This window comes from Channa argus, chromosome 3 (assembly GCF_033026475.1).
Source record: "Channa argus isolate prfri chromosome 3, Channa argus male v1.0, whole genome shotgun sequence".
NCBI lineage: Eukaryota > Metazoa > Chordata > Actinopteri > Anabantiformes > Channidae > Channa > Channa argus.
Window position 1 is genome coordinate 6,339,271 of NC_090199.1, and position 122,305 is coordinate 6,461,575.

Below are 122,305 nucleotides of genomic sequence, written 5' to 3' on the forward strand. Positions count from 1 at the left end.
TGGAATGAGATAAAGATGGATTGAGCTCATCACTACAGACCTGAAGTAGACACATAGATCCATCTCTTTCCAGGCCATCTGTGTGTCTGTGTGTGTGTGTTTGTGTGTGTGTGTGTGTGTGTGCATGTTCATACTGTGCATTTCCAAATTTACAGATCAGAACAGTCACACATCTGCTTGTTTATCTTTGTTTGTTTCTGTGAACCCAGTAGCAAACATTTCTAACTGGATTTCATCAGCAGAAACATGTGCTACCCCCTCTGTGTCCTGGACCATCTCACCAACATAAAGTGTAAAGTGTGAAATAGAAAAAAAAGGTTACTGCAGCAGTTCATAGCAACAATTAACACTCTGTGACGTCAGCTCATGTTGTAGTTCCTCGTACAGACCAACGAGTGGCAGCACTTCACAGCACTACAGCTGATCTGGTGCTGATGTTCTAATTCATCTCAGGGAGCTTATAAAATTCAGCATGAAAATACATGCTGCATCACACAGTTATCAAAAAGCAATACTCAGTACTGTCCTTTGTTCGATCCTGACTGCTTTTCCATTGTCACTAAAAGTCTCCGCTCACACCTGCCCTGAGGTTTTAAATACTGGTCCGGATTTTATGGGGAGACAACGGAGACAGACTAATGAATAAAAAAAAATACAATTCTCTTGCTAATTCCAGTGAGGCTTCCTAAGGAGTTACTGGCACAAGTGGAAAGTCTGCAAGTGGAACAAGGCTGTCCTAAAAATTAGTTTTATGTGTTAGTTAAAGGACACATCCCCGTCAAAAATAACTCCCAAAGTAAGTGTATGGTTTTCAGGCCCAAATACAATAACTTTGGTTTTAGCTTATCTTTAGAAGTAGGAAGATAAAGGACATCCAGGCCTTGATGTTTTATGTGCATGCTCCAAGTCTGACTACTTGATTTGTTTTGTCTGGTTTCACAGATTTAAAAAAAGGTGCGTGTTGTCTGCGTAGCAACAAACATTTTCTAGAGTTTTCTCTTTTAATGTTGCCTAAAAGAGACACGTATGATGTCCTATGAGTCCTAGAGCAGAACCATGTGGAACTCCGTAACAACTTTTGTGTGTCTGGAAGATTCATCACTAACATGAACAAATCGGTATCTATCTGACAGATGAGATTGAAACCAACCTAGTGCAGTTCCTAGGTTGATCCTCACGACATGTTGCAGTCTCTGTAACACAATATTGTTGTCACTGGTATCAAATGCATCAGTAAGATCTAACAAGATGAGTATAGAGACGACTGTCTGAAGCTGAGAAAAGATCACTGGTGACTTTCATCAGTGCTGTTTCAGCACTGTAATGTACTCTAAAACCTGAATCCCTAACCTGCCTGCTTATGGATTTTGTTTCCCATCCAGGGCTTCTTTTGCCTGTTTTCCACGTCAAGGTGAACTGATTTACTCCACCCTGCTACTTCGAATTGTGTATCTGTTTACTGAGCTGTTACAGCCCAAGGTTTTGAGCATATTTGTAAAGCAGGTTTTACATTTACATTTTGGAATTAAGCTGAGGAAATTATTTTCTCAGACGCTTCCAGACCAAAAGTGCTCTATAATGTTTGCGAGCTATGAGAATCTTGGCAAATAAAGTGTATAAATCAAACCTTATTAAACCCATTATACTTAGTAACAGCTAATAATAGCTAATAATAGTATGAACCTCTGCATGATTCACAGGGGACGATGATCATGTACCATGTAAGAAGTGGATATAATTTTGTGCTAACAGGAATGGTGTCAAATGAAATGATCAGAAATCAAATTTTTTCCCCTGCATACTCCCCCAAATTAGTCCCACAATGGAACAATAATAAGTGGCCCCTAATTAACAATCTCCCCATGAATGGCTCGGCACGAGATCGCTGTTGTCAGTAATTACACGAAGTAACGATTTACAGGTGTCTAAAATCAGAATTTACTGAGTGTAGGGGAGGAATAGTAGCCCCGGTCCTCAAGGCCCATCTGGCCTCTTCAGCACTGATGTAGGGGGCAGAGAATGAATCGATTAGCAAGTGGTTGTGGGCACAGTTAATGATTAAAGTACCAACTACAAGTAACACATAAAAAAATTCCCCTCTTGATTCATTTCACTTTGCATTTCATTTTCATGGGCCATTATTCCCTCCACACTCGATACTGCACTCAAAGTACTGCTAGTATTGCCAGATCCAATCCTGCCCTTTTCCTGTGCCCTGTGAATGCAATGCTGAAAACATGGTTAAAATAAGAAGCGACACAATCAGCTGGGGCACACTTTTGCAAAAGGCACGTTAAATGAATGTATAGCCCACCTTCTACAAAAAAAAAAAAAAAAAAAAGGGGGTATAAGTCAAACTAATGGTAGGATGTAGCTTATCGGGAAACTTTAAATGGATATCCACCTAACTGCAATCCTTTTCCAAAAGAAATTTAGAATAATGTGATTTCGAAGAAAGCAATCTCCCGACACAACCACGGTGAGAAACAACCACAGCAGGACAGTATCTCACGGTAATGGGATTTAACTGGCCTTCGTGCTATTTTAAGAGGGCACCTACTGTAAGCGGGAAAACTGTTATTCCAATAAGTGAAGATATTACTGCCGTTACCAAATAAAAGAAATTACAAGGGCGAGGAAAGAAACGAAGGTGAAAAGAAGGTCAAGGAGAGAAAGAAGATGGAGAAAACATGGGGGGGCGGGGGGGGGGGGGGGGGGAGATGGCACACAGGAAGCCGTGTGGGGAAATTAACACCATCCAAGTGTGGTTGGTGGATGGTGCTAAATTTAGGCCGAATCTCTTACATTTGTCTATTTTACCCGGCTCTGCAGCAAAGTGAACGAGCACAAATCAAAGCGACGGCTCAGTCTTTGTCAGTCTGGACTCCAGTGTCTGACTCCATCGCAAACAGCTACTGCAAGAAGATGTTTCACACGACAGCCTCTCGCTCACATCTGCTGAGTAAAACAAGATGAATTCCCTCCTTTGATTGAATCACTCACTATTATCACGATACACTAAGTGCTTAGTAAGTAAAATGTGTACTGTACATTTACAAAAACATAAAGTATTGTGAGGTAGAATTATATTTTCAACAACCACCTTATACAGATTGAGACCTCTGTTGTCTGTGTCCTCCTGTCTGTGTTTCATTTCCTAACTTCCCGCTTGGGTATTCCTGACTCCTGCTCCTCCATTGTTCAGTGTTAGCTAGTTTTTGCGAGCAGTAGATTTGCACAAATGCTTTCTGAAGCTACGACCGACGAGTCCTCTGTCTCTGCTGAGTGGCCATGTGTGGAGTCAGCCGACAAAGAAAATGCAACAGTAGCCCTGCTTGTGTCTGGGCCGGCAAAGTTGAGTCTTATGGCCAAGGCAGCAAATCGTTTCAGGTCTTATAATTCCCAGGGTTACTTTCCAGTGTTTAATATCGTTATTTTCTTATTACATTCCTCCATCCGAGTTTTCTCCACCCAACGCTGTCAGCCTCGTGCACATGTGTGGACGAGCCATCATTGCACCACTCGGACACCCTGACCAGCTGTAGGTATCCTTCATCTGTCTTTTAGTTAATCATCTTCAGCGGTGTATGGCAACTTGAAGATGTAAGGCCCAAATGTGCCATTAACCGACCAGCTGATATGAAACCATTAATATGCCTTGACTCCTTACAGCCCCTGCTGAGACCCTAAATAAACCAGCTGTTGCTGAGGTTTCCTCACCTGTAGAACTGCTCACATTAGCTGATCCAAGTGTGAGATAGAACCTAATTCAAAATGTAAAATGAAATGTCATCCCTTAATTTCCAACTCTGTTCTACTTGATCACTTGTTTCATCGGTTGCTTCTGGTACATGGCTGGTCCTCAGGTGGAGATGATTTTGGCCTTAATGACATTCATTATGAGCTTAATTAGACGTACAACAGGCTTCGTGGCAGCAAAGACGAATGTTGATAATTAACTTCTGAGCAAAGGTTGAATGGAGAACATGCTACTTAGATAAAGTCTGGCCTTGCTCACCAAGTAGGTTATGAGACATAGAGAGACCAGAGAAATAGTGAAATATGTCGACATATATTAATCAAATTGTCCTGAACACTGTTACCCATTATACATACATAGTCATACAGTTGCATGCTCTCAACGTTGAAAACATTTCAATTCCCCCAAAGTGGCAGAAGACACAGCTAAAGTATGTCCTGCATCCCTCTGAATGTTTGCACTGATGCAAGTAACAATATGACCTTTGATAATATCAACATTAATACCAACTGACCCTACATGCGCATTGTCCATGTACATTTTTATTGCAATTGCATTAGCGCCACTGTCGTGTATAGATTTATATTGTCTATTTTTTATCACAGTTTTTTTTATTTATCTGACTTTTGCACAGCATTTTCCACCAATGGTGAGAACCAGTATTTTGCTTCTTCACTATGTGCTGCAAATATATTGCGAATTGACAATAAAAGCACTGTTTAATACATGTTTTTAGCTTTGTGTTGGGGCCCTAACTAACATTCCAGGATTTATAGAATTTAACTATTAAAACGGATTTCACATTTTGGGAAATAAGCACATTCACTCACCTGAAAATAATGAAATGAACCAACATTCCTCTGTCATAGTTTCACATTTAGTGTGAAAAAGGCAAATTAGCACTAGATATCCACGCTCTGTCCAAATGAAACACAATATACCTACTATTATTCCTGAACCGGTCTTACTTTGTGTTACTGGTAGAAAAACATAAGGGTAAGAGTGACACATTGTTGTTCAGTGGTCGGATTGTGTGAGTATTTCTGGGCCAGGCCCAGTATACTCCAACTGGAATCTCCAACTCACAATGATGATGACGATCTAGAAAGTTTTTACTGCCTTTGGAAGGAGCCAAACTGTTTTCAGGCCTATAATGTTAAGCTGGGCAAACTTGCTGCTGGCAGTTGCTCCGTATTGACCATAGTTACCACGCTACATTATTAAGGTGAGAATTTATTTAAGGTTTGCCATCAAACAAGGCGATTAGACTCACTTTCAGACAAATAGCAACAACACAGTGTAAGCCGTGTCCTTGAACACAACCTGAAGGCTCACAGCAGTGGCTGAAAGTGGTCACAGTGCTTCATATGATCGTGCCCACGAGACATGTCTGCCCAAAAGGTCCAACTAATGTCACTCCGCTTACCAGCCGCTGTAGAAAGATGGAAATAATTAGAAATATGTACATGGTCACACCGATAGACGTGTCCCCTTTATCCATTGAAATCCCTGTGCTTTCTGATTTACCTACAGATTATTCGAGCTTTGCGCATGTGCTCAATCGTATGTGTCTTTATACGGTGTATCATCATTGTGCTTCCTACCTCAGGGTGAGCTGGTTACAGAACTAACATAACATGTCTGTGACCTTTGCTGCACAGGGTCAGATTGTGACAAAGAAAAAGAAAAAAACGCATTAACACCTTTAAAAACACCATTTACACCAGCATGTGTCCGGGGATCTTAGCTGTATTTTAAGAATAACTGTGTTTTAGCTGTTCCAGAATAACAAAGGTCTAAAGGAAATTTAATCTATAAACATCAAATATATGTTTGGGGATTTATCAGTTTCCCACTAATGATTCGCTCCTAAAAAAAAAAAAAGAACAAACATAAGCCACAGTAAATGGGGTGTTTGCACTTACGTATGAACGAGTATCACTTGCCTCGGTTACACTGAGCATCTTTTAAAGATGCATCACTTTCACGGTGCCTGGGAGAAGTTGTTAAAAAGGAATATGGGGGGAATAACTTTGCATTAAAAATGAGGAAAAACCATCCTGCCAGCAAAGGCAATATCTGAATTTCCTGAGGCGGGTGTGAATTAAATGCGGACACATGGGCAAAATGGGAATGTGCGCAGTGTGTGAGAGAGAAGGAGCCCTCCAGGACACACACTCGCACATAGACAAATATGAAACTTTAACACACTTCTTCATTATCACATAAAGATCCAAGCCGAGTTAAAGATTTTCCTTTGCTGCTCAAAATTACCATAAGATGTCATTAGAGGTTTGACAGAACTGACCAATACTCCGATCATTTTACTTTGGGAAATTCGGATTTTGTTTAGTCCTGTGGGCTTAAGAGGGTGCAAACCACGACCTGGCTCTAAGCAGCTTGATAGATTTTATTAAATCCTGTCAGTTCACGAGAGCTCTGTCTATAAGAGGCCTGTGAATATGTTTGCAATACACAATACTTTTCATTATATTGAGAGAAGAGATTCAGCTTTTTTTCGTTCCTTTTTCCTGCTATAACAAATCAAGTAATGTTCATCACAAACCACATCGTGGAATTTGGGCCATTTTTGGAAACTTGAAAAGGAAAAAAGGAGCAAATCCTCAGATATGAGAGTCTGGAAATTGCTTGAAGTATTAAGTTCTGTTGTTTCTTTATCAGGGCACTTTATCAGCTGTGCTTCAGTGAACAAAGACACATACAATGAAGATAGACAGTTTTAATACCGTAAGTGAAGAAGGGTAAATACAAGCATTTGGGGACTTAATTACAATACTTTCTTGTTTATGTACTCGAGATCACCCTCCCTGGTTAACACTACATGAGCAGTACCAGATTGTGTGCTGCTCTCCATCTCTGGTTTAAAAAAAAAAGCAAGCAATGTGTAAAAATGTTTTAAATAGGTAAAATGTATTGGTTCTGTACTGTATTGCCATGAATGGAGCTGAGTTTTTCATTTATTCTTTCAGGCCTCGGTGTTGTAAACAGAGAAGTCGGAGGAAATGGTGGCGTAAAGTTCCCATGGAAACTGATTGACAGGTCTGTTCACCTTGCCCTCCTGTCTTCGGCTCTCCTTGATCATCAGCTGGATGTCTTCGTCGTCGAGAATACGGATGAGGTCGCCCTCGGGGTCGCGGTAGTTCAAGGCGACGTCGTCCATCTTGAAGACATTCCTGAAAGAGACACAGACAGCGAGACTGTAACCTCACTGGGCTTTTTCAAGATTTCTTAGATGTGTCGACTCTTTCCCTTTTTACTTTCGTAAATGTGAGTATGTGATATCAGAGCAGGTTAAAACAATTACGCCGAGCAAACCTGCACAAAGCAGAAATAAAATGAGGTTAAAGTTGTTTCGTGTAACGTTATAACATCAATGAATAAACATTACATGTTGTAGTGAAGTTGAAGTGCGACGTTCTGCATCTGTTTGGTGTTTAGAGGATATTTCACTTCTCTGAGAGCAATAAAATATGCAAATATTCACTAAAGAAGGTTCTATTATTTTTTATTTTACTTTTTTTTCCTTTACTGTATAAAATATTCATTAGGATTTGTATGTTTTTAATATTGCGATTGTATCATTAGTGTGTGGGGGACTTATTCACACTGTTCATTGACAATAAAGTTGCTTTTTTTTAATAAATAAATGTTTTTTTATTCTTTATTGGGTAATTTACTTTAATGCTAAACCTATTAAAGATATGAAACAGAGGAACATTCTGCAACATATTTCCAGTCGGGCAAATGACTGCCCCCACATGGCTTTTGTTCATACACTATAGTTTAATTAAAATTTAGCTGTGAGAATTATCACCAGGAAAACATGTGCTGCACAAAAGAAAACGGGTAATGAGTTAATGTTGCGCAGCCTTCTGTACATTTGGTGTTTCGCACAAACGGACAGTAAAGTTTATGCCCAGCAATTAGTAATAGAGGGATGTAGAACAAACAAAGGACGTGGTCATTGGGTTCCTGAAGGCACAACATGATGAAATATCACATCTGATGGAGGACGAGCTCAGCACTATTCAAAGTCGCTTCTTTCTGCCACAAACGGTGAAAGGACGAGTGGCAGAGGACACACACTTCCACACAGAGCTATGCAAACACTCGCCCAGATACATGAACATATGTCACATTCTGCTTGAATGAGATGATACAAAAACTGATTGATGCGTGAAGAAATGTAAAAGTGTGCGAAAATCTGCCGACTTTGAATGCACACAAGCAATGATCCGTTCGTTTATGACATTACAGACTCATTTATGTCGAAACCATTATATGTTCGTTTACTAGCTAGCGCAACATCTTCAGTTGCTGCACTCTTGTCGCAATTTCTTTGCTTCTTCCTTTTTCTCACTTGCCACCTTGCAATCCTCTCGCCTCTTGCTTCTCTTTTTCCTACTTACTATCTGCTCAAACTCCCCTCCCTTCAGCCCTTTTATCAGTGCTTGGCCATATTAAAACTCAGGACCAGGATCTCATCCATCCTACTCCAGGGCACAATCGGCCTGAACGCCGAAAAAACAATAATGAGCAGATAAGCGGAGGAAATGAACTGATTATGAATGGGGTGAGGTAATCATCATAGTGCTCACCTATCTAAATTACCAGATAATGAGAGATAGAAGGGGAGGGAGAGTGAAAAAGAAAAAAAGACCGAGAGGAACCGATACGATGGTGTCATAAGCATATGCATCTGATGGTGGTTAGTGTTGTGGGGAGTGAGTTGGAGGTCCCACTGGAACTCATTTGACAAGCGGCCACGATTGGCGACGGGCAATTTGCACGTTTGCAGTGCAAAATGGCAAAATGTGCTGCCCCCCAGGGCAGGCCAGTGATTTAATGGAGTTTAAGGCGTTGATGTTTTTGCTAGAACTTCACTGCAACCACACACACACACACACATAATACTGAGCACGTAAAAAGCTGAAAGTGTGGTCACAAAGGTCAGCAATCACCTTAGTTCAGCAGTACGTCTCAGGTAGCAACACTAGGCATGGAAATCTAAGTCAGTGCACGGACTCGAGCGCAAAAACGTCTCATTTGTGATTTAAAACAGCACATTTCAAAGTCTAATTTGATAAAACGGCCTCAACAAAACAGGTCAAACACTTCAGAAATGCTTTGAAACGCTAAGAGCAAAGATTACCACTGAACACTTAGTACTTTTTAATCGATGCAACTCTGTGACACAATGAAACAAGTAAGAAACTGAGTGAGTGCTACATTCAAAATTCAAAAGTGTGACATGCTCCAGTGACTCCAACCTCAGATCAAATTTGCCAGGTTTGTATCCCATTAGCACATTTTTTGGGAAGGTGTAATTCCCTCCTAGATCTGAGGTTGCAAACAGTCACTTCTCCTGCATAACAAACTGCCACCAACAGCCCCTGCCTCCTTTCCAAAGCAAAAAAAAAACGACCCCTCTCATTGACACTACTGCAAATGCTTAATAAAGCAGAACATAGAACCCACAATTTCAAAAGTCTAGCGAGTCTAGGAAGTAGTGACAGCACCGCCTGTCTCTTACCTCATGCGAGACAGTAGGTCCTTGTATGTTGGCTGGATGGTGAGGTCCTCTTGCACACACACATCCCTGTAAAAAGAAAGATCAAAAATGCAAAAACATTTCTTGAAAGCCCATTTATTCAAGTGTAATTGTGCTGGTAGTTGAGACGCCTGGCTCTCGTTTCATCCCTAAAGCTCAATACATACTGTATGCAACAATCCATTTATCAAGTAACTAAATAAAAAACTTCATAATTTAACATCTTCACATAAATAAAATACAAAACTAACTCAACACTGTAGAATTGCTGCCTGCACTGCATTTACCAAAACCTTTGGCCTTTGTCTAAAGGATTCAGATTGTCCACAATCACCGTACAGTTGCTAAAGCCGACAATGGATCTTCTCTGTTCGTGTTGGGATGGTTGTCGGCCTGCACTTTTCACTATTACAATGAAGGTGGAATGATGGAGACTCTGAAGAGGGTGGAGAATATTTGCAAGGGTCTTGGTTTTGGAAGCGGTGAGTCTGGCTCATGTGTTTTTAAAGGGTTCTTAGAAATCAACAATGGTCTGGCAGCATCATGATATCTGTGAGGTACAATTTAAGCTTTTTTTTAAAATTCAGATTATGTAAGTCTGTCGGTAGCCTGAGTTACACGTAACTTAGTTTCCCACAAAATCTGTCCTGTTCCATGTGACCTCTAAATAGATACAAGTTCAACTGAGGTCAAAGAAGTGTGTCAGCCTAAAGCCTAAGAGCCAAATCCTGCATCGTAATTCCTAACGCGTCAAATAAGTTGATCATGTCGAAGACGACATCCTGCTGACAGTCACACAAACACGCCATCAGCATCCTGAACAGACCTGGTTTCGACTCCAGAGGGGGTGAGCAGAAAGCAGCGCAGACAGCTGTAAGTGTGGCCGCCACCTTCACCTTCAGAGTCACTTTCAGGGAGGGGCTTTATAATCTTCACAAAAGATTCCGGGAAAATTCCCGTCTGATTGTTCACGGTGCCCTGAAGAGAAAGCAAAGGGGAGAGAAAATGGAATGTGATGAGAGAAGACGATGAATGTTTACAATCACAGAGGACGGCATGGCGAGGTACTGAGGATGAGATGAGATGATTTAAAGGAGAGAAAAACAAGAAAGCAGCACGGAGGGGCATCAAGAGACAGATTCTCCCCACTAATTAGCCTGTTCATAATAAGCTGCTGATGTTGGAAACAACCATACACCATGTTTACTACACCCAAGGTGACTGAGTGTGTAAGTCTGGATATACACATTCATCCATTATCTGTAACTGCGCATTCTGGTCAGGGTCACAGGGGGCTGGAGCCTATCCGAGCTGCCATTGGGCGAGAGGCGGGGTCCACCCTGGACATGTCTCCAGTCAATCTCAGGGCCAACACAGAGAGACACACACGGACAGACAACCATTCACACTCACGTGCAATTTGGAGTCACCAATTAACATGCACGTCTTTGGACGATCCACCAAAACACTCACAGTGAACTGCAGTTATTGTCAGCTCATTATATTTATGTTTTTAAGTAAAAAAATGTTATGCAGTAGGAAAGTGAGCAGAACAGTTTTCATTAGAAATAATTAGTCGAAATATTTTCCCGTTCTAGTTATTAGAATTAACCAATACATAGCACCACTTTTAGAAAGCTCTCAGGAAATTATCTGGAAGACATGGGACCAACACAAAGTCTGACCCCTGACCCCCAGTTTGTAACGCGTGGGCTCTCTGCTTTTAATCAGCATCCTACAGTCAGCGACACTCTGTTGTTCTCATTTTCTCAGGACTTGACAAAGTTGGTCCAGCGCCGCAAAAAGACATTAGCTTGGTGTTTTCACAGTTCACCTGCCACGAGGGGGCCTGTTGTGAATAAACCCACTTTGAAATGTAAAAATAGTAAATCACTTTTTCAGCACTTTTCCCCGGAAACCTGCTCATTGCAATGCAGCGACTTGAAGTGAAGAGTGTGTCTCATTGGCAGCTCTGCAGAAGAAAGGGCTTCTGAATTTCTCTGCAAACACTCAAACTGCTGAGGTTTTTTTTTTTCTCCACTTTGGTGTGTTTGAAAGATTCACCTTGATGCGCCAGTTCGCCAGATGGGTTTGTCACGTTTTCCACCCACAGCCGCTCTGTCCAATGACTAAATCAAAGGAACTCAGTCAACTTTTCACAAGTTCCAAGTGTGGCATTAACCTCACCCACCCCTAAAAAAAAAAACAAACCAAACACTTACTACTAATGTGGATGCAAAAGATGCCAAAAAAGAACAAGAGAGTGCTTTGCAGCGTTGCATAAGGATAAATAGATTGTCAGTCTTTTGCATTACGATTTTTGGACCTCTCTAGAAAGCCAGGGGCAGGATAAGTGCATCCTCCTCCTCCTCCATCTATGCTGATTCCCTCTATCTCTCCCGTTTCTCTCTCTCTCTCTCCTATCATGTCAGATTCCACCTATTTTCTCTCTCTCCCACTCACCCACTCCCCGGCTTTTCTCTCACATTCTATCTCAGCACCTCACACATTTTTATTAAACACATTTCCTGACCTTTCTTTAAGTACTCTGTGACAAAGCAGGATTTCTATGACAACTATTCATTGGCACCGATGTTTAGCAGCGGCTAATTAAAATGTCCCATGTCCCGTTTTTTTGTTTTTTTGGACGGCGATTTGCACGTGACACTTGCAGGGTGTAATAAGGACATTTTTCTCCTTAAGTAATTGTTCCTGAAAAGGTAACTGGAGCAGGGCACCTCAAATCACACCAGCCAAGGTACATTATGGTCCCTGTAATGGGCTGCAGCCACGTGGGGATGCTGTGTGCATTTTCTTTTTTTTTTTAAGTTTTATTATAATCTGTAATTAACTTGTTGATTGCTGCAACTCTCTGTTCCGTTTCTTTGCCAGTTTTAATCGCTTGGCAAGAAAAGATATCTTCCAAACCAAACAAACGTTAATTATTAATCAAAGCAAAATAGAAAAATAAACTTCAAAGCCAAAAATATGTGAACGCTAAAAACAAAGTATGTGGACATCTTCACATCACACTTATCGGGTATTTTTGAATACAAACCATGGGCCCCGGCTCTTCATACAACGCCTAACGGGTGCAGGATCTAATGAGTGATGCTGGATCTTTTAACCCTGGATCAGGTTGTCCGATCACGTTTTTAAGCCCACTCCAGCAGGTTAGATTATCAGAGGTAAATGTGAGATCTTATGGTTGTTGACTACACGTATGCAGTATTATTGACACTCAAAAACCGGGTTCGAGAGGTTGTGAGCTGACTGCACCCTAATGACAAATGAGAATAAGAAAGAGAAAGCGAGCGAGACGGAGAGAGTAAAGGGGGAGAGCGGACTTTTTTCGATTCCTTTATGTGTGTTAGCCCATTGCTCAACACACATTGATGACTGATTTACAGTTTTGTTTGTAGACTGCTGGCTGTGACAGAGGAACATGTTACTAAGTTATTTAGTCCTCTGCAATATAAACACCTGTATTAATACACACATTTTAATGGCTTCCTTGCTTAAGAGCATCCATCGTCAGATGGACTTTCTGGTCCAACGTTGTTCCAATCTGAGAGGTTCTCTCTGACTAAACCTGTTCCTGAGCAGGTTTGAGGTTAGACACACGTTGCCATAACAAGCTTAACCTGACCTTTGAGGAAACAGCAGATCCAGGATCATTTTAAATCCCGAACAATAGTATCCAGCCGACCTGTCAGCCAGCGCACCAGGCCCTGCTTCACTCATCTAAGAAGTCTTTTGAAGCTGGTTGTGGAGTCGTAGCCATAAACGTTACGATAATAAGGTTGGACCCTGATTGATTGAAATATTAGGCTTGGGTCAGTGGCAGGACGGTGGCGAATGGGGCTGAGGTCAGGACTCTGTGCAGACTAGTCACACCATGTGTGTATAACTTTATTATCCTGCAATGCTAAAAATATTCACAGGTGAGTCCAAAAACGTAGCCTCTTATCCTAACTTCATGTGGTTTTTGTTAATTATGCATAAATGCCCTCATATACTTTCCATGCACGCAATCTCCCGTGGACATGTCAATTTACAGTATTACAATGACCATCGAGACTGCAACAAAAAAACAAGAAAAGCCTCTTTCCCCCCCTCTGTCCTCATCTCTCTCCCGCTCTCTCTTTTGGAAAGTTTCCTTTCTTCTCTCTCTTTCCTCTCTGACACTCTACATCCATTCTGTCACTCTCTCTCCTCAACCCATCATCTCTTGCCGTGTCCCTTCTTTTCCTCCATCACTCCTTTCATTCCTCCCATCCACCGTCCCATTCCCTCTCTCTTTAAATATTTCCATTCTTCTTCGGAGCTGATCTCCCTCCTCCTCTTCTGCATCGTTCCCATTCATTCCTCTCACTCTCCATCCTGCTTTGATTACCTTCCACTCACCCACTTTTTCCTTTGCTATCTCTACACCTCTCTGTCCTTCGCTCTCTTCTCCCCTTCCCTAGTCTCTCTCTCTCTTTCCCTCACCTCCCTCTCCCACTGTCAGTTTTTAAAAATCTCTGTTCTTACCTCCAGCCAGTCGGTGTTGACTCGTCGCAGCAGGAAGATCACCTCTCCCCTCTTCAACTTCAGCTCCTCCTTGCCGTTGCCGCGAAAGTCAAACATCGCCTAGGACACACGCACCGACACACATACAAAGAAGAAGCCACGCACACGCGCGCACACAAAAGTCAGTGAGAGGAGAGAGGGAAGAGAGAGGAGAGAGACGGACACACTCAACACAAAGAGAGAAGAGACGGAGAGAGCAGACAGGTAAGACATTAAACATTTTTTACCCATTGAGAGTGTGTGTTTGAGAGAGAGTACTAATATATATATATATATGTATATATACGTATATATGTATATATACATATATACGTATATATACACAGTATATATACATATATATATATACACAGTATATATACAATATACACACACATATATATATATATATATAGAAGAAGTAAAGAAGTGATAAGTGATGTGAAAAAGAGTGGAGTTTGAACATATTTGATTTACAGTAACACAAAGACCTTCACATGAAAATGGACGCAGTGAAAGTTGGCAGTTTAATGCTCATTTACTCACAGGATAAAGCATCTGTCAAAATGGAGAAGTATGTGACACCTTTGTGTGCCTGAACAACATATGGTACAGCATACTGTGCGTTCAAGCAGTATCGTGAGTATTCGTGTGTGTGGGATGGAGTAAAAAGCCTCCATGAGGAGTTTGCAAAAAGTAATAGAGCCTGAGGAGATGCCTCGCTCTAATGTGCATGTGTGAGACTGAGGAGGCTGGATGCTCGACCATACAGTTTAGCATCAGTGCATCTGGACTAAAAACCTGCCAGAGTTAAATTTGCATTTAAAGCAGAACTGAGTAGAGTCATTGTGGATGCTTTGAACCTATTACTGTCCCTTTGTAAAGAGACTCCTTGAACAGACAGACGATAAAGCAGCGCTTAACAAACACACACTTGTGTTAAAAATGAATGTGATGTGCAAATCTAAAGGCAAATATGTACGAGCGCTGCGAGAAAGAAATATAGATTTGTGAGAGAGAGAGAGAGAGAGGGAGAGAGAGCAAACACAAGCGGCGGTGAAACGACAAGAGAGTTGGAGATTCAGAGAGGTACAGTGAGACCAAAAAAAGAATGGAGAGCGGTTAAAGCAGTGGGAGGGAGGTGAAGAAGAGGGGGAGGAAGAGGAGGAGGAGATAAGAAAAGTGAAAGTTAAACCGAGGTGTAGATCTGCGGATCACTACCGTTATATTTTAGTTGTTGTATGGGGGACTTTTTTGTGCCGTGTGCTAGTTATAGTGCGAATAACTTGCTAAACTGGCTGCTTAGCACCAAACTATGAAGGGTTTCGTTAAAACCTACTAGCAGGTAAACTGGCAAGTGAGAGTCTAGCTTTTCCTCTCAGGGAGTCGGTGGAGACCAAAGCAAAGCTAAAGGAGAGCGTCTCAGTTCAGGTGCAGAGGGATCAACTAGCAGAAATGAATTGGTGTGTAATCAACGGAAATAAAGAGTCTTCTTTTTTTTGCTTAGAGCGAACCTTTTATTTCTACATGGGGAGACACACAGTCCGATGGCTGCAATCTGCAACCTCACCACTAGATGCCACTAAATGCTACACGCAGCACCTTTATTTCTGCGACGTAAGGGTTGGTCAATAAACTCCCCCGGCCCACTTTAAAATGCCAAAGTCTGGACACACGTAAGACAGCATAATACATGATGGGCACTAAAGCGAGTCAAGTAGTTGAGTTGTTCGAGAAACTGCGGGAAGCGAACACTGCTACTCATTGTTTATTGCGTCACACTGTTGTAGAAAAGAACAAGAGCAAAAACAAATAAGACTCTGAATACGAATGATCATTTTGTCTTTTTCCAAGACAACTAGCACCTGCATGCATCAGGAAATATGCAGAGGAAAGGCAAACTCAGCCTTTAACATCACGTACTACTACTGTTACTAAAAGGAAATCTCCTGAATAGTGTGGACATCTCGACATCACAAACTGGGTTTTGGTGCGTGTGTTCAAACATGTGTGTGACGGCATGTGCAAGTGTGTGTGTGAGAGTGTGCACAGAAAATGAGACAGATTAATGAAGCTGGGGAGACAGGGAGCTGGCTGGATTAACAATCCTCCGAGGTTACCCTCACCCTGAGGACACGTACACGCTCTTTTTATCCATTTCTCCCGATGCTGTTTTAATATAGCCTTGACCCGCTGCTCGCTGTAATTTACATCATGTGAAAATGTGTAGGTCTGTTTTTAATCCAGTTTGTTCCTCTCTGTCTCTCTCTGTGTCACCACTAATCACGCGGCCGCCTCGATAAGTGAACAACTCATCGTACTAGTTGACTTTAGGCGTGTGTGCCATTGGACAGGCTGCACGCTCACTACAGTAGTGTTTTAGGTGTCTCTCTTTTACGGCTTTCAAGTGTCTGGCTAGTAGCCGTCAGCAAGATGAGTGAAAAGGTGTGAACACAGTGATAAGCAAAATCAAAAACCGGGCGCTGGACATGTGTCAGGGACAGATTTCCCAATTATTTCACAAAGAGGAAAAATATGCAATTTGCTTATTGTATTAACTTGTAAAGAGAGACGAGAGGAAAACAAAATGGCCTCTAAGGTAAATGTTGACCTAACCAGTCAATAACAAGTGGTGCATCAGTCCCATCAATGTCGGTTTCAGCTGACACAGAGGTGATGGCAGTAAAGTGTAGGGAGTAGGGAGGTTATGTGGGAAAATGTCATGGAAGTGAACTTCCGTCCTGTGAAATACGAACATGTATTGTATGGCGTTAGTAGCAGCATCAAAAAGCGTCCAGAAGATAAGTACATGCGTTGACACCCAGTGGCTGCCGTGAACTAATGAAGTTAGTGAAGTGAAGTTTCCCACACGGGACCAGAGTTCGAGTCCAGTGTGAAACTACTGGTATTGTTTCTGACAATTTCATCAGACGCCTGCCTCCCTATGTGGCAGCGCTATTTCATCAAACAGCGTATGCGTGTTTACATTATATCGCACCCCATGGATTATGATCCAATGCAACATCTTTTTTTACACTTGGCTCCAGAGTCCAGTGTGTGGTTAAGTTTAGGCAAAATAATAAAAAAAAATAAATAAAAGATCCTTTCTTACCGTTAGGAAACTGCCATTTAACTTCTTTTTTTAAAAGAGTAATTTCTATCATGCCGACAAAGTTTGGGCAGCATTTTTACTAGTAAGGGAAACAATCACCAGTGAGCACAAAAGAAGACTAATTAGATTTGTGTTTTTTTGTGTGTGTTTTTTTGTGTGTTTTTTTGTGTTATTTTGGCTCATGAAACCTCTACACAACTAGACAAATCAGAGAGATGACGATCTCACAGTCAATTTAAAACAAAACAGACAAGAAAAGGAGTCAGTATGAGTGGAATCACTTGCGTGGATGTAAGATAGGTGTGAGGAGCCTTAAAAATATGAAGACAACAGCAGCTATAGACCAGAATTCATTGCTTTTGCATCCTCACAAATGTCACGTCTGTCACGTATGAAATGCATCAGTCTCCTAAATTACCTTTCTATACATTCTGTCTCCTCTCACCCTCTAGAATGTAGTTTATCCAGAATAGCTGCTCAGTGTTGGTGTACCTTGGATGCCCAGGGCTGCTCTCTAAATGTAGCCGCACAACCCTTTGGGCTCAGCCAGCCACTGGAGCAATCATCCGGTACAATTAGACTCACGCCGACCCTGCCTTAATGAGCTTGTTAAACCCTCAGCTCGTTAGTCTGGCAATAGGGAGGTGGAGATGAGATTTTTTTTTTTTTTCTTCTGCTTGACGTTTAATGAAAGTGTATTTTTTTTAATGTAGATGGCCCACTTCACTCCACAAGGCCTGGAGTGACAGATCAGAGGAGGATAGAATTGTGAAAAAACACAAGCACTGGTTCCGCAGGTTGCATGAAAATACCTGTGCAGGTCGCTGCTGCTTTCGAGCTGACATGCAAATCAACAATACGATGCGTTTGCGAATGAATCCAAAATATGTCATATGACTTTTAATGAACTCTGCCTTAACCTAGTTATAGGTTGGTTTTTCCATCTATTTAACAAAGTCCAAACTGTCATGAAACATCATCGGCTCACAGCTTCTTATGACTAATGCGTTTTACACATGCGGATGGCAACACTAGCATCCACTTAGAATCATGTCTGTGACTACCTGACAAATGCAAGTCCAATATCATCTCTCATTGTGTCTTCTGTTTCGCTCTTCATTATCTCATGAGAGGATCGTATGGCTCTTTGGTTGCTGGATGCTTCGCTGTTTTTGCCAGCCACCTGCTAAATGTGCCTGTCTGCCCTTTGGTGCTTGGCTGGCAGAGTGGGATTAATGGGTTCGGAGCCTTTTGGTTGAAAACAACTGTCTGCTGCTGCTGCTAGAAACAGAGTTGATGGGAGAAACGAGACTGAATTAACTGTACTGTGAGGCCAAAACAATGGGCTGAAAAGCTACGCGGAGGTACAGAATATGTCGATGACGATGTGTGTTCATCAGTGATTACACTTTAACACGATAACCACGCTCATATTTATCGATTACATAAAAACACTGGTTTTAGATACGACTTCGTAAAACCGCTGATTTACCAAACAAACTATTTAACATATATATTTAATGGCAAAAAAAAAAAAAAAACTGGGCCAAACTAACATGAGCACAAGGATCCGCTGTGGCGACTCTGAACTCACGGGAGAAGCCGAAAGGGCCAAAAAAATAAAATAAAATTGAATGTTCAAACCATAGGTGTAGGCAGGGGTGGAGCCAGACGGGTGGTGTGTACACGCAGCAGCACTCTCACCGCATAGAGAACTGACCAAATCTGAAGCGCAAATAAATCACGATCATTATAAACAGACAAACTTTAAGGTGGTTTGTTATACTGTGTCGCAATCAGGCAACTTGTTTATGACTATTTGGACTTAGAAACTGTATTTGACATTGCTGACACCGAACAAACACTTGAAAACATATTATTAGCCTATAAATATACAGTGAGTTATTTGCACGTTGGTTATTTATTTATGTATTTATTTTTATTTGAGATCATTTTCAAAATGGGCCACTTCACTGATGGATCCCATTCTGGCCACCCCCAATAAAAAGATCTAACACAGGGGTGTGGAAGTATATTGACTGGGAGAAAAAGGGGGAGACATGAATTCCATGACCCCGCTGGCCTCACATCTTCTTACCAACAGTATCAGAGCAGCTAAAGCTAAATGAAACCTCACCTGCAGTTTCAGTGAACCTCTGATTGGTCATACTTCTCCCTGCCAAGCAGAAACACACCTGCATATTGATGTTTTTTTTTTATTTTTTCACAGATAGGTCTTTATCTAAAATAGGAACTTATTTTGCTCTAATGGCTGTAGCTGGAGGAGAAGATGGGCTGAGCCTCAACTGATTAGGACTTGCTTGATTTTGTCCCCCCCACCTCTCTTGCATACTCTTTTGTCTCCTTAATCCATATACTAGTAATTCGTTTCATTCTTTTTTCACATCACAAACGCCAACCCCCACCCCCACCGCCCCCTCGAGCTTGTGTGTCTTTAAAAGCTCATAGAGCAACCTGCCTCATTGACCTTGTTTGAGGCTTGTAGTGCCACAAGCCAATAACAGTTACTCATCACAACTGTTTGGGGCTAAGCCTGAGCTAATACTAAGTGGAGTGGAATGAAGTGTTGTAGCGTAAACGCTAACATTTGCACCAGCTCCACTGTGACAAATGCCTGCTCTCTCCTCTTATCCATCAGGCTCAGACCAGCCACTGATCATTGTTTGGACGACGTTTAACAGCCACTTCCTCCCGCTGAAAAGACAAAAACCAAAGTGTGTGCAGGACATGCACAGCCACACACAAACACACAGAGGAGCACTAATTTTTCCCACAGAGAAAGGGAGAGAGAGAGAGAGAGCTAAAATAAATGTTGAGTAGGCTGGCAGCTTCGTGAGTAGAGTACACCAGTGTTTTACTTCTGTGTGGGAGAGAGAGGGGAGGCAGAGAGAGAGAGAGAGAGAGAGAGAGGAAAAAAGAGTTGCTGCCCTTAGTTGGCAATGAAAGACCACTGGAGTGTGCAGAGAGAGGTACAGTATGTTTGTGCAAAGCTTAGTGTGTCTCCTTACGTGCAGGACAAGGTTGGGGAACGTTAAACACTTCACAAGGGGATAAAGCACACGAGCCGAAGAGCTGCAGAAACACACGTTTGACCTGCAGACCTCTACTCACACTACGGCCTGTGTAAAGAGTGGCGATGAACACCACCGAAGCAAAGCTGCAACAAACCCTCCAAAATATCCCCAGCTTATGAAGTCATTTTAGAAAGGCTTATTTTCATAAAACCAATTTTTTAAATCCAATTAAATTAAGTAACTTGAGCTATGAAACACCCACTAAAATATGTCTGAGTAGCGTAGCTTCGTGTTGTCGCACCAAAAAGGACGTAAATAATGAATCAATCCCAAGAAATAAATGTTACCGTCGACTGTTTTTAATGGGTTTTAAAATAAATAAGGAAGAGCTCTGCTTTAGAGTCAAGAATTATTGTTAAAATGATTTTAATGCATGGACGGATGTAAACTATTTTAGGGGTGGATATCAAAAACAATGTAGTGCAGATCTGAATATGCTCATATAACATATAGTGTAAAAAATGTCCGATAACGAAATGACGTTGTGACATCGAATGATTGAATCTAATTCAACACGTGGACGTTCGCTAAACAAAAGTCTGAAACATGTTGAATAGTTGACTAGTGAATAAAAAAGTGACAAAAAGAATAAAACACAGAGTGACTAGTTGCGAACACACAAAAACCACAACACACAAATGAAAAGATAGTAGTGTGATAACTGTCATCGGTCTAGCTGCAACATTATTACTCCCACACAAACTTTCATTACACACAGTTACTACAAGGCAAATATTGATTTGTTTTAAAAATAGACATTATAATGCTGATTGTTGCTCTTTTGCTCCCGTCTTCTTCAAACGTCTGCCTGAAGGTTCAGACTTGATCTGGGATTAATGTTTGGATTTTAGAGTCAGGGTAATGGGCCACTGAAGTGAAGGTTAGAGTTCGGGATTGGAAAATGCATTGTGGGTTCTCACAAGTGAAGGAGTGCAAAAGTGTGTAAGTGTGTGTACTATACAGTACGTGTGTTCCAAGGTCAGTGTAAGAATGTGCTGACTGCACAGAAGCCCTTTTTTTTTTTTTTTACCCCTTGGAGAGTTTAATTGGCAGGTCATTACCACTTTAACCCCCACTTTGTTTTTTTTGTTGTTTTTTTTTTTGGTGGAGAGTGTGAGCGGAATTAAAATATGAGGATGGGAAGGAGAAGAAGAGGAGGACGGGAGGAGAGGGATGAGAGATGGTCACAACCTTGGGATAACGGCAGAGGGAGGGAAAAGAAACGAGGACACACTTCAGAGTTGTTTAGGGGGAAAACGTAGGTAAGGGAGGAGAGAAAGCAGCGAGGGGAGAGATGGATACAGAAACTAAAAAAAAGGAAGCGAAGCAGGAACTATTGATGAGGTCAACAGAGTCACAGACATGAGCGAGGAGGGAAAGAGAGGCCGAGCACTTGATGATTTAAGCTTTATTTGCTGATTTGTCGCATCGGTTGATATGCGTTTTTTTCAGTGTGGGTGACTCTGCAAGGTTGCGTGTGTGTTTGTGGTTGTCATCGGATGCAGTCGTGCCAGTGGTGCTGGCAGGATCACATAGTACTTTGGGGTGACAGGGTGTTTCGCTCAAACGTTGTTACTCTGTGGGTGAACCATGGAGACTGTAACCAGAGCAACAGCGACGACGACAACAACAACAACAAAAAAAATCCATTCAAACAATGCTACACGTACCTCCGCCCTCGGGGAGGAGAACAGGTCCATCTTTGGTTTATCCGTCTTCCTAAAAGCCAAAGGGGACAAAGAGAAAGAATGAGAGAACATTGTCTGCAGAATGCATTTCTCTCTAAAGGGAGAAAAAATGGACCATTTGAGGCCTTTAACAGTCTGAATGTTGACCTCCAATTGTAGCACTCGTCGAACTCGGTGCTTTGACAATGAGAGAATCAAAAATGTGGCAACATTCCAAAAGAGGAAGTGTCCGAGTTGCTTGAAACGTTCCAACACGCAAAGCAATCATGGGGTCAATGTGGATAAAGGAAGGTCAGATGCTAAAGCGACGAAAGTAATAAGAGTCTGCCTTTGCATCACTTCCTGTTGTGAGCGCCCCACGTTACCACGCCTCCTGTAACCTGACCACAGAGAACAAGGGCCAACACAAAAGCCTGGCGAGCCACTGCCAAGGAGGAACTAGAGCCTAAAAAAAGGGTAATAAGTCTATTTGGATTCTTCTCGATGCAAAGTGTCTCATCACCTCAGTCGCTTCTTAGATCCTCATGTGTGGCGTAAGAATGACAGCTGGGAAACAGCAGTCTGGGTCTGACATGAAATATTTAGGACTCCTTTTTGCGCCACTGTATCACCGCTCACTGACTGTTTAAATGTGCTGCTAAACGCTGCATTTTCCCGATGCTCCATCTTGAGGATAGAAAACCAATTCCTGTTGAAATGAGGTTGAAACAACAGTGTATTTCGCACCCTGAGGTGATTTAACTAACCAAGCTATATATTATCAATTAATACAAATGTACTGAGATATCAGAAAACTTCCACTGCCTTTCACAGGCTCATTCCTTTTTACTGGTCCCATTACGTCAGCTGCCGTCTCCAATTAAAACCAGTTTCCAGGCCACTTATGCTTTCATTCATCAACAATTGGGTTTGTAACGCTACATCATCTCTGACTGAACTATGCAATGGACTGTACGAATGTGCTGGTCCTCTCTCACTGTCTATGTGCTACCGGCTCCTCATATTCTCAGGGGTGCATTTAACTCTTTTAGGATCCCCATGAGCTGGGAGATAGAGGAGATAAGAATAGATGAACTGGAAACGAGGAAGACTTCAGTTGTGTAAGAGTCAAGGTGAGCCAGGTTTAGCTCTGTTCAGACTTTGATAGTGGCGGATATTTAGGCATCCAGATGTTTAGTCTTACAACTCCTTTGTCCCTTAGGAGCCCTGTTTCCTGTCAAAGCGCTTTTGAGCAAGATGCTGATCTCCAGCATGTATCAAGTCTGAGTCACTAGGTTTGGCGTAAGGCAGATGCCTTGAGATGCAGTGCGCCGGAGGAAATAAACGCTAGCGCGAGCAAAAGGCGGCGTGTTACGTCAACTGACCCCGGAGTCACACAAACTCACAAGCTCTGCTCCTGCCAGCAAACAGTCAGTGGGTCCAAGCCAAGACTCCAGGTACAGAAAACAGGTGCCAATTTCTTCTATAGAGCATTAGATCAATCTTACAGTAACACACTGTAAAAAATAAAAATGATACCTCCAGGGTTTGAAGTGGGATACTTGCTTTTATTAAATTTCGTCTTTGTAACTGAGTTTTTTTTTTGTTGTCAATTATTTAATACGCAGAGCTAATAGCCCCGTGTAGATAATATGCTCAGTGGGAAAAGTTGCAAAGGTGAACAGTTTGCTCAAAGTTCCTCTTTTTCCTCACACAGTCTTTGAAAAGTCAGAATAATGGTCACATCTGACAGTGAGGAACCTGTGCCAGGGATACTGCATTCGTCAAAGCCAGGCCTAAGCGGAGTATCATTTTCAGATACGCTTTCACATTTTGGACGACGTCCGATTTCTGTTTTAAAAATTTCTTTTTCATAAAAAACAATTGTGACAACAAGTGACAGAGACCTGGTCTCAAGACTAAAGACTAGTATCTTTACACAGCACACACTTAACAATGTCATCTGCTGACTGTCAGCACCGTCCAAGCCGGACTGACACCAACCAGGACCAAACTGGGTCCAACTAATCCTCATGACCAAGTAACATTTCGCTAAGTATTTGCCAGCTTTAACTTGTGAGGGAAAAAGAAGCCAATATATTAAGTCAGTTAACAAGTTTACAGTGTACGGTTTATTTTCTCAACCCGGCTTTTCTGGAAGCGATTTCCTACACTTAATCATTCAGTGATGCATCTGATATTTTACAAACTAGGGTCACATTTTGAAGGCCTTAGTTGCTTTTACTAAGACCCAACAAGATTTCTTATTCAGAAAGAAATTATATGCAAATCAATGTAGGGCACAAACCAGCCCTCACACAAAAATAACTAACCCCCTTCAACATTAATTGCAGGCACTTCAGCTTTAAATGTGATTCACCAAGGCTGCCACCTTTGCACCCTCAAACACTTGGTATAATTGGAGTATTATCTCTTCCGAAAGCTTGGATTTAAAAATCTAACATACACATCAAGCAGCCGGTGGTTCTGACCATATCAGCACATTTGATGTCACTGTCTCCAGCCCAAAAAATTATGAGAAATATGAGTATTTCTTAGTTTGTTTGTTTTTTTTTTTCGTCATCACAATATTGTTCAGTTGCTTCATAAATCATGAAATAGACCCTTACGTTACATTAATTTGCTGTCCTAGATTGTGGGGAAAAAAATAAACATTTTTTAATTGATAATAATTGATAATTAACTCTAAGCCTGTGTGTCTTCATATAGATGGATGATATATGATATTTGTTTCTCGCGACACAGAATTATATTTAAATGCATCGGTTGACACCCATTCATCAGACAATTCTAGTCAGTGTTACAACTAACCCCGTCCATTACGATGAACCCTCATCCCATCTTAGGTTGAAACAGTCAGAAAGGTGACAATTCTACTGTGTTTAGTACTGAGGTCAAAGTGGGTAGTGGAGTCGTACGTGAGTGCATCAGAAGAAGAGGTGCTTTTAATGTTTCGCCCTCCCCTTCACTAATACATAGTTTCAACCTAAACGCAGATGCATTATGACCTTGTTTAAGTAGAATTCATAATGTTATGCCTGATCGCTGTGTGTTGTATGTACTAAAACCTGAGTATCACAGTATCAGTATCCTTCATTTTTTTTGTTGTTTCACAAAAACCCCTGTGCTCACCTACCTATTGCAAACTCACCAGAAGTCCTGAACCAATGCCTTCTTTTTACTGTAGGCCCAGTTGCTAAAATGCTTTGAATTACTACTGCTCTGTCAGTTTTGTGCCCGTTAACATGGTGTGCAGGGGGTCTTACACTTTGCGAGTGGGTGGGCGGAGACGCCTAAGGGCTCGGGGTTGTTGCTGAGTATCCTGGTCCGTCTGGTAGAAAAACATCCTGAGATCTTCGTCGAGCAGAAACCATGTCGGCAGCCCCAGCAGCCTCTGCAATAGAAGAGGGAGGGGGGGCAGTGAGGCAAGACAGATAGGGTTGAATAACAAGAAAGGATGAGGAGGACAGAGTAAAAAAAAAAGGATGAGGTGAAAGATAACGAGGCAATGTTTTGGCGGAGAGGTGGAAAGAGGGAAATCAGGGTGGATGGTTGGAAAGACAGTGGGAATTCGATGGAGGAGGAGAAACCGAAGTTGGGCAGTGGGAGATTTGAGTGAGAAGGGTGGAAGCAGTGGAGGAGAGGAGAGAGGAGTTGAAGTGGGACAGATTACAAGTGCAAGGCGAGCGAAGGCGAGTGTGTGGCAAAGTGAGAACCACGTAGGTTGCGGGAAAAAAAAAAAAAAAAAAAAAAGAGTAGAACAAAAAAAAAAAAACAGAAGTGAGTGAGTGGGAGAAAGAGAACCTGATTGTGTTTTTAGCGATGGAGCAACAGTGAAACATGTCAAAAGTCCCACAACTACAGTCAGTCAGACGTGATGTGGGCACAGGGCAGAGCAAAGAGAAGAGAGCAACAACGCCTACATGTTGAGCTCGATCTGCAAACTACTGCTGAAATATCCGAGTCAGTGCTTATCCACCTACAGCATCGCTCAGCCCACCAAGTTGTAGGCTACTGCACCGCAACGCTGCAGGAGATACCAAGCGTGGCAACAACACTTTGTCCAACAGAAGACATAAGACATACGTCTGCAGAGTGCAGGAAATTAAAAGTAATTACCTTCATGTATGTGTTGAGCTCAGGGATTCTGCTCTCTGCAATCTCTTGTTTGTTGCCAATGAAGACTTTTCCTACAGAGACACATGTGCACAATGAAAAAAAAACAAAAAACAGTGTAGGTAATAAAATCTCTGAGCCAAACATTTTTTTGTTGTTGTTGTCCAGGGGTCAGATGTATAAATCCGAGCCTACATCATCTCCCACACAAAAACTGATACTTATGGAAGAGGAAGAAGTGGAATGTGCACACCTCACGCTCGCTGCACTTTGAAACACGTGAGGAGCGGTGTTGGTAGCACCAGTTTACTAAAGTGTCAAGTGGAAGTGGAATAATTGAGGGATAACCTGAATTAAACATGCAGAGTTTTCCTTTTAAACTTCAAGGATGCACACAATACACGTTGGTGCTTGTAAACGGAAGCTGCGTTTACAACACAAACTATCTATTCAAAAATGATATGAATGACTTGCTTTTTCACTGACAACCTCTTGTTTGCAGACAGAAACAGCTGAAAACATGTACGTCTATCTACGTCCGACTGTGGATTGGGAAAGGTTCATAAAGCAGAAACATGCATTTGCATTGCTAGGAATCGGATAAGTGTGTCTTTGTGTACACACACGTATCTGGTCCTGGTATTGGTTCAGTCGCTGGTACATTTCTAAAGCAATGTGATACAATCAACGCAGTGTGTGTGTGTGTGTGTGTGTGTGTGTGTGTGTGTGTGTGTGTGTGTGTGTGTGTGTGTGTGTGTATGTGTGTGTGTGTGTGTCGTTATAGAGAAGTTACCTAACGCTGTGTTAACTGTGTGGGAGCTCGTGAGGTATGCAGTCAACCTGCCATGATGGCAACAGTGGGTTGATTGATCGACTAAAACCGTCGATTGAATTGTTCAAAATGAAGGGGGGCATAGATGAGGCGGCACTGGCCTACGGCGCCTCTCTAACTCCTCGGCCCGAACGTCAGGAGGATCCTCACAACATGGCGCGTGGAAGCCAAAATTCAACCCGGCGTCATGTCGACTTCACATTCTCCAGTGGCATCATTTTAATTGAAAATGATTTCCCTTTACAAAGCACATCTCCTTCGAGACGTCTTCCCCTTCATCCTCAACATCACACAAAGCCTGTTCAAAAAGGACGAGGCGCAGCACAGACTCCTAATGCTCGGATTCAGGCCCGTCAACTATTCATCCAAGGCCGTCCAACAGTGCTGTTAAATCAAATTTAGCACAGTCTTAATGACCTTCGGCCACAATATTCAGCCCTCTCGCTTCTCTCAATTTCTCTCATCTCATTCACTCTGGAGCCCAATAACTCACTCAATCACTCGCAGACACAAATTCACTCATTTACTCACTTACTGATGAATCATGCGCTCACCCCTCTCAATCTCCCGGGACCTCCATGAATAAAGGATCTTTTGACCTTCCATGTGTCACACGCTAGTTTCTATTTTTATTTCCTGTAGTAATATGCGTTATAGTAATATTATGTATGTATGCAGCCCGGACAATATTCCCAAGACTCCGAAATTGATCAGGTAAAAAATGCGTATTTTAAAATCAAAGGACCCTGATAAAGAAAAAAGCCTAACAACAATCAATCGGTGCTTCTGTCATTTTGCATCAACACAATCAAAACGGCTTCAGTTTGAACGATCAGACCCATATGCTCATTTTTCCTTTCACCCATCCTCCCCCCCCCCCCCCATCGCCCTCCTCTCTCCCCACTCCTCCCCTGTCTTTCTTATTCCCTTTCCATCCTGATGAGATGTGGCACCGCAATTAAACCCATCAGATCTAATATTATCCAGCAGACTCCTCGGTGGCAGATGCTAAATCAGAGTTTGTGGAAAAGTAGAACTTTCCCAATATAGCAAGTGACAATGAGAGATAAAGCCTTCAAGTATAAAAAGCCTCTTTAAAATATAATTGCCACTACAAAAAAAAATAAATAAATTTAATATCAAGCTTATTTATGGCTTCATTGGGATGAACTATGATTGGTGCAAAAACAGAAACGAAAGAAAATCTGCAGTATTAGTGTATTAGATGTATTGCTTGGAAATGTTCAAGTATATTGTTACTCTATGACATAATGGCTGAATTATTCAAAGGTTGGACACAGCTCACATTCACTTACAACCCTGTGGAAAACCCCACTCTGCCAGAAATCTAAGCAGCTTAAAGGAAAATGCCACAAATCCACCCATCAAAATCACATCATGGGCCTGGAACACAAACACCTATAGTAAACACCACAGCTCAGTAGGGAAGAAACACGAGGGCCGAGCACTCAGTAAAAAGATCGGGGAACAACCGAAGCCTTGTTGCGATGGATCGGATCGCATTCCGCTCTGGCAAAGCTCCAGGCATGAGACAACGCCGCAGGTGCACCGTGAAGATGAGTCGGACGGGGATACTTTGAAAATGCAACTCTGGTATTTGTTTTTGTTTTTACAAATAGTAATGTGCGGGTACAGTCTGATGAAAGCATTGTAACTTGCATTTAACAGCTGATTTAAAGTGCAGGTCCACAGTCAAAAACAACAGCAATGAATCTACAGTCTGTGCTAGAAATGCTGCAACTTTGCAAGAATCAACTTAGTGTGACTACTTTGGAAGATTGAAGCCTTTTATTGTCTTGAGATAAGAGGCCTCTTAAAGGTCTGTATGAACACGATGAAAGCAAAACGTGCACAGTGTGTGCACTTTAGTTCAGCAGAGCTTCAAAAACCCTCCAATCTCACTGCTGAGTTTTTGGAGATGAGGTCACGGACCTCTAATCTTAATAGCGATGAAAACATGGTTGCACAGGAGACAAAGGTTTTCCCAACGTGCCTTTGACGAAATTCTACTAGTTTTACTTAGAGGTCACGGGGAGAAAAACAAGCAGTCGACACTTTTGTTTGGCGCCGAACAGTAAAATCTTCGGGTGTTTAGGCAGCACAGTCGAGTCGCCGTCCTCTTGCTCGTCTTCTACTGCATAAGTGTTGCTGAACAATACACAGTTATGAAACACCGCTTAGACTAAAGTGATTAGAGTCCAAACAGAAACAAACCTGGAGTGATTTCATTGTGATTACACTGCCGCTTGATTTTCCCTCTCAGCCTTAGCACGTGCGCGGACCAACGCCAAATCGGCCCTCATCTCTTGCTAATCAGTGGTTCGAAACCGCCCATTCAAAAGCCTTCGGGCTTTTTATTAGTGCAGACGTTACTATTCAATCTGGACGTTAGCGGCAGCTCTCAGACGGAGAAGGTGGGAGCAGGACAGATTAACTAGTTCCACCGATGAGTGTAGCCTGAATCATGGAAATCCTGCACACGCCATATTAGTAGCATAACTTTATTTAAAAGAAAACCTGGGGTGGAGAACAATAAATAAAATAAGGATGTTACAAGCACGTTTAGTGTCTGGTGTCATATTTATTTGCCAATATCTACCTGCTCTGTTCTTTGTCGAGCTTTAAACATAACTCTTCAGTTTGTGCACGTAGTCTTCAGCAGCTCATGGGCCGGTGACTTTTCGTCCCCCGTGGTTGGATTATTAAATATCCAAACCTGCTCTGTTGGTTGGATTTCTTTCTGGTTCTTCTTTGTCCTTACGCCACTCGACTTGTCATCTTAACACCACACAGTCTTTTTTTTAGCAAAAATGTTCCACTCCTTTCTACAAATGGCATTAAATAATAAATGGAAAGTTATCACATGAAAATAGTCGCACACCACAGATAGCCCCATGCTGCTCTGCAGTATGTTGGACAGCTGCTCTGGAGTCGGAGTAAGATAGTTGCCATAGTTTCCCTCTGCATTCTAAAATGCAAAGAGCACTGTACAAATGAAAACCTGCTTTGACAAAAAGTTTCTCAAAATGGTGAAGATGATGGTGGGGGAAGAAAGAGACGTTGAATGATAGACCATTGTTTTCTTCTCCTATTTGTCTGTTGCAAATGTCATTCACTGTGTTACCATCTTCAGACATACGGTTAAACTGACGTGAGCGGCATAAACGTCTGAAGGCTGAATTTTCTTATGAAGGTGCATCACACCTAAAGTACCACTTCCATTTGAGTTCACTGGAGAATGCCTCATTAAATCCGAATGCACAGACGAAAACTGGATGAGATCTGGAATGCCAGCTGTCACCACGAACCCTGTCCGGTTCTCCCCATATGCAGGAAGCAGAGGAGAATGAGAAAGTGAAGGCTGCGGCATGACAAACCAGAATTGATGCAGTAAAGTGCAGCTCTCTGTATCCAGTCAGCAGCCGACCAAAAGCAAAATCAGTCATCGCTGTGAAACTTTCACAGTAGCTCTGCTGACTTGGTTCTATTCTCCCTGAACAAATAGGACATTTTTATAACTATTAACTTGTCACTATAGTGGAGAATCATTTGGAGAATTTGTTCAGCAATGCAACCTAAAATATAACCATAACCTTCACAGTAAATGGGACAAATATAAAAATTTACACAAAGTACCAAAAACTACAGATGACCAACTGCAGTCTGGCCTCTACACACATTGTGTGTATGTTCAAACCTCGATGTCTCTTCGCAAAAGAGGAAACTATTATCAATCATGAGTGAGAAGGTTTAATGTGCAGGTAAAGAAAATAAAAGCATAATCCTCAAAAGTATATTCATACACATAGCTTCTATTTTATGGTGCTCATCAAGCAGTGTTTCTCTGTATTACTGCACTATTTGACCTTTGAACTACTGCCTGACTGGACATTTTTAAGCTCATATCATAGCTAGAACATTACATTCAATAATAGAGTGTGTCCAGTATTCCCAGTGTGTATTTATTAATCATACAACATGTCACAAATCAGCGTAGATTACGAGGATTTGCTGTAGTGGCGCTATAACAAGTACGGTGGCCCGGAGACCTCAAAGCACTGCAATACATGCAAATAGCCAAAACGCAGGCAAACATGCAAAAACTACTTCATGAAATTGCCAAGGCAGGTGCAGCATTACGAAACATGCCAGCAAAAGCCACGACACAACAACTCAAAACAACTTTACACATCGAAATATTCGTCACTTCTTTCTGGTGTGGACAACTGTCAGAGCAGTGTTTCGAGGGGAACTAAAAAGTGACGGGACATTTCGATTTGTAAATGTATTTTTCACTTGCTCCCTCGGTTGTGTTGGATCTAAATAATTATTCTAATTATAATCAAAATAATGAGAGTAAAACGGGAGAAGCGAGTTCACAAAGTAGGTTAACTCACTTTATCAATCCTGTTGCTACATGAACCAAAGGAAATTTAAATGTAAACGTTCAGTTGGATAAATACAGTACATCGCTGAGTTTGAAGGTTTATCCCGAACTAAAACACCCCAGCGGTTGAATGTTTCGCCACTCAATGCTGAAATCTAGCAGGAAGCTGCACTTGCACATAGCTGATCCAACTGCACCCACGCGTTCAAAGGTGATTGTCACATCGAGTTGCTGCTGAATCTGACTTTAAGCAGAAATCATTTTCCAGACCAGTGTGAGTTTTTATCTTCGCTGGAACACCACATAATGTGGAGCAGTTCCTGCATTTTCTCACCATTGGACTGTTGGCTTTGGTGACGTCATACTGTAGTTAAGCATTGTAGACAGGGAAGCAACTTATCAAACGTTCAAATCAGAGATAACACAAACAGTCATGGCCTTTGATTTATGACATAGTGTCTGTCAGGCCTTAAACAGCATCAAATCAGTATCAACAAATGTAATGAACAGTGGCCCCCACGCAGATGTGCTTTCTGTGATGTGTCAAACCTCTGGATACGCACCTGGTAGAGGAGGCAGGATGCAGGTGTTGGGACCGGGTTTGTCTGGGTTTTCTGGGGAGTATTTGGACTCAAGGATCTGATGGAGGTTGAAAAACTCTCTGTACCTCCTGTAGATCAGATACTTACTCCCTCCTCTAGTCTTCACCTCAATCACAAACCTCTGGGAGCAGAACAGAATCGTGAATGACACACACAGCTCATCCTTACTTTCGAAATGGGCTCAGTTATAAGTTATTAATGTCCCACGTACAAAATAGTAGATGAAGCCTTTCTTCTCCTCAGTATCAGCTATTGTGGCACTGACAGGGATGTTGTGAGGCAGCTGGTCAAAGTCACTGAGGAACACAAACAGATGCCGGTTACACAGTTGTCACGTTGATAGATTGAGACGCGTCAAATTGTAGCATGAGCTGATCTATGGTTGCAGCGAAAAAACAAGCGAGATACATCGCGTTTAAACAGGACACAAAGCAGCTGCAAACCAGCTGCGCGTCTGCCTCTGGTTTCGCTACCCTGTAATATTTTAGGCGCACAGATCAAAGAAGGCGAACTGAAACCGGACCAAAAGTACCAAGTTATGTAGCCATTTTACTGCCAGATGAATCTGTGAGTCAAACATTCAAAAAAGAAAGAAAAAGAAAGAAAGAAGTATTTGGTGATTTTACGCACACATCCAAACTCACTCACCTTTCGTCTCGTAACTGCTGAGGCAGCGACATGATGATGTTGCGCACACGACCGACTGCAGACAAACGGAGAAAGTTTGGACTTTTCTCTGAGTAAAGATCGCACAGACTACAGCGGACTGCGCCGACTAACTGCGCCTGGAACAGCCCGCAGGCGCAACAGTGCGGAAACAGACAAGAGGAAGAGGAAGTTCCCCAATAAAGTCCAGGGGGGGGGGGGGGGGGGGGGGGGTCGTTTTATGACAAGGGGCGTAGACGGTGTGTAACATCGGTTGTGATCGAGCAACAGCTGGACGTGTAACATTGATGCAACACGCAGTCACTTGTGGTTAGGGGCGAGCTTTTGAAACTGCTGCAATCATCCAAATCCGCCAGCAAATGCAGTGATGGATGTTTGAATTCAGCCAGGCCAAACTTTGGAATTGGTTTCTTTGCTTCTCTGTGCCAAACTGAAACCCAGCAGAATGTGCTCATGCGTTCACTTTCACTGGGTGTTTCCACAGCTGTTGCTATAATTATGCTTAAAGCAGGGTTGTATGTTCTGCATCAGGGTTGTGTAGGGAAAAAAAAGATCTAAAAAAGAATGACACTAGACGTCCCTCCCACCTTCCCCTTCGTTAGTATATCTCTCCCATTCTAGCTGAAAAATGCCTCCAGATGACATCATTTGAACGGCTAATAATGACAAATCTCCTCCTGGTGATGTCATGGGGAGGAGTTTTTCAGCTAGAAGAAGAGAGAGATGGGATTGGGGAAGCCAGAAGGATGTTTGAAAACATTAATGTGCATTAACAACTTAAACTAAGTCTATAGAAGGCAAGTTGATGATTTGGTGACGTTGCCCTTTAAAACACTGAGAAAACTCTACAGCTGCCTCCAGCCTTTAATACAATATGCTGGAAACCTATTTTAACTACTGTAGTTTTAATCTTGAAAATAGAACCGGCACTGAGACTGAAGTTCTTTTCTTTTTTTCCACAGCCCTGGTTGAATGAGACGTGAATGTGAAAAGTGAAAGAAGAGAGTCACACGCTGCTCGTGCAGGCAGTTTGCTGCGGCTCCACATCGTTTTCCCAGCTGTCGCACTGAATTCAGTGTTGCTTTGAATGCAAACTCTCCTTCATGCTGCTGTTTCTTCACTCCTCATGAAATGTTACATCAGCAGAAAGGTTCCCAAGAAAGCCAAGATCAATAATTGGAGAAACTGATACCCAGTGGGAGCACGGGCTTCTGCCTGGAGACATATTGGCAGAGTTAAAACGTTCACGGGCTTCACCTGTACATCATTCGGCACATAATGTGCCTCCTCCACCTTTAGTCAACGTCAGCTATTCTCTCGCCCTCACTCCTTATCTCACTTAAAGCACAAAGTGCACATTGTCCAAATCACTAACAGGAGACGTGCACGCACGCACCCTCGGACGCAATCACGCCGTGACTCACTGTTGACCTCTCACCCGTCCTTTGGTAGATGAATACAGATGAGCTCGCGCTAATGAATATAGTTTCAAAATCAAGTGTGAGGGGATTAAAGCTTAGAACACTAGATGTCAGCAAAGTTGTGGCTGTGCTAGAGGTGTGCTTCTGTCTGTGTGTGTGTGTGTGTGTGTGTGTGTGTGTGGGTGGGCGGGTGAGAGAGAGACTGAGACAACAACCATGATTTATTGCCTAATATTCATTTTCAACTTCACTTAAAGGATGACGAGTAGGTTACTGAATATGGTTTTAATTCCTAATCCATCATGATCCATCCACTCTGCCTTTGTGATGTAGACTCTACTTCAGACACTGGCAACAAGAGAAAGCGTATTTATTCATACTGTGTCAACGCATCACATGGCAAAGTAACACTTGCAGTACACTGGGATTGCAGGCTGCAGTACTGGCACGAAAAACAGAACCCACTCGGTCGCTCAGTAAGCTTCAGTAGTGCTCCTCCAACACGTGTTTGCACACCTGAAACGCCGCATCAGTGGCTACACACACAGACTGATTAGTGCAGTCACACGTTTCAATAATTTCAACAAACACTGGGTCATGGTCTGCAGCTCAGGCCTGGTTCTGATGTCGTGCTTTCACTGAGACACGAGCATTTGCATAAACGTTTCCGAGTCGCGACCACGTTATTACTGGCTACATAGAACTATCAAGATTTCAAATTGAAAGTGTGTGTGAGGAAGAGCTCGTTGGTGCGTCAGTGACCGTGTATGCAATGGTTACGGTGTACGGATGACGAGTAACACATATTGACTCTATTGCTATTTTCATGCAGCCTGAGATGGATCCTCTGAAACACTGCTCGTATAACAGCTCAACGCCAGCCATGAATTGCAGAAACATTTTTCAGGGGTGTATTTTTTTTCAAGGTCAGACCAGCTGCTAGAGTCTGTTGTGCTTGTTTATGCGTGTGTGCATGAGAGAGAATTCCGGGATTGTGAATGTGCATATGTGCGAAAGAAGATGTGTGCGCACGGGTGTAATGTATCTACGTTTGTATAGAGTGCATGACATGCTGGCCTTGGAATATAACACTGTGAAACAGAAGTACGCTGTAGAAAGTCTGCTGATGAAATATAATAAGCCATTGAGTTGACAGACAAACATGTACCAACACACACACACACACACACACACAGCAGCACATACACACAGAAACTCACAGAGTGACTGAAAGTCTCAACAAACACATTGCTGGTGCTTACAGTGTTGATAGTTGGTCACTATGGAGACACCAGGGGAAGTAGAAAGAGGAAGAGGAGAACATGACAGCAGTTGTGTTTTTTTAAATACCACTGATTTTATGGTGACTCAATGTCTCCATGTTAATACTGGTGATACAACTTAAATGCTTTTGTGCAGTATCTAATACCCACCACTCGAAAATTATTATTCTGGGACTTTAAATGAACTTAAAAAAATCTGGTTATCATTTGTAATTCAAAAGATATAAGCTGATATAAAACGTGGTTATCAGATTTATGATGCATTGTTAGGCCCCAAACATGCTTCAATCAAGTACCAAGTGCCTGTGGAGGTGATCAAGCTCTGTCCACAAGGTGCAGATAGAGGCCACTGAACGCTCGGATCAGTTCCATGATGCGGGAACTTTGACGCAGAGCTCAAAACATCTGCTTTAGTACTTGCGTGAATCAGGTTTTAGGGTCTCACAGATAAAATATCCATCCACCGCTTATCCTATTGAGTCGCGTGGGGGTGCTGGCGTCGAGAGGCGGGGTCCACCCTGGACAAAACGCAAGTCTATCTCAGGGCAAACACAGAGAGACGTACACAGACAGACATTCTTTCGCACTCGCCTTCACACCTACGGTGTCAGCAGTTGACCTCAAATGCACCCGGAGGAAGCCCCATGCAAGCACAGGGAGAACAGGTGAACTTCACACACGAAGCGCCACAGTCAGCCGGGGTGCGAACCTGCGACCCGCAAGCCAGCAGCACTTACCACTTCACCACCGTGCTGCCCGGTAAAACCTTTAGAAGAAGTGAATAACAAGAATAATTAAAAAAATATTGATTTTAAGTACATTAAAGCGTAACATCATTAATCTCTCCTTCATCTAGAGTTGCGTCTTGCAATGACAATAAATATGAATGCTCCAAAACAGAAATACTTAAAATTCACAAATAGATTGAAAGGGTGCGACCGGCTTCAAACGGCTGCCAGTGCTGTTCGGAGTCTGCATCCCAGGAGGCCTCCCTGTACACACGTGCAGTTACACCTTTAAGATGAATATGGAGGGAACATCACACGGAAGAGTTGAGACAAAAAAAAAAATCTCAAGTCAGACTTTCCCACTATTCCACTGATCAGTCTGTACAGTCACTGGGTTCCCCCATTGGTTATTTTTAGGGCCAGTATCTGCTGATCTTTAGGTGAGAAGACGAGGGATACCCCAGCGATATCAGTGCTACACACACACACACACACACACACACACACAAGCACACACAGCTGTGGCTTGTCTCTACCCTGCCATGACTTAATGTGGCCACCTGTTGCTGAATACTGAGTCGGTTGTTAGAAACACATTTGATTCCTCTTCCTCCCTTTCTCTCTATTTTCTGTTTGATCTGTGGAGCTCTGGGAATCTAATATCTCTTATTTCATCTATATCTAAGTCTATGACTATCTCCCTTTGGTTTTTATTGTCATTGCTGAGTTTAGGGCTGTTTGCTCGTTCAACGGTCTCTGTTTATTCTTATTCTTTCCAGTAGTCTTTGCTTTGCTACTCCTTCGATGTCGCTATTAAAAGTCTGTGTTAGTCTCCGGTCTTTTGCCGGACTCGCCTTTGGCCTCGTGTATGGATGCACATCACTTGCCTTAATCCATCCGTACATACTGTATCTTTGCATATCTCCATCCTCCTCTACCGACTCGATCTTCTCTTCCACAAACACGTCCGGTGTGTTGTCGTCTGTGTCTCGCCCCTCCCATTCCCACTCCTCTACAATGCTGGAAAATGCTGATGTGCGGTAATTCAATAGAGAGTAGAAAGCCAAGAGAGTCTCAGCACAGGACACTGGGCGAACAGGGTCAGCACAGGACAGGCAGTTGAACAAATGTTCGGCATCGAACATTTTGAGAGAATTTTCTTTGTTTCTCAGTCTTCTCAGTGTTCTTCCACTGACGATTACACATTGATCAACCAAAAAATTAATACCAACTTGCCAGTCGTAGTGCCAGTGCTGACCCCTGACCCCCAAATCATTAAACCATCAGGTGGTGTTAAAGTTGTGGCTGGTTGCTTTATGTAAAGGTAACTATAGGTTTACATAAGGTCGTATGGTTACGTAACTTTAACTTTGGGGATGAAGTGAGGACGAATGTTTCCATGCTTCAAATGCTTAAAACAACCGACAGCAATGTTACATTTTCCTCCTGAGTGGCCTCTTGTGTTAATGGGAATAAAGACAGTTATCTCTAAGGAACCACAGGTGCACATATCATGACATTATTAATGTGCCAGGGTGGACAGTTGGATAAACACATTGTCTGATTTTGACAGCACAGTCCCCACTGAGATGGTGTCCACTATTATGTTCAAGCTCAAACAAGTAGGCTACATTTTGGGTTCCATCAGCTAACAGCAGCCTAGTAATAGCTAAAGTGTTTCACCATGACTTTTTTTCATTGCTTTTACATACAGCTACTATAAATAAACCCCTCACTGGGTCTTGACTTGCTGGAAGCAAGGTGATTCACTGCATCGCTGAACAAATGATAGGAAGGTGTAATGGAAAAAAAAGGAAAAGAGACTCGGGGAAAGATATACGAGTTATGAAAGGAGGCTGAAGAAGATGTGAAAACAGTAACAGGAAAATGGGACGAGTACGTTGTCAGACGGGGGGCTGACATGAAGGAGAGATAAGTGACGGACAAGGTTTAATCGAAAGAGGTTAAAAGAGAGACAGCAGGATTAAGAAAGTGAAGAGCATGACTTTCCTTGAAGGGAATCAGAGACAAGCACGGGCCTACACTGACCGAGCCTTGTTCCCCTGTGTTATACAGGTTTGGGTTCAGCACATTTGTTAGAAAGAAAACTTAAGAGTGATATGTAACTTTTCAAGCGGAATTCTTTGGGGCAGAACTTCACAACAGGCTCAAATTCCCATGTTTGTATTATGACCTTGTGTAGTGGTTATGCCGAGTGTGTCAGCCCATGGTGCACACACACGCACTACACATACCAGCCACATACAGCAACCAACCAACTATATTTTAAGTATCTGTGCTGTAAGTCAACATTCAGTCATTTTAACTCTGTTTTGTTCTCCACCGACATATGAATATGAATATCTATTCATTGGCTGCTGGGTGCTTTGCCACGTTCACCAGGTTGTTGCTGACTCTGGTGGCTTGACATCCGGTGCTTAGCAGGTATCGTAAAAGCAGATTTATGGTAGAGGGTGGGAACTAACGCAGCAGAATTACAACAAGCGGAAAGATGAAAGGGGGCATCACAAAAAGTGATGCAGCAGTGGGAAGACATTTGCTTCATAACGTGAAGATGGCAGAATAAGGATAAGCCGACAAGTGTAAAAGGGATGGGGGTCACAGGAGGAAAGAGAGATGACCCGGGTGTAGGTCTGGTCCGAGGGCAGTCAGATAAAGTCGTATTATTAATAGGCCTGCGTGTGATTTCTTAGTCCTGCAGAGAAACTGATCACACTCCAGGGCCAAGGGTGTGTGCGTCATGTCTTGACAACCCCCCACCTTTTTAAAAATAGAGAGAAAACTGAGAGGTGGGTAAGTGGGGGTATATAGAGAAAGTGTGTATGCATTTAGCGGAGGCTATAAAAGACTCATTGTGTCCTCCCTACAAACTTGCTCATCTTACCTCCATCACTGACCCTTCTCTCCACTCCATTCTCCCTCTCCATCACTTTGTCTGTCGCCCTCTTTCTCTCCTCTCCTGTGCACTCATCCACCCCTTCATTCAGGTAAGCCAGAAGAAAGACTCTAAATGTTGTAGCAGAGAATAATTATTTGAGCTCCAGTCGACTTTGAAAACTAAAATGAAATGCAATGGTTTTTTTGGGGTTTTTTTTTTTTTTTTGTGGTTATCTGTAACAAGCAGACATTCTGCAAGTGGAGGAAAGTACTTTATTAGTTAAACGAAGAATTATGCCAGGATACAACAACATAATCCATACTCATCTGCAGTGGGAGCTAAATATGTTACTCGTTTCATTTGTAATTGTTTCAATGGCCTTAAAACACTGGGCAGTTTTTCATGTGGTTCATTTAGTTTGATGTCGGTCCTACACTTATGCAGCGGGGTGTTGTTCCTGTATTGTTCTCTGCATTATCCTGATTTTATTCAAATGTAATTTCAGGAGCAGGTGTTGGTCCATTGAACGTTTACTTGGCTCGTGTGTCCCCATGAACAGGTGGAATAGACATAACTCCAACTAATTTGGCTCAGATGATCCGGTTTGATAAAGTTGCTATATATTTTACATTACGATTGCTGTTCTGTGAAGCACTGCTGCTTGTTCCCATTTCTTTAACTCTATCGTGCTGCAGGGTTTTATCTGTTGCCCAACAATTTTGAACTGCTTTTCAAACACTGCTCCGAGAAAGAGGTGACCGAGTGTGTCGAAGTGGAGCTACTTTGTGGAAGACACTCCGGTTTACTTCTGGTGTTATTTATAGTGTGTTCACTCACAAGAATTGGCTTTCAATCTCCGGTGAAGGTCTGTCCTTTGCTAAATAGATGTACTACGGTGCTAAAAGGAAAACTCACTTATCCATCATAGCAGTTGTATTTGTTCACAGTGGGCCAGAAAGCAGAGTCATCATATCTGCCGTGCAATTCCTTTTGACATTTTAGAAAAAATGGTATGTGGTCAAGGACACTTGTAAAGGATGACAGAGGCTTTGGCTTTTTGATTACAGGACAGTTTCTAACCACAGCTGTCATGTGTAAGTCAAAGATGCTGAGAAAGAAGCTGTAGACTTTACACTAGAGTAAAGCAAAGTTGTCAAACATATTACTGTCAGTGATGTCTGAGATGCAGAAGCCATTTCGTCTGGGAGGATACTTGCCAGACGATGTTTGGTCGTCGTGTATCCGATCAAACTGACCGTAACTTGCCGTCCGTTTTCTCATAGATGGGAAATGTTAGCGCCTTAGAAGACATCTCAAAAACCACAAATAGATACTTGCTAATTGGCCTTATGCTGCCAAAAGTCTGAGTTATAACAGGTGGACAGAAAGTTGAGAAGTAGTAGATCGGACAAAAAAAAAAAAAAAAGAAGAGGATGTATGTGAGTCATTTAGCCCTTTACTTGGGGAGGGTAAGTATTCTGTTAAGGTCAGGACAGTGCAACCTGCAGAGGGACTATCAAGAATACTCCTCTGGGGTTATGTAAGTCTTGTTTCCTCACTAAGGCACTATGGGGCACAAGAGTCTGTACACATTCACACAAGCTCTCTTTGCCCTGTACAGCGGATACAAGGAGCCTGAGAGGCTTCAGCTCTGCTCTGACACCTACAGGCCGCTGCAGGGTACTGCAGATGACTGACGTTCACAGTGATCTAACCTTCGGAGACACACTCGAGATCCATTGCACTCCTCAGATACATCCCCCAGAATTAGATGCGCACCGTATACTTAGCCCAGGACTCCGTTCGGAACGCTGAAAATGTTAACACAAAGGTTAGAGGCCTTTGTGATTTCAATAAAACCACAAGAAGCTAACATGCTTGTAAACTCTGGCAAATTTTGACCCCAATTTAATGCGAAAAAAACTAACAAAAACCTCAGTTTCTGTTTTTCTGGGGTCACATAATCGGCATTAGTTAGTGGGCCTGTTCATACAAGAATATTTCAGGGACTCTGACGCTGAACATTTTACAAATTACATTTTAATAAGCAACAAGTGTGGCTGTGTGTGTGTGGATTTGATACCATTCATGTTTGAGTGATGGTATTGTCCTACTAGATCTAATACCTCGGCAGCATCACGTGTTCTCGTTTAAATAAGACACTATATTTGTCAGACTGCATACGGCAAGGAATGGAAAAGAAGATCCAGTGAATGGTTAGATAATGTTTGCAGAGGCCCAGTGTCTGTCAAACTGTATTTACTCTCACACTTTAAATTCTAAGCTTGGGCCTCCGATCATCTTCCACGTTGTGCCAAATTCCACTGAGCGCATCTTTATAATGCCTAAACGTAATCCTACCACCTCCATCAGGGTCAAGATCCTCTTTGTGCATGTCATCCCCCACCCACAGACTGCGTTCATTTCCTAGCATTCTTCACAGTCTTAACGGATTCCTAGGCCGCATTCCTTTTAGCTCACAGGAAACATGTGCAAATGGTTACGTTTTTGTGCCTAATCTGCAACTTGTCTTGTCGTCACTCACGTTTTTCAAACATTCTTCTGTTATTTCTTCCTTTGCACCTTTTTTACCCACCCACCTACCTCCACCACTTCCCGTCCCCCGTCTGTCTCTACAGCTGACAAAATGGCTATGACAGATCTGTTGAAAGCTGAGGAGATCAAGAAAGCTCTTGATGCCTTTGCAGGTATGTTACCCTCACGGAGTTGACATGATCTCAGCAAAACCGACCTACCACACTCATTTTAACTGAAACGTTTTTTTTTAACAACTTGAACATTAAATAGAATTTATATTGCTCAGTTAGACTGATTATGATTACATTTGCTAAAGGTAGATGTTAAAAGTTATTTGATGGTTCATCTTTTTTTAGCAGAAACATTCAACCCTAAAAAGTTCTTTGAAATGGTGGGAATGAAGGCCATGTCAGCTGAAAATGTCAAGAAAGTCTTCCAGGTTCTGGATGTGGACGGTAGCGGATTCATAGAGGAGGAAGAGCTCAAGTGAGGAACTCACACACACACACAGGCATACAAAAGGGACGCAAGGCCGGTCTAATTCAATGTATGCCAATCCAGGTCGGAACACTGTCCTACAGTTTATAAAACTATAAAACACTTCTCTTAGGTTTGTACTGAAGGGCTTTTCCAAGGATGGCAGGGATCTGACTGATGCTGAGACAAAAGCATTCCTCAAAGCCGCAGACAAGGACGGAGACGGCAAGATTGGCATTGATGGTGAGAGAGGAGAACATTACGTTATAAATGCTGAGCTTGTTATAGAAGGATATGAGAGAGAATGTAGAGGAGTACAGAGGTTCCACAGTTAAAGAAAGACAACGATTCATATTCCCTGTTGCTTCTCGCTACAATGAAGATACTTCTTTCTTAGTTTCTGACTCTGTGTGAATAAAGCATCTAAGTTCACAGTGAGAACAATTAGGCTTCAATGCATTTTCAACAGCAGAAGTTACGAAACATTTTACACAGGCGAAAGGCAAAATCTAGCTCATTTGTTCATGGAAATGATCATGTGTGAAAACGAATGAGCTGGTAACTCTTTGTTACAAAGCTCTAGTGAGTGTTGGTGTACGTGGAATTCACTTAAAATAAGCAACAGTGTTTGATTCACAGTTTTTGGACAATACTCCCGCATTAGGCTTATTAGGACAAGTCCAAATGTTTGCAATAGTGGAGCTCTATGGCACCGTGCTGTACGATAATCAGGCGCCGCAGACACTATTTGTTAGGAGGATCAACTGTATTATATTCGCTGAAGGTTTGTCAATTGTGCACATTTTCATTTTTCTGTTTCAGAGTTTGAAGCCCTGGTGCACGAGTAGGGGAAAGCCGGACAGCCCACATCTTCTTCCTCCTCCTCTTCATCCCTGCATCCATATTTTGTAACTGCCACCTTTAAACTCCTCTCATCTCCCATAGGACCCCATGCATGGAGTCAGACCAGGCCTGCTCTCTAAAGACCACTACTAGAAACAGGCTGATGGGGAGCTATCATGAGGAGGCACATAAAGGCATTGCAGGAACCAGCTTCGTTTTTTCATTATTTACATATATTTAATCACTTATGCTGTATGGGTTTCAGAATCATTCTTAATGATTAGATGAGGATAGTTTGTGGTCTCAAAACAGGTGGTGCTAGTGCTGTAAATGGTGTAGATGTTATAAAGACTTCTTAAATCTTAATTTCCTTCCTCTGTGTATTTCAGGTTGTGCATTTTGTCAAATTGGTTTTACTTCTAGATGTTCCCATATCAGTTCACTTTTCTCCCACTCCTCATTCACTTTCCCTCACCTCCCCCCCCCCCCCCCCCTCCTCTTCACTCCCTGCCTCCAATCAGATGATGTAGTAAATAGGATGATAACATGCTATAAGGAGAGCTGTGAAGACAGCAACGATCTGAGTAAAAACTGGTAATAAAAAATACTTGAGTTATAACTGCCTCTTTACTTATCGTTGCTCACAGTGAACACAAAACATTCAGATCACACAATATCACAAATAGCACTGAACAGTGCGAGATTTCAAATTTACAATCACTACGAGGCTGCAACCATTAGGAAAACTATTGCCGCTGTGTGAGAGGTCAGATACAAACAGTATTGCAGTGCATTTAGAATCAAATGTAAGTGGCCTAAATAAGATTTAAAAAGATCAATAAAATGTAATAATAATGATTTTTATGACCTGTTTACTCGGATCATCTTATAAAGGTTTAGATTGAATTTGACAGCTTAAGGAAAACATATATACATATGCTATTATCAAATGAATGCGATAGTTCCACGTTTTATTGTTCCCATGATTAAAATTAGAGGAGAAAATCAATACCACTCTTGTGTGTATGCTGAATATATTTCTGAAGCATATAGCTACACAGCTTAGCTTAGCATAAAGCCTGAAAATGGAGGGAAAGCCAATCTGCTTCTGTACAGAGATTACAAAAAAGGCATTAATCCTGTAAAGTACAGCAGCTCTCTGCTTGTCTAGATGTTTTTTTTTCCATAAGTTAACGATCAAACTATCTATCAACATAAAAACGTAAATACTGTACAAAGAGTTGAAAAAAACAACAACTATTTGAATAGCAATAGTGTTTGATATTTAATTATTTAGATGTTCTACTGTATCAACTCTGCTGATGGAAAATTTAATATTTTATATTATTTCACAATGTACAAAAATGGTACCAGACCCACTTCTGTCGGTGCGGCTTACGGCCTTCACATTTCACAGATCACTACATTTTCCTGAAACAAAATACATATCCCGTCTCCGCAGCATGATCTGGCAGCCCTGGTTACAAACGCTGCCTTCACGTGTGCTGCCGATGAATCAGTGGATGTGAGGAGCAGATCTGTCGTTGGTCGATGTGGGGCGAAGCTTTACAGTGGCAAATGGGTTTGTGCCCCTGAAACGAGAGGATGATGGAAAATGTTACACAACACCCCACACGCTCGACTGCTTTCTGCTAACACACAAAAAACAACATGCACACATACATGCGCACACTCGAGGTAAGAAGACTAACCCCAGCCAGCGGATGATACATTGTGACTGTGACTAGAGAGCATGCTTCAGAGGCCCAATATCTTTCTATAATGTAAACAAATATTTAACTACTGTTTACTGATTTAAAATGTTGTAGTAAGATTCAAATAATCTTAATGAAATGAAAACTCATCACACAATGAAGTTAGATGTCTTTTTTCTAGATATTGACAATTACCTGGGAAACAGGGGATTTTCAGGTGGCCCATGGGGTGATAATGTCTAAGAAAAGAAATATGAAACAGTAAATAATGACTAGTGTAGTATGGTTATTGTATGCAGAACAGTGCCATGATTCAAGAGTAAGTTCTCTTCAGAATTAAACCTGGAAATCAGATGCTGATTCACCCTTCCTGTCAGGGAGGGGAGAGATTGGTCGAAAATCTGCGGAGCCCCTTCTGAGATTCTGACTTGAGGATGGAAGAGGTGGTGGGGGTGGCGGAGGAGGTGGAGGTGGATGTTCGTTGTAGCTCTTGGTCTGTCTAGGTTTTGTCTCCATTTCTGCCTCCGGTTTCTTGTCAGGGAGCGGAGGGATCGGCTGGAAGTCAACTGAAGCTCTACGGTCAGGGGTGGCTGGGGGCGGGACATCGCCATAACTTTTGCTCTCTGATTGGTCAGTGTAGGTGTCAGGGGCGTCCAACAGATTGTTCATACTGTGGCTTCTGAAGGAACCACCACTGAGGGGTCAAAGAGACACGGAATACTGAAAATATTAAAGATTCTTAACAAGACATTGTTGGGCTCATGACTCAAAAACCGCAGCATATTATTGATTTCTCGTGTTCAAAATCAATATTATTACTTTGCATATTATGCCAAAATAAACTTGTTGCATAATTAGTTTTATTACATTTATAAAGGCTTAGGTTCTGAAAGACAGTAGGTGAGTCAATAGTGGAAATGGGCAACATTTCAATAATCACATGTAGCCACAAGCTTTGATAATTCTTTGCTGCATGTCGTTGTCTGTTTTACAATCATGTGGACAATGGACATTTACATGGACATTTCCAATCCATTTTTTAGCTATTTGGCCATTGAAGGGCTACACCCATCCTTTGCAGCCGCAGAGGGCCCACGGTGGTGGGTTGTATCCCCACAAACTTCGCATTGTTGTCCATCGTTTCAGAGGTTTGAGGTCTGGTTTTTCACAGTGGAAAGAATCATGCACCTGCACACAATTTACATCCTAAAATGTTGTTCTTATCACCTTCTATCATGAGAAAATCAAAGTAAAGGGAGATGTTCCCAGTTGCTGAAGGGCAGCTTACTGCTCTACGGGGGTGTGCAAGTGGGACCACTACAAATATGAAATGTCAGATTTCAAATCCATCTTTACCATGTTGACAACAAAAGTAACATAGCAGCCAGTTGTTCTTGGAGGGAGTAACTGCAAATGTTACTGACGTTACTGCTGAAACTACTTGTGACTGCGAAAAGTTATATTATTAGAATAACACTACTAGTAGTGCATTTCCAGCCCAACACTAGCTGTGACAGCTGGAACATCTTTGTAAAAGATCCTAAACATAGACAGCTTTTCTAACAAAATGCAATCTAAATATGCATTTTAGATATTAGTACAGAGATTCAGTGAGGTTATCTTTGTAAATCAAAAAATGTTTTCCCTAAATGTCTGGTATCATGTCAAAATGTCTGACATGCGACAGAACAGTGCTCCTGTAAGTGTTGGGTGTTCAGTTTCTTGCTCAAGGGCACTTTAGCAGGTCACATCTCCTCAAAGGTGCTTTTTTCACACTATCAGCAATTCTTACCTTGTCGCCAAAGTGTTGGACACATCTTCAATAGGAGCCACATAGGCGGCAGGGAACCAGCCCTGACTGAAGGAGAAAAAACAAAACAGCAACAGGTGAGGCAGCAGAAACAAAAGTAACTCTCAAAACAACACCAGTTCCTGCTCTAAATGATTAATAACAGCTTTTCGTTGTGCTCGTGCCACATTTTAGATTTAATGTCGTGGCTTTAAAGTGGTCAAAACTAAATGGCCTCGACAGTAATAGATTTTTTGGGGGTTGTTGATCAGCACTGATGACTCCATCACCACGCTGAGGTGCTTTTTCAGCTTATTCTGTGGTTTTCAAGGCCATGGACCTACAGTCCATGCAAATAAGTACAGGTACAATTTTCAATATAGTGTTGTTTTTTTCTAATAATTAGTCGTTGTTTTTTCTAATAATTAGTCGTTGAACAAATAATCCTTGATAATGTGCAAAAACTCTTATGATAATTCATTTCGGATTCCTGTATCTTCTATTTTGTCTACACACCGCAGACTGCTGTCAGTGCGTCCATAAAGCCAGCCGTTGCGTGGCTCCTGGACCAGTACAGTTACAGTCTCTCCCCTGTTGAAAGGTAGAAGCTTTGGGTTGGATGAGGTCGGGTGAGACACTAGGGCTCTCATGGTTCTCCCTCCGCCCAGACCCAAAGATTCTCCCACTGAGCTGGAGCGGGAGCGGTTGGGGAGGGGAGACGGTGCTGGAAGAGAAAAAAACATTATGAGCAACAGAGAAAGAGAGAGGTTAAGAAAGGACAGAGGGAACACAGGGACAAAGTTTGACAACAAACTGTGAGAATTATTGTGCTTTATAATTAATATAGTGTTTAAAAATTCATTCGCAGGTTCAGGAAAATGAGACAAAGGGATATTTTGGGGATTCATAAATGAAAGGCTGCCCACAGGCATAAAATTAATTTCCTCAGTCATTAAAAAAGAAAAACATTATGCTAATGTATTATTTGACGAGGTACAGAATTGTATCTAGTGGTTGATTAAGTTGTCCAATATTGTAAAGACAAATACTGCTTCTTTCTCTGCTCAGAGGCTGTCAGTTAATTATTATATTATTAAATATAAATTGTGATTAGCACAGTCTATCTCTCACCTCTGGAGGGTACTCTGCCAAGTGCCTGTTGCTCCCTCCTGGCCCAGGACATGTCTTCATCTCTGGCTACAGTCTGCAGCAGGGAGCTCACTGAACCTCGCAGCTGGTCAGAAAAAGTACACACGTGTAAAATTACTTCTGTTCTCACTCAGTTTGAACGTCTGAATTAAGAACGTTCCCTTTGAGGTTTCGGCCCCCTCATTTATTTTAAATAGGGTCATTTATTTTGAATTTAAAATGAAGCATTGTAAAGTATGAAGTATTGTAAAGTACTGTTTTATGTATTGACCCTTATGTCCGTCTCCACAATTTTCAAAACAGTATAAAAGGTATTGAGACATCTTTCATGCTCACATGCCAAAATATTTTTCAGGTCACTAAAACAGTGAGGAGACAAACATTTATGTAATGAGTAGCTGCTGTGTAGAATAGAACATTAATTTACAAACGTATAATTTGATTCCAATGGGTCAAAATAATAGGCTAAACTATGTCAACTGTTACCTGTACCTCTTGGTCCAAATAGGTTGGAGTTCGAGGTCTGGATCCTCTGGTCTCGTTCACTTTCTCTTTCCATCCATCTGCCTTTTGCTGGAGAGATGTACCAGTCTGAAAACGGGTGAAAACGTCTCTGATAAGGCAGCACCGGAAATACCATGAACACCAATGGACAGTGCAGCATACGTTTCATTTAGTTTGCTATCAGATGGAGAAATTAACACAGGGCATGAGGATAAAACTTTCTGCTAATATTTCAAAAGGTAGTTTCACATCATTACATGACATTGAGTATGCATTAACAAATAGATTTGTTTTTAGTGCTCGTCAATTTTATAACGCTCCTCACTTACAATTCAGACGGACTGTTTGCATACTGCACTTTGAGTAAGTAGGGTGGGCTGAACATAACCCACTCTAAGGGAACCAACTTAAAAGCTACCTCTTACATTTTAGGAGGCAGGGCCACAGCAGGATGAATGCAGGCAGCTGGGACTTGCCCATAAGTATATTGCATTATACTGTACATGTTTACCTTGTTTATTAGGAAGAGCAGTGACTGAGTGAGGCCACAGTGCTTCTCTGCCAAAAAGCGATACCTCCTCTCCTCCTCCTTCAGTATCTCCTGCTGGCTCTGCCTCAGGTACAGCATGTACTCACTGTTCTCCTGAGAACACACACAGGCGTGCGAATACAAATAATAAATGGCGTCCACAGATAAGGCTCAACAATAACACCACCTGGTGGGTTTTAATGTAAAAACAGTACGTACTAATAAATGCTGATGTAGCATCATGGGTAAATAGCTATGAGCACATAAAGTGGTTACACATGAAGTGGTACTGGAGAATGTTTTTTAGGCTATTTTGCTGTATATGAGGCTCCGTAGCTGCAGACTGCTCAAAGTGACCCTGCTGACCCTAGTCCTCCATGACCAGTGTTAATGTTGTGGCTAATTGGTGTATATTTTACAGTAGCACTTGTACATGAGTAAGTCTGGTTACAGAACCATTGGGTGCATGTACAGTAACTGGGTGCAGAATCATTTGTATAGAATTGTGTTATACCGGTGTGTTTGAGGAATCTTGCGTAGTGTATAAATGGTGTGCAACTACCAGTGAGTCTCTGTAGGCTCCTCGTCTGAGCTGTTTCTCCAAGGCCTCTGCCTGATTCCTCACCTCCAGTTCATATACCCTGCGACTACCCTAAAGAACACCAAACACTTTGAGTTAAAAAAAACTCAAACCCCCCCCCATGTGTCCTGAACTTGTACACAGTACAAATGCAGAAACTTTGCACTTTAAGTAAATACCATAGAAAAGGGAGTTTTTTCAGTTAACTTACGTCAATGTACTCCTCATCCAATTTGACGTTTTTCTCCATAGCTTGCAGCACTTCTATCTGGAACCATCGAAACTGTACCAGAAAGAAAAGGATGTCCCGGTGATATAGTCATGTAAATTATGGAAAATGTTTTGATTTGTACTTTTTCATTTTTGTGCAATAACAGCATAAAATGAATGAAAGGTGTAATATTTGTGATTGCAAATTGTTTATTAAAACTATTAATTTAAATATCGTACTAAGTGTGAATACAAAGCCCAGCACTGTAATTAGTTTAAGATTGAGAAGCTTTAACCTTTCCAAGACTTTTGCTATTGAGTGTTTTGGCTTTAATAAGTAATGTAAAGAAATGTACTGACCACACCCTCCATTTCTGCAGTAAGCCTCCTCTGTGTTTCTGATATCTGGATCAAAACATCCCCTGTATGAAAGAAAAACACTCATGTCACTCTGAGACCTGACCGACCAGCCATGGGCAACAATCCGAAATATCAAAAAAAGTATAAGATGTTTCTCGAGGTCAAGATTCAGGATTCGAATAACTTTATTAATCCTAGAGAAACACTGCTTTGCTGTATTGATTGCTTTGCTCTTGTTGCAGCTCCTCTACAAGACAGAAAAAAAAACAAGTAATAGTAACTACTACAAATGTCAACATCTTTCAAGATTAAAAAGAAAATCCAAAGATTAATAAGTAGGGTGTACAATAAACAGCAGTGGTATGCAGTGCAATACTTAGTAATTATAAAATGACACTCTGTACTTATTATCAAAATACCTACAGAATTTGGATGGAAGGATAATAAAGTGCTACAGAGGAAATCATATAATAAATTTGACATAATTAATTTGATGGCAGTGTATTATATTTTGGCATTAATACATGAATATATGACATGAATGACAAGAAAGGCGGGATTGTCCTGTTTTTATTCCAGTTTCAGTCTTAGTCCAAATTTTAAAATTAAGTCCATAAATTAATATATATGTACATTCAACACTGCTCCACGTATCTTGGGTTTTTTTTTTTCTTTAATCTTAGTAGCTGAGCTGCTAAGACAGTGGACGGTTAGCCAAGCCTTTTACAGTATCGTTGCCTTTGGCCATGTCTGTTGTCCTGCATTGTGTTTGAGCTAATGAATTGCGTGGAGCTGAAAGACTGCACCTATCTATAATTCAGGGGCCGTCACTCAATAGGGCCCACAGTCATGCTGTGCTTCCCTGACATTCAGCCCACCTAGCAGAATTACATGTCACGCTGATGACACAGCATTGTACACAGCACTGACGTATGGGGATGTGTTAGCATATTGCTAATCACTGCCAACAATGCTATGGCACATCTCTAGAGGCAGCGTGAAAGTGAGGCCTGTGGAAAATATGCACTCATGCATGCACTGAGGACTCTGCACAAACAAACAATGGACACAGATCAATACACAGGAGAGCGCAGGAAAGAACAGCAGACTGATGAAAGCTTAAGGTTACCGAGTGTGGTATTTTATAGTCTAGGCTGCATCAGTATGATTAGGCTTCACATTAACTTGATAGAGCACTTTGCCATCTCCAGAGGTCGATTTTGTCTCTGTAATGAAAGTAATAAATTAACACGCACGCACGCTTACCAAGAGAACGAGATGAAAGTGTGTGAAGAGCCTGGTCCCCCATCTTTGCAACAGCACTGAAGTAGGCCTCACTGCAAACAGCTAAGGCTGCAATTCACACACACATTTACACAAACAAAGACAATAAAACAAATGTGTCAAATAATTTCAACTATTCACCTACACGCTCTGAGGTCACATCGAACACAGTTTTATTATTCCCACAGTAATTGGGTCAATGGATTGTGCTTTAATTCCTTCCATTAATACAAGCTTCACAGGGACGACAGGTGATACGTGATTTCGATCAAGGAATAGTCTTGCGTCAGTAGCTCTAGTTTTACTAAACTGCCTTGGAGCCTTGTGACCGATGGCCTGTTCTTGTATGTTGTGCCACATAAGATGACTATAAAAAACAGGAGGGAGCACAATGAAATACAGTGGAATACACACAAACATTTCTAATCTGAAAAGATTAAGTACAGTACTTCTTTATCAACGTATGAATGTTTGTGTCACACACACACACACACACACACACCTCAACTCACATTCGGTCACTTCTACCCACATTGTCACACATAAACTCACTCACCTTGGAAGGCTTTGACATAGCTGTTTCCCAAAGCAACGAGCTTCTGGAGTCCGGGATTGAAGTGTTCCATCAGGTTCTACAAACACACACACATGCATTGTAAATGCACAGAATACACACAGACCAACAAGCCAAGACAGTTGAATCTAAACCTTCTTTACATTTAAATGCCATTCAACAGACCACGAGTCCACGCTATTCACAGACACCAAAAATAGAGCCCAGCAGCCAAAATGAACTTACCGAATAGACAGTTAAAGTTGATCTGTGAAGTTGGTCACTGCTGGCTGCTGACATAGTTCCCAATGGATTGAAATGGATGAACTGTATGAACTTTAAATATTAGCGTCAAAAAGTTACAGACAGAGCAAAGTTTTGTAAAGCGCCCGTTTTCCCATTCAAGCTTCTGATGAAATTTCCACAAGTGTTTTGTGAAAGTCCCACTGTTCCTGTCCCAAAGACCAATAATACCTGTGTGATAAGATAATAGTGCTGTCCTCCCTCTCCTTTCTTTAAACGGTTAGCCCTTTGGTGTCAGCAGTATTAGTGGAAAGAGCGAGCAGGTGAGTGAGGCGAAGGGGAAAAAAACGTAGGTGCCAGTGATATGACCAGGCCAAATAAATTATTGATTGAGTCCCTGAAACGCAAGGAGAAGGACAACAGCCAGCTGCCCAACTAGCTGCGACGCAGACTCACACCTAAGAGACCGACTTAACTTTGGTGCCATAAAAAGCATTCATACACCACCATTTCATGATTTGCTATAGTAAAATCCTAAAGAAAATGATAAAACGATTAAATAACACTTTGCAGAAGGTGACAAAATGTGGAGCCTATAAGTCCTTATAAATGTCCCACTAAAGTTTGGTGTCCACAAAAGAACATATATTGAAATAGCCAGTGTAGATTTTACTTGCTATAAAAATATACATTTGAAATAAATCAGGTCAAGAGAGTCCATGTCCGTGCTTATTTTATTCACTTTCTACTGACCAGTAACAGAGCAGTTTTGTTATCTTCACATTAAAATTAATAAGCTTTTCCAAATAAATTACAAAACCATTATATGTATTTCTGACATCCAGTACTTAGTAATGGTATGTATATCTATCTGTATAAAAAGTGTTATTATAGTTTATAACATGTATTCATAATTGCAAATCTAATACAGTCTTTTGGAGATTTTAAACTAAGCATTTTCCAAATGTCCCAGCTCAGCTTTTTGTACCATGTGGGGAATATGTCACCATTTAAGTCTTTATGAGTTTAATGTAAATGCTAACACTATTTTGCGTGTTCTAGTGTAATCGAACAGATAGATATTAAGGAGGTGTAAGGCTGACCTAACCAGCAGGATTGACCTCCTCTTTCAGGTAGGCAGTGTCGTCAAAGAAGACATCATCCACACCACCACTCTCACGCCGTTGCCGTTGGCAACGACTTACAGTCTTCAGCACAGTTTTCATACGTCGATCAAGGGCAGCGAGATGGGGCTCTGACAGCAGCGGAGCCACACTGTGAAGGGGATCATAGGAGAGCGAGGCCCGCATGACATCACTTAGACAATACTGATGTAGGGACAGGAGACGCAGGCGTAGCCAGGTGGAGCGGCGAATTCTGAATAAATACCAAGGTGAAAGAAAAGAAGGGTTTTTGGGAAAGAGCAGAATATGGTTAATTTGAATTATAGAAAAATCGGTAACAAGACATTCTTTTTTTTGTGTGTGGTTTCAACAAACAACCAGTCTTTCATACCTTATGACTTATTTTTTTCTTGGAAACATGTAAAAGCAAAAAAAAATAAAAAATAAAAAAAATTCCACAGAGGAGGAAAAAGTTCAACTGTGTGAAGTAAAATACAATCTTTCATTAATTAGGATACTTATGAAAAAGATTTCATCACATACTGTTTCATTCATGTTTTCTTACCTGCAGCACTGTTCTAGTGGAGCTAGGATAGAAGGCTCGTCTTTAGAGTGACGCCCAAATCTGCAGCGAGGACAGAACCAGAGACAGTCACAGTCATGCCAACCATTTCAGGAAGACTCTGCCTTAAAAAGTGCCTTAACACACACATACACACACACACACGCACACTAAAAATACTTACGCCCTCCCATTGTCAAGGTGCAGTAGAAAAGTGTTGTTCCCAAACTTCTCAAAAGTTTCATAATGATGTCTGTCCATGTTACCTAGAGGAAGAGAAATAAGTGTTTACTATTGTCAACAACTATATCTGCTGCAACTATCAGGTCATACGAATTATACAGTACTGTACTGTTATAACTCATTAAGCACTACAATTACCTGTTGCCCAAAATTAAAACATTTGCATGTGTGTTATTGATTGAAGGCCCTGAAACACAAGGAGAACAGCCAGCTGCCCAACTAGCTGTGACATAGACTTCCACCTTAGACACCGACTTAACTCTGGTGCCATAAAAAGCATTCATACACCATCATACTTAGCTATAATCTTAAACTCTAGGTGTCAGTCGCAAAGCAGAGACGCCAGTTAAAAGACCACGAAACAACTTGCATGTAGCTTAATGAATCTGAAGGTACCATTCAAAATTTCGAGGCCGCTGTACCATACGAATGTAATTATTTTCATTATTTGCTGTAGTCAAAAAAAATAGTTAGAATAGAATTATCTTTATCAATTGTCTTCACAATTCTATAGAGACGAATTCCTTTGTCAATCAACAATTAGAAATAAATTTATAAAACGAATGACTCTGTACTAACACTGAATGTTCCGGGCCTGAAGGCGACTGTAAAAGGTTAAATGGATTCTGGGTAATTTATTTTGGTTTGTGTGGTTACCAGAACATACAGGTCTAACTTTCTTTAGAGTAAATAAACAGCAGTTATTTGGCTTCTATAAGACTCAGCTGGAGCACAAGAATTACCAATAATTGTTTTTAATATATTGTGTTTCAATGAAAAAAATTTAACTATTACGAGACATAATGTATAAACAGACATTATACAGTAACTGCAAGTTCATGTTCACAAAACTTAAACTGAATGACATTTCATGTGTACTAGCTCATGACTTTTCAATATAAGGTTTTTTATGCAGAAGACAAAAGCATCATAACTACACCCGTTTATTAAGGCATCGTTCTGATAATACAAATCGCAGAAGGGGATGAAACAGAATACAGGATGGTGGTTCAGTAAACAGTCTTGTGCCAAACACCAGTAAAACAAAAGAGGCTTCAGGAGACAGAGAGGAGGGATTGTGAAAAGTGCGACAATGTGTCTGAGTTTCCCTCTTTTATTCCCATTTATATTTTCTATCCTCTATTTTTACTCAACAGCGTGTGACCTGCTTGTTTTTTTAATGTGATACTTTTCAATTTAAATAAGTGCATGGATGAGAGCTCCTCCGCTAATTTGTGTTCTACGACTGTGTGTGCAATGACTGCCTGGGTAGTCAAAGGATACTTACTAGCCTCACCCTTCTCAAACTACACAACACAGGATTTAGCTCAGCATGAAGGGGAACCTTAGTGATCATATTAACATCGGCCAGCCCCCAGTCTCCCGTCTCCTGCTCTTCGTCAAAATAAAGGGGGCAGTGGTAGACTGGTAGCTCAAAAGCAGCTGAGGGTGAAGCATCTGAGACTTGAATATTATGGATATTTGTTAAAAATGTACTTTGACAAGGGAAGGCGACTTGGGCAGTTTTTTTTATCCTGACTTGCGCCTTGACACAAACGAGGGGCATTAAGCACGAATGTGTCCGTGTCCCGCAGTGTCCTCCTGTGTCCCGCAGTGCTTCTAGCTGTGTATCCCACGATGACCCTCTTAGTTCCAGCCCACACAAATACACAGTGTCCATGGGATGTGAGGCAGGGCATGTGCTATTGCTCTGAACCTGAAGAGACAAGAACACTAAGTAATGCAGAACCTTCACATTGTTAAGATAAAAGCAGAACATTAACTGCTCTCATCCACTGGTTTCCAAAATAAAATGAAAAGCCGTTTGAGTATTATTAGTGTGATTTGTGTGCCTTACCTGAAAATGCAGTTCTATATCACTGATTTGTTTGTAATTTATTTTAGCAGCCTCTCTGATCACTGCTACCAGAAAGCCTCTGGCATTTTTGAAAGCCGACAGCCTGTAGGCACCAGGTGGATCTGGAGTGTTGTGGTGCCAGAGATAAGCACTAAGCAATTCTGCCCTCCTCTCCAAGCGAGACAAGTCTGTGAGCTTGAGGAGGGAAGCAAAGGTCAAGGCGCTGCATTGAAAGGGCTCCTGGAGCTGTGAAAAGAGCGAGGACACCAAATCAATGAGATCCTCCCACTCATCCTGCAGGAAGTCACGTAGGGGACTTTGAGGAACAGCTTCTGCATTTTTAACGGTGCTTGCGAGGTTTGCAGCTGCGATGTAACTTTTCAGAGCCCGCAGTCTGTCTCTGGCATGGCTGTAGGTTGGCAATATGCTGGGCTTCATTAGCTGAGGGTAGACACTCCTCGATGTTCCTAGGGGAGTCTGGGAGGCCTGAAGTAGTAGGTTTAAATTGTGGCTATTGATCTTGATTATTTCATCTGCGACATCTGCACTGAAGCCCAGCATGACAGGGTCGCTGCTGTTTGCGGAATCCTGAAGGCTCTGATCCACAATCCGCAGTAATTCTGACAAATCTGCTGACATAAAACACCACAATAAATACATTGTGCTTATACAGAATACTTAAGAAATGAGAACTCCCACAAGTAACTTCTTTTTCTTTTATTATGTGGAGGAAATTAATAACTGAACAGCATTCAAGGACAAATGGAAAAATTTACTAAGTAAATTCTTATAATATCAGAAACTCATTTCATTACCAAAGTGGCTGTAATTGCTGACAATATTTAAGAGGGTCTTTGGTCCACTGCACCAGAGAGGTGATACTCTGCTGATGAAGGTCTTGGCAACACTCTCTACCACCTCCAAATCTTCAGAGTCGAGTACATGACCACCATGTAACAGACTGACTATGAATGAAAAGTACAAGAAGGTTAAGTTATTCTCTAACAGGACTGCAGAGATTTATGATATAGTTAGTTAAATTATACATTGTCTTTTTCAGCCTTAACTCAATCTTAACCTTTTTGCTTTCAAGGTTTAACAGTCCTGTTAAGAGATTTATGTTCACCTTAAAGCTCATTTACCTGCAATATAGTGCAGTGCTGTAGTCTTGTTATCGCAGAGTCTGGCAATGGAAATGTACGCATCCACCAAAGCTAGGAGGTCTTCCTGACTCCTTTGAAACCAAAATACACAAGACATCTTAACATATGCACCATTTAATAAAATGTTTTACATTGCTAAGACATAACTTCAGGTCAGTTACCTGTCAAATAAATTTCACAGGCAAATATACAAATAATATATTTTACTCAACAGTATGGGCTCATGTCCTCACCAGTGGTAGATTCTCCCTTGGCCCAAGTATTTATAGGTCTGTCTCTGCAGTAAGACAGAGTGGAAGATGGCACAGGAGAGGAGCTCTGTGTTGTCTGCTGTAACATCCAGTTGTGACTGACATTGTATGGTGGATGCCACTTGTCGCAAGGAGCAGCTCAGCTCCTCCTTGAGATCCAATGGGGAGTCACAGACCAGAGGCAAAGCCCATATTCGTAATTCCCCTGTTTAAATATGAAAATAATCTTCATCATAATCGTAATCATTATTACAACCTTAGCAAAATGAAGCAAAACATCTTGCTAATAAATTACATACACAAAATAACTATCATAAACTTCTATTGCTGAGAAGAAAAACTAAGTCCAACAGATTGTTTGATTACTAAGAAAACAATGAATATATATTTTGCTCTGACTCAAAACCAATGTCATGACCGTATTTTATTCATGAATGTGACACTAATTAACACTAACTCTTTTAATTGGAAAATAATTCTAGCTTGGAAGGAAATGGTCACAGTCAGTTACAGAGACTTTCCCAAACTGCAGCTATGCTAAATGACCCTAAAAGAGAATACAGTGGTACTTCAAAAAAATCGTAGACCTACCCGGAATGCAGTGTGATATATTTTCTTGAGTTATAAACCACAATCTGAAGTCTGGGTGAACCAGGTGTTGCTCATCTGTAAAGTAGATATAAAGGCATCAAACAGAATTTCTTTGAGACAATAAATGATGCAAATCTAGTTTTCAGTGGTTGTCAATAGCCCATCTACCTTTGACAGAGGCAATCAACTGACTGAGGTGAGCCACTACTTTATCATCCCATTGATCCAACAGGTGACAGTCATTAAAAACCAACCAATGACCATGATTTACTGCCTTGTCCAGTGCTGAGAGCATGGATTCTCTGTCATACAAAGCCCCAAAGGAAATCACTCTTATCTGCATCTGAAACAGAAAAAAAAACACTACACAACTACTCTAACGCTTACAGCAATTAACTTGAAACAAAAATATATAATAAATATAAAATATTACCTTCTTGCTTTGTTGTACACAGTGGGCCAATTTGGTTATTAAGTAATAAGGCTGAACGCTTGTCCACGAATCACCTCTTTGACTGGGAAATGAAAGAATGATGGGTCCCTTATGTTTGACAAGATAATTGGAAAGGGCCTCTGGGTTTCCGCTGTTGGGGACCTGAGACCCTGCCGTCTGTCCAGGCAGGCAAAGGAGACAAGTAGTTATTGCCTCAGCTAGGCCCTCTAGGCCGTTTGGGATAATGGTCTTCCAGAGAAGAGCTCGCTGTAACAGGGACAGATGGGAGTGTGAACGACAGGGAACAACCTCTGTCGCAGTAGATGAAGGGAAGTGTAGGTACTCCTGCCACTGTATGGGGGAAGTGCAGAGAGAGGCAATCAACCCTTTAAAGGAAGGGATTTTCTCCAAGCAGAGCAGATCTGGATGGATATGAGGAGGTATCCAGTTAGGCAGTGAACTTGTGGACTCTGAGGCAGATTGAGAAGGGGGGTGAGATTCAACATTACTGCCAGGATGGTCTGGGTCTTGAAGGCCCCTGAGGAAAGCCAGCCTTTCACCCTCAGAACACAGCTCGTTGTATTGGAGCAGAGTCAGGGACACTAGCAGTTTCAAAACGGCAAAATGGCTCTTGAAGAGACAAGGCCTGTAATGGACCAGCAGCTGGGCTACCATCCTGTTTGTGATCTCAGGTACTGGGTCTCCTAGTGTATTGCCAAAGGTATGTGGGATTATTGGTTTGCCCTTCACAGTAAAGGCATCTTGCATAACTGATATGAAGCTATGTAGAGAAAAGTAGTAGGTAGGGGAAAGGCGAGACAATTCTTGCAGAGCTTGGTAGAGGGCAGCAGCCAGCCTCGGAAGCTTCCGTGGAGCAGCCACTAGAACCCTGTGATACTCCAGCTCTTTACAGAGCTGATGGATTTCAGTCCGCAGTTTCTCCATTGATTCTTGACGAACGGCCATACAAGGGAGAAAATCTGAGTCCTGCAGTAGTGAGGTGTTCGACTGCAGGATGAAGTCCATCAATGCATCCTAAGACAAGAATGTGTACAATCAACTGTATCACTACATATACTGTAATTACATTGTAATTACATAAATTGCAGATTTTGTATAAAGTGACACTGGTTGCTCTTCTCTAGTGTGTTAAAGATAGAAAATAACTTTTTCATTTATTGGCCACAATCACAGTGGCAGATTGAATAAAACAAAGCTTAACCTTTCCCAGTCCATCATTACAGTGGCCTCTACAACAATTCATATTCATGTTCAAATTAATGAAGATGTTTTCATAATGTTTTTGTTTTTCTTAATTGTCACTGTATGATGTGGATAATGCACACAAGCCAGGCTGCAGCATGTGGATTCAACATATTTTAGAAGATTAAAATCTGGACATTGATTAACCAAGGACGGACATCAATGTATGTTTGTAATATGAAGAATAAAACTACTTGGTAAATTTAGACAAAATAGTATTTGCTTGACGTTGTGGTAAATGATGGTGTCTTCACCTTTTCTTTGAACAGTTTCTCCTGCAGCAACTGCTTTTCATTTTGGAGCTGCAAGTGTTGATTCAGCAGCTTTTTACACTCAGGCTGCGGGAGCTGTGTCAGCATCAGCTCCTGGATTTCTTCTGAGCTCAGAGAGAGGTCAACTACATGTACCTGAGCCAGGATGGATGGATGTATGTCTGAGAAACAAAAGCGTAAACAGACACATTTACATTTCAGATGAGTTTAATATGCATATTTCCAAAATCTCCAGTGTCCAGGTCCTTATTTGTTTATTTGTAGATCCCATGTTAAGAGTCATCTCAGCCAATTACAGAGGGATTTTCGTTTTTATTTATTGTGCTGGAATAATAAATGGAATAAAAATCAATAATTAAATATTTTAAAAAACTGAAAAAAGCTAACTAGAATCATCTTTATTTTATCAAGCATTTAGATTTTCTGGTCAAGACAATTATTAGATTGTGTAAAACAGGTACTTTACAAGAAAGCTAAATGTTTGGAAGTTATCCTGCAAATTTATGGCCAATGTTACAAAGGTGCCACAACTGTAACACGGATTTGTCAAATTAAAATTTAAAAAAATAAAACACAAACAGTAAAAGATAAAAACTATTATAGCCACAAAGGATGTAATTTATACCGGATTTGAGTAACTGATAATATATTTGAAAACTATAAAACCTCAACTTTATATAAAACAGTAGAAGAACTTTCTAAGACTGTAATCTAATGAAATTATGTAATCTAATGAAACTGAGGTTGGGGGGGATGGGGGGGGGGGTGTTCTTACCACTGCTAAGCATCCGGGCAGGCAGACAGGTGCTGAGAAAGAGGCAAAACTTAGGGTGGGCTGACTGAACATGCTGCTTTTGAAGAGGGCGGACTAATCTCTCCAGAAATTGAGTACTGGGGACCAGATGTTCCACATGTGTTACCAGGACTCTTAAACCTTGAAAACAAAAAGGTTAAGATTGAGTTAAGGCTGAAAAAGACAATGTATAATTTAACTAACTATATCATTGTATTTAGTTGAGCATCGTAGTATTTTTCTTCTATAGTATATAAAATCCCTTAATTCACCTTGAACAGCAGCCTGGTCCAGCTTTTCCAGCAACTCTGGATCACTGGCAGAAACCACCATCTCCCACTCCATCTCAAGTTTGGCATTCTCTCCTGCAGAACAGACTGCTTTCAGAACTCTTTAAGCAATTTACAATTCCGATCATATTTTATATGAACGCTGTACACTACAACAGCCAGTGGCCAAAAACTACAGTTGGGGGTAACACAGGATGCAACAGAAGTCATGTGACAAATGTTTTTTGTAATTAAAGGTAACTACCTGTGACGGGCCAGCTCTGAAAGCCTCTCTCAAGGTGTTGCTGAGTGTCTGCCAGTAGAGGCCAGCGCTGAACCCAGATATTTCTGTAGCCCCAAAGCAGGAGCTGCACCAACAGCCTGGCAGATACAGTGTCCTGAAGCTGCCACTCGTTCAAACCTAATGCCTGACCCAAAGGCTGCTGCAGCCTTTCAGACACAGAGATGGGAAAGCCACGAGGGGGATGAGGAGTTGCAGGGTCTGAGTGGCTAAACAAGGAAGTTCTAAGGTCCTGGGGGTTTATGTTGATGCTTCCTCTCTGGCATAGCTCTCTCCACTTGCTCAGTAGTTCTGTGCGTATATCTGGTGGAAAGGGGCCTAAATAGGCAATGACTGCAGCCAAGGTGAGGGCATCTCCTGCTAGGTTTTCATTATGTCGCACTATTTCCTAAAAGGAAAACAGAAAAACTAAATTATCGATTTAATTTAATAAAAAAAAAAAAACGACCAATTATTAATTAAAAAATAACACTGAACACTGAAACTAAGTCAGTGCTCAAATTCTTACCTGAGCAGCAGCCTTCCAGTTTCTGATTTGTATCTCCACCTCCTGAGCAATGGCAGTAGCTTCTTTATTCATGCTCTCATATTTCCTCAGCTCTACCAATTGCACCTCTAGGTCATTTTGCACAACATGTAGCCGAGGCTCAATATCCTGTAGGTCATAATATGCATTCTTTTTCTGCTGCCTGGTCAGGTGCAGCTGACCTTGCACCTTTAGAGCCAGTGTCTCCAACTCCCGCTTGACTGACAGTTGGCTTTGCATGCAGCAGTACTCATACAACGCCTGGACCCATCGACAGAGGGACTCACAGGCCTTGCTCACCTCTCGCACAGACTCTGGCACAAACTGGGGACTGTGAACTATCTCGCCAAGCTGCTGCAGTTGTTCACATGTCAAGCTGCAGCGGTCAAAAAATTCAAGCTCCTGGGAAAAGCAAATATTAGCGAAAGAGCAATACCACAACAACCAATTTTCATTTGTAAAAACTGTATATGTTTTTCCACACACCTGGAAGAAGTTCGATTTCCCAAGAAGCTGTTTAGAACTTTCCCACCCTGGTGGATGATTAAATAGTAAACAAATAGCATCCATGATTTTCACTACTCCATCAGGTGGATCTCTGTAGTGACGCACCTCCTCAAAGTCAGACGGATTTAGACACTTAAGAATATTGAGGCCTGCCTGGAAAATAGTTTTTTCCTGGCAAAAACAAAAAAAGACTTAAAATATCATCTTCAATATCTGTGACACTTTATATTAAATATATTATCTTCAAAGTTCTACATTTATTAATATACTGTATTAAAGTTCCAACTTATTCCGAGGGATTCGGCCACCCAGCAATTTAACCACTCCAGATCATTTTTAGATTGTTGAGATGTGTGCGTTGAATGTGTTAGTCTACAATAAAGTACATGTTATGTTTCCATGTGATTTTGGATGAAGGTAAAAGAGGAAACCTGTTTACCTCCATCGAAGCCTGATTTATCTGCTCTTCCAGCTGATCCAGCTCGTTTTCCATAACTATACATTTCTTCTCAAATTCTTCAATCAGGTTTTTCTGGTCATCTACAGCTCTATGGAGCTCTTGCTTACGCTACGAGGCAAATACGTTGGGAAAATGCATCAATGAACAAGTTGCAAAAAAAAAACTCTGGAGTTTGACAATATAAAATTTTTCAATTTTAGAAGCCATTGACATATAGAACCATATACAATACTCATTCCAAGGGTGTTAAAATCATTTTTGACTGTGCAGCTGTCAATACTGCTGATCTCCCAGTCTCTCTCATACAGAACGCTGATGCTACTTGGACTGCATATGCTGAATTGCTCTAGATTACCTGCTGTGTCTCAGCAACCTTCTCTTGCAGTCTCTGTAGGTTTTTTTTGTAGTTTTCAGCTGCTATGTTAATAGCATCCAAATGAGCCAACACAGAGGAAACTCTGGGAAAAAAAAACAAACAGCATTAGTAAATTTGTCACCATATACCTTTAAACCTGTATTGTCTGGTGCGATCAAATTAAACAACCCTGCATCACATGCTAACTCTGTGAAAGATTCCGTGTTTTGTGACTGTGTCAGACATTGTTCAGAAAGTGGTTTGGAGTGCAGCTGTGTTGGGCTGTATGACTGAAATTTTTTGGTACTCAACAGTTCAGTCTAGGGTCACTTTATGACATCAAGCTAGGTAGCGATTATATTAGTCTATGCATATTAACTACTAGAGACAACAGTAAGGAGGAACACAATCTGCTTAATTTCAAGTTTAAAAAACTACCTGTTGGCTTGGTGCTGCTGATTTTGCAGGTGCTTGCACAGGTAACCAAAGCAGGCAATGAAGTCCATAAACGTCTGTGGGCTGAAAGGCTGGGCTTTTAGAAGAATGGAAGCATACTGACATGCAGATTGATGAATTCCTGCCATAGCAACTGGTAAACTGGATTCTGAGCCTTCTCTCTTCACTAAATAAAAAGAAAAGTGAAACGCATAGGTCCTGTTATAGCCCTGAAATATCACTGCTAGTAAATAATAAGATTTAAGCAGAGGCTTCACTGGATTTGGTGGTCTCACTTTTCTGGTTTATGCTTCTGAGGCATTGAGCAGCAGCTTCCACTAAAGACTGTTTTGACCACGGCTGGTACACCTCAACACAGCAACTGAGGGTCAGGGCCTTGGCCATTTGTCCCTGGTAAAAAGTTAACAAGGCATTAGTCCTTGCTATTTAAATAGCAAATGTAATGGCACAAGCTCCATGTAGCAGGTGAGGCTGTGTACAGTACTCAGTTATATAAATTATCAAAATGTGGACCTCTCTGACTCTACTGTGGTGTGACAGTTTAGTTAAAGAGGGTCCTTTGCTAGTCAAAGGTTGTCCAAAGTTGTCCTATGGCTAATTTCCCCACCTTATTACAACCCCTATTTAGAAAAGTCTTCAACCCATTTTATTCAAAATAGAAAGTAAACATCATATCAGTTTAAACAGACATTTTACCATTTCATGGAAAATATTACCTCATCTTGAATTTGATGTCAGAAACACATCTCAAAAAAGTTGGAAGAGGGGCAACAAAAGGCTGGAAAAGTAATTGCTGCAAATAAAAAACTAATGGAGGAGTATTCGGCAACTAATTAGGTTAAGTGGCAACAGGTCAGTAACATGACTGGGTATAAAATGAGCATTTCAGAGAGGCCGACCTTCTCGAATTTAAAGGTGGGCAGAGGTTCACCGATCTGTGATGAACTGCATCTCAAAATTGTGGAACAGTTTCAGAAAAATGTTCCTCAACTTAAAATGGTGATGACTTTGAAGATCTGACCATCAACAGTATATAATATCATCGAAAGATTCAGAGATTCAGGAGGAATCTCGATGCGAAAGGGACAAGGCCAAAGGTCAAAACTGGATGAGTGTGATTTTCGACCCTTAGGCAGCGCTGCATTAAATACAGGTCTGATTCTCTACTGGACATCACAGCATGGGCTCAGGAACACTTCCAGAAATCTCTGTCTGTGAACACAGTTCACTGTGTAATTCACAAATGTGAGTTAAAGCTGTATCATGTAAAGAAGAAGCTGCATGTGAACGCGATCCAGAAACGCTGCCGTGTTCTCTGGGCCAAAAGCTTATTTAAAATGGACTGAGGTTAAGTGGAAAACTGTTCTGTGGTCAGATGAATCAAAATTTGAAATTCTTTGTTGAAATCATGGATGCTGTGTCCTTCAGACTAAAGAGGAGAGGGACCATCCAGCTTGTTATCTGCGGACAGTTCAAAAGCCTGCATCTCTGATGGTATGTGGGTGCATTAGTGCCTATGGCGTGGGCAGCTTACACATCTGGAAAGACACCATCAATGCTGAAAAGTACATAGAGGTTTTAGAGCAAAATAAGCTCCCTTCCAGAAAGTTGTTAAAAGAAGAGGGGATGCTACACAATCGTAAGAATCGTCCTGCTCCAGCTTTTTTGAGATGTGTTGCTGCCCTCAAATTCAAAATGAGCAAATATTTTCCATGAAATAGCAAAATGTCTGCTGTGTAGTTTGCAGACTAATGTAGTTTCAACATGTAATATGTTGTTAATGTTCTATTGTGAATAAAATATGGGTTGATGAGATTTGCAAATCAATTAATTCTGTTTTTATTATAGTTTTAAATTGGGGCTGTATTTATTTTTTATTGCCTGATCATTGCTGCAAATATTTCTTGAAAGGTAGTCTTTCTTTTGTTTTATGAATGTGGTCTGAAAAGTAAATTCAGTGTTTTCTTCTGTAATACAGGTAAATAAAGTACATACTTTCCAGCTGTGGGTTTCAAGATTTGCAGGTGTCTCACTGATGTCTAACATCGTGGAGGACATCAACAGAAAAACATGGACATTTCTATGGACTTGACTCAGGTACCTTTGTCAAAAAAAATAAAAAAATAAAAATAGACTGGTTATTGTTTACAATGTCTAAACATCAGCTTAAAATCAGAAATTCAAATTCAACATAATGTTTATTTAAAGATTACAAGATTGCCTAACACAGCAAATTTTCTCCTATTATACTTACATATTGTTCCACAGAAATAACTATACAAAACCAAAGTCATCATAGCTACAGTACTAGTGCAGTATCAAGACTTGTAATAGTGGATGAACAATGGGATTCTTTTGGTAATTACAAAAAACTATGATATAAGGAGAAATACATCAGTAAAGTATCTTACTTCTCAAATGTCCAAGTATCCATTAGGTATTTTCTTGAGTTGTTCACATTAGTCACTCTAGATATGTAGTTCTTCAGCTCCTCCTCAGTTTTGAGCGCCGGGTATGTTCTGTGGGCCATTGCCACCAATAGTTCTTCTCTAAAAGACTGATTTACTTCTTCATGTACCAGTATTATAGCATTACAGCCATCAACTTTGGTTTGATTCCCAGCTTCTTTTAGGATTTCATGCAACTTCTCCTCATTACCAGAATGAATCTCCGTTATTTGGTAACCTGTAAGGTAGGCCGCTAAGCGCACAGTGGTTTTACGGCCTGTACCTTTGTCCGAACCAAACAGTACTCCATGGCCCCCAGGTATGAGCAAAGCCCTGAGAATATGTACCAGTTGACTCACTACTTGTTTGTTTATAAGGTATTTGTGTGTAATATTGTAGTTATTAACTGGGTCATTGCCTTCTTCTTTTCTGTCCATGAGAGCCGACAACTTTTTCAGTAATGTATCAAGGTTTTGCACCTTGTAAGAAGAGGCACACTTGAAATTGTGTTGCCGATCTATTAAAATGAAGGCCTCAGAGAGATCAGGACCATATACAAGCTGAGGAATTATGTCCTCCATATGCTGATGGATTTTTTGTCTCGTCTCTTCTGACCAGTCACTTTTACTCAGAAAGGAAAGTTCAGTCAGTGTATTGTCCTTCTTTGAGTCTGACTGTCCAGCTGGTTTTGGCATTTGTGGTGGACTTACTGTATCTTCACTCTGACCAAGTTCCTTAGAGATTCCTGCTGTTTCTATAGATAATGTGGGAACAGCAGGGCTTGTGTCTATGGGTAAGACATCAGCATGGTCTGGTCGGGCCTCGTAAAACACTCTAATTCCATAGTGGGTTGTTGCTGCCTTGGCTATGAGTGACACAAGAGTTCTGGTTTCATCCTCTGAGCATAATCTATCACTGAAAGTACGCATGCACTCATGCAACCAGAGATGTACTATATTTAGTACCGAAACCGTAGATCCTGGTAGTGCATTATTATGCCCCTTTATCCCTGTGGTTGAAGTGTTAGGCTGCCACAGGCACATCCCCCGAAACACCTTGTGCAGGTCACGTTGGGAGAACATAAAATGAGGCCTTTGCCTAGGCCGGAATTGGTTGGAAACTGCATGATAGAGATTTGTTGTCGCAGTGACTATACAACATGCCATATCCTCACCATTCTGATTAAGTAATGTTTCTTTAAGCCAGACTTGTAGCCTAGGTGACTGAATAGACAATATAACATCTATTGATAGGCTAGGGAGTACAAAGATGGAGAACAGGCGGGACAGCCGGGGGGATATCACATTGCTTTGGTGACTGTCCAGTCCAGAAACACAACAAGTAGCCATGTAGTTCATCGTTTTGGAACTTAATAACTTGAAGCAGTAGGTATCAAATGTTAGAATCTCTCCCTTTGACATACTTTCACGTAGGGACTCTAGAGCCATTGGCGTCTTCCCAAAGACATCTATCAACAGAAAAATGTATCTTATAAGGCTTTGCAAAGTGCAAAGTCAGATTCAATTTTAATCATATTAGTCATTTTTCTTACTCACCACAACAGGCTTCATGCAAATCATCCACAAACAAAAGCAGTCTTTGCTGTTTGGTCGCAGCATCTTTACAGTAGTGCGGATAGTTAAAATGTTTTAGTACATTGCGCAGGTCTTTGGAGCTCAGGAGTGGACTGGCTGGTAAGCTAATGTACAGCTTGTCAAAAGTCAGCATAGCCTGGCACAGTGTGGACTTTCCAGAACCAGGTTCCCCTGCAAGCAGCACTGGCTGGTTTGCGTCCAACATGAGGTTCAGGAGATAGGCGTATTGCCTATGCTATGCAAGCACATTTAAGACACAGTTCAAGTATTAAAATGTGCTGGCTATCATATTTCTTGTGTGTATTCCCACTACAAAATATCCAGAACAAACCTTTGGAATGATGGAAGTTGTCAACAGGGTGTTCTTGGGGCACACCTCACCGTTTATGCTAAAAAAGTGTTCAAACACAGTCTCCTTGTCAGGAATCGCAATTGCGTACCTGGAGGTGAACAGGACTTGACGGACTATCAAGTCAAACTGTGGCCAATGGCTGATAAAAGAGACATAGCAATGATTACTGAAATTAAGTGGGGAGACAGTGTGTCATATAAATACACATTGTGTACATAGGTTGAATGTGCATATATTCACAATGGTACTTTACCAAGGATGCAGATGTCCACCAAATCCCCAAATATAAGCCACCAAAAAAAGACTTCTGACAAACAGCTCTTGTTTACCTTGTTCGTCTGTGCCTGAAAAACGTGACAAAGTTTTAATAAAAGTACTAACACTAGACTAATAATAACACGGTTCTAAGTTCATAATTAATGGCTTCACCTCTGTTCTGTATTTGTGGCACTGGCTCAGCTTTTCCTTCTCTCTTTCCAAAATGTTGTAGAAGTGCATGCAGAATTCGAACAAATGACATGATTTCTTGTAGTCCATTTCTATGGCTTTTGCTCGATTTTCCTTTACTATAAAGGGCAGGGGTTAACGTCTTTTGTCTAAGCAAACTTAGAGTGCTGGAGAAAAGATCTTCAGCCAGACGATTCCACATTTTCAAGGTGCCTTGGTCTATTCTGTGTTCACAACAGAGAGTATCCATTTCACTCTTCCACACAGCTTTCCACAGATCAGTTCCTGTGAAATGAACAAGACTACAGCGGGTAACTGTAGACGGGCTTGCCTCACTTAGATCTGTGACCTCCATAAGGAGCTTGAGGTATGTCTGGGATGGTACGAGTGTTTCACCCGATGATAGGAAGAGAAACGGTTCCTCAAGGTCACACAGTGTGATTAAGTAATCCAGCCAGCCGGGCCGCCCCACTGGTTCACCATCCATTACCAGCCATTTCACCATTGGCGTTTTAATGTAATTTTCCCAGAGTCTAGAAAGTGTATGTTCACGGCGTTCTGAATTTTTTAGCACTCTTGTAACAGCTCCATCTCGCCATCCGCTCTTCTCACACAAGTAGCCAAAAACCTCTTCATGGGACATAGCATTTGGAAATATGACCATAGGGTCAACATTGTTCCAGCTTGAAGCAGAGCTATGTGGCTCTGCCTGTGGGGCATCTTCTTTAATCCTACCGTCATATTCAAATACGTATTCCACTGTCTTTGCAGCCAAACTGTTGAGTGCTCCAGCCAAAGCACAATAACAGGTTGTCTTTCCAGAACCCGAGGGGCCTATAAGCAAAACAGTTTGAGAGAATTTCATGGTCTGGTAGAGTGTCAGAGCACTGAAAATCATTTCATTGTCAGGGTGAAGCCGCTTCGTTTTTAATTCTTCTGTAATTGCATGTTTAAGTTGGTTCTTCTCTTGTTCCTCAATATATTGTTGGAAAAGAGGAAACTGGCATGCTATAGGGAATGCGTCTTTGAAAATGTTATAGAACTGTAAGGCTTTTTTACGCTCACAAATACTGGGTAATAAGACAGAAAGAACTGCTTTGACAATGGCTGTCTCCTCCATTAAGCCTTGTACAACTGACAAATGAGATCTGTGCAACCTGAAAGTCTTTTCAGTTTCTTTTCTATCCTTCTCAACAACCCTGGTAGTTGAAAAATCCTGTGACGACTTAAGATCAGTTTGTTCTGTAACCATTCCTTTAAATTGATCTAAAAATTCTTGCTCCCTTACACTTCGGTGTAAGTGTATTTCAGAGGCAGAAATGATCTTTTTCAAGATAACGAGATAGCAGCACTGATCATCGGAGACCAAATCAGTTAGGCAGAGGGACTCCTTGGCCAACCCGATGAGGGACACTAGGCGGCGACTTAAAGACATGGCCTCTGAGAAACCAAAAGAAGTAAGCATTACTTCTGCGATGATCCTGTAATCTGGATGGGTTAGCGCAATGGGTCTGGTGGCGAATCGCAGACTCTCTGGAATCTCTGTTGCATGCATCTTCGATGAGGTGAGGACACATCCATAATTGGGGTTAGCAGAAATCTGTTTCCCTGCAAATACCATTGGGTATTCTGGATCAGTACTGTTTGCAGAACACATGACTCCATCTGTAGCCCTGTCCTTTGGCTCATCATTTAATCTTTGCTTCACAGAGATTAGATCAGAGAAGGACTGGTGGATGTCTGATACATGCTGTGCCAGTGATGACAGGATCCCTTGTGTAAGTAAGTCCACAGAGTCCAACAGAAGCAATGCTCCAGTGTGGAGAGCACCCAGTAGCATCTTCTGAACAATAGAGGGGGTGATGCTTTGACAACACTGTACAATGACCATCTGTCGCCCCAGCGCTTTTCCTACATGGACCACAGTCTTTTTCTTTCCAGACATGCATGGTCCCCTTATAAACCCGCATCTGTAGCTTTTCAGCGCAAGAAGAATTCCCAGTATCGCTCGATCTGTGGAGGGAGTAAGCACCGCCCTGTCGTCTGGACTGAAATACTCATATCCATATTGGAAATGATGGCCCAAAACATCCACATATAATGGTGAAACCTCACTGGCTTTTACACCTTGATCCTCTGACATTAAATGATACTTCATCAAACTTAGAAACTCAAACGATGACTCCAGCACACATTGTACCTCCATAAGGCGAGACAGCTGCTCCGCATGATTCATTGTAAGCTGCACTAACGCACGCAGACACATCATGATGTACTTGGAAACCAGAGTTCCACCTTTAGTCTCCCTGATGCTTTCCCTTATGTCACGGCCAAGATTATTCAGTTTTACAGAGTTGTATAACCTAAGGTTGCTTAACTTCCCAGAGCTTGACTCTTGGGAAGCTTGTAGAAGGACATTGCACCATAACACCTCCTCAGCCACTAGCACACACTGGAGAGGATATTCAGACAGCAGATCCAGCACAGGTTGTGCATTTTTACTATTAGCAGTAAGGTGGCCCATGATTACTTCAGATTTGTTATCACATGTCAAATCTGAGATGGAAAGTTCAAGCTGGTGTCGCGCAGCAGCACATTTTTGCATACGCTGTACCATAGTCAACCCTAACTGATTCTCAAAGACACTTAACCAAACCAGGGCATTAGGATGTGGTTTTAAAGGAGACATAAAGATAATGTGCTCATTGAAGTTGCCAAAAAACCCAAGCACCTTCATCTGCCTGTTGTTTTTAGATGTAGCCCCACATCTTTTAACACCTTTTTTATTAGATTGTATTTCATTATCCACTTCGAGACGGTGTATCCCTATGAAGCATTTACGTACAAAGGGTTCCAGGGTAAGAGGTGTTGGGTGATAGGCCACCATTTGTATTACTTCCCTGTCACTCAAGAACCAGAGTCTTGGAAACTGTTCACGCAGCGCATCCAGGAGATCCACCACCTGATTGTTAATAGCTTCCATTTTAGACAGACCATGAGTGAGTATGTGGCAAAGACTGTTGCCATGAAATTTGTCATTGGTCTTTTTGGAATTAACAAAGTTCACCACATGAGGGTCGGTTGATACGGTGTACATGATTTCTTTGAATGTCTCATCAACGGTTTGGAACTGCTCCAGCTATAAAAACAAAAGAGTAAACATTAGTCTGACATTTTGACCTTTACGAAAGTTCTCAGATGTATCATTTTCAACTCATTTCAAACATCAAATATGTTTGACTATGACACAGGGACATACCAGATCAACTCTTTGTACACTAAAGGATGTTTGACTAAATATCTTCATTAGGAAGGCCCATACTTGTTGGTATTTTCCAAATAAATCAAGCAGCCGCTCTGTTAACATTGACAAGAAAAAAACAATGTCGTGTTAAAAGGATGCAAGCATTTCAGTTCTTTTTTCATTTTCTTCCTCTGACTATCTGATTTACCAATATCTTGCAATGACTGTACCCAATCTTCCATCTGCGGCCTAAACTCAACGCTGTATGGGGACTTTGACATGGTGTACAGAGTCATCAAATCATGCTCTACATCAGCACAGTATATTTCCAGACCTGAGTGAAAAAACACATTCGAAAAACAAGAAATTTCACAGCAGCATATTACTTTTACTTATTTCACGCTAGCAATGGAGACACATTAGTAGTCCCACAAGCATATTTACAACAGTTACTGCATCTGTATTCTTAGTCTACTCTTTTATCAAGCTTGTTTTTTTGGTCTCACCAATGATTATCAATCTTTCCTGCTCCTTGGATGAGTGTTGACTGATGTTTTGCAGATGTGAAACGATGCCCTCTGCTTGTTTCTGTTTGTCTGTTAATCCATATTGCAGCTCAGAATGCTGCCAAGCAGGGAGACTGAATTTGTCCAGCCAGAAGAGTCTGCTTTCCCATCCCTGTCGAAGCTTTTGGAATTTCTGCTCCATGTCACACTCTGCTCGTGCATCATTGCATACCTGACAGTGTAAAAGGTACCATATGTAAAATGAATCAAGCATCACATGCTACTTATATATAAAGATAAATTATTACTTACTGGGTAAGTTTCGAAAAGCAAGTAGTGAAACAAATTATTTCACTCCTTTTGTTTTCTTATTTTAGGAACACTGCTATACTGTATCATATGCATTACGTCACCTTTTTCCAGCTCTTACCTTAGTAATAAGTTTTTGGTGAACAACAAGTTGTTGAGACATCAGCTCAGCAACAGTCACCTTTTTCTCTGGGACATACAGTAGTCCCATGCCTGTGTGGAGTATTTTTAGTCGTTTTAAATATGCTGTTTACAAAACGTGCATGTGTTGCATTATAGGCGCAGTGTCTAACCTTCAAATATAGCTCTCCAGTGTTTATGTCTGAGTGCTGGGCTCTGTAGCATGGCCATGACTGCAAGCTGATGGCTTATGCTTTCCAGCATTCCTGAAGTCTTCTGCAACACTGGGTCATGGGGAAGGATGATACTTGTTAGGGACAGGGCTTGCTGTTTCCACTCGGCAACTTTCTTTTGAGCTTGTGACACCACAACCTGACCGAAATTTTTAAAAGATTTGTTGGTTTTTGGTTTCTCAAAACAAAAACTTAATAAAACATCATTTTTTACACTCAATATTGTAGAATGATATTGCTAGTGGTTATTAATAATTGACTACTTCTTTAAACAAAGTTTAAATAAATATCAGGCAAAATTACAAATTCATATAAACTTTGCCAAACATTACATTATAAGAAGTAGAGAATTTCATTTGAGAGGTTACCTCAATGAAAAGCATGTCTTTCCATTCTTCAATCCATGTTTTGTACATAGCAATCAGCTCCCACAATTCTTTGCGGGCTTTGATCATCTGAATCTCCGTTGTGTATACGGTCAAATCCATTGCATGTTCTAAAATATAAACACGTCACATGCCAACATTTTTACAGACTTTTTTTTATAATGGATGTAGCCAAAGCCAAGTACTTCAAGATCAAACGTAACCTTCTCAAACGTGCAACACATATGATCCACAATTTATACGATCTCACCTTGGAGCGTTTGACTGTTCCTAACAAGTTCTTCCAGTTTTGCAATTAAGTGATGGACTTGCAAACATATAGGTTTCAGTTGGGTGACCATCTCTTCAGCATTCTGATTTGGGTCGATGAAAGGTCCAGATGTACCTTTAGACACTGTGCTTTTAAGGTCACACACCAGAAATGAGAACATTGTGTCCAGTGCGTTAGCCATTGATGGAAGACGCTGGCACACAACGTTGTCTGCATGCTTCAAGAGAGCAATAAAGCAATCCCACAAGCCCTGCATCTAAACAGAGAACAGCAACAGAAGCACACTCACCGCAGTTGAAAAGGCCGTACAATCAAACAGCTGTGATGCATAAAACTGAGTGAATGGTGACATGGTTATTAATCACATAAATTTAAATGTTATGACTGCAGACCTTTCCCTTCAATTTTAGCTCCTGTTCAGTCATCTTCCTATAGTTTGTACAAACAATATTCTGGAGGGAGAGAATGTACTCCAACTGTTTCTGCCCAACAGCCATTAATTTCACAGACTCCCTCACCTACAGAGAAAAAATATATATCAATATGTTTCACGTTTAAATATGCAACAAAAAATTTTTGTTTAACTAGTGTTACAACAACTCCCATTAAAAGAGATATAGATGGCCAGGTCCATGCAACTTCAGTTCAGCTGATTGTAGTTTGTACTCAATAATACGTTTAAATTATATGCACCAAAGGTATAAACTCTTATTCTGACAGTGTTTTACAACTCATGCCAGCATACAGTGCAGTCGAACTCCTCACAAGTGTACATCCAAATAACAGTGCAGCCGGACTTCACTGCACTATGCATAATCTCGTTTTTGGATAACCGGATCTGAATTTTCGCTGAACATGCAGAGATCTTGGAATTAAAAATTCATTTAAAGAAAATATGTGACTAAATAATGAATCTAACAGGATTTGTTAAGAGGAACTACAAGAATAAATAGTATGAGATCTTTGCCCTGTTCTTTTTAAATTTTCCCCTCTTCCTTCTATTATTGATTTTTTTCTATCAATGATATGAAATTTAAAGATTTTTTATACCACGAGAGCATATTTTGAGAGACTTTGTAAGTCTTCAGGTTCCATCTTGAGTTCAGCAGAGGCCCTCTCCAAGTCTGATACGAGGTTCTCTGACTGCAGCGTTATCTGCTCGACTAGCTGATCGAGCACTTCACTCTCAATCACCCTTAGTCGTTGCTCTGAAGAAACAAAGGTGAAGAGCATAAAAAGAAATATTCTGAAGCGCAGAAAGCAAAGCTATCAACGAACCATAGGTGATTAACTTTTTTCAAAACCAGGGAATAACCATTCATTTCTTTTAGACATACTGCTGAACTTTTATGTTTAAGTAGGTGGATACTTGGCTTAAAAAACATTCTTTATCAGGAATACTTTAGATTATTTGGTAAAGGCATAACTTGCATTTATTCAAAGGACACGTACCTAAAGTTTCTTTTATGTTGGTGCAATTGATGACAAACACCTGGTCCGATATAGATAATGATGAAGGAACTGTATCCATTCTTTCAGCCCACACGTGCACCTTTTTAATGTGCTCCTCATACAGGGATGCAGGCTGACCTTTCATGGATTCCAAAGACGCTCGACTCCACTGGCTAACAAACAAATAGAGGTCCACCAACCAGGTGTGGCTCTCACACAGCTGTTGGCTTTGTAGTTCAGCATCCTGTTCATAGAAAAACAAACAAATGAGCACCTTACGTAAATTCTTATACGTGGCGACAGTACGGTACAGTAAGAGGCATTAACGTTAGCTAGTCTTGCATCTGAAAAATGTCTTGCCTGCGTGCTTCTTGCCAGCTCCTTCTTAACATGTTTTGTAATGTCATTGATGCTGATGTGCCACTCAAGCTGGGTCTTGGATAGTGGATAGAAGCAGCCACGGACCATGTTGCCCTGCACAGTTAGCAAGCTCTGCCTTGGCCGTGTTAGCCAATGATAAGACTCGTCCATAAGCAATTGCCAGCAGCAGATTTTCCTTTTACAAGTTATTCCCCCATTGTTTTTAATATCTTCTGAGAAGTGAAAAAAAACATACATCGAGAAATCACTCCTATATAGCAATAAATGAAAAAACATAACCAATAACATTTCAGCACATTGCTGATACTAGGCCTCACTGATACACTGACCTCACATTAGGTTTATTCCTGCATTGGAATTTTTATTAACTTATAGTTTTTGTCAGGTGTGAAACATAACCCTTAAATCCACCACAATCAGAAAAGTGAAATCCATATAACTTCAATGAAAATTGTCATACCTGTAAGCATTCGATTCTCATAAGGATCCGATGTTAAATCATGTGCAAAATCAGAGCTGATCACATTGTTGCTGATATCCTGGAAGAATCCACTAGTGTCACACATCTATCAAAGAAGAAGAGATAATTTCATGATCAAGACTGCAAAAAGTCTTGCCCTGTGTTGTGCCCAAGTGCAACATATTACTGATTGCGTCTGGGTATTTAGTGTCCGTAGGATGGACAAACTTTAGCCTCGGCGTGTTGTTGGATGGTTTAAAATGCTTGACGATATTATGAACCTCGTGACATTCTCTGATACTCCATCAACATAAGCAATTACATTATTGTTCTGTGTGTTGTTATTGTTCCCCCTGTTCTCTACAGAAATGTTCTTACTGGATCTTTTTGTAGAAAAAATGAAGTTTGGATAGCCACAGGTTTAGAGTCACGTGCATGTGTGCCGTCAAGAATCCTTAAGATGTTCCACAGAGGTTAAATATTGTACCTGAGACTTGGGACTTTCAATCAGGCAGTCAGTACTAAAGATCCCCAAGCAAGTCCACTTGCTTGAATGGACATACATACATATAAACACATATAAATCGTACACTGCTTGTTTTGTCTTTATGAAAATGATGTTATTGAGGATGTACAGCAAAGTTTATATCATTCATCATAATTATTCAAAGCATAACATCCTTGCAAATTACATATCTGTGATTTAGTGGTTGTCTTTTTACATGTTTTAGTAGCAACTTGATTAGGGCTTGATTAGCAGCTGTAGCTCAGTTGTCCACGGACCACAGGGATAGTGGTTCGATCCCCGCTATCCCCGGCTATATGTCGAAGTGTCTCTGAGCAAGACACTGAACCCCCAACAGCCCATTCCCCTCCCCAGCTGTGCAGTGATCCGAGCCCAGTTGTGCGGTCAGAGCCCGGTAGAAATTGGGGAGGTTGCGTTAGGAAGGGCATCCGGCGTAAAAAACTGTGCCAAATCAACATGCGGACAATGATCCGCTGTCGTGGCCCTGAAATCGCGGGATAAGCCGAAAGGACAAAAAAAAAAAAAAAAAAGTAGCAACTTGATTAGATTTTAAACAAGAAGATTACTGTTATTTTTTGCGGGTGTCATTACATATAGTCCCAAATATTATTTACAGCCATCTTAAAAAAAAAAACATTCTGTGACCTCAACGAAATAATATTATGTGGTGTTGCTGTAAAAATATAAATCACCTGAATTATGGTGTCACCAACAGTCAGGAGTGTTTCACCGATTGCTTCTTTGAAAAGATGAATTGGTGGATCCACAGTCAGTTCACTTTTGGCACCAAAACACAGCTCAGTGTTGAAAAGACAGCACCCCTGAGATTTTTTCCTCTAAAATAATAAAAAAATAATAATAATAGTAAATCATTGTAAAATTACTGTAGAACTAGTTGTTCATAGTAATTAAGGTATCATAACTATATTTATCTCTTGGATACAACTTGACAGTATGTTGCAGTAATACTCTAAAATGTGTGTCACAGGTATAAATGGCAAGGTTACTTTGCTCTGATCAATTTTTTTAATTGAAGCTTTGCGTTCTTGTAGTTATACACTGCTACGTGAATTAATGCTTTTTTTGTTACCTTCAAAACATTGTTGAGAAAATATGCAACGTCCTCCTTAATGATCGTGATTAGACTCTGCACTATCATGTGATCGACGAGAGAACCAAAGTTGCCCAGCTTCTGCAAGGTGCATTTAGACTGGGCCAACTCTGTCTTCAGCCTCTGCTGGTGAGTCAGATGGAGGTAAATGGGTTCGTAGCATTTATTTGGCTTTTTAGTAAAGTCAATATGCAACTGCAGCTCCTTGTGTGCCCTATAGCTGTTTTCTTTCACCTGGGGATAAAACAGCAGTAGTAGACATTATTCCAGACGGAGCTAATCCTTAGATGAAACTATAAATGTTCGTTGTAATTGTTGCAACCATTTATATAGGCCGGATAATAAAATAATAAATGTTCTATGCTGTATTTGACTAAGAGTAACTTCTTCAATATCATGCTAGATGCCAGAGGACCTAATTGATTGCAATAATTTCTAAAACCAGCTGTGGTCTGTAGTAGAAAATTGTGCCTCTCACACTAGTTTAGTTTAGTTTATGATCCTACAGAGAACATTACATTTAGAGTGTCCTTATGTAACATCCCTGTTTTTCCTTTATTAATGGAATTAAAGTGGTTGAACCACCTTTTTGGAAAGTTTCAGAAAATAGTCAAAATGAAGGACATGGACTAAAGGTTTTTCATGAAGCACGTGTCAGCTATATGCTCAGACTCTAGGTTTTAAATTGGCATTTCAAGAAATAGAGCCACAGTAACGGTAACACTGAAATTTTGCCCTCACTGCAGTGCAGCCATTTACGCATTTTCGTTGATGTGATTCTTTACATTTTTCACCGATTTCAGTTTGTTGGACTGTACTGTTTCATTATGAAAAAAAAAATTACCGTGTTTAGGATGACAGTACGATACTGAGATAACTTCTCCAGCGTTTTAAGAAACTCTTGGCGCTTGGTTGTCATTGTGTTTTTGAATTCCAGCAATGTGTAGCTTTTGGTCACTTCCAGGGGCAGGTAGTGTGTTTGCTTTAGATCTTCAATTACTCTGTAATGCACAGGTCATTATTGCTGAGTATCCTGAGCATCTATTGGTCAACAAATCCAATCCGACCATTACTTAAGTATTGCGACAAAAACAGGCAATCGGGAAATATTACTTCAACAGTACACCTGCATGCTGAGAGCCAGCGCTCAAATATCATTAGTGATCACTGTGATTCAAGGCTTGGGTTTCCTCTACCTGATGAGCAGGCGAAGAGCACGTCTGAATTGAGGTGCAGCTATGAACAGCATGTCCTGCAGATCCTCACACCGGCGCTGAAAAGAGATCTTGCGCACATTTCTATGCCACCTGCCATAACAAAACCAATACAGGCAAAATGTAAAGACAAAAAAATAAATAAATAAATCAAAGCAAAGCATAACAGTAGTAAGGTAGACCTCAAGAACAGCTTATACGTATTTACCAGTTGAATGCTTTCTGCCGTCTGAAGGACCTGAAAAATGGTATTTTCTGCAAAGCTGCCCACAACACTGATTCTCTGTACCACTCTGCCAGACTGATAAGTCCACCATAACCCCTCTCCGTCACATGAAAGACATAATTTGGGGAAAAAACGTAGTGCTCGGATCCAGCATCACTGGAAGGGACCACTTTTAGGTCATAGGGTCTAAAAGAGGATACATCAGTATAAATTCAGAGTTTGACTGCATTCCAGCATGCTTACTACATTAGAATATCTACAGATGTATTAAATTTAGGGGTGATAATATGATAATATTATTACTATTATTATTATTATGTCATACCTGTAAAAGTACTCATCCACTTCTTTCAGGTAATAAAGTTTTAAGTCTGTGGAGTTTTTTTTCTGGACAAAAATCTGAAGGACCTCTGTGAGAGTGCGAGGTAGGTTTTTTGTTTTGGGCACTTTCCCGTCTTTTGCAGTTGTTATTTTTCCCTCCTTGCACAGAGTGACTTTTGTTGACTCGTGTTTTTCTGTAAAACTGAAATAATAAGGAGTGATTGCAAACAGCAGAGAAACTCATCAAGGCCTCATATAGCTTATGACATAAATATTGATTTAGCTCAAAGCTATGTCTGGACAATATTCCCTGCAGACACTGCATAAAACTCGGCAATTATTACATATTTCATCATGGTGGCGACAGTATTGCAACGATGTAAGAACTGACTTATTACATGTACCTTTGTGCCGTTGACTGAGCAGCAGTTCTCATAGGGATGCACGTTTCTAAGGCTGCGGCCATTAGTCGAGGTCCTTCTCTCCATCTTGTGGTACCTTTGCCTATGTCAGACTGTACTTGGGATATAAGACGGGGAAGTTCCACCACTGATAACGATCTGTCAGTGCGAACACTCTGGATGGTGCTATGACTGAGCAGAGGCCTGGCCGCAATGGACGATGACGAAGAGCGTGGCTCCTTAGACAGAGGTGGCAAAGTCACCTCAGGAGACGGGGTCTTTTTCCTAACTTGGGATCCTGGCCTCGTAGTAATGTTTTTGCCTTGAATCTCGACAGGTACATCACGAGATTTGTCCACCGATGTGGCACCAAACATGCTTCTGGTCACTCTATGAACACCATCAGGGGGGACAACTCAGAAAAAAACTACATTAGGTTTGCTGTGGAATTTCTGAAAGAAAATAAAGACATTGATTAACCTGTATTGATCACATATAGAAACGTTTGACCTCACTTCTACTTTGTAAGTTTGTCAAACAAATCTGGCCTAGTCTTTATTACATTCAAATGCCTGTTCTTAGTGGAGCACTTTCATTAGATTTAAATCCATTAGTGAGCATCCACGGGCAGGTCACGTTTTGGAGTCTCGTGTTATCTTCTAATGCATTTAATGCAGTTAAGACACAAAACCTTAAACGAGCGGGCAGTGTTTGTTTGCAAGTTAGCTGACTGGCTAACGGTTTCTGCTAAGCTTCCAAAGCTAAAATGTGCAGTAAACCGACGACGTCACAATCTCGGCAATTTCACACGTGTCGTTAACACTGCTGGAATTCACACAGCAGGAGAATTGAAGGCGGGAGTGGCGCGGTTCGAGTCCGCTACGTACTTTAAAAGGACCAACTAAGGTAATAATATAAAGACACTAAGTAAAGTTCGGAGACTTTCCTACCTGTCCGTGATGAAGTTGTCCTCGCGACCACAGCGACGGCTCGTTGCCGCGGTAACCGTTACTCCAAACTGAGCTGGTGAAGGTCAAGTGTGTCAACTTTGAACTGCTTCATAAATCTCAACCCTGTCGTAGCTGGCTAACAAAATAATAATAATAATAATAATAATAATAATAATAATAAGTAGGCCAACTTTTTTCCTGTAACATTTTATATTCTTTATGAAAAGGATTTCTCCTGCTGCCTGTGCTCTGTGTCACTTCAGTACTGTAACGAGGTTCACTGATTCCAGTACTTTGGTACTGGAATCTTGTACTTGTACATTACTAGAATATTTCTACTTTATGTTACATTTACTCCACTTGGGAGAGAAATGTTGTGAATTGTACATCACTCGACATCATTAGATACACCTGTACAATCCAATGGAATCTAATGAGGTGGCTCGGCCATGAATTCTACCTGTACAAAGTTATAATTTCTCCGTTTTAAGCTGTCAGAAAGGTGATAATTCTGCCACGGGTCTTATTGAGGTCATGGTGGGTAGTGGAGTCGTATTGGAGTGCATTTTATTAAGAGGTCACTACAGTACCAGTTCATCTAATGCACTCCACCGCCCATTATAACCTCTGTAATAGACACAGTATTATTATATTATATATATTATTATTATTATAAGCTCGTAAAATTAGAACTCATGCCACTTTTACTTTCTGTTTCTGTGCCACTTTCTGTGTAACAGTTTTGGCTCCTGTTTCCTTTAAGGAACATTTCTTCATCATATTTTTTCACCGTTGAAATATTACAGTTTACAACAAAAACCTGAAAGAAATTCACACCACAATAGATATTTCCTGCGTTCAAAGGGTTTAGTTCCACCTGTGTGTAGGCTCCAGCATTTCTTTATTACTATTAACCTAATGGTCAGTTTCTGATCAACTAAATGTTGATGATGTACCGAATGAAAATCTCATAAATAAGGTTTTGAAGTCATACTCTCTCCATGAATCTGGGCATTGTTTAGATCTTAAAGGCCTAAACATTGAACCATTCTAACCAGTCTATTTCTCAGATGTGAACTTCTACTTGATTACATTTTTACTGCACGTACTTCACACTTTTACTCGAGTATTTTGAAGAGATTCTCCTACTTGTAAGAAAAGTCCTTTTTTGAGCAAGTACTTGGACTTTTACTGTTATTATTAAGTATTATTATGTGTATTTCTACCAGGTCAGGTTTTACCCTAAAGGTAAGATGTAATAAATAAAACTTATCATGGCTGAATCACATTTAAGATACTTAAATAGAGCAGAGCCATTAGATTTCTCTCCTGCTTAAAAGTTTAGGGGAAACGTCCTAACCTTAACAGACATTTTTGACTTGTCAAAGCGGCAAACCATACAAAACAGTTCAATTTAACAGAATCTCTGTTCCATTAAGTGTCCTAGACTAATGAGCTATACTTTGAGTCAACATGTTAAATACATTAACCAATACTGTGGTTCCTGCTGTGATATGTAAAAATATCTGCTCCATTACCACTGAAAAGGTTTCAGTAAGAAGCCAAAACTCCTGCTAACTCTCCTGCTGTGTTCATTAACTCTTCTATGTCCTAGGCCAGGGGCGGTCAACCCTGGTCCTCGGGAGTCTCAGCCCTGCTTGTTTTCCACCTATCCCCGCACTACCCTCTGCTGATTACCTGGATCAGTTGTTCTACCAATTCAACTTGTCTAAGATGGTACTGTCAATGACTGACCATACCTGATGAGCAGTAGGTGCAGGGCCAGTTGGAAAACAAGCAGGGCTGCAGATGTTAAGACCCAAGGTTGTCCACCTCTGAGTCCTTAGAGACAAATATTTCCCCAGTATAAACATACTCATCAGGAAGTCCAGTATAACCATATCTATGAAGTCCACCAGTCTGGTGCCTTTGTTATATGGCGGAGTTTCTTTCACCGTCGAACAGTAGTTTGGTTCTGTCTCCCACCTGAAACAGACAAACAGAAAATCTAATATCTCAAAATCAAGGTGGTAATAAATTAATTAGTGATGATTTATTAAAATGGAAATGGGACAACTGCTCATGTTCTCACATGGAGGGATCTACTATTTAGTTTTCAAGGCTGTGCTGAAGGGACATCTTGAATCCTTCATTTCATATCTTACTCATCTAAACCTTGTACACACTAACTTTGCCAGCTTGCTGCGGCTGTAGGAGCGTCTCCAGGGTGATCTCCAGGTTCTCCGAGGGACTAGAGAAAGATCTGGGAGCATAACAGCCACTGAAGTCTCCAGTTTCCTGGGACGGCCACACACAGCATGCTCTGTTGAACAGTAATAGGAGCACTGGCCATAGAAACACACATTTCCCACTAGGGGGAGCCAGAGGAACATAGAGGACAGAAGAGGAACATAAAGGCCAGGGGAGGACAGGAGAAGAGTGAAAATGGGATGAAAGAGGTTGTGTGTGGTTGTGATTAGTACAAATTAGAAGAAAAGAAGAATCCTAATCAGATGACATATGAGGTCATTCAAAGCATGGTACATGAATAATAGTGGAGTGCATGAGTTTACCGGGGGAGGTAAAAAAGGTTCGGGCCAGCTTGCGGTCGGTAGTGACGTCTTTGATGTCCTTAACCACGTCCACCAGCCTCCCAACGACTGGAGGTATCCTCCGGTAACCCAAAATCCTGCAGAGAGATGGAAAGTTAGAAATGAGGACAAACACAAGCGGGCAGGTGCCGACAGAAAGAGAAAACCAGAGAGAGGAGGGACAACAAAAGGAAATACGATACAGATTTACATAACATGCATTTATTCTCAAGGTGCTTACTCTAACAGTGTTACGTAGGTCCTGGATTGAGAAAAACAAAAAACAAAAACAGCATTTGTACCTGTCCAGGTGAAAAGCTGCGATTTCTGCATTGTGTCTCTCAAAATCTGAGAAGTAGTAGAGGTTGTAGTTTGTTTCATCTTCTCTCTCCTGTCTGCCAGGGAGCAGCCAAAGTGGCCTTTAGTAAATAATACTTTTAATAACCATAGATTTTTATCAGACAAAGCCTGTTGTTTAAACTCGGTTGCATTAAAACGCATAAATAGCTGCATAAGTTTCTATTCACCATAAATGTGACTAATCTCACAAACTCTGGTTATTTCCTTTCAGGATTTTCACCTATTCATTTCAAGAGGACCAAAATGATTCAGTGTTTCTCTCATTTTAAACAAACACAGCGTGCACTTTGCCACTCACTTCATAGGTTTCACCATGGCTTGTCCATAGTTAGGAAATGACATCACCAGCTTCAGTTGCGTCCCCCCAGACTTCTGCACTGAAAAACAGCACTGAGAGGGTTACCATAGCAACATAGCACACAATGCACACACAAGCACACACCATGCTGTGACTGAACACATGGACCATTACTGGGGAAGACGCAGGCAAAGCAAAATGTAGCAGATAACGCTTGCGCCATCGTGAAGACAATACACAGTTCAGCCGGTTGGAATTAGACACACACCAATGTGTGCTGTATACACTCATGGCTCTTGCTATATTTAGCAGGACACGTTGCATTAATTGTCATGAGTGTGACCCACTTTAACCTGTAACATGATGCAGTTTATTATCAGATGCTATTATCAGGTTTAGGAAGTTAGAGTTTGTTCTTGATGTTAATTTATACACGTGGACATGATGTCATCCATAGTGCTTGGGACAAAAAGCCCTCCATCATTTATTTGTCTCTCCACCGATTGACAAAAATTACATGTTTTTCAATTTCTTATTTCACAGTTTCACAATGGTGACTTTCAACAGGTAAAGATGGCTGCAAAACAGGCCTGGCAGAGCATCATTGGAGAAGAAAACCTACAGCTGATAATGTCAATTATCCCAGACTTTACGAAGTTACGCCCTATAAAACATAGTAGCTTGTTCATTACAAGCTTCAAAACTTATTATTATTACCTCTTTCTGTAAGTGTGCTTTGCTTTCTGATCTGTTTCTGTATTTCTCAGCACTTAACAGTATTGACAAACAACCATTTTTGTCCACTAGTCAAAAAACTAATTTAGTGCTAATCATTGTTAAACCCAGTAATGAAGATGGGCTTTTCTTAAAGGCAATTCTTTAAAGATTACAGCCCAAAAAAAAAAAAAAGAAAAAAATCACCATTACTGGAACTAATAATGGCTATTTTACTCAACTATGAATATATTTTTAATTTCTACTGCCCTGTTTCGTACACACCATTAGACCAGTCTGTGCTTTTAATGTTGTGGCTGATTTTTATAGGGTATGTACCAAAATTTACATCATATTTAAATACATTTTTAAATCCAATCAATGCTGAATGACTGACATTAATAATTAAGTTATTTACTTTATGACTGCTGCTTGTTACACCTGTGAACACTGTCTTTCAGCAAAACCTACATAGTTTCACTTTCAGTTCAAATTACCAATTAAGCCCAATCTAATCTTTATAGCTATACATTTCCTTTTTTTACTGTAGCACAATACACCTCTATCTCAATATGGCTATGACACAAATCCAAACCAAAATATAATAATAATAATAATAATAATAATACATTTTATTTAAAAGTGCCTTTCAGGTCAATCAAGGTCACTGTATAGAATAGCAACAATCAATAACAATAAAGTATTTAAAGAGCACAAGAACAAACTACCTAAGGATAAAATTGCATAATAGGCTAATTAGGTCAAAGTGGGAAATCACAAAAAAGAAGCCATTTTAAACAGATGAGTTTAAAGTCGTGATTTCAATAGGGATAAAGAGTCAGTGTTATGAACATTGTCAGGGAGAGAGTTCTCAAGACGAGGGGCAGTGCCACCACGGTAGAGAGCAAGGTAGTTAAACATGCAGTGGCTGTGGGAATAAGACCCTATGTAGAAGAACGAATAGTACGGAGGGGGTATATGGGTAAAGTGGTGCAAGGTTATGAAGGGCTTTAAAAGTAAGGAGCGGGATTTTAAAGTCAAGACCATATTTAATGGGAAGGCAGCGAAGCAGTTGAAGAGTGGGGGTGACATGTTGTATGTCTGGAGTCTGGATGATAATATGAGCAGCCGAGAACAACCAGATAACAGAGCCTGACTGTAGTCAAGACGGGAAGTGACCAGAGAGCGGGTAAGGACAGAAGTGTTAGGGCAGGGTAAGAGCAGGACGAAGGCGAGCAGTGTTACGAAGATGGAAGTCACATGTTTTTGTGGTGCTATTGACACGGGGCAACAAAAGATAAGGTATCAAAGAGAACAACCGAATTCCTAATCTGGGGTGGGGGTGAGGAGTAACACAAGTACCCATCAATGGGAAAGGAGAAAGTCCCAGACTTTGAGAGGGTGGATTATATACCCACTTCAGCAGCCAGTCCCCACAAGTTTAAACCAGACCACATCCAGACTACGTTGTGAAAAAAGTGTAAAGAAACGAATTGATTTGCACCGAGATGTTTGCTACATGCCCGGTGGCTCCTGTATTCCTGTATATGTTTTGTTGAGCCTCCGAGGACCCTCAAAGCTACACAGTACCTTTCATTTCAGGAAAACTTCAAAGTGAATCTACATTTGAAAGTCTAACCTTAAACCCCAGGTGCCTCACAGTCGCAACAACCATCTTCTTTTTTCTGCCCTCACCCTCCCTGAAGCCCACCCATGGTTACAACAACATACAAAAAAAAAACAACTTTGGCTTCTGTTAGATCTGCTTTTTTTCGAGCGGTGGTGTAACTTTTGAACAAATTGGGGTTTAAGAGAATTCATTAATGAATTTTTTTATTAATTCATTTAATCAAGAGGTTAACTGATTCACCCTGTAAACCGACTCAGGCCCTTTTGAAAAGCATCTCAGCTTTGCTTGTCTGACAACTCACATCAAACATGATCATGTAACAGTGTCAGGCTTTGTGCTCTGTACCACTCTAACACTTCACACGCACATACACATGCACACACAAGATCTCCCAGCTGACTACAAAAGCTTTGCGTCACACCTGCACTGACAATACGATGCGTGGCGAGCTGCTGGGTCAGAGCCTCCATCTTGGGGTCACGATGCGGGTAGAGCTGCCAGCGGGAGATGTCCAGGTGGAAGCGAAGCCAGGGAGGGTGGCTGCTACCGCTGCTGTTCCACTGGACGTCCTCGTAGCCATCCTGGCTAGCGCTCATCCTGGAACAAAGAAAAAGAAAAAAGGTGAAAATAGACCAGAGTGTGTGTCAGCATAGTTATGTTCTGTCTTTAATTTAGTTTATGTGAAAACATTTTTTCTGTACCGTAACTGAAAGCCACATGTCTGTGGGTTTAGGAATTATTACAGACCCCGATTTTTTAGAAAAAATAATAAGAAACTGAAGAAGTAAATGATAAATCATGAAAAGAATTCTTTGTTGCAAGCATAATAGAAATTTTATATAAACCAAAAGACCCTGTTTCACAACATGTACCACCACAAAATTGTTCCCATTTTGTTTAGACCCCTGAAGACACAGTCTAACCAACAACATACTGGAGCTATACAATCTCTTCAGAAACTATTCACTTCCATTCTGTTAACCTTTCAGAGAGACAATGACATGATGTACACAGCCAAAACATCGTTGGACCCTATAGAACATCTGTGGAGAGACCTGATGATGGCAGTTCACAGAGAATTCCCGTCTAGTCTTACCAAGTTTTCCAGGATCTGCCACAAAGAGTGGGATAAACCACCCATATCCAGGTGTGAGAGGCTTGTGGTGACTGTATTATGTAAAGTGCCTTGAGATGACTTTGTTGTGAATCGGCGCTATATAATTAAAGTTGAATTGAAGAAGACTATAGTAAAGCTATAATTAGTGATACAGGGCTTCCAAAATGTACTAAATTAAGGCTGTTAAGAGGTAAAAACACACAGCACCTATAAGATTAATGCATTCACCTCCTTTGGACATTTTTACCTTTTATTATTTTAGAGTGTTGAATCATGATCAATTTAGTTTGGCTTTTATGACAATATGCAAAAACAATATGACTAATTTAAGTGGAAACAGATTTTACAAAGTAATACAAATTATTCTAAAATATTAAACTGAAAATAATAAATACTGCAAATCAGTTTAGGCTTTTTAAAGGGTGACTCCACCAACTTAACTTGGTTCCTATGGTTCTAGTTTCGTGAGTGCAAATTAGGAGCACTAAATTCCCTTTGCCTTATTTAGGTCATCTTTAGGAAGAAGGTAAAAAAAGAATTTAAAAAATCCTGGTGGCATCATCTGAACTGAAAAGTCCTGATGTGATATAGAGGAGTTTTTTTTTGTTGTTGTTGTTGTTGTTTTAGCCAGAAGCAGAAAGATATTTCATTAAAGAAAAGCAGAGAGAGCTTTGACCACTACTATTCAGTTTTAGTTCATATACTCTCCAAAGAATTGAGCGGAGATCTCCTTTAAGTGGAGATCATGTGTATCGAGGATCGTAGTATAACTACACCTTTATCTATAAGGCCCAGTAAATTAGATGATGTCAACACATACGCCGTCTTTATGCACATGAACGGTATCACACTGACCACATCTGGGAGCTCTTGTCACTGGCCTTGATCTTTGGTTTCACTCTTAGTAGCCAGTCTTCCTCAGGGACAGGAGTGTTGGGCATGCTGTAAAGAGGATGGTCAAACAGCGCCTCCAGCTTTGATAACCCAGACTCCAAGGGTTTAGCTTTGTTGGCACCGCCATAGCAACCCGCACTGGCTGCCATGTTGACTGAGGTAGGAACCTTTTTTCCGTCACCTCTGGCATCCTTGTTTGAGTCTTCGATGGACGAATCTCTTTGTGTGGTATCGATGGGTGGCACAGCTAGACCACTCGTCCCCACAGCAGTGTAGTGGGTACGTGCCAGTTCTCTGAGAATGTGTGTCCTGGGTGCTGGTGGGGTGTCACAGGCCTGGTGGTAAACAGATAGAGAGAGGAGTGCCAGGAGAAGGTGGAGGAGAAGGGTGATGAAGGCCAAGGACAGACAGATTGTCCTGGAGCGACGGCGCATACGCCACATCATCCTACTGAGAGGAGAGAGAGCGCGACGAGAGAGGAAGACATGAAGACAAGCAAATGTGGTGTAAAAGAAAAGTAAAAACCCTGGAAGAGCTACAGTACAGTATGAAACCCAAATAAAGAATCAGCTCGAGCAAACTTTTGCTCGATAAAAGCATTAAGCAAAACTTTTTACACTGTTACCAAAATCTCAGTGGTATTCGATCCTTCTCTACTCCTGTTGTTGCAGGACCTTGTAATACATTCACCGAAACCTTTCAGAGACAAGCAAAAGGCAACTTACAAAAAGCTTCCTTCCTTTTAAAATCTTTCCGTCACCGCTCAGTTGTTGTTGGCCCTTGCAGAACAAGACGGGGATCTGTCCAGCATCCAGTCAGCCTTTGCTCAGTTGTTTGAACTGCCACCACGTTCAGGTGGGGAAATGTGCCAGGTCAAAGTGATCTCCACATGGATCAATGTGTTTACTCGCCTCTTTTTAGGTCGGTCCGTCAGTTAGTGGCTCCATCATCAATTTGGAACTTGTCATCACAGAAAGTCACTCCATACTAGAAAAAGCATAATGTGTCTGGGCATTTTAATGGAAATGGGCGGTTTTAAACTGTTGATTGATGAGTTGATGAGTCACTTCAGCACAAACACATAGTTGCTGTCCATAGACTAATGTGTACCCTTAATTTTGTTGGTTTGAGTTCCAACTCTTAAATGCAAGTATCACTCCTGCCCTTCATTTCAGCAATTTCTCAGTCAAGTTCTGCACCTTTCCTTCATGGGCTGGAAGTCGCTTTCGCATTTCTGTCTCGAGCTGAAACCATCAACTCTGTAACACTTCTGCTAACAACACATTCAGTGGAAGAAGGGTCTGTCAAAATATAAACATTTTGCTTATGTGTGCCATCCTTGAATGGTCTTCGACCATTACAGGTGTTCAGTGAATAAACTGAATCTCCAACTGTCTCCCACATGCATCACAGCAGCCATAGTATTCATAGCTCCCAGCTTTTTCCACATTTTGCTATGTTACAGCCTTATTTCAAAATGGATTCAATTCAATTTTCCTCGAAGTTCTACAAACAATACCTTATAATGACAACGTAAAAGAAGTTTGTTTGAAATCTTTGCAAACTTATTACAAATAAAATAAAAAAAATCACATGTACATAAATATTCACAGCCTTTTCTTAATACTTTGTTGAAACAGCTTTAACAATAATTACAGCCTCAAGTCTTTTTGATTATGAAACTATTTTTGGGCACTTCCTCCCATTCGTCTTTGCAGTACCGTATTTTCAGATCTCTCTAGAGATTTTCAATCAGATTCAAATCTGGGCCAATCAAGTCCCAGTCTGAGATCCAGAGCTCTCTGGAACAGGTTTTCAAGGATGTTTCTGTACACCCTCGACCCTGACTAGTCTCCCAGGCCTGATTGCTGCAGAGATGGTGGTTCTTCTGGAAGGATCTCCTGACTCCACAGAGAAACACTGGAACTCTTTCAGAGTAACCATTGGGCTCTTGGTCACCTGCCTGACTAAGGCCTTTCTCTTTCAATCGCTCAGTTTGGCCGGCCGACCCGCTCTAGGAAGAGTCCTGGTTTCAAACTTCTTCGATTTATGTATGATGGAGGCCACTGTGCTCATTGAGACCTTCAATGCTGCCGAAAGTATTCTGTACCCTTCCACAGATCTGAGCTTCGAGACAATCCTGTCTCAAAGGTCAACAAACAGGTCCTTGGACTTCATGGCTTGGTTTGTGCTCCGACATGCAGTGTTAACTGTGGGACATTATATAGACAGGTGTGTGCTTTTTCCAAATCATGTCCAATCAACAAAAGTTCCCACAGTTAGACTCCAATCAAGTTGCAGAAACATCTCAAGGATGATCAGTGGAATCAGGATTCACCAGAAAGTTAAGTGCTGGGAATAGTTTCTGGCTGCACTGTATATTTATGATGATTTATAATTTACAGTGTAGGAAAAGTGAGCATGAATTGAGAAGTCTGGAAGGAAAACTTTAAACAGGCCTTATTATTAGCTTTAGGTAAACGCTCTGTTGTGGTTATTGGGGGGGAGAGGTTTGTCTCTAAACCTAAGAGAAATAAAATCAGATAAGAGCAAAAATGAAGCCTTAATGAGTGAGTTATTACAACGTTAACGCGTAAATGCTACTTGAACAGTAACTTATCTGAAGTCTGGGGTTTTGATAAAACCGGTTTCATAACCAGGCAGTGGGAGAGACTGATGTTTCATATTCTGTGCATGCTTTGATTCAGGCACCTCAGACTTCATGGAGAGTCCCGCAGGACAAACTGCCTCTGTGAAGTATGGCTATTTAAAGTCTGTGTGTGTGTGTGTGTGTGTGTGTGTATTGTTTATGTGTCTGTCGTGCACAGAAATCCATGGGAAAGATCTGAAAGGCTTTAAGCAAAAGCAAGTGTCAGATCCACGTCACCATCTGTACAAATCTGTATCTTCATTGTGCATAAGAGGATAATCTTTCATTAAAAATTACTTTTCCTATCATCTACATAGAGTGGATAAGACATATGCAAGATTTCCTCTGGCTTCATGCAGGTGGTCATATGATGTGCTCAGCCCTTATGAAAAATGCATGATTGGATAACAGCATGAGCTACATGCAAATGAAAGTAATAAAATTAACATGAGAAAAACAGAGGAGTTAAAAATAATTGGAGACAGGGGAAATTAGATTTGTTTTTTTTTTTTGTTTTTGATTGGCATAAGGATTAGTCTTTTCTTAATGAGACAATATGTGACTAAAGAGAACAAACAACCAGAACTAGGGTTTCTTTTAGTTGGCAGGACGTCTCACTGGGTCTCTGCAGTCGGTGTGCGCAGATAAGGACACAGATGAATAGATGCTGGGTTCCCAGAAGCGATGTTATTTTTGGAGGCTGACCAGGAATATGACACCTGTTGGCAGACACCAACACAGAGAGAAACACAACGTGAAACCAAAAGAGAACCTGGTTAAAATGAAGTGAAAATGGAGAGAGTAAAATTTGAGACCGGTTTAAAAACACATTAACACCTTAAATAAAAACAGAGGGTCAACGTCATAGAATTATCGTCCACTGCTGGATATCAACAATGATTGGTTGGTCGGCTCCACTACTTTACATCAAATGTTACATGTATGAATTGTCTTTTGAGAAAATGCTAATCATATGATATGTAGTAATGTGTTTGAATTTTCACTGTAAACATTTTGCCATGTTGACATTAGAATTGAAGGAGGAGACCGAGGTGGATGGGAGGGTCAGCACAACACCAGATTTTAAATGCGACGCGTTGCCTTCTGTTTTTTTTTTTTTTTGCTCGTTTCCAGCTGCCAATCAATGTTGTTTTTCTCATCCCGAAGAAGTTGCTGTTTTTAATCTTGGATTAAAAACAAGTGTCCTGATTCCCTGACCAAACGTCAGTCACAGCGTTCTCAGACCATAAAACGGAGAGTGAAAAGTAACGAAAGGCAAAGGTGACGGAAAACACTCGAATGCCTCACTCAATAGAAAAACAACATACGTTGTTGTTTAGGTCGGACGACTAGTGTAGTTGTATGATTCCCATCATTTTGAGATTTGTGAAAGCATTCGGTGGCTCTTAAGAGTCATGTGGGTTCACGAAGCGTCTCTGCTTATTTGTTCAAGTTTATGCTTTCATTTCTTTCCCGTGTGTTTGCACTCGTGCTCACAGGCCACCATTGACTATGAACTATGACTGCACGCCAGGAAAAAATATTAACCATACTGCTAAGAATTCATCCAATTTCAAGTGAACTTTTACAAAACTCAAGGACACGTTAGATAGAAACGGAAAGCAAAAAAAAAGTGTCCATTCGTCTTGGAGCAGGAAAGATGGAAGTTCGATTCGTTTTAATGAAATTATGATGTGCCCCCCCCTTTTTTTTTTGTCGTTGCCTCCTTAGAGAACTGTTATTCAAGGACCATCAGGAAATAAATTGCACATTGTGCCTTTTTGATCCTCTGAGACAGTGCGACATAAATAATTATTTTTCTTTCCCTTTCTTACTTTGGATGACGCATTTGTACAGGTGAAGCAAAACGAGTCTTGAGGATATGTTCATCCTTCGGCAATGTAATGAGTGAAATTCATCAGGCAACGAATTCAAACATCTCCCCATGTCTCTCCCTCCAATTTTGGGGGGGTTTCGTTCTATACTTCAGCTCACCTACACCCCTCCTGGGCTTTTCACTTTTTTTTTTTGCTAAGTGTCTTACTTTTTGTCTAATGCACTCTTTCTGTCTCTGCCACCTATTGATGTATTATAAAAAACACTGTTCCAAGCTTCACCTCCACACACACACACACACACACACACACACACACCACTCATCTTCTTTTATCCCCGCAGGCTTTTTTTTGCTTGCTTCATTTTAACGCCCTCTTCCATTTTCCCAAAACGTATGGTCCCCTCTCCATTCACTCTAGAGATGAGCTAATGAAACACAGTAAAAGCTACTGATGGTCAAAATTGGAGTTGCCTCACGCACACACTTGTAGAAACACACACACACGCACATATTAATATTGGATTGCATTTTCTCATTTCTCAATATAAACAAAGCCCACTAGCGCAGTTCAGATGAAAAATTTAACAACTTCTGTTGTCCTCCATCGCCCTCCACTTCTAACTGTTGGCTACACTCGATCTCCTCTCTAACTCTGTATCCCCGAGCAACACTTAGTGTTTGAATTATCAGTCTTTAAACTCTCACACGAGTCGTCCTGTTTTTAAGTACCAGCTATTTGATTTAGGGAGTTGTCAGTCACCGTATTTTCACCCACCTACAGGTTCCTTCTCTCTTTTCCCTTCTGTGTCTTACACACACACACCTTCCCCCCTCTTCATTGCAGGTGGTAAGGAGGTTGCTAAGATACAGCCCTCGGCTTTTCCAACACAGAGATGTTTCGAATGAGGACACACAATGTGATGGCACCAAACTGTTTTTTGAAGTTCGACAGTTTAACTACTGTATAGAATTTCTCTGTAAACAGACTTTTTTTTTAATTGCCTGTGTCTTGTTACACAATGTGTGGATGCTCTGGCAATTGCAGTGTCACTGGTCACCACCGCAACTTTCACTAGAACATGAAAGGAAATAAAAATCTCTGTTCGTTTCCATAGTTATTCATATGAAGCCTATGTCCCAGATGGGCTTTGAAGAGCTTTCTTTATTCTGCCAGTAATTAAATTTTGGGAAGATTCTTTTGATAAATTTGGGGGAAATAGTCCATTTTAAAAGGCACTGCATCTAAAAATAATATGGTATGTGCTTGTGGGAATTCATTATATAATATCTTGAAACTAACTTTCTAAGAAAGAAACTGTACTTTTGATCATCTAATATAAAAAAATGAAACACTTCATCCAGCATCTAAACCTCTTATCCTGTGTCAGCGGTCAGTGGGTTAAAGTCAAAGTCCACTCGCAATTTCCCCCGTGTTTCACAGAGCTGCATGTTTCTGGACCATGCAGCGGAGTGTTGAGAAACCCAAACAAGCATGGGCAGAACATGTCATCTCCGCACAAAAGAAGCCCACCAGCTGATTCAAACCCATCCCCTCGCCACTTGCCAACAGAGGCAACTGTGGATTATATGTAACAAACAAGAAGAAGTAAAAAAAAAACTATTTAAAGCTGAAGGCAAACAAAAGTGGAGTGTGGCTGAGAAACCGCAACCAGTATTGTAGTAGTTGTACTGATGTACTGATAGTAGTATGCTGCATTTGACAGCAATACAGTACTAAACAAAACAAGATGGAGATTATTAAGGAGTTTGTGCATAACAACTTCTTTATGTACTAATGGGTCCCTAACTTTAAAGAGCCCACTTCCTGTGCACTGGCACAGGAGCATTTTGGTGACGGCGAGTGAACACAGGAATATTATAGGACTATTTAATGTGACTATGTGGCTCTTTGTATGAATATTTAACAATGCAGAGGACATCATGAGAAAGTAATACATAAAGAGTTTCTGAGGTAAATAAAGGATGAGATGCATTATAAGTTGGCTCCATGTCAAGGACACACGATAATGATATAAATAATATTATAGTAATGGTAGTTTGTGCAGGTTCCTTTACAGGGTAGAAGCCGTCAGACCCCGATGTACATTGTGTATCGATGTCAAATCCAGTTCAGTTATTAAAAGTTGTCTTTAAAGAAGGCAGAGATGCCAATAACTGATTTGTACACCCTCTAACCTGGACACATTTCCAAATTTGGGGAAATAAAGCCAAAAAAATACCTGCGTTGTTGACTTTGTTGATTTCTCGTTCCAGCAGCATGATACTTAGTGTACAGCCAGCTTGTACAATGGTCATCGCATCGGAAATGGATTTGGTCATTTTTATTTTATCAATGTAAAACCAATACAATTTTTTAATAGTTTACTTTTTTTTTTTTTTACTTCTAATGATAAAATAACATTTGTACCAACTAATTATGCTAGTAAGACTGAAAATCATGAATATTGCATTGGGTTTTTTTTTTTTTTACCTGATAACATGTCGTGCCCGTGTATATGGTAGCTTACCTTTAATTTGCAGAATTTCAACAGTAAGTGGAGTAATTCATAGTTTCGACAAACTTTTCAACAATGATATATTTAATCTACACAAACCCACCACTTTTAAAAGAAAAGTTGTTTTAAAAAGAAAAACGAAAAAAAGTTTGAAAAAGAGACATTTCTACAGAGAAACTAAAAGTTCCACATATCAAATTTCAAACTACAGTATAAATTGCTCAGTGTGCAAAATAAGCTCTTTAGCTCTTGTTTGAGTTCATTCGATTTGTGGTTTCACCTTCAGGTGAAACAGATTAGTAATGCTGGGGAACAGATGAGTGTAAACAACAAGGAAAGGATGAGAACAGAAGGCTGCCCAGAGTCCAGAGAACACACTGACCTGATTCGGGGTTATGGTAAAAGTTCAGGTTGTGACCTGAACAGACTCCACTTATCTGTTTCTGACAGTGACCTCCCTCCCTCCCACTCCTCCACTGCTGGATCAAAATGTCCTTTCACACCTCACACGCTTCAGTTTTCGCTCCACAGTCACCTCTGTCTTACTGTACTTTGAAGCGTGCTGTTGTTGTTGTTCGCTGTGGACTCTGTTCTGGACACATGCTGCTGCTTTACATGTGGCCTGAAGCTGCGTTTTTCACCTTTTTGTTGAACATCACATTTTACAGAGCTTAAGCTGTTATATAGTTCTATCTGTATAAACACTGCACGACACAAAGCTGTTTTATGCACATCCTGCACTAAATTCTCTGCAACTCAGCTGTACTATTTTTGTTGATACCCATGTTTGTGTATTGTAAAAACAGCTGGTAAAGTTTTACTTTACTAAGCTTGAAATGCTTTGACAGAAGCTGACCCTAGGATTTTCCACAGAGACGGGTTGTTTTGTATTCATTTTCGTACGACTTGCCCTCCTACGCACCTGTCTGAACACAGGAGTGCCCGCAGCACTTTTCACAGAGACCGATTTCAACAGATGCCGTACCGTCGCATTTAAAATGCATTGTGTGATTTGGAGCCTTCCTCACCGACACACCGCAGAACCGGCACATCTGGGTATTTAATTGTGCCAGTTAAGTTATAGAACTCTACAAAGACATTTAAGAAAACTGGCAGTTTCAGAATTGTTCTTCACAATGTCAATTGTCATTAGAAGGAAAATCACATTTATATTGTAATGTTGCTTCATCACGCTTCATCATCCTCCCTGACAAGTGCCTACTACTCCATTTACTTCTTCTCTAAGCCTTTGTAGAGTTTTTTTTTTTTTTGGCGTGGCTTTGTTAAATCTCTCCCTCGGTGCGTTTCCATATTTATAAAAAGTCTTGTAGAAGCAGCTGCTGGCATGTTATTCCTCTGTGTATGGCATTTTCATATTCAAGTTTTCTCTAACACTTTAAAGCCAGACATTCAAATCCAAAATCTATTGCTACTTAAGACAAATATGTAATCTCACTCTTGGCAATGCTACTGCTGCCACTAATGACTTTTATAACCGTTTTTCCTACCACATGCACCTAGCTATTCATTTGCCTCGCAATGTTATCACTGGTGATAAATTCAGCATAAATGGCCTGGCCTGAAATGTCACGAATATCATTTTATCTCCACCATCGCGTAACAAATGTTGTGAAGAACAAAAGCGACAGTTTAAGTTCCTATTTCATTAATTATTAAGAGTTTATTGTACAATCAGGTCAGTTCACACATAACGCTCCATTGCAATGGATCATTAAAACTGACATCAACATAAAAAGAAACAACATTAATATCACTCAGCAGGGTGATATTATTAGGGATTATTACAAACACCTTTACAGAAGGAAAAGGTGGAGTAGTTTTAGTGTTGTTTGGCTCAGGAGACTCTGGGCCTTTAGTTGTAAGAAGATGATACTAGACTTTAAAAAGAAGTTCTTCAAGTCGCATCAAAATATGTACAGATAAAAAATATTACAAATTTTATTGAAACATTAGTGCCACTCGAGAGAGAGAGAGAGAGAGAGAGAGAGAGAGAGAGAGAGAGAGAGAGAGAGAGAGAGAGAGAGAGAGAGAGAGAGAGAGACGTGTGAAACGTTACAGATGGCGTGGACAGTTTACTGTTGCACAAACTGCTGAGGGAGGTGACAATGTTATTTCAAAAAACAGTGTGTGTCCAGCACACACAAACATATAAACTCAGGCACGCGCGCACACACACTCGCGCTCCCCTGAAGAGGAATGAGGATAAAGGACTTTGGAGACCCTGGCTGGCTGTACTGTTTGAATTGAACAGACTTTTTACATACAGCTTCCGAGAGAAAGGAGGAAGAATAGTAACAGACAAGGCAGGAAGCTATTTTTATGCGAACCAGCCAAAGTCACCGAGTGCTCTCAAAATTTCAATTTCAACTGATTTCTCGGCCATCCACATTATTAAACCAGCCTAGATTTCCAATTAACAGCTTTACATCTGCCACAGTGACTGGTAGTGAGAACAAACTGACCTGCTGCAACAGAAATGGAACCAGCATATGGCTGGTAGCTGGTGTTCATTCCCAACTCACTGACCGCATCAGAGGGGAGGAAGAACGGTGGTGAAGGTGCTACGAGCACTTCCACACACATACAGCCAGGCTCCCTCCGAAGAACATGTAGAGCAGGTTCTTCACCTCGTGTGTGACCTCAAAGCCGAAGCCTTCACCGATCACCACGTGCCACGAGCTGCCAAATTTCTTGTCCATGGACTCTTTGATCATCTTCGCTGCACTCTGGGACGAAAAAAACAAAAAAAAACAAAAACCAAACACTCGATTTTAGCGACATTGTGTTGAAAAAAAAAAAACCTAAATCTTGACACAATACCGCTCTCAAAACTCTGATCTTACCTCATTGTTTGTAGCAAATTTTTCACAGGCCGTTACACAAAGCTCCATGGTCTCAACCCTCATTTCCTCTGGCATGTCTGTGTGCTGAGGAAAGACAGATTGTAGGGTTGTACTTTTCCCTGTCTGAATCTATCCCCTCTATGGCCTACAAGTATGTGAGTGAGCTACAGACAAACACAAGACACTCTTACTGTAGCTATAAGGACAAAACAAAAGTCAGAATTTTATACACACTTTAGAAAGAGTAAAAGCAAGACATTTTGTTGTATAACACACATGACATTGTACAGACACATCACGGTCGGAATTCTCTGTTTATTCGTTACACGGCTGCTCAACAACACCAAAAACTTCCAAGAGACACTGTCTGAAACTGTGAGACTTGTCCTCACTGTTATAATGAAAATCATTTAAATGAAACTTTCCCAACTTTATAAATGCTGGCTTTTCCCTCCACATTCTGCACTGTTTGTTTGAAACTGTATAAACCCGTTGAATTCTTGACATGAGCACACATAACATGCCGTGCAGAGTAATTCGGCGTGTGCATACCCAATCCGTCGCAACAACTTCACATTTCAAAGTGCGATGAGCTACAACGTGATTGGCGGCCTGCACTGTCAACCACAGTGAGGCCAATGGTCAAATCCATTTCCCGGCAGAATGAGGGACAACCTGATTCGTTTGCTGCTATATCTAAGTGTATATAGACTAATAACCCACCTAAATGGGGCTAAAAATAAATAAATAACCTGAATAAACCTTGTTTCAGTCAGTGATCAAAACCCGTGGCTAATAATGAATGATTCTAGATTACTCCTAATTATTCTTGACTAGTCATAATCACATTTACTTTATCTGTTCTGGTTACTCTACGCAATGCATTACATTTCTTACCACCTCAAAAAACCCTGACTGTTAAAGTGGATACGGATTGTTGCTCAGTTACACTTGTTCTGATAGTCATGGTGCTAATAGGTCACGAGAAGCCTCAGTCTAGCGTCTACAACCCAGAGGCTTCTGAAAATGTATCCAAATTAAGATGTAATACTGCTGTCATCGTTGAGAAACTCTTTTTTTGTGTGTCCTGTACCAGGAGGCACTGTCCCACTTCTGTCCTACCCTGATGAGAGGGAAGCTGTGCAGTCTTTTATAGTCGGCCTCTTCTTTCTTTCCCTCGCCAGTCGCAGCCATTCCGACTCCTGGAAAAAATACATTTTCCACTTGTTAACAAAATATGAACCCATCTAGCGAGCAGGCCTTTTACAAATGTTTGAAAGAAAAATCAGATTACGGTGACGGTCTAGTTCTGCGGAGCAGGCGAACCTCCATCTAGCTAACAACACTGTCCCCGCTTGGAACTGTGGTTTGGTCGCTGCTAGCTAGGCGACAACAAATACACCAGCGTAGTTGAACTCGGAATAGAGTGGAAATCATCCACGTGTGTCAAACATAACGCTCGGGTTGTACACCTGACTAGCACTTATCGCGTTAGCAGGTTAACCGTAACCAGCGAAGCCGGTTTTGGTGCGACAAGCTAACGCGAACTAGCTAATTAGCTTAGCTTGTTTGATAGCAACCAGCTGATGCCACCGGTTGATGTTTTCCTCCTTCAGATTTCACCTTTATTTTTGATAAACCCCGGTGTGATCACGAGTTAGAGTGTGTTGCCCGCAGTTTAGAAAGGCGACGCGAACTAACGGCGGGCTACTTACGGGGCGCTTCTTCGGCGAAAACTTCTGTTTGCCTACGAGCTCGGTTGTTAAGGAGACATTGCAAACAAGAGATGTCCGGGGGAGGAAGCCCCGCCCACAACCCCCAACGCTTTATTTCTATTGGTTTAAAGGCTGTCAATCAACAGGAAGCCCACTAAATCTCCCACACTTAGACTCTCGTCTATCTGCATGTAAATTTGTAAGTCAAAGTTTGTTCGTACCTGGACAAACTTTTACTTGTACCACATCTACAACGACTGGGATCCTAGCAATACTGCAGTCTAAAAACACTTACATTAATAATGTCAGATAACAAATTCTGCCCTGAATTTATACCTTTCAATGTGCCAGTCTTGTAATACTTTTAATACCCGCAAGTGACAATGCAGTAAAAGTCATAAGCAGCATAATCAAATTGCATTATTGTTTCATTGAGCAATTTAGTAATTTAAAATGAGGTCTATTGTATTATTTTATATTTTTGTGTAAAATCTTAATTTATATAAATACGTGCAGTTGAATATTTGGATCAGAAAATGTACAGAAATAAAAGTCGGCATAAAATAGAAATGAATAGTGAAGTAAAATCAACTTTTCACTATGTGTGTCTATATTTGTTCTAAAATTACACTATTACCTAACTGGCTGTGAGTAAAACCATTCTCTATCCTAATCAGACTTCTTACTGACTCTGACCCACATTCAGCTGGAAACATCTGGGTGGAATCCCCAGGTGGGGAGTTCTGACCCAGAATTGTCAGTCTAATCTACACACACTGAGAGGCCACAAACACAGGTGAAAATCGTACAACAGTCCCCGGCTCTCTGCATGATAGGTGTGTCTGTTATCCTGGGTTTGTGCATTTAGCCTCACACCCGCCCACTGGACTAACCAAGTCTGCCGTGCAAACAGAAGCATCTGGATTAATTTAGTCTCGGAAACAATGACTCCCTCCTGGATCAGAGTGGATTATCAGTCAGATTATCAGTCGTTCCCAGAAGAAGGAGACAAACAGATCACATAATATCTTTCTCTCCTCCGTCTTTGCCGCTTCCAGTCTTCTGGTAACAGACAAAATACATCTTACCGAACAAGGGATTCCTCCTCTACATTTCCTCCATATTTGTCCTCTAAAGCCTTTTTTGTTGTTGTTGTTGTTGTTGTTGTTGGGATGGATGGAAGTTTACCTGTTATCTGATCGATGGTACTAAGGACAGAGGATGTTGTCCACATTGTCAAGTCCCTTAAGGCAAAGTTGTTATTTGTGATATTTCTATATAAATCAAATTTGATTGGAAATTTGTTTGATTTTAACTCCTGACCTCACCTTTTCCACATCCCCCTCCCTCAGGGAAACAGCCATTAACTAATTGCACAGGCACAGATTATATTTTAAAATGATTCAGTGACTGAATTTGTCATTTAGTCATTTGGCAGGTGCTTTAATTCAAAGCAACCTAAGTTTGTAGTAGTTTAGGTGCATGGAAGAGTTCTGCCTTCAACATCTTTTCGAATATTGGGAGACATGTCCAACATGTCCTCTAGTCACACATACTGTTTAACTCGGTATCGAGCTACTTGCTATTTACAAAGCTTTCAACCCTATTGCATGGTCTTGAGCAGTGGATGGGGGTGTCTGCTCAGTTTCCCTGGAGATTAGTCCGGGGGCGGCTCAGTTGGTAGAACAGTTGTCCAGGAACCAGAGGGAGGTGGTTCACACCATTTACCATAAGATTTCATCCATGGTTTGAGGGGGCAAGAAAAAGCGAAGGCACGGTTCCCTGGTTTTCTGCTTAAACTGGTAATGAAATGTGAACTGATCTTCATAAAATTCACAAATAACAAAAAACACGATTGGGATCTTTCATGTCTTTATCAAACAAACCCATTAAAAAGACAAAGTGATGGGGGAAAGTGGCAACACTAGGCTTTTGATGTCCGCACACCAGGAAATTGCAAACGATGGCATCACTTTTTCTTCTGACTATATGACTTTATGTCAGTGCTGTTGCCTCTGGCCAGTATTATTAGTCAGATACCTCCTTTCATTATTATGCTGACAATAACAAGTTATACATTAACCTTTCACCTAATAGTGGTAGTCAAATTGAGAAATGATTTTGCTGTATTGATCACATCCACATATGAAACTCAAACTCATTATTGGAGCAATGGAAGTTCACCTACATCTTAGGAATAACCTTAACACTTTCGCTATGAGTACTGAAAAGAAGCTGAAGAATCTTGGTGTTAGTTTTGATAATTTTCTGTTTTTTAAGACTCAGATCAGGAAAAACCTCATCTTACCCGCACACAATCATTTCTTTATAAGAAAGACACGGAAAGCCTTATTCATACCTCCACTTCCAGTGGGATGGGTTACTTTATTGCCCTTTCACCTTCTCACCTGGCCAAATTACAACTGATCCAACAGATGCATCTTTTTTCATAAAGAACATATTACTCCTGTTTTGGGGGCCTTCCCTGGCTGCCTGCTCTTAATGAAAATAAAAATACATCGTTCAGTCTAAATAAAGTGAATACTTGTGGACAAGGTTAGTGTATCAATACTACAATAACTAAGAATTTGACTTTTTAAGTCATTTTGAGAAAAAAAAATATAAATCAGTTTTAGCCTTAGAAAATTGACCTGAGCATTTTTCTCAGACCTTGTACAGAGTAAACAGAGAATCCATTAGTCGGGACAATTATCAATAGCTCATTGTGTAACAGTTTACTTTTAATGTAGCATAAAAAATATGCATTTAATAATTGGCTTGTAGCAAACTGTGGACACATCTGTGTAGCTATTCAAAGTAAAGTATTGTCAGCCATACAACTTACGAAGACTTGTTTTTTATTTTTACCATATTTTTATCCATTACTTGCTTATAGACCAGATTAGATTAGTATAGAATAAATTAGAATAAACTTTAATAACAATAAGCAGGAAATACTATATATACAGTGTCTACAGAATGTACAGTACAAGACACGCACTCTTATGGACATAATGTACATGTGGAACAACTAGGGACATAGTGTAATTTACAGGCTGAAATACTATGGATGTAATATAAATATACATATTGTACTTAAGTAAAATTCAATACAAAAGACTGCATGCAACTACATTTTCATCTGTTTTAAGGCATTTAGTAAATTTTTATACACTGCTTATAAATGCAGGTTCTTTTTTTTTGTCTTTAATTACAGACTCAGGGTGTGTTATGTATTTGTTTATTTTTCCATTATCATTTTGATCGATTGATAGTTACACTCTCATAAATGGTGTTTGAATAATGTGTTTGTTTCATACAGCATCACTAATGTCAAATGTTTACATATGTATGTGTCCATGTTTTGGTTTTAGTTATTGAAAAAATACTTAGCAACCAAGTTTAGGCATGTTGTTGTGTGCACTCGCCTTGTGAAAGATCTTAAAATACGGAGAGAAGGCGGGAGAGGAAGCACTGAACACTCAGGTGAGAGACTTGAAGAGAAAAGTGCCAGGGGGAAGGTAAGCTGAAATAAAAGTGTCAAAACAAAGCAGCAGGATGAAGAGGAGATGGAGGTGTTTTTGACAGAAGGTGAAGTGAAAAGATGCCAACAGACGACAGGCAGATACAAGCGAGGAGGAGGTGGTGATGATATAAAGATCTTAAGGGGAATATTCAATGTCAGGGTAAAATATCTTGCAAATATTTTGCGGTAAACACGAGAGGAAGTTGAGTCTTGAGCGTAAACAAAAAGTGCTTTTGCTGATGAAGAAGAAAATCAAGGGAAACAGTTAAGATGATGGTACATAACGGATAATAGGCCTGAACAACTGATCAACAGCGAAATTACTGTGCAGATAAGAACCGACAGACTGGAGAACTTGGAGAAATGAAGCGATGTGTTCCAGGGAGAAATAAAACCAACCGCAATCTGTATCTGTAGAGTCACACACTGCAAGCATCTGTGCAGCAGAGAATGTGGAAAAAGTTGAGAATGATTATGAAAGGAATAAAGATTTGCTGTGGAAATTAATATTTGAGTTGGTGTTTTGTGAGAGACAGAGAGTGTGGCTGTGGGTCGCACATTGATTTCCATAATATCTGCCAGCCTCAGAGAGAGGTAATTAAGGTGTATCTATAATTCATCAGCAGAGGAAGCAGATTGTTGGGTAGAGGCGAAGAAAACCCCATGTGACCCTGCTAACAAGCTGTGACAGAGGCGAGATCAGCTAATGAACAGCTGAGATTAATATTCACTGACTGGATGAGTCACAGGGTGACTAACTGTAAGACGGACTGCTGATTAACCAACTGTCTGAGGGGCAGATGACTTGCTGGCTGTCCCGGATTCACTCACTGATTGCCTGAGTGATTGATTTTGTATTTAATCAATAGCTGCAGAAGCCGAATCGTGCCGGCTGAAGTTGTGCAAGGCGAATCAGTCATGTACATCTTGTAGGAATTTGCCAGTTTTGTTTGACTAAATCATGTCAGCAGCATCCAGCTGGGTTTAGACGTCACACGATTAGTTGACTGCAGATCATGTGTTACAAGACTTGTAGTATAAATACACCCGTATTTGGAAGGTTCAATAACTCATTAGGTCCAACCCATCGTTAAAAAAAAAACAAAAGGAACATGACATGACATCTGTCCAAGCCTGGCTGTGCTCAAAACTTGAGTGTCCACACAAGAAGGGGACCAGTGTGGTAGGCCACCAGGATTCATGTGACTTTGAAGGAATTACAAAGCGCAGCAGCTGAGATGTAAGAGAATGTACAGATTGCACAGTTTCGTCGGTAGAAGCTTCATGGGACATCAGCAAAGAGAAAAACTCAAATTGAGTCTCAGCTAGAGTTTGCCTCAAGCCAAGTCAGCTGGAAGAAGGTTCTGCGCTTTGATGAGACCCAGTTGGGCTTTTTGGTCATTAAAGGAAGATGCTGCACATCATCACCACTGTGAGGCCTAGTGCTAGCAGCATGATTATGGTGGTGGCAGTATCACTGCTGTGGGGATGCTCCTCTGCAGGAGGTTAGAGGGACAAACGACTGCAGCAAAATACAGAGAAACCCCGGAGAACATCCTGATGCAGTGTGCAAGAGACCTGCAACTAGTGAGGTTTGCTTTCCAGCAAAACAATGTTTGCAGAACCGGTTTAAAACAGCTATGTTAATGTTCTGGAGTCTACAAGTTTGAGCTTTTTACTCGAAAGCGCGGTGCCACCTGATGGAGCTTGAGCAGTTTTAGTGGTGTGACTATATTAGTGGCATTAGTGATTATTTTGTGAGTGCTTAAATCATATTTCTTTGTTCATAAAAGACACAAGTGAGACAAATAATATAAAATGTTATCAGTGGGAGGTTACACATTAGATCACAGTTCAGCTGAGCCAAGCGCCAAGAAATATTCTGCATGTGGGCAGATCAGCAGTCACGAATCATCACGGACTTATTTAAATCTATGAGTAATCTATTATGTCTGCATCAAAGATCAGACTTCGGTGTCTTTGTTGAGCACAAGCTCTACAATTTAAGACACACACACCTGTCGAAGGCAAATTAATCTGACAGTAAAGATGACATCTGACATCTGACCTGACTGCGACTAAATCAGATTAGGCTACATGATTTTGTGTGTACATGTCTTTAATGCCTCCTGTGGACAATTTGGGTTTCAATGCCATTGTTGTGAGGACATTTTGGCATTTTGGTCCACACAACTTCAAAGGGCGTTTTGAGGCTCAAGACTGGGTTTTAGAGTCAGGGTCAGACTTAGGTTTAGGTTAGGTTAATGTGTGTGTGTCACAAAGGTCACAAAGGTCATAGTATCCCTGCAATTGCTTAGCTGAGGTTTAATCCAGATGAACTGACATGTATCTGGGACAATAAGCTGCTCTCTCACGCTCTCTCTCTCTCTCTCTCTGTTACACACACCCACACACACACACACACACACACACACCTGTCTCCGGTGTTACCTTTTAGCAACCACGCCAGAAATGTTGTCATAAGCATTTTATTATTTTTATCCACCTATATCACAATATCATAGAAGGTCCATGAAGATGCAAATAAGGACAAGCGCAAAACGGTCACAGCGTTCAACAACCAAAAGCGAGAGAGAGAGAGAACGAGAGTGACAGAGAGAGAAGAAAGACACAAACGTAAAAACACATGACTATTTTTTCGGGCGTGAGGGCCCAGGCAGGCACTTTACAACAGGGTGTCAGATCCTATGTGGGGCTGCTGTTTTGAGGTAATTAGTGAACACAAGTAGCGGCTGTATTTTCATCACAGTTCACTTTGCTGCACAGTGTTAATTGGATATGTGTCCTGTGGCTTTTCCAAAATGGAAATCAAGCTCTCGCCCGGCACAGTGTGGCTGGTTTGTTTTAGCGTCTTCAGACGTTACGCCGTCGATGTCCATTTTGAACTCTGATTGAACTTGAAATGAGAGATTAACCACGTCCCATCTGTGTTGTTGTTTGGAGGAAGTTGCAAGTCAAATGCAACGTTGAGCTGAGAAATATTGCTATTTCACACAGCCCACTGAAAACACAACACAGTTTAACAGAGTGTATTTTGTAGGCTTAAGCCGCAGTACTTGTGGCTTGAAAGTAATTCAATCAGTTGCTATAGCTGTTGTCCAAATGAGTGATTAACTGACTGCACGTTGTCCTACAGATTGACATTTACAATCTGGTGATGTTTACTCCTTTTTCTTTCTTTTTTTTTTTTTTTTTTTTGGCCTGAGAGCCTGATATACTTGAATTCATGTTTTACCCAGTGATCGCAAATCCAGATCGAAACACCCTGCGTGACTTGGTCCTTAACATTTCATACCAGTCTACAAAGTAAAATATGGTCGTCGTCGAATCCAAATCTCTGTCAAGTTTTCTATTTGGGTCTTTCTAATTCAATCTTTTCGTCCAATACAGAATTAGGTTTGGTTCTCGTGCGGAAACCAGCGGCGTTTGGGACTTAGGTGACCAAATACAGTGTAGCATACTCATGCATTTCTACTGCAGCACTATTACAACTAACATCTAACATGTCCTCTAACATTAGGTCGGAGGAATCAAGAGCACCAGTAGCTTGGCTTGTATGTCTCTGTCAAGAAAATCGTAATAAATCCTAATGTTTGGCACATGTCCTGTTTTGACACCAATGTCGTCACGCTTCCCATGCGGATCTATCTGGCGTCTGTTTCCAACTGGGAAGCAAACGTTTGGGTTGTGAACCATCCAATTTGGTTGAAATGAGCTGAATGTGGTTTGCGAACAAGACTCAAACAAGCTCTCTGCCAACCAGTTGAACCCTAATTGAGGCCGAAGAGACTTTCAGAGCGAGGACAGACAGCAGCTGATTCCAGTTGAGTTTGTTCCTTTAGTTACAGGACATGTGACGTTGCTCATGCATTTATACCTACATCCCATCTGGTTTACATTCAAGGATCATCAACATCATTTTTACCAAACTCACTAATTTCGGTCGTCTGACTGGCGCCTAGTTGAACATCAGGTGTTTATATCACATGTCAGTCGTGAGCGCTGCTGCTTAAGTTGTTGATTGCTGCAACTTACATTACTTGTGCATGACTGTGAGATGTGTGACAGGCTACAGCAGGGGGGGAGCAGACTGGCACCTAGCGACATCAGCATTGACACATTACACAGTATACATTTATAAGACCACTGTTTTACCAAATAATGGTGTGCAATATTGAAAACTTAGGAATATACAGACATTACTCAACAGGATCCTATATAGTTAGAAATGAACAAAACTCATTTTCGTGTCCCATTGAGTGGTGAAATAAACATCAGCATGACAGCATTCGAGAAATCAGTTTTAGCATAAAACACCTGTGCAACCAACTGGATTCAAAGTGAGAAAATACAGAACTTTGTGTCACTTTGTTGTGTAGTTAAGAAACCCTCATGTATGGCATCCTTAAATATTTGTTCCAAAACTATTCAAAGCCTTCAAAGCCGTCAACCTAAACAAGCATGTATCCGGTCCAGTGGGTTACAGAGGGTGGCACCTTTAACCTGAGCCAATATTTGAGTCCTGTTCATGCCAGACGTTGATCCACCCATGCAGCCTTCACTAAGGTGATTCTGGGACTAAACTCACTCTATCTCACTGCAGAAGTAAACACGAGTGTGGACACCAACACAAAAAACAAAACACATACACCAATCTTAACAACTTAATAGCTCCATCTTTCAGTTCATCAGCAAGCCTCCCTCCCCCAAACAAACAAATATACTGTAATCTTCATTGTGATATGCCTTTAAACTCTTGAATCGTCTCCTAAATGACCTATCAAATGGGACCACTCTTGGCCAACCACTCCGAGTCAGCCTTCACTGTTTGGGGCTGGGGGGATTGGATCTCTGAGCGGCATGGCAGGGGTCCAGGGATTCCTTGGTGGCACCACCGTAGACGTCCACGTCATGGTCGGTCCAGGGGGCGATGTTGCCGAGCGCCGATGAGCTGCATTCGGCCAGGGCGGCCACTTCTCCGGGCTTCAGCACCCGATCCCACAGGTTGAACTGAGACAGCTCCCCGACAAGAGCCTGAGAGGCATCAAATCGTCCACCCAGCGTATCCTTAGAGATGAAGAGATGGAAAAACAATGGGTTGGATGTCACAAAATGTGAACGCTAATACCCAAGACAAAAGGCCTTGCTAGCATTATGTTCAACAGTAATCCAGTAGCCTTTTTCCACTGCAAGAACGTTTTCAGTAATCCAGAAATTCATGTGGGAACTTGAGAAAGACCTTAGGGCTTAAATTGGGTCCCTGACTGTATCTGTTATACAAAAATTGAGAAGAACAGTCTCAACAGTACTACCTTATTCAACTAACCCTCACAGTTCTTTCCACGCCACGGGATCATAAAAACTCTTTTATGTCTCGGCTCCTAGAGCTCTTAAGCTGGAAAGTTTTGGTCACAAAGGGGCCCCAACATGCGACGAAAATCCCAGTGGCACTTGCTAGATCCCTTGCATTTTCTGTTGACATTTATCACATTTGGGCCCATTAGTGTGGCCACTGGACACCGACAATGGAAAAGTCCCTCGTCTTTCTCAGGTTCTGAGTCTGGGGTAAGTTTTGTTGTTTTGCAGTGTTTGGTAATTTAATGACGACACGTCTACGCGTATCTCAGGTCATTTTGTGTGACATTTAATGTCAGCTTTTGATCATTCTGTTCTTCTTTTGGGTAGTTTCTGTGGTTGTTGTTTGTTTTGAGCATGTCTTTGGAGTCATTTGCAACTTTCTAACAGACCTCTTTTAAACACGAAATACGAACTTCAGAGGCTTTTCTCTCATAGGCACCTTGACGTCTCAGGCTCCGGAGCCTGTGCCCAGTAGGTCCATAAATTATTTCATCCGTGCCCATTAAAAATGTAGTGGGACAAGTCTCTATCAAGAATTACCCGTAGTTTGTGACAAAAAAGGTTATGACGATTTTTACCTTCAACGAGCTTTGATACGTCTGTCTTTTGATCCATAGTGACACATACTGCAAATACATCTAAGGTATGCAAACCTTTTCTTCCCAATTGTTGTACGGCACTGTGGTCATTTTTGCTGGTTAAATAAGAATAAAAATGCAGCTAAAGCTTTGTTCGTGCACAGAAATATTGTGTTTTTATAATTCCCTTTAAATTATATTAAAAAGTTTATCCCCTGCCAAGCATCCTTGTGAGGGGGACGTCCTGGGATTTTCCCCACAAGATCTGTTCAACACATCCGCACAACAGCGATTCATCGTTCATCCTGAACACAGATTAATAAAATATGCCCCCCCCTCCCCCTCACTCCTTTCTCTCTCACTGGATCTAAAAAATATCCATTAAATCAAGTCTTGTTACATCATTTCAGCATCTTGCAGAATTGGACTCCCGGCTCTCTCTGCTCTTTCATCCTTTAGACAAGCATGATGAGCTTCAAAGCTTTGAGTTGTTCATTTGACACCAGGAGGACCGGGGGGGGGGGGGGGTCGTATCAGTTTTTATAATGGTTATGTAACGCAGGTGTGTCATTAATGAGGACGAGAGGGGCAGTGTCAGGATACAAAGCATTAGATCTCTGTCTGTCCATGATGTGCTCCCTTAAAACAGCTCTCCCTGCCGTCTGTCTGTGCACGTGTCATTGACTCATTATCCTGTGGATCCTATTATTATCAATTATCCGTCCATATGCCTTATGTTATTGTGGTTAAGTATTCATCCACCAGTTCATTCATTCCTCTGTGCATCCATCTATTTCTCCATTGATGTGTTCATCTACTTACCATCCACCCATCCGTCCATCTTCTTGTTAATTCAGCTGCCTATTCATCACTTCATTCATACGTCCTTCAAATTGTCATTTTTTTTCCCATTCCTCTATTCATCCATCCACCAATTTGTACTTTCATCCATCCAATCGGTCAAACATCCAACCTCTGCCAGTTTGTTCATCCATTCATAGTTGTGTATCCATCAAACCATCCAAATGAGGAAATTCCTCCATCCACCTATTTGGCGATTCATCCACCTATGAATGAATCATTAATCCATTCATCAGCTCATCCATCCATCCATCCATCCGTTTTCTCCGTCATCTGTGCTTCCATTGAACCATCAACCTGTCAGTGAATTTGTTCCTTAACTCATCCATCTATTAATCTGTTCATAAGCAGGATCAATTCTTCCATTCATCCACCTGTTCAGCGGTCTCTTCATCCATTCATTCTATCCACCCATCCGTCCATTAGTTAACTCATCCTCTCGTCAGTACGATCGGCCTACTGATACTATTGATTAATCTGTTCATCCACCTGTTGTTCATCCTTTCATTAGCTTATTCATCCATCCATCAATCCACAAAAAACACATCTCACCTGTTCCTGTCCCAGTATGAGGACTCCTCCTGGTTTGATGGGATGCCAGGCAGCCAGTCCCTCTCCCCGCCCCTTCAATTTCCCCCCCTGGTACGCTTTCCACACTCCATCCCTCAGGGTCCAGCTGACACAGATGTGTTGCCACTCGTCCTGCGGTAGGGACAGAGGCAGCTGTGCCACCTACAGGTAGGCGAATACAGCATTTCTAGTAAATGACGTGAGGTCCACTGAGTGACGATACAAAACACAGAAATATTGACTTTATTGACTGAATATTGGTCAACAATCAGGTCAGTATGAGGACACACTGCTGGTTTATGTCAGCACAACCACACCATGTGCAAAAACCAAACCTTTCCACTCCTTTCTGCCAGGGGAGCCATAATCGTAAACGCCATAAAAGGTAAGCATTAAAGCAATGCAGTATATCAAGCAGGAGCTGCAAGAAGCCGCCTCTGTGCCATCGCTCCGTAATAATGTGTATCTTTGCTTTGGGCCCCACCACTACAAATGTAACAGAATAAAGCGCAGACATTGGTTTTCTTTAAATCAAAGATTATTTGTTTGGGATGAAAAATATACCCAGATTTATTCAGTAGTAAATCAATGCTCAAACCATATTCCCCCCCCCCCCCCTTTTTTTTTTTACATTTTGTGTTCTGTTCAAAGGCACCGTTTGCTTTAGTTTTAGCTTTTTCCGTAGCACAGGGATTGAATGTTGTTGTTGTTTTGTTTAACCGACAGTGAAATCTACACAATGAGGCTAAGAGCAGGACTGACTCATGTGCACAACCTTGGCACAACCTTGGTTAAAGTGCATGCAGAGAACCTGATGCCAAACCTAATTTAAGCTCTATTACACATCATATTGACTGAAACAGTGAGTATGCTCTGCTGCCATTTGTAATTTCACATATTGTTCCGTCCACATGGCGTGAGAAAATCGACCTGAATGTTTTCATCGCTGAAGCCTAATAAACTAATAATAATTTCTTGGCCAGGCTATTTTGGCTCCCTAATTATGCACGGCACAAAATATTCTTTGTTTTTACCAGAATGAGCCGTTGACTTACACCTATTCAGTTTTATAATTGCTGTTTTCTAGTTGTACAAGTACTGTACATCATACTGGTTGCGAGATCCAAACCTCCATACCTTGTCATTGATGAGCAGCTCCACAGGATTGTGGACTCCCTGTAGCAGCACCAGCTCATTAGGCTGCCCCGGCACTGAATAGGAGAAGGGGGTCCCAATTCCCCCTTCTTTAGCCTTCAGCCATACACAGGCGGTGAACGCGTACATCTCAGTTATCTCTTTTCTCACCAGGCCGTACATGTAGTTGGTTCTCATGGGGAAGGAGAGGACGAAGCCATCAGGGAACGACGGCTCTGTCAGCGCTTGGGAAACACAGATGAAACAGACGAAGAGAAACGGTGAAAGGGCAAGTAGTGAAAGAAAATGAGGAAGAACTGTGCATTAATGGTAAATTAGTGCCAGACCACACACACACACACACACAGAGACATACTGGATGCCTGGCAAGAGCTCAAGTGTTGGAGTTAATGATAAGCCACTCCAACGGTGCAGCTCTTAAGGCAGAGAAAATGTAGAGCATCTAGGAGGTTGGGAGGATGACGGAGAAAGAAAGAAACTAGAGAGGTGCCTTTTCTTTCCTTTTAACCTTCCTCTTTGCACCTCTGTCCTCCCTCCCACTTCTCCTATCAAGCATTTCTCCTTTTTTTTTTTATGTATTTCACCTACGTCGACCGGAGAAACACACAAAAACTTATTTCCAAAGTGCATTGTCCCCAAACGAAAAGCGTGGACTGAAACCAGAACAGGATTTCACCAAATTTTATTTCCATGTCATTTATTTTTACTGTATCATTTTTACATCTCCAAGCCCTATTTGACATTTCACACTCTTCAGCACTCATTAATCATCTTACAGCGTGTGCTCTACTGCTGTGATGACCCAGTTCACCCACAGTGCTCATTAAAAATTCAGTTTAGTTATCTCTCAGCTTGGTGATGCACTTGTGCCTCCCTGTGTGTATCCGATCTTTCATTTATGGAGCCACCACCACCTTTCTCTGCTGACTTTCCCCTTTCTCCCCAGACTCACTGTGTTCTAGCTCGGTGACACGGTGGCTGACGGTGTCAATGCCATGGTTGATCTTCTCATGTTCCCCCTGTGTCTCCTTCCTCATGGCCTGACGCTCCTTTTCCAGCATCTTTATCTTCCTCTCTAGCTCTCCCTCCAGATCCTCCACCCTCCAGGTGCCCTTTCCACGCCCAGTGGAACCCTTAGATGGGGGTTTGGACGCAGCGGAAGCCGGGGAGGCAGGACGGCGTCCCCCTGGGCCGGGCGCTGCAGGTGAGGAGGAAGCACTGCCAGAGGGTGGGGCGGGAGCATTGCCGGCGTTCCCTGCTGGGCTGCCGCCACTTGTGCTCACAGATGTGTCGGTGAGGTTCAAGGCTGCAGGGCCGATCTCTGCCTGTGGGAGGAAAACGTTAAAGCGGGTGTTTGAAACGTGAAAGTTTACAAATTCACAAAGAGAGGTATAGGAAGAGATAATAAAATATGACGTAATGGAGGCATGTGTGGCAGAATGTAGTTTAAATTTCTTTTTTAGTTTTTACATTTCTTTTTTAATAGTGGAGTAATAGTGTTTAGAGGATGAATCCTACCAACTTTGGTGATTCAGAAGAATAAACATGATCTGTTTTCTACATTTTTCACAAACGATGCACCATCTACACTTTTTCTGCCAGTTGTTTCACTACTCACTACTTTGGTTGATGACTTGTTTGTCTATTTTATTATGTGTGATGACTGACTCAATAAACTATACTGCAGAGCTTCCTATGAATATGATTCTTGGGAACGTTGCTATGAACTGCGTTTCCTCTGTGCTTACTAAACATGCACTTCCTTTCTTTCCTAAGGTAACATGAACAGCAAATGTTCCCACACACATACATCTTGAGCTCTGCTTTCCTGTGTGTGTGTGTGTGTGTGTGGATCAGGTGACCAATACCAGTGATTATACTGATTAACTGTCTGTTAGAAAGATTATGATTATCCTGATTATTGATCCATTCAGTCTTTGCAAGATGGTCCACATGGTGAAGCCAGAACATTAAAGTCTTTTTGAAACAACTCATTTAATGAAAGCAAAATGCAATACTACTATATATACTACTGCAGTAGTAGCATAAAGAGAAGCATGTTATGATTCACAACATTCACAACAGCCGTAATGATGCAGGAAGAGGAGTGAAATAATAAAGTAGCACCATGGTAAGAGGTTTTGTAGTAGTACCGAGTGGCAGTGTTAGTATTCATAGAAGAACTGGAAAAAAGAAGATGTTAGTGAGGCAGCAGTAAAAAGAGACCATGCAGCTGCGAGGGAGATATATTATATCTAGAGAGTTGCTGAGGCAGGACAGAATCTGGACGTCCAGGATATAAATTCACACGGACAGAGACAACACAGTAAAAGACTGAGCTTGGATAGGAGTGGCAGTGTTGCAGCAGTAGATGTGTGTGTGTGTGTGTGTGTGTGTGTGTGTGCTTGTGTGTTTTATGCACACACTCAGAGGCTGAGAACCTGACTCTAACCCCCGCACCACCACCACCACCCTCTTTCCTGTCCAGCCAGCTTCATTTTTTATTTATGTCCCTTTCCTGCTGTTCGATGGGGAGGTAGAGCGTAAGCATCAGACATGATGGTTGGGTGTGTGTGTGTGTGTGTGTGTGTGTGTGTGTGTGTGTATGGGGTTTGTGTGTAAGATTTCCCATGGGATCATGGGGAGCCTGTGTAAGACACGAGTTCTTATGTCACGAGTCAGAGGAGGATGAGGTGAAGATAAAAGAGGGAAAGGGGGATGAAGATAGGGAGGATCAGGGCACCAAAGGTGACGCACAGACACGACAGCACAGGTCTCTGAAATGTGAGCTGTGGAACTAATTTTGACATATTAGAAATGATTTAGTTAAGGGGGGTTTGATATCACTCTCGGGCAACCGGCTGCAGAATGGGCGGCTCGTTTTATCACCGTGGCTCCACTGGCTCATTTGTCATCACTCCAAAGCTCCTGCTGTCAAACTGGGGGGGGAACAGCACGAACAACAGGTTTTTGCCAAAGTTTGTACCTTTCTGTCAGCTCACCTCGAGTTTCTCAATGCGGTCCTTCAGGTCCATAATGGCCCGGGCCAGCTCCTCCACAGCACGGGCCGTCTGCAGCTGCGCCGCGGTGGACGAGCTCACATCATCCCCGGCCATGACGCGGCGGTTGCCGCTCCACACCCCGATGCTCCGCTCGGGGACGCTCCTTTCGTCCTCCAAGCCGCTTTCACACTCACTCAGCTTCCCGGTTAGCTCCCGGATAGTCCTCTGGTCCATGAGGATCTGGTCGTTCTGCTGCAGGACCGTCTGCTGAAGCTCTTCCGCCGTGGTCCGGAGATACGTCCAGTCCTCATCGGCGCCTCCGTACAGCGGCTCATCGGCCTGCTGCTGTTGCTGCTGCTGCTCCCGCCGCTGCCTCAGGTCTTTAGTCTTGCATTCTCCCACCGGTACAGGTGTGCAGATCAACCGGCTGAAGCTGAACTGTTTCGCAGACCCTCCGCCGGTCTCTTCTCCGAGGTTGAGCTCGTTTAGAGTAGGAACCTCCAGCCCGATGCCACCACCGAGCGCGTTCCCCCCATGGTAGGACTCGGCACCGTGCAGAGCACCCAGCGGGCCGGCGTGCGCCACCGAACCGGGCTCCAGAGGCTGGAGCAGCGTCTCAGGTGTCAGGGTGCCGTTATCGCTGAGAGGCGCGGCACGATTCCGAGGATAAACACTGGCTACGATGCAGATAACCGCCCCGAGGAAGGCCAGAGTGCCCGCTCCCACAAGTACCACCACAAACTTCATTATGGCTGCGGAGATCGATCCAGAACGTTACGGTTCACACAAAAAGGCACAATAGTAAACAGTAAATGCACCAGTAAGCGCGGAGCAACATTAACCAGCGTCTAGTTAGTCGATTCTGATATTTCTAATTAACGAGCTGTTTCTGTGAAAAAATGTAGCACTTACGGGGAGAAGACGTTTGCTAGAGGCGCTGCTGTCTCTCTCCTGCCTCCCTGTGTGACGGCACCGCGCTGTCTGGACCAGAAATGCTGCCTCCCCGTCTCCGTGTTGCTAAGCTGCTCTCCTCCATGCGTTGCCATGGGGACCGGGAGATGGAGGAGGAGGAGCGAGGCTGTGGGCATGCGTCGGTCAGAGCAGACGTGAGCCTCCAGCAGCAGCATGAACAAATAAAGGCGCCGGTGGATCAATGCGCGCGCGTGCGCGTGCGTATATGTGCGTATACTTTTACAGCCAGGCAGTTTTATACGATAGCAGTGAGGACATTTAGGCCAGTCTGGACCTGTGAAGGCCGTTTGGGGGTAAAACATGGTTTTTGTGTAAAGAATAAAATTACGTGCAGGCAGAAGTGGCAGAGATACACAAAATCTGTTCTCACGCAGGGACTGTAAAAAGTATTTCACTAAAAGTAGAACTACCGTATAGCGTTATCTCAGTTACTATTAAAAAAAAACACGGTTGAGCTTGATGTCACTAATTATATGAAGAGGACAAATGTTTGACATGTTTCTCACAGAAAACATCACTTCAGAATTTAGGCCCTAACAAATAAGTACTAGCAATAAAAAGGCCCATGAATAGCACATACATGTTACAGTGAAACTCTTTCTCTGCATTTAACGCGTCCCCCTGGGAGGAGCAGTGGGCGGTGGGCAGCCACAGGAGGCACCAGGGGCTGGGATTTAATCCTGCAGGCTTCTACATCCCATCCTGATGCTCTACCCACTGAGCCACCAGGTCAACTATGCAGTCGGTAAATTCACCATGTGCCTTCACACATAATGAGACACAATCGGTTTCTTTTATTACGAGTCCCGTAACTACAACTGATCACATCCCCCCCGGTTTAAGCATCGCTGCACTGGCTGCCTCCATCTTAGAGTTCATTTTAAAATTCTTTTATTTATTTTTGAAGTCCTTAAATGGCCTTGCTCCGCTCACCACCTTTGCAAGTCAGACAGGCCTCCTCACTGTCTATTTTTAAATCAAAGCTGAAAACTTACGTTTTCTACCTGACCCAGGTTAAAAAGAATAAAATACAAGCCAACTTTATTTATAATGTATATACTTCATAAATAAAGTTGGCTTGGCTGGATTTGGCCTAAATTGTTGAGTATAAGTAAAAATAACATAAAATGGAGGAAGATTAAAAAGTCTCTTAAAATCATACATTGGTGAAGTTGCTCTTTAATTGTATCAGTGTTGCTTAAGATCACTACACAAATCTAACGCAATAATAAAAAGCAAATGATAATCTCTGCGTGTATTTACAGAAGGGATAATGACTCAAGTCACAGCCAATTTCCACAGAGGGGAAGAGAGGAGATTCTGCAGAAAAGAAGAAGAGAAAACAACTTGTGTTTGAGGACTTGGATCTTTCTCCAAGTTGTTGGACTGAGTGGGAGGAAGAATGTGTTTTCCTCAAGAGGCAGTGCCGACTAAAACTCGACACTGACGCCAACAGAAGTGATCCGACTCTGACACAGGCGTCCTCCGTGGTGCCGTTCGACAAACAGACGAACTCGCTCAACAGCTTTTCTTCACAGCCGATTAAGGAAAAATCTAGCTTTAGACACCAATCTGTGATTCTCCATTAATTCCGGGAGTTTACTTGTCACGTGATGCCAAACGCACTTTGTATTGACCCAATCTCAAATAAATAATTCTACCAAAACATCACGGTGGCCAACTTTTTGCCAGAGCTAAAGTTACGGGATTACAGAAGTCATTGGGACAAGTTATCAGGAAACCATGAAAGGTCCTTCCAATCCGGGGCCCATCCATCAGTTGGTTACGGAACCAATTTCTTAACCTGCTGCTTGTGTTTATGTAGGTGAAAAGATGTGTCATCAGGGAACCGTGCAAATTCAAACTCAGAGATATTTCAAAGTGAAACCAACAACTGCCATCCCTGCAGACACGCTTGGAAAAAAGGGTACAGTCTTGTGTCTTTATTGTCTGCTGAGACGCCAGCCGGCGTCTCTGCGTCTTCTGTGATTCCTTTATCATTGTGCGGCTGCTTTATATTTCAGCGCAAGTCTAAAAGGAAGCTGACGCTCTTTGCTTCTGAAGCACCGTCTCCGCTTTCTTTTTCTTCGCATAACCTTGTGAAATAAAACTTTAATTTCAGCATGAAGCATCTATACGCATTGAGAGAGCTATATTTGCACAAGTGAGGGGCTAAAAATCATCTTAATCTGTCTTTTGCCTCAGGTATTGTATTTCTCCTGCAACGACGTTACAGTGCAAGGCTCTAATGATGGATGTCCTACCAGTGTTGGTGAGCGAATTCACTCTGTGCTTTTGATTTTAGACCCCCTCCGTTCTCATTTATCGTTCTAAAGCGCTCAACAGTGAACATAAAATCAGATTAAAGCTCTAAATCACAGAATCCACAAAAGTTATATATGTTTTTCATAGCTACGTGAACATTCTACACACAACCACTGGTAACGTTCAGAGGATTTGGCTTGAAATTAGGCGTAAACATCCACCAGAGTCAGGATCAAACACCAGGCTTCAGTGCAGTGACCAGACTGTGGATTAATCCCCAAATATGGCTGCACACAATACCAACACACACACACACACACACACACACACACACAGACACACACAGAAAGAGATGTGGGCCATGCATATCCAACCACGATGACTACTTTTGTTTTTTCTAGCTCATAAGGTTCGAAGGTATCTGGCCAGGAGGGGAAAAACAGGAACTGAGGTTGCATAGGAAATGCAGAAAAGAAACCAGATCATCACCTCTATCTGTCAATCTTACTCAACTTTTTTTTTTTTTTTCACATCAATTACAGCAGCCTGAACAGCCACGCAAATAAATAAAACTCAACCCGTGGAAAGAAAAATCAGGCTGTTTGAACCTGATGAATGCATTCATCACAACATAGAAATAGTCAGAGATGAATACCCAGGAGCTGCGACCTTAATATCACCCCAGCCTTCACAATCCTTTCAAAAACATCAGGCTGTTCTGCTCCGTGAATTTAATCTCACCAAAGTGGCTCAACAGTGCCTCTCTGTGGGGCATCTGGAAACAGATGATTACCGTCATCGCCAGAGAAATTCGAATGTGTATTGGACGATTGCTTGTTTTTCCCTCTCTGCATAAAGTGTGCACCGCTTTGAATGTTTGCTGTGCGTTTATATAGATGGTTAGATAGATATTGTTACAAAAGACAAAATAAAATCACCTTAAACTGAATTTTTATATCAAGACCATCAAATTACCATGAAGTGGGAAATAGGTTACTTGGAATAATCGGCCTACAGCGAGTTATACTGCAGCCTGATGCTGCAATTTCCCTCAGCTGACGGGAGGATTTTAGTGTCTCTAATTGTTCTGTTCATCATTGTCATTTGCAATTTTAAGAGTTGTGCTACGTGTCCAGCACCGAACGGCAGACAACGTTAGTGTCTGTCTAGTTGAGTGGAAGATTCAGTGCCCGTCATTCAGAGAAGTCAGTGGAAACTGAAGCAAAGGTGGGAGGAGACTAAAGATGTGGCCAAACATTTCATATACATCTTTACACATCTGTGCACCGACAACCTGTTTCCTTGTCGTAATCGTGCTGAACTCTGCTGGGAGTTTGTTCCTTACAAATATGAAAGGCAGGTCTTGAACATTTTTCTCTCCCAATTCAAACCTCGCTGCTTAGGAACATGACATTGAATCCTGCCAAATTTCGTTATTTCACTTCAAAGCTGAGTAATCGTGTACTTTCAAACTTTTTTGTTTTCTGTGCAAATTAACTTATTTAAAAAAAAATGTAAATAGGTTTTCATTTTTACAGCTGTTAATTCAGTTATCATGCCAACTGTTAAACCCCTTAAACATCAGCAAAAGCAAACTGGCTTTTAATGAGCTTTTAATTAAAAGCCTGGTACAAGAAACACACAGAAAGCAACAACGGTAACAGGTAACATGACACTGAATACATAATCTGTACAATAAGGGTTTGCAAAACATGCTTCAGAAGTTCAGATACATTACAATGTCATCATTATCCTCCACCTCCTCGTCATTACCAACAATACAATGTACGTAATTCATACTAGCATAAAACCAGACAAAACTGCAGTCTTGACACATAAAAATCGGAGTTTGCATTTTAATCAAACTCATATTAGACTAATAAAAAAAAATTGAATTCAAATAAACAGCAACACATTAACATTATTATGCATATTTCCAAAAAAAAAAAGTATTAAAGTACAGTACAAAGGAAAAAAGGCTTAAAAGCACAATTTTCAATTCATTAAGCATCTTTATCCATACATTTGAACAAGGATCCTTCTTCCTCCCCCCCCCCAAATAGCACAATTCAAACAAGAATTAAAAGCAACAAACAAACACTTCGAATAATAAAAATCAAATAATAAAATCAAGAGCCCTAATTTGGTTGAAAGATAGGCCACTAAGTTGAGTTGTGCTACCCCATATGAGAAAGAAAAAAATAAGAAAAGACATTGCTATCCACTGCTGGAAACATCACCTAGCAGCCTAATACCTTACACATCTATCAACTGCAAGAGTCACTTCTATCCACCACTTAAAGATATTAAAAGATACAGTAGATGAAAAAAAAAAAAAAATCTATTCCAAATCATGATATATCCATTTAAAGAATACTTCAGTTCATTGTATTTTGGGAAAATATGGAAAATTCGGTTTGTGTTTACATTTTTCTCCCCCCCCCCAAAGTAATTTCAATTTACGCTACCATTTCATTATAGTAACTCACTTTTTCTTCCTATAATGGATGTGTCATTTTGGAATAAATCCTTTCGCTTGTAACCTATGAGAGTATTGAAACAGTATTGACAGCTAGAACGATCCAATACGTGACAAAAGAGGAGGCGACGTCTTCCTCGTCAGTGTTTAACAAAGACCGGCAGGACGCTGCGCTTTCAACTTTTGGAAGAGAAGACAACGGAAGCTGTTACCAGATCTTACAGTTTGTGATCATGTGATCCATAAAGTTACCACGCTAACATAATGGTTTATTTCAGGAAGTTTTTTTTTTTGTTGTTGTTGTTGTTTTAAATACGTTCAGTGCGAGAGGAGCAGCGTGAGACGAGGTAAACGTCACCTGGAGTGCAGCTGGGGTTGAGCGGAGCAGCTATAAGGCAACACATGCGGAACATTTTTGATTTATTTTTTTTATATTGTAACACACAGCTACACCAGAGTTAGGGCCAAGGTCTGAGAGGGTCTAGAAAGAGAGTCTGTGTATAAAGGGCGGCCTTTCATTTGAAGTACTTTGGATGCATTTGAAGTTAAAATGCAGGGTCCAAAACTTTGATCATTTTCAAGCTTTCAGACATTTAGCTGGAAACAACCTGCAGCGAAGAAGCTTGGCAGAGGTTCACAGTCAAGAAGATGCGGGGGGACGGAACCAATCTTCTGACATGAAGGTTTCTCCTAACCCCCAAACTACCGGACACGCTGACTGTAAACTGAAGCCACCAATACGCATGGCATTTGATGCATTTGGAGAAAATACCCACGCAAACGTTCTTTTTAAATCAGAAAGGTGGACTTGCGTCATTGCAAGCTGAGAAACAAAATACTTGCTCGACTGGAAACTAAGGTTTGATCAATTGTAACCTAGTCAACTGGCTGGAGAAGCACGTGCTAGATGAATTTCTCCACCACAGAGAAAGCACTACGTAGCAACAAGAGCTTTTCATTCGACCCACTGGCACAGTACACCAATGCAGCCTTGGATCCACATCCCCATGGTTCCAATACACCTTCTTTATGATGTAAACCAGGGCAGAAGAAATTCAACCGTCTTGTTGCTGCTACCCTTTATGTACACAGATGTGAGACCACAAAATGTTAATTTGTAGTATTTCAGTAACAGCAAAACAACTGTCAGCACCACCAACTGGGCAACATAAGCATTAGAAGATACACTCAAACCTGGAATATAATTGATATAAACACTTTCCGGCATCACTCATCCGTCTGATGTTTCTATTCTCATCCAAGTTGGGTGAGTAGTAAAATGTTCCGACGTGAAGAAACGAAGTGCAGTTGCCGTGACTCAACTTCCAGACGGAGATGGAAAGTACTGCAGTGCGAGGATTTCTACACATTTCCCCCCAGATTTTTAAACTTGCACCAAGTAAACCATTTCCAGCACCTAGCCTAGAATCCAACTAGGAAACAAGTTGACAGAATAAAAAAAAAATAAAACTTTGCACTACAACTCCTGGCACAGTTTGGACCTGGTCTGGTCTTTCTAGCCCTATAGGTCGCCGGACAACAAACCACACTACATGGACGACTTCTACTCAAACTAGCATTTTGAGAACATAGAAATAAACCACTGTTTGCAAAAAGGCCAGCAACATCTAAAGGATCAAACACAGTTGAAACGATTTCTCTACCTGCCAAAACAGAAGGTAAAACAGACAAACTTACCAGTCACTATTGATTTTTACAGGCCAGAACTGCCAGAAGACATGTTCAACAGACTCCCACCAACTGGTCCAATACCTCACAGGTTCAACAAACTTCTTAGCTGCAATCGGTTCGAGGCCTTACACCAAACTGGGTTCAGCTCCTGGACCTCTTAGACCTTGACAAGTTGGAAAGCTGTATGGTGCAAAATCTGGCATACAGAGAAAACAATTCACAACTGTAGGCCAGTTTAGAGTCTTGGTGGACATTACATAGTTGAAGAAGGTGGTGGGTTTGAGAGAAAACAAGGCAAGCAGGGAAAGACGGCAAGGACAGCAATAACTTAAAAAATATTGTTTTTTGTATATTACTTTGCAGCTTTTTAAGGTTGTGCGTGCATATAGATACTTACTCATACTGTATGTATATGCATGTGCGTTCTAGAGAGCAAGAGGAAAAGGCCTTGAGAAATTGTTTAACTACACAGAATAGGTCTTTTTTTTTTCTTTTTTAAACATAGTCAAGTGCATTGCATTTACCTCGCTGTATTGATGCAATATATCAGAGTCCAACTGTGTTAAGTGCAAAAACACATCACCTCATTTATTGTTAACAAGCTGGACTTCCAATGAGACTAAGGGGGCAGGAAATTGGCATAACGGAGCTGAACGTTGTGGATAACAGCCTTCACAGCAGCGCATGCATCCAAATAATACTTGTTTCTTTCACTCGCAACAGTTTGCTGGCTACACGGGTCAGCAACTACATG

The 122,305-nt window shown here is 41.3% G+C and overlaps 7 protein-coding genes across 18 annotated transcripts; 1 reads left to right on the plus strand and 6 right to left on the minus strand.

Annotated features, from left to right (window-relative positions):
* Positions 1-6,485: 6,485 nt before the first annotated feature.
* ncf4 (neutrophil cytosolic factor 4) lies at positions 6,486-32,552 on the minus strand. The gene is made up of 10 exons (XM_067496572.1): positions 32,385-32,552; positions 31,948-32,032; positions 31,698-31,857; positions 25,898-25,968; positions 25,045-25,172; positions 21,761-21,809; positions 13,866-13,964; positions 10,159-10,310; positions 9,315-9,380; positions 6,486-6,954 (listed from the first exon to the last, which is right to left on the minus strand). The coding sequence occupies exons 1-10, from the start codon at positions 32,414-32,416 to the stop codon at positions 6,747-6,749; spliced, it is 1,050 nt and encodes a 349-aa protein (XP_067352673.1). The 5' UTR covers positions 32,417-32,552; the 3' UTR covers positions 6,486-6,746.
* Positions 13,958-43,210, plus strand: pvalb7 (parvalbumin 7). Of its 4 annotated transcripts, none has more exons than XM_067496573.1 (5): positions 13,958-14,108; positions 41,373-41,441; positions 41,628-41,757; positions 41,882-41,991; positions 42,571-43,210. In XM_067496573.1, the coding sequence occupies exons 2-5, from the start codon at positions 41,381-41,383 to the stop codon at positions 42,594-42,596; spliced, it is 327 nt and encodes a 108-aa protein (XP_067352674.1). In that variant the 5' UTR covers positions 13,958-14,108; positions 41,373-41,380; the 3' UTR covers positions 42,597-43,210. The 4 variants fall into 4 exon arrangements, with proteins under 4 accessions (XP_067352674.1, XP_067352676.1, XP_067352677.1 ...); XM_067496575.1 differs by having other exon boundaries at positions 41,631-41,757; XM_067496576.1 differs by lacking the exon at positions 13,958-14,108 and adding an exon at positions 38,692-38,842 and having other exon boundaries at positions 41,631-41,757.
* Positions 43,211-43,390: 180 nt separating this feature from the next.
* baiap2l2b (BAR/IMD domain containing adaptor protein 2 like 2b) lies at positions 43,391-52,747 on the minus strand. 5 transcript variants are annotated; one of them, XM_067496567.1, is made up of 15 exons: positions 52,611-52,718; positions 51,511-51,591; positions 51,268-51,343; positions 50,694-50,780; positions 49,428-49,489; positions 49,069-49,140; positions 48,840-48,929; positions 48,260-48,391; positions 47,737-47,835; positions 47,227-47,329; positions 46,612-46,819; positions 46,099-46,164; positions 44,649-45,000; positions 44,502-44,545; positions 43,391-44,183 (listed from the first exon to the last, which is right to left on the minus strand). In XM_067496567.1, the coding sequence occupies exons 2-15, from the start codon at positions 51,562-51,564 to the stop codon at positions 44,108-44,110; spliced, it is 1,521 nt and encodes a 506-aa protein (XP_067352668.1). In that variant the 5' UTR covers positions 51,565-51,591; positions 52,611-52,718; the 3' UTR covers positions 43,391-44,107. The 5 variants fall into 5 exon arrangements, with proteins under 5 accessions (XP_067352668.1, XP_067352667.1, XP_067352669.1 ...); XM_067496566.1 differs by having other exon boundaries at positions 47,731-47,835; XM_067496568.1 differs by lacking the exon at positions 51,511-51,591 and having other exon boundaries at positions 47,731-47,835; positions 52,611-52,747.
* Positions 52,748-53,199: 452 nt separating this feature from the next.
* On the minus strand, positions 53,200-81,868 carry LOC137123201 (dynein heavy chain domain-containing protein 1-like). Of its 3 annotated transcripts, none has more exons than XM_067496565.1 (45): positions 81,763-81,868; positions 78,940-79,388; positions 78,540-78,737; positions 78,197-78,400; positions 77,971-78,081; positions 77,619-77,775; positions 76,754-77,008; positions 76,356-76,499; positions 75,138-75,243; positions 74,657-74,886; positions 74,297-74,540; positions 73,895-74,052; positions 73,237-73,362; positions 72,824-73,100; positions 72,556-72,683; positions 72,128-72,326; positions 71,956-72,047; positions 71,526-71,757; positions 71,228-71,353; positions 71,035-71,132; positions 67,758-70,914; positions 67,582-67,672; positions 67,308-67,467; positions 66,938-67,211; positions 65,346-66,849; positions 64,930-65,035; positions 63,210-63,324; positions 62,917-63,100; positions 62,479-62,581; positions 62,103-62,231; positions 61,643-61,834; positions 61,139-61,558; positions 60,595-61,018; positions 60,333-60,425; positions 60,043-60,201; positions 59,250-59,428; positions 57,733-58,767; positions 57,468-57,642; positions 57,300-57,374; positions 56,691-56,913; positions 56,437-56,528; positions 56,110-56,259; positions 55,295-55,926; positions 53,378-55,153; positions 53,200-53,256 (listed from the first exon to the last, which is right to left on the minus strand). In XM_067496565.1, the coding sequence occupies exons 2-44, from the start codon at positions 79,311-79,313 to the stop codon at positions 54,710-54,712; spliced, it is 13,575 nt and encodes a 4,524-aa protein (XP_067352666.1). In that variant the 5' UTR covers positions 79,314-79,388; positions 81,763-81,868; the 3' UTR covers positions 53,200-53,256; positions 53,378-54,709. The 3 variants fall into 3 exon arrangements, with proteins under 3 accessions (XP_067352666.1, XP_067352664.1, XP_067352663.1); XM_067496563.1 differs by having other exon boundaries at positions 55,295-55,923; positions 74,657-74,889; XM_067496562.1 differs by having other exon boundaries at positions 74,657-74,889.
* On the minus strand, positions 79,395-90,698 carry LOC137123204 (extracellular serine/threonine protein kinase FAM20C-like). The gene is made up of 8 exons (XM_067496571.1): positions 88,216-90,698; positions 87,452-87,940; positions 85,901-86,076; positions 83,136-83,214; positions 82,780-82,872; positions 82,460-82,575; positions 82,077-82,257; positions 79,395-81,872 (listed from the first exon to the last, which is right to left on the minus strand). Exons 2-8 carry the CDS (start codon positions 87,934-87,936, stop codon positions 81,599-81,601), a joined length of 1,404 nt encoding a protein of 467 aa, XP_067352672.1. The 5' UTR covers positions 87,937-87,940; positions 88,216-90,698; the 3' UTR covers positions 79,395-81,598.
* Positions 90,699-96,154: 5,456 nt separating this feature from the next.
* LOC137123208 (dynein axonemal light chain 4) lies at positions 96,155-99,186 on the minus strand. Of its 2 annotated transcripts, none has more exons than XM_067496578.1 (4): positions 99,073-99,186; positions 98,480-98,559; positions 97,358-97,441; positions 96,155-97,240 (listed from the first exon to the last, which is right to left on the minus strand). In XM_067496578.1, the coding sequence occupies exons 2-4, from the start codon at positions 98,549-98,551 to the stop codon at positions 97,076-97,078; spliced, it is 321 nt and encodes a 106-aa protein (XP_067352679.1). In that variant the 5' UTR covers positions 98,552-98,559; positions 99,073-99,186; the 3' UTR covers positions 96,155-97,075. The 2 variants fall into 2 exon arrangements, with proteins under 2 accessions (XP_067352679.1, XP_067352680.1); XM_067496579.1 differs by lacking the exon at positions 99,073-99,186 and adding an exon at positions 98,652-99,039.
* Positions 99,187-105,071: 5,885 nt separating this feature from the next.
* nptxrb (neuronal pentraxin receptor b) lies at positions 105,072-115,215 on the minus strand. 2 transcript variants are annotated; one of them, XM_067497419.1, is made up of 6 exons: positions 115,056-115,215; positions 114,144-114,895; positions 112,094-112,466; positions 111,124-111,365; positions 109,969-110,148; positions 105,072-107,686 (listed from the first exon to the last, which is right to left on the minus strand). In XM_067497419.1, the coding sequence occupies exons 2-6, from the start codon at positions 114,888-114,890 to the stop codon at positions 107,441-107,443; spliced, it is 1,788 nt and encodes a 595-aa protein (XP_067353520.1). In that variant the 5' UTR covers positions 114,891-114,895; positions 115,056-115,215; the 3' UTR covers positions 105,072-107,440. The 2 variants fall into 2 exon arrangements, with proteins under 2 accessions (XP_067353520.1, XP_067353521.1); XM_067497420.1 differs by having other exon boundaries at positions 114,144-115,166.
* Positions 115,216-122,305: the final 7,090 nt, after the last annotated feature.

What these genes read in the sequence shown, in the direction of transcription:
- nptxrb (XM_067497419.1), bottom strand. Translation starts at nt 114,890, where the DNA reads ATGAAGTTTGTGGTGGTACTTGTGGGAGCGGGCACTCTGGCCTTCCTC. An exon ending in ACCGCATTGAGAAACTCGAG is followed by an intron (nt 112,467 to 114,143) that starts GTGAGCTGACAG and finishes TTCCTCCCACAG; the next exon opens with GCAGAGATCGGCCCTGCAGC. An exon ending in TGTCACCGAGCTAGAACACA is followed by an intron (nt 111,366 to 112,093) that starts GTGAGTCTGGGG and finishes GTGTTTCCCAAG; the next exon opens with CGCTGACAGAGCCGTCGTTC.
- baiap2l2b (XM_067496566.1), bottom strand. Translation starts at nt 51,564, where the DNA reads ATGTCAGCAGCCAGCAGTGACCAACTTCACAGATCAACTTTAACTGTC. An exon ending in ACTTTCATCTCGTTCTCTTG is followed by an intron (nt 49,490 to 50,693) that starts GTAAGCGTGCGT and finishes TCTTTCATACAG; the next exon opens with GGGATGTTTTGATCCAGATA. An exon ending in CGCACTGACAGCAGTCTGCG is followed by an intron (nt 46,165 to 46,611) that starts GTGTGTAGACAA and finishes TTTCTCCTTCAG; the next exon opens with TCAGGGCTGGTTCCCTGCCG.
- LOC137123201 (XM_067496562.1), bottom strand. Translation starts at nt 79,313, where the DNA reads ATGTTTGGTGCCACATCGGTGGACAAATCTCGTGATGTACCTGTCGAG. An exon ending in TTTGCATGAAGCCTGTTGTG is followed by an intron (nt 66,850 to 66,937) that starts GTGAGTAAGAAA and finishes TTCTGTTGATAG; the next exon opens with ATGTCTTTGGGAAGACGCCA. An exon ending in CAGCAGCACCAAGCCAACAG is followed by an intron (nt 62,582 to 62,916) that starts GTAGTTTTTTAA and finishes TTTTTTTCCCAG; the next exon opens with AGTTTCCTCTGTGTTGGCTC.
- LOC137123208 (XM_067496578.1), bottom strand. Translation starts at nt 98,551, where the DNA reads ATGGCTGCGACTGGCGAGGGAAAGAAAGAAGAGGCCGACTATAAAAGA. An exon ending in ACAGCTTCCCTCTCATCAGG is followed by an intron (nt 97,442 to 98,479) that starts GTAGGACAGAAG and finishes GTCTTTCCTCAG; the next exon opens with CACACAGACATGCCAGAGGA. An exon ending in AATTTGCTACAAACAATGAG is followed by an intron (nt 97,241 to 97,357) that starts GTAAGATCAGAG and finishes TTTTCGTCCCAG; the next exon opens with AGTGCAGCGAAGATGATCAA.
- ncf4 (XM_067496572.1), bottom strand. Translation starts at nt 32,416, where the DNA reads ATGTCGCTGCCTCAGCAGTTACGAGACGAAAG. An exon ending in CAGCAGTTACGAGACGAAAG is followed by an intron (nt 32,033 to 32,384) that starts GTGAGTGAGTTT and finishes TGTGTTCCTCAG; the next exon opens with TGACTTTGACCAGCTGCCTC. An exon ending in CCCTCTGGAGTCGAAACCAG is followed by an intron (nt 9,381 to 10,158) that starts GTCTGTTCAGGA and finishes TTCTTTTTACAG; the next exon opens with GGATGTGTGTGTGCAAGAGG.
- LOC137123204 (XM_067496571.1), bottom strand. Translation starts at nt 87,936, where the DNA reads ATGATGTGGCGTATGCGCCGTCGCTCCAGGACAATCTGTCTGTCCTTG. An exon ending in GCAGCTTTTCACCTGGACAG is followed by an intron (nt 82,576 to 82,779) that starts GTACAAATGCTG and finishes ATCTCTCTGCAG; the next exon opens with GATTTTGGGTTACCGGAGGA. An exon ending in AACCTTTTTTACCTCCCCCG is followed by an intron (nt 82,258 to 82,459) that starts GTAAACTCATGC and finishes GGCTCCCCCTAG; the next exon opens with TGGGAAATGTGTGTTTCTAT.
- pvalb7 (XM_067496573.1), top strand. Translation starts at nt 41,381, where the DNA reads ATGGCTATGACAGATCTGTTGAAAGCTGAGGAGATCAAGAAAGCTCTT. An exon ending in AGCTCTTGATGCCTTTGCAG is followed by an intron (nt 41,442 to 41,627) that starts GTATGTTACCCT and finishes ATCTTTTTTTAG; the next exon opens with CAGAAACATTCAACCCTAAA. An exon ending in ATAGAGGAGGAAGAGCTCAA is followed by an intron (nt 41,758 to 41,881) that starts GTGAGGAACTCA and finishes CACTTCTCTTAG; the next exon opens with GTTTGTACTGAAGGGCTTTT.